This window comes from Rana temporaria, chromosome 13 (genome assembly GCF_905171775.1).
Source record: "Rana temporaria chromosome 13, aRanTem1.1, whole genome shotgun sequence".
NCBI lineage: Eukaryota > Metazoa > Chordata > Amphibia > Anura > Ranidae > Rana > Rana temporaria.
The window spans coordinates 89,684,844-89,829,022 of NC_053501.1; the positions used below are offsets into that span (position 1 = coordinate 89,684,844).

The 144,179-nt window shown below is 46.7% G+C and overlaps 1 protein-coding gene across 2 annotated transcripts; it reads right to left on the reverse strand.

Annotated features, from left to right (window-relative positions):
* Positions 1-9,768: 9,768 nt before the first annotated feature.
* On the reverse strand, positions 9,769-95,455 carry LOC120920293 (SH2 domain-containing adapter protein D-like). Of its 2 annotated transcripts, XM_040332287.1 has the most exons (8): positions 95,368-95,455; positions 94,928-95,020; positions 61,254-61,558; positions 59,429-59,549; positions 41,480-41,662; positions 20,973-21,174; positions 14,697-14,810; positions 9,769-11,133 (listed from the first exon to the last, which is right to left on the reverse strand). In XM_040332287.1, exons 3-8 carry the CDS (start codon positions 61,545-61,547, stop codon positions 10,947-10,949), a joined length of 1,101 nt encoding a protein of 366 aa, XP_040188221.1. In that variant the 5' UTR covers positions 61,548-61,558; positions 94,928-95,020; positions 95,368-95,455; the 3' UTR covers positions 9,769-10,946. The 2 variants fall into 2 exon arrangements, with proteins under 2 accessions (XP_040188221.1, XP_040188222.1); XM_040332288.1 differs by lacking the exon at positions 95,368-95,455 and having other exon boundaries at positions 94,928-95,227.
* Positions 95,456-144,179: the final 48,724 nt, after the last annotated feature.

A 144,179-nucleotide genomic window follows, 5' to 3' on the forward strand; every position in this document is an offset into this window, starting at 1 on the left:
ATTTTTGTAAAGTACAACTTGCAGTCCATCTTTGTGGATGCGCCTTCCTGGTGGGAATGTTCATGCAAGGACTGGCTCTTGCTGTTCCTGAGGAGGTGGGAGGAGGGGGGGAGGCCCGGCGATCTGAGGAGATCGCATGGGTATCTCCCATCCTACGTCCCCCTGGCATTGAAGGTACTGAGGCAGTGGCGGATAACTGCCCTTGAGGTGGGCTCTCTGGGTCGGCGTGAGCTGTACCTGAGGGTCATGGCCTCGGACTTTTTGAAGCCCCTGTCTTTAAGGGACTGTCCTGAGAGGGTCCTCACGGAGGGGTTAGCCCTCTTGAATTCTTCCAGAATTCCGAACAAGTTTTGGGATCTTGCATGGAGGTCGTTCCATGGACGACTGTACGTCCGTGCAAATCTCATATATCTGAACCTAGGGGACAGGGGCTGTCCCCGACGGGAATGTGGAGGGACATCGGAGACCATGGACCATTTTCTGGTCCAATGTCCCTTCAACATGGAGGTTCTTACGGGGGTAGGGGGTGCCATTGGCTACCCCCGCCTTCCGGCCCTGACCTATGCTGAGCGGGTGTATGGTGACTTCGGGGTCCGCAGGGGTTTTGAGTTATCGTCACTTTATTTAGTCAGCGTAGTTGTGCTTTACTACACTTGGCACGCTCGGTGTTTGGTGTCCACTAGGGACAAAATCCTGTCTGTGCATGAGGTGGTGGGCGATATCTTTCGGGAGTTGGTGAAGGTGCGGGATCTGGAGAGGAGCAGGGTCGGGCCTGAGAGGTGTGCCCATTTATGGAGGGGGTTCCTCTTCCAGCCCCCTTAGGCCATGACCCTGCCCCTCTCCATGGGTAGGGGCAACTTTCCTTTCTCACCCCCCTTAGATTTTGTTTATAGTTTATTTTTGAAATAAGGCTACAGACATGTCTGATTATCATGTTCTCGCTCATACGTGGGTTGTAGGTATTTGTTGTTCTGGTGGTGGGGTGTGTTGTGGGTTGGCAATGATCTGGACAGTAGTGGTTTTTATGGACTTTAATATTTCCCTACTGTACCAGTGAGCCGTTTTAAGTTGGTTTTGTTCTTTTTTTTTTTTTTTGGCAATGATCTGGACAAGCTTTTTCTGATGGACTATAAAGACTTTTTCTTGTACCAGTGAGCCTGTTGTAAATACCCGTTCTAATGTTGTTTATGGTTTTTTTTTTTTTTTTTTTTTGCAGTTTTTTTTTTGCAGTTTTTTTTTTGGAGGGTGGTTTGTGTGTGTTGTTTGTTTTGTGTTATTTAGTTTATTTGTATATTAACTTTTTTATGGTCGTAGTTTTAAAAATAAAAATCTCCAGACCCCCCCCAAAAAAAATAAGGTGGGTTCCCTCCAGGTGCATACCAGGCTCTTAGGCTTGGTCTGGAACATAAGGGGTTAAACCCGCGCAAAAAAAATAGCGTGGGGGTCACCCCCAAGATCCAAACCAAGCACTTATCCCAGGCACGCAGTCTGGTCAGACAGGAATGGGGGTGGGGACGAGCGAGCGCCCCCCTCCCTCCTGAGACATACCAGACCACATGCCCTCAACATGGGGGAGTGTGTGCTGTGGGGGAGGGGGCACTGCCCCCCCACCCCAAAGCACTCTTGCCCCCATGTCGATAGGGACAAGAGCCTCTTCCCGACAACCCTGGCCGTTGGTTGTCGGGGTATGCGGGCGGAGAGCTTATCAGAATCTGAGAGACCCCTTTAATAAAGGGGTCCCCAGATTCCGGCCCCCCACCCTATGTGAATGAGTATGGGGTACATCGTACCTCTACCCATTCACATGGGGGAAATGTAAAGTAAAATAAAACACCACACAGAATAAAATATTTTATTAATCTGCTCCGGAGCCCCCCCTTTCTTCTTTAGCTCTCTTAGAAGGGGGGGTTTCTTCTCTCCCGATCTTCTGCCGGGACCCTGGGCTTCGGTGATTTCTGCCGGGGGAGGGCGCCATCCCTCGGTCCTCTCCGGAGCCTTCCGCCGGATGCCCCCACCCCATTTAAGCTCTTTTTCATTAGGGAGGGGCATCCGGACTTCGGGGTCTTCTGCCGGGGGATGGCGCCTATCCCCCGGTCTTTCCGGTGCCTTCCGCCAGGGTTCCGGTCTTCCTGGTCTTCTGCCGGGGGTGCGCCAACTCCCCGGTCTTTTCTCTTCTGTCTTCTCTGCTCCCTCTTCTGCCTGGCTCCCCCGCGGAGCCAGGGCTTTCTTCCGTCTTCTTTCTTCTCTCTTCCTTCTTCTGCCTGTCTCCTCCGGGAGCCCAGGGCTTGTCTCCGCTGTCTTCTTCCTTCTCTTCCATTCGATGTTGACACGACGAGGTTCCGCGCTGACATGCCGTGTCAGCGGCGGGCATGGACTTATATAGGGTAATGCCACCATGTGACCTCAACCCATGTGACATCACATTCCCTGGGCATGATGGGAATGTGATGTCACATGGGTTGAGGTCACATGGTGGCATTGCCCTATATAAGTCCATGCCCACTGCTCAGACGGCATTCCAGCGCGGAACCTCGTCGTGTCAACATCCAATGGAAGAGAAGCAAGAAGACAGCGGAGACAAGCCCTGTGCTCCCGGAGGAGACAGGCAGAAGAAGGAAGAGAGAAGAAAGAAGACGGAAGAAAGCCCTGGCTCCGCGGGGGAGCCAGGCAGAAGAGGGAGCAGAGAAGACAGAAGAGAAAAGACCGGGGAGTTGGCGCACCCCCGGCAGAAGACCAGGAAGACCGGAACCCTGGCGGAAGGCACCGGAAAGACCGGGGGATAGGCGCCATCCCCCGGCAGAAGACCCCGAAGTCCGGATGCCCCTCCCTAATGAAAAAGAGCTTAAATGGGGTGGGGGCATCCGGCGGAAGGCTCCGGAGAGGACCGAGGGATGGCGCCCTCCCCCGGCAGAAATCACCGAAGCCCAGGGTCCCGGCAGAAGATCGGGAGAGAAGAAACCCCCCCTTCTAAGAGAGCTAAAGAAGAAAGGGGGGGCTCCGGAGCAGATTAATAAAATATTTTATTCTGTGTGGTGTTTTATTTTACTTTACATTTCCCCCAGGTGAATGGGTAGAGGTACGATGTACCCCATACTCATTCACATAGGGTGGGGGGCCGGCATCTGGGGGCCCCCTTATTAAAGGGAGCTCGCAGATTCCGATTAGCCCCGCCCGCATACCCCGACAACCAATGGCAAGGGTTGTCGGGAAGAGGCTCTTGTCCCTATCGACATGGGGGCAAGAGTGCTGTGGGGGGGCAGTGCCCCCCTCCCCCACAGCACACACTCCCCCATGTTGAGGGCATGCGGTCTGGTACGGCTCAGGAGGGGGGGGGGGGCGCTCGCTCGTCCCCTCCCCCATTCCTGTCCGGGCCAGACTGCATGCTTGGGATGAGGGCTTGGTTTGGATCTGGGGGGGACCCCCGCGCCGAATCGGCGCGGGTTTAACCCCTCACGTTCCGGACCAAGCCTAAGAGCCCAATGTAGCCCTGAAGGGGGACCCGCGCCGATTTCAAGTTTGAAATTTGGCGCCGAGTTCCCCTTCAGGGCTGAAAACAGCTTGGAGATTCCCGTGCGCCGCGTCACGCAGCGCAATCACGGGTACGCCGCTTGGTATTTACCAAGATTTTCACGGCGTACTGACAAGGCGCACGGGAATCCCTGACTTTTCTCTCTGCGCATGCCCAGTATGCAAATGAACCTCCCGAGGTTCAGGCGCACTGTGCAAGCGTACGGGGATCTGTTTTCAAAAAACACTTTCCCTTTCAATTCGGCCCGCCAAACACTTTAAAACACATGTCACTTCACTTCCCCTGCATCCCCCCACCCCCCCCCCTAATAAACTCCCGCCCAAAACCCCCGCAATTTACAGTTTAATGTGCCGTGCGCCAGGTCTGTACTGGTGCACAATGCACCCTCTCCTGGGCGCACGGAGCACATTAGTAACTAGGGAAATACACTGCACTAGCAGCGTATTTCTTTAGTAAATGGCCAAACGGCTGCTACTCCTGCTTTTACTCCATGAGTCATGGAGTAAAGGCTTGGTAAATCAGGCCCATTGAGTTTTATATATATATAGATGCACGTCGCAGCCTTATTCATTCCTATAAGGGTGGTACTCCTGGTGGTCTCCAAACATCAACAGAAGTATGACTCTCTCCTAGGAATGAATAGGACCACAGCACACATGTGCACTAACAGAACCTGGTAGGATAAAATGGCTCTGGGCAAGGCTGAACAGTGAAGAATGCTGGAAATAGAGGATGGAAAGTATGTAATCAGGTGGACTGTGCTCAATTGGTGGGGGTCATTACAAGACAACTTGCACTAAAGATACAATTTTTCTTTTAAGGTTTAAGATAAGAATGAAGGAATCCAAATAGATAACATGTTGGAATCAGGTGCTGAAGCTAACTTCCTGCTGTTTTTTAAGCCAAATTACAGGTGTGGATATTTTTGCATAGTTATATTGGTCTTAGCTTGGACCAATGTAAGTATGCGTATTCCATACTTGGCCAAACTCTGTGGAAGCAGAGAATCCCTGTAGTAGACACCACTAATATAGTAATCCTTATGCCTCGTACACACGGCCGGACTTTCCGAGAAAAAAAGTCAGACGGGCTTTTTTTCCCTCGGAAAGTCCAGCCGTGTGTAGCCTCCATCGGACTTTGTTTGTCGGAAGTCCGACGAACATTAGATAGAGAACCTGTTCTCTATCTTTCCGTCAAACCTCCGACAGACTCACGGCGGACTTTTGTATGGTCAAAAGTCCAACCGTGTGTACAAGGCATTACTGTCTTGCGGGTCCCGTGTTGAGTAGCGGCCCTGCTGCATAATACTCCCAGGGGGCCACAGGAGGTCCACCTATTACAGTATGTAGCTACCAGCGAAGGACTGAAGGGGAACACTATAGAATGCCACTTGATTAATAGCTCTCCGTCTGCTGGGGCTGCTAACATTAAATCCAAGATGGTAGTACACAACAACAGTCTCAGACTTTTTTTTCAAACAAATGGCCTGGCATCAGGGTCTTTTTAAGGGTCAGAATTGAGTGAAGATCAAAAGTTTAGGAATTTTTGAGTGTGGTGTAACTTTTCCACTTGTTTTCAGTACTGAAAACCCCTCAAAACAAGGCGAGGATGGGGGGGCTTAGTCATAAAGAAGGAAAAAAAACAAAGACCCTGCCCATTGTGACTTTCCAACTGCAAAGTAAAAGGTTTAAGCAATGCACAATATTGTTATGGGCAACACATTTAATTTTTGCTTTGATACAATTCTTATTGGTTACCGTCAATGGTCGTGTGGGCAGCCCTTGCATTATGAGTGCACAAACCCAACAGGCATTATGTATTGACTAAAATGAAATTCAATGTCATGCACCTTGAGTACCTAAAAAAAAAACTTCGACATGCTTTATATATGCTTGAATATTCAAAATTAAAACAAACCTATAATAGTAACAAAAAGTAGTAACAATTACACCAAAATGTACCGTAATTAAAGAATTCCACTAAACACATACATTCTGCGTTTATGTGAAAGCATACACCTGATTATCGCTCATGTTAGCAAAATACTCAGACAAGGGTCTATTTATTAAAATTTGCATTCATGAGTCACATTTTTATAATGGAATCTAATTTAAAAAAAGTGTCATTCTTGGGTCAGAATGGCATGAATATTGTGTGAAAAAATATATAAATAGGACCTTGTCATGTACCATGCAGTCCTCTTAGCTGTTGCTATACATTCAACAAGTACCGTATTTATCAGCGTATAACGCGCACCCCAATTTTAGGAGGGAATTTTAAGTAAAAAAAATTTAAATAAAGAAAATTGAACAAGTGATATATAACCCCCCCTCACTGCTATATAACCCCCCTCACTGTTATATAACCCCCCCCTCAAAATCTATTATATAGTTTATTTCTATTTTTTTCCTGCAACAAAAACTGGTGAGGTGCTGCCCCTGGAGCCCCTATGGATGAGCCTCCACTGGATGGTGCCATCAGATGCAGTACCTTCAGAGCCACGATTTTCTGTGTACCGGGTGCTCCATGCCGCTGAATTACAGAGCCGCGATCTTCTGTGTACCGGGCGCTCCATGCCGCTGAATTACAGAGCCGCGATCTTCTGTGTACCGAGCGCTCCGTCACTCACAGCCACGCCTCCTGACCCTGCTCATATGATACAGTTGCCCAATTCGGGGCCAGGAGGCGTGGCTATGAGTGACGGAGCAGCCGGTACACAGAAGATCGCGGCTCTGTAATTCAGCGGCATGGAGCGCCCGGTACACAGAAGATTGCAGGGGATCGGCATATAACGCGCACCCGTGATTTTCCCCCTATTTTCAGGGGAAAAAAGTGTTCGTTATACGCCGATAAATACGGTATATTGTAATAAAAGCACTACCGCTGCCTGTTGGGGGCACAGCAAATACAACTTGACAGATATTTGTCAGGACGGTATCAGAAGACAACGTGGAAGTGTGCCAATGCCCAGAACAAATGCACGACTAAACCCAGTCTTGGCACCAGAGAGCTAAGGCAGGAAGTTGCTAGATGGCCTGCAACTATTACCCTGGAACCTGAACCTGTTCCTAAGATCTGCTTTCCTGCTGCTGACCTGGCCTGCTCTTGGGCTTGTTTTTACTGCTCTTGAGATTCGCTGGTTTCTTACCACAGCTTGTACACATATTCGCCAGCACACCAAGGATCATTTAAAAACGTCCAAAAATTTAATGCATAATAGCGATCCAAAAAGCATCGTTTCGAGGTCACGCAGGACCTCTTCGTCAGGCAAAGAGGTCCTGCGTGACCTCGAAACGTTGCTTTTTGGATCGCTATTATGCATTCAATTTTTGGACGTTTTTAAATGATCCTTGGTGTGCTGGCGAATATGTGTACATGATTTGCTTTCCGGTTCCCAGCTGGTGATCGTTTCAGCACCCTTTTACTTATTGGCCATTTTCCTGGAAGGTGTGCAGTTGGAATATTTTGTGACTGTCTTACCACAGCTTGTCTCTGCAGATTTCCAATTTGACCTTGGCTAGTAAGTGACCACAGCTTATCCCTGCTGATTTCAATTTTGACCTTGATTGGTTCCTGACCACCGCTTGTCTATGCTGATTCCAGGTTTGACCTTGAAGGAACTTCCATGGATTGGACTCCATCATAGGCGTGCACACAGGGTATGCCGGCTGTGCCCAGGCACACCCTAATCACCCCATGCGCATTAGTGTTATCGCTCTGTGTAGCAGCAGGAACATGGGAAAGATCTCCCTCTTACCGGCTCTGCCATAAGAAAAGTGTTTATTCTCTTCCCTTTCACTGCGCCGTCAGGGAGAACAATGTGCCAGGGTCATATATATGTAGACACATACACATGCATGTGTGTTTGAGCTTAAAGGAGTTGTAAAAGGAAAAAAAAATGTTTTGCTGAAATGACTGTTTACAGGGTATAGAGACATAATAGTTAACTGATTCCTTTTAAAAATGATTAAAAATAGATCAAAATCAATCATTTAATGTACCTGCAGTTTTAGTTTCGTTTTTGCATGCTGTTTCCTGCTTCTGTGATGTACAGAGACACAGAGCCAATACAGGGCAGTGATGGTTTGTAAAACAAAACCCTTTAAGGGTGCACATCCTAATGCAATAGGCTGCGCACACCTTTGGACTATATGCCAATCTGTGCCCTCTTAAGCCCTGTACACACAATCAGATATCTGATGGAATCTAATCCAATGGATTTTTTCGTTGGATATCCGATGAAGATGACTTTCATCAGTCTTGCCTACACACCATCAGTCTAAAATCCGATCGTGACAAAATGTGGTAAACGTACACCACTACGACGAGCCAAAAAAAATGAAGTTCAATGCTTCCAAGCATGCGTCGACTTGATTCTGAGCATGCGTGGATTTTTGACCGATGGAGTTCCATATAGACAATCTAATTTTTCTATCGTTTTTTTATCCATAGGAAAAATGTAAAACATGTTCTATTTTTTTACACCAATGGAAATAAAACCGATGGAGCCCACACACGATTGGTTTGTCCGATGAAAACAGTCCATTGGTCTGTTTTCAGCGGACAAACCGATCGTGTGTACGTGGCTTTACACCCTGTGCTCCACTGCAGGGGTGTTTGAGCCAAGTTGCCAGGGAAGCTCTTTCATCATCTCGCCTTTCAGCCAGATATGCGATAATGTTTCAACTCTTCCCCACTCCATACAAAACTAAAAAAAAGTTTGGCTGGCAAGCTACATTAATTTTAGAAGATGTTGCGACTCCATAATCTACTTCTGCAACAGAGGACAGCACATGACTTGGTAACAACTGTGTTTTGTATCACACCAAACTGCAAGTACCTTAGATGATGATTATTACCTAGATGAAACCTGTGACGGGAGAAATATAAAGACTGGGAACGGGGACTGTTTTTCTGAAAATGTGATTGAGTTGCCTGGCTAATGATTTTAAAGTGTATAACCAATTTTTATTAAGTTGTGAATAGTCTATTAAAGGGTCAACCTCCCAGTTAGTTTATTTTTTCCTGTCTTATCCCATTCAGGAGATTTCTATTCACTTCCTGACCTGGGGATGCAACAGGAAGTGAGAGCAAATTTCTACAAGTCAAGGGAAAGTCCACTTTTGGGCATTTGTCACCAGAACAGGTGTCTGTGTTGGAATATTTACCATCACCTCTTGTTCTGGTGACAACTCTAAAGTTTTAACAATGTTCCACAGGACAAATATAGAGGGACAGGGCTGCCATCAGGGGGGTACAGGCTTTACACCTGTATGAGGCCTGATGGTGCCCGGGTGGTCCCCCTCCCGGTTTCTTTTACTTTTTTACATTTTTTTTTGTTTGCATTACACCTGTAAAGGGCCTGGTTCTCTGCTCCGGGGGGGGGGGGGGGGGGGGGGCAGCAGCAGAAAATGTAATTATGGGTACTTATTCTTTCCTACTATATCCGAAACAAGAAAAAAAAAATAGGCTATACATATACTTTAGTTACTGACCTGCATACTTAATCCAGGCCAGTTATTTAGAAAACCCCTAGCTTATTATATTAGTATGCACGGCAACTGACGTTTTCAGATTTTCAACAATATCAAACCTCCATTCAGCACAGGTTTCCTTTATTGTTTTCATAATTTATTAATTTAATGGATTTACCTCTGTATTTGTATTCTCCATTAATATCATGCACATTGAGTGCAAACCTTTCAGGCATTCTAAATGTTTACAAGAAAAATTACTGCCTGAAAGTAGGTACCACAAAACTGCTATTAACCAGACATCCTCTTCTGCCTGTTGATTTCTTTATGCGCTGTGCTCTATTTTAAAGGAGCTTAAGCGCTAGACTAAAACCCATTCATAAATAAAACCCATTTATAAAATGCAGACCATGGTGAAGAGCACACATTTGTACTTTTTTTTTTAAAGCGTCAGTAAGGCCATGTCGGTAGTTCATGAACAGACCCTTATTTCTAGCCAACCTCAGTCCAGTAAGAATGGACTTGCTGGCCCTGAATCAGTCATATTGGATAAGTGTATGGCAGTGTAAGAAAATATAGCTAATTTAGGGAGGACATCAAAGAGTCTCTCCTGACTAATAAAGGTACTAGAAAGGTAAGATCGTTACTTTCAGAAGTGTAAATAGTTGACAGGTTTCCTTCAGTCTGGGTTCACACTACTGCAAATTGGATGCAGGTTTTGCTGCATCCAATTCGCATGTCAGGAGATTGTGACCAGCTCTCTATGGAGCCGGTTCACACATCTCAGGAGTAGGTTCGAATTGCACAGGAGTCCTGTGTGTCTTCTGGTCCATTCAGCCAACAATTCAGGCTGAGATCAGACCTGAAATGGCGAATGGGGGCGCACCGGACCCCTGCTGTGAGCCACTCCGTGAGCCAGCGCTTTGAATAATTCTTGAAGAGGTGGTTGTTTTATTCAAGACTGCCAACAGCAGTAAAATATTTGATGAGAACATTTTATTCACATAAAAGCGCACACACACACACACACAGGTTGGACTTGTGTCTTTTTTCAACCTAACTGGCTATGTAACTATATAAAATCCCTTTATATTCCTATAAACATTGCAATTAGAGATTATTGGTGGTGCAAGATGGCCACTCCTTGCTTTTCCAAGCCTATCATAGAACAATACCAGACTTTTGTACAGACAGATATAAAAGCTTAGGAGAAGTCTCAGAATTGTGCAGTGCATGGTGAAATTATAAAAAAAAAAAAGAAGAAGAAAAATCCAGGAAAAATAGTAAACCATTAAGGTGACTGGAACCCTGTCACACAGGAACACAAAAGAATCTTCACCGCTCTTTATTAAGGATGAAGCTCTTATCCCACTATTGTTTATAATATTTGGTAGACAGAAACCAGTCCATTAAAACAGGATGGTTATTATAACAAATAATGGTATTTTAAGGTCACGCCTCATTACCAGGTTTCACCAGAAGGGGGCTCATCAAAGCTAGGAGCTGCAGCAGGCAAGGTTCCATGTTCATTAAAAAGGAGAAAAAACCCTTGACCAGTGCTTTAAAAATATTTGCATAATGACTGGTACTGGATACCATGAATGTAACCTGCAGATCCAATGGAAGGAAAGCCACAAAAAGTTCTAAAGGATCCAGCCAAACCTTAGGCTACTTTTAAATAGCCTTAAATGAGATCTTTCCATTTGCCATTCCAAGCTGGAGGTACAGTCACCAATGTAAAAAAAAATGGCTCAACTGTTACCAAACTTCACATGAAGATGAAGAACAAGTTATTGCTTTGGTGCAAAGCATTTTAAAGGTCCGCTAAAATGCCAAGTTTGCCACAGATGATCCCAGTTTTCTCCATTATGCTTCTTCTATCGATGTAGACTTTAAGGCCTTGTACTTTGCCACTGTCAGAGTCACTGTTTGGTTAAAACACATCACTGTAATACTGAAGACACTGGATGCTGCAGACACACTTGTCCCTCCCCCGGGAAGAGCAACGGAGACTGGATGTAATGCTGCACCATGTCAGGGATACAGGGGAAGGTTGGTCCACTATCTCCAAGCATAAAACGCCCATCTGGCATGACGATCACTTTAACGTGCAATATGCTACTGCGGCCTCTGTTGAGCAAAAAGAATAAATGGTGTAAAATCTGGGCATTGTTTACATAACATTTAGGAAACAAAAAAAGTGTAGCGTTTATCAAAATATATAAATGAATAAATAAATAAAAACTTGATAAATAAAGTGCTCAAATATTAATAGTGAACAATGGGTCAAAAAGGCTTGCCAGGCACCCCAGATGATGTCCTAGCAGACGAAACGCATCGGAGGGACTCCATTGTTGCCACATTTTATACAAAGCGCTTGAATATCATCACAAATGTAAGTATTCTGACTTTATTAAACTTTTGATATGTATAATAGAGTTACGCTATGTGGCCGTTTTTTTTTCTTCTCTTGTATGACACAACCCTTCTTTTTTTTTTTTCACTTCAGACTCAACCTCATAGAGTGTGCATTATATGCTCATGTTCTGCGTACCAGCCTATTGCATCTCTATATTGGTTTTGCATCATAAGTGTCGCTTCTTTTGTATGGAAATTCGTTTTTTTTTTTTTCTTTCTTTAAATATAAGTATATATTGTGGTTATTTATTTAATATCATTCCTCGTGCTTAAGAGGCGCAAAGTAATTGTGATTTCAATTATCCCCCCCCCAATCCTTCCCCCCCATCCCCCCCCTCACCTTAAACAATCCCTTATATCTCTAGTTCTCTCTAATTTTCTTCTGATATATCTTTTAAGTATCTGCCCTTAATTTTTCTGCGTAGCTCCACGATTTCTTGAAAGTCCTCCATTTATCCCATTTCGTGATTTGTAAGATGTTATTGCCCTCTATAGCCTCTTTTAGTTCTTCCATTTTGTAAGTTTCTTCAACCGCATCTATCCATTCCCAGATTAAGGGGCACTCCACCTCTTGCCACTTCCTTGGGATAAGTCTTTTTGCGGCATTGAGTAGATGCGGTACAAGCGTTTTCCTATAACTCTTTATACCTTCCTCCCCCCCACAACCCTTCTACATCTATTTGGGATTCCCTGGACCATCATTTCTATGAGACAACCCACTAGGAAGTCACCTTTCCCTGAGATTCTCTCTATCCTGTTGGTGTTTTGTCATCTCTGGCACAGCATCCTGAAGTCCATAGGATCGCCCAAATTACATTGTGGTTCCACCACGCAAGCCTCTTTGACCCATTGACGTAGGTTCTCTAGGGTCCATACATTCTGGTAAGCCTTTTTTACCTGTGGGGTGGTTCCCTTCACTTGCACATCTGCATGGTTTGAAGTCGTCACCATATTTAGAACTTTGTCACCAAAGTTTGATCACTCTAATAGTCTTTGCATTTTTGCACCGGTTTTGAATTTCCTGCATATAGACTTTCATAGTGTGCTTATGGGGACATTTATATTTACATTGTTCACTATCAATATTTGAGCACTTTATTTATCAAGTTTTTACGTATTTATTCATTTTTCACATATTTATTTATTTATTTATTCATTTATATATTTTGATTAGCGCTACACTTTTTTTGTTTCCGCATTGTTGCAATTTGTCTACTTGGCGTGTCAGCAGCGTACCCTTAAGGCAGCGTGGAATTATTCTGTATACCATTTTACATGACATTTACAATTTGAACACGTCCTGAGCCGTACTTTTAGATTTTCAAGTGCCATTTTTGGTGGCTATCTGTAAGTCAGTGCACACAGAGCATCCTATTTAAATGGGCATTGTAGAAAAATGACAGGTTAAGACTGGCCATAAATTGGGTTGCCACCTGTCCGGGATTCACCCAGACAGTCCAGGTTTTAAATCATGTGTCCGGATTTCAGGCAGACTGAAACCCAGACGCATTATTCAGACTGGGCTGCGGCTTCCCAAGTAACCAAGATAGTCACACACAAATCTGTTGCTATCCAGGAACAGCAGGCAGCTGTCTGGGGCAGGTTTGGCATCACTGGGGTGCAATTCGGGCACACCCACATTTTGCTGCGGCGTGCTATGCACACCGCATTACTGCTTTCCTTGGGGCTTGAAGAAAGGGTGGCAACTCTAGCCATAAATAGCTAGAAAAGTAAAATCATCCTGGGGATTGTCTAAACAGGCTTACGTATAAACGTTTCCTGGGGTTTATCTTTAACAGCCATACAACATTTACAGCACATATGGCACATTATTGTTAAAATCATCCAATGAATTAATAGAGGATCAGTTTACCCAAAAAAAATATTTTAGTTGTAGGTGGAACCTTGTGGACCAAGACAGCTTTTTATATAACTGCGAGACCTAGATTCCATAATTCCTGACTCTGGGCCAGATTCTCAGCAGAGTTACGACGGTGTATCTCAGGAAACACCGTCGTATCTCTGTTTTTTGGCCTGGGTATCTATGCGAGTGATTCCTAAAATCATTTTCGCATAGATACGGCCAAGATCCGACAGGTGTAAGTGACTTACACTGTCGGATCTTGAATGTAATTCGCCGACAGCCGCTAGGTGGCGTTTACGTTCAGGTCTCATTTGTTTATGCAAATGAGCCTGATACGCCGATTCCCGAACGAATTTGCGTCGCGTAGCCGTCGTTTGCGTAAGCGTAAGGTTACCCCTGCTATATTGAGGGGTAACCTTACGCCAGTCCGCCGTATGCCATGTTAAGTATGGCGTCGGGTCCGCATCGTCTTTTCCCGTCGGGTACGTCGTTATCCTAAGTCGTTCTTGAATACGACTTTACGTCAATGACACACACGTCGGCGTCATTGACATTTTCCGTCAAAAACTGGAGCATGCGCACTGGGCTATTTTAAGCCCAGTGATTTAAGTTTAAATACAAGCCGCCCCCTTTGAATTACGCGGGGATACGCCGGGCCTTTTACACTACGCCGCCGCAAACTACGGAGCAAGTGCTTGAGGAATACGGCACTTGCTCCAGTAAGTTGCGGCGGCGTATTGCAAATGGCTTACGCTACGCCCTCTGCAAAAGTACGAGAATCTGGCCCTCTGTCTTTCTACCTGGAAGTTTTGGGTGTTCCCTTTGTGTGTCCTAGCTCCCTCTGTTACATTCTCCATGGCATAAAATAAATAAAAACTCCAACAGGCAGTGGGGACCGCAGTATTATGGTCTCAGCAAGTGTGCAGAATCTGTAACTTATGCCAGGAGAATGCAGGGATGATTGCTAGTGCCATAGCCACTGGCAATAATCGCATACTAGAAATGTTGGTTGTACCCAAGTCGATCTTGCCCATACATGGAACAAATCTTGGCCAGTCCCTGCTGAACCGGCTGAGATTCAAACCATCTATGGCTGGCTTTAGCAAAGAGACCGTAATAGCATGCATGCATATAGATTTGAATTACAATTTTCAAGTGGGCAGCATAGTGGCGCTGGTTGGTTAGCACTTCTACCATTCAGTACCGGGGTCCTCGGGTTGGGTCTTGACAAGGACATTATGTGCATGGAGTTTGGATGTTCTCCCTGGGCCTGTGTGGTTTCCTCTCACACTCCAAAGACATGCTGGACAAGATGGCTACCTCACCAGCAGTCCCAACAGCATATAAAGTGCTATAGAAATATAAATCAATAAATTAACTCTTGAGCATTTACCAAAAACTTGACATTTACCTAACAGAAAGGAAAAACATGCTTTCCGCCTCTGTACGCAGCAAGAAGCTTCCTGGGTCACTTTTATGCAATCGTTTCTCTGCATCGGTGCAGCTCAGAGGTCCGTGGAACCACCTGGGAACAAGATAGAGATGGAGACATCAATCACACAATCCTTTCTCTTACCACACCACCACTTACAACACAAACCAATCGAAAAAAAATGCAAGATGTTCTCTGTATGGTGGAAGTGCCAAGCGAGCGACCCCATGTGTTTAGTATACGGAGAGTAAAGTGTTCAAGCAGCATCTTAAAGAAACCAGCGCTGACTATATGTAGCACAGGCAACTAGAGTGAACTTCTAAACAACAGAATTCCTTTATCCTATGTAATGAAGATAAGGAGAGGGAGACGCTTGTGTGGTTCTGTCTGCATAGATGCAGTGTGAGAGAGCATTGTCACCCTAGGACAGGAAATGTGTTACCGGCAAGACTGCTAGGTAACAATAATCAGGGAAATAGGGGAAAGAAGGCTGACAAAAGAAAATTACTATAACCACTGGTTTAGATACACTTTAGGTCACAGGTGTCAAACACAAGGCCCACGGGGCCGAATGCCGCCCTCCAGGCCATTTCATGTGGCCCTCGCACCTCTCCTCCAGCCCTCCTCTGGCCTTATTTCAGAACCTTACTGTCATGGTCTTACCTCTTTGCAGGCTTCTCATCATGGGGTTTCATCATTGCTTCATGGGGTTCTTGTAACCTGTCACACCCTGCGGCTCCTCCTTTCCACTGGGAGGAGCTGGCTGCTCCGCATATATATATGACGGCAGCTGCAGCATTTCCTCGCTTGGGCCTCTTGTCTGACACCCTCTTCTGTGATCGTGCTGCCTGCTCCTGGTCACCGACCCGGCTACGGACGTTCCTTCTGGTTCCTGATCCCCGGCTTCGTTTCACCCTGTCTTTGGCTACAGACTCCGGCTTGGCTGACTCTCATCCCTGGCTATCGACCCTGGCACCGTTGGACGACTCTTCTGGCTGTTTCAGCTGTCAGTGTGGACTTTGATCTTGCGGTTTGGTTTCCAATAAAATCTTCTTATTCATTTATCTGTTTTGTACGTCTGATTCATGCTTCCTTGACATTAGGCCCAAGCCATGAATCCTGACGGTACAGGGCCATCCTCACTACCCATGCTGGTTGCCAGACTTGATCAGCAGGATCACCTGCTGGGTCAGTTCGCTCAGGCGTTGCAAACCCTGCTTGCACGCACTGCTCATCTCGCTCCTGCAGCTGCTAGGCCGGTTGTCGCTCCCGTTACCGCTTCCACTGCCGCTCCGGTTGTTGTGCCAGAGTCTACCCCGGCACCCGTTGCTGTGCCTGCGGTGTCTCGGGGTATGACCGGTTCTGCCCCCCTCCCACAGCGCTTTGGGGGTGAGCCAACTCAGTGCCGAGGCTTCCTTAACCAAGTGGGCATTTATTTCGAGTTGCTGCCACATGCTTTTCCTACTGAGAGATCAAAGGTGGGCTTCCTGATCTCGCTGCTCTCGGACAAGGCCTTGGCCTGGGCAAGTCCTTTATGGGAGAACAACAATCCGGTGGTTGCCGAGTTTTCCGGTTTTGTTACTTCTCTTCGGAGGGCTTTCGATATGCCGTCTCGCTCTGCCTCTGCTGCGAAGCTTCTCATGTCCATCAGACAGGGTTCACGATCGGTAGCCGAATACGCCATTGAGTTTCGTACCCTGGCAGCAGAGGTGGGCTGGAATAATGAGGCTGCCTTCTCCCATGGTCTCTCTGACACCTTGAAAGATGAGATTGCGGCTAAAGACCTACCCGTGGAGCTCGAGGCTCTCATTTCTTTCCTGATATTGATTGACACCAGACTCAGGGAGAGACCTTCCTTTAAGGAGAGCCTGCGGAGGCCTTCCAACAGATTGGGTGCTGTCCCACCCGTGCCTCCCTCTCCTCCCACGCCTCCTGGGGCTGACGTGCCTGGGGGTGAGCCCATGCAGCTGGGGTTTGCTCGCCTGTCTGAGGGGGAGAGGGCACTTCGGAGACGTGAGGGTCGTTGCATGTACTGCGGCCTCAGTGGGCATTTTCGGTTGTCATGTCCGAACTGTCCGGGAAACGCTCGCACCTGAGATCCTGTCGGGGAGAGATCTTGGGTGGAATTTCTACGTCCCCGGTTTTCCGTGCTGATAAACCACTGCTCACCGTTGTCCTCTCCTGGGCCAGGGGCTCGGTGAAGGCCCAGGCGTTGGTGGACTCTGGTGCTGGTGGTCTTTTCATCGACAGTAGATTTGCTGCCGCAAACTCCACTCCTCTGCAGGCTCGAGTTTCTCCGCTGGTGCTTGAGGTGATTGACGGCAGACCCCTTCAGCTGCAGCAGGTCACTCATGAGACCCTTCCAGAGGAGATAGCCATTGGGGTCGTTCATAGGGAATCGGTCTGTCTTCAGGTCATTTCGTCTCCTCACTACTCTGTGGTCTTGGGGTACCCCTGGCTCCAGAGGCATAATCCGACTTTCGATTGGAGATTGGCTGAGATCCTCTCGTGGTCCCCACAGTGTGGGGCTAGTTGCATCCATGAGCCCGTCAAGGTGTTGTGTGCCTCCTCGGACTCTGTGTTACCCTCTGAGTACAGGGAGTATCTGGATGTGTTCGATAAGGTGCGCGCTGGTGCCCTGCCTCCGCACCGCCCATACGATTGTGCCATAGATTTACAACCTGGTGCCATTCCTCCTCGTGGCAGGGTATATCCACTGTCGGTTGCTGAGAATGAGGCCATGGAGGAGTACGTGAGGGAGGCGCTTTCCCGGGGGCACATTCGCAAATCCTCTTCCCCAGCGGGGGCTGGATTTTTCTTTGTAAAGAAGAAGGGCGGAGAATTGAGGCCTTGCATCGACTTATAGGGGCCTAAATCGCATCACGATTAAGAATGCATACCCGATTCCGTTGATTTCCGAGTTGTTCGACCGTCTCAAGGGGGCAACGGTCTTTACCAAACTCGACCTGAGGGCTGCGTATAACCTTGTAAGGATCAGGGAGGGTGATGAGTGGATGACCGCGTTCAACACCAGGACCGGTCATTACGAATCACTGGTTATGCCCTTTGGGTTGTGCAATGCGCCCGCAGTCTTTCAGGAATTTATCTATGATGTTTTTCGTGACCTGTTGCAGCAGTGTGTAGTGGTCTACTTGGACGATATCTTGGTATATTCTGAATCCATGGAGGTCCACATCCTGGACGTCAAGCGAGTGTTGCAACGGTTAGGAGAGAACAAGCTTTTCTGTAAGCTTGAGAAATGCGAATTTCACCGGTCCCAGGTAACCTTCTTAGGTTACATCATTTCCGCGGAGGGGTTCTCCATGGACCCTGAGAAAGTTTCGGCAGTCCTACAGTGGCCACAGCCCACTGGCCTTCGTTCCCTGCAGCGCTTTTTGGGCTTCGCCAATTATTATTGGAAGTTCATCAGGGACTTTTCCTTGCTGGCCAAGCCTCTCACGGATCTGACCAGGAAGGGCAGTAATTCCCATGATTGGCCGGCCGAGGCCATCCTGGCTTTTGAGGCTCTAAAGTCAGCCTTTGCTTCGGCTTCAATACTGTCTCATCCCAATCCTGGGTTGCCCTTCGTCCTTGAGGTGGATGCGTCTGAGACGGGAGTAGGCGCCCTTCTGTCTCAGCGTCGGACACCAGAGGGACCTCTGCTTCCCTGTGGGTTCTACTCCAGGAAACTGTCTCCCGCGGAATGCAACTACCAGATTGGTGACAGAGCTGTTAGCTATCGTGCAGGCTCTCAAAGAATGGAGGCACTTGCTCGAGGGTTCTGTGGTTCCGCTTCTCATCCTGACGTACCTTTCGGAGGCCAAGAGATTGACACCCCTTCAGGCCAGATGGGCTCTGTTCCGGTCACGCTTTAATTACGTGGTCTCCTACTTACCCGGTTCCAAGAACATCAGGGCGGATGCCTTATCACGTCAATACTCCGAGCTGTCCAAAGAGGATTCGATACCGACTTTGGTCATACCTCCAAATCAGATCCTGGCCGCCATCCGTACCAGCTTGACCTCTCCCCTTGGAGAGCAGATTCTGGCAGCTCAATCTGGTGCTCCTTCTGGGAGACCCAATGGTAGGTGCTTCCTGCCTGAGGAGTTGCACACCCGGCTGTTGCGAACCTACCATAACTCCAAGACCGCGGGCCATCCTGGAAAGAATCAGCTGTCCTGGGCTGTCTCACGCTTGTTCTGGTGGCCTTCTCTACGGTCCGACATTGCCGCATATGTAGCTGCATGCTCTGTTTGTGCCCAGAATAAATCCCCTCGGCATCTTCCGTTGGGACTTCTACAACCCATTCCCAATGGTCCCATGGTCACACCTGGGGATGGACTTCATTGTGGACCTTCCTGTGTCCCCGAGGCCATACGGTCATTCTCATGATTGTGGATCGGTTCTCCAAAATATGCCACTGTGTTCCATTCAAGAAGTTACCTACTGCACAGGAGTTGGCCACGGTTTTCGCCAGGGAGGTCTTCCGTTTGCACGGTTTGCCTAAAGAGATAGTTTCGGATCGAGGGAGTCAGTTTATGTCCAGGTTCTGGCGTGCTTTTTGCTCTCAGTTGGGTATTCGACTCTCCTTCTCTTCGGTTTACCACCCTCAGTCCAATGGGGCCGCAGAGCGATCCAATCAAGCCCTGGAGAAATTTCTTTGTTGCCATGTCTCCGATCATCAGGACAATTGGGTTGACCTTCTGCCATGGGCTGAGTTTGCCAGGAACACGGAGGTTAACTCTTCCTCTGGGATGTCTCCCTTCATGGCCAATTATGGGTTCCAACCTGCTGTATTACTGGAGTCATTCTCTCCCCAAGATGTTCCGGCTGTGGAGAACCACCTTTCTGCCCTACGTGCTTCATGGGTACAGATCCAGAGGTCCCTCAGGGTCTCTGTGCAGCGCCAGAAGCTCCAGGCTGATCGCAGGCGGTTGCCTGCTCCTTCCTACCAGGTCGGAGATCGTGTATGGTTGTCCACTCGCAATCTCAACCTCCGAGTGCCCACTCCTAAGCTGGCTCCTCACTTTGTTGGTCCCTTCCGTGTGCTCCGCAGGGTGAACCCGGTTGCCTATGCTCTCGCGCTTCTACCTGGTATGCGGGTTTCCAATGTGTTTCACGTTAACCTGTTGAAACCACTAATATGCAATCGTTTCACCTCCTTGGTTCCTCGGCCTCGTCCTGTCCAGGTGGGCGATCATAAAGAATACGAGGTGAGCGATATCCTGGACTCACGCTTGGTCCGTGGCCGGTTGCAGTTCTTAGTCCACTGGCGTGGGTATGGTCCAGAGGAGCGTTCCTGGGTTCCTTCCGCAGATGTCCATGCTCCTGTCCTCCTCTGAGCCTTCCACGCACGCTTTCCCCAGAAGCCGTATTTTGCGCCGCGGAGGAGGGGCCCTTGAGGGGGAGGTACTGTCATGGTCTTACCTCTTTGCAGGCTTCTCATCACTGACATGTGCTAGCAGCATATTGCTTCATGGGGTTCTTGTAACCTGTCACACCCTGCGGCTCCTCCTTTCCACTGGGAAGAGCTGGCTGCTCAGCATATATATATATGACGGCAGCTGCAGCATTTCCTCGCTTGGGCCTCTTGTCTGACACCCTCTTCTGTGATCGTGCTGCCTGCTCCTGGTCACCGGCCCGGCTACGGACGTTCCTTCTGGTTCCTGATCCCCGGCTTCGTTTCACCCCGTCTTTGGCTACAGACTCCGGCTTGGCTGACTCTCATCCCTGGCTATCGACCCTGGCACCGTTGGACGACTCCTCTGGCCGTTTCAGCCGTCAGTGTGGACTTTGATCTTGCTGTTTGGTTTCCAATAAAATCTTCTTATTCATTTATCTGTTTTGTACGTCTGATTCATGCTTCCTTGACACTTACTTTCTGCTTTCAAGCAATGCATCCAGCTTCTTTTCACCAGCAGCATAAGAAAAGCGGGTACACTCTGATGTAAGGGAGAGTGGGGGACTCAACTTCTGATGGTGGGTTGGCTCTTGACATCTAATGTAAGGGGAGGGGATGCGCTGGACATCTAATCTTATAGATACAACCGGCCCTTTTGAAGGCAATCATAAAGCGCCCAGAGGCTATTCAGTTTGCATGTGTTGCGCTATATAAGTTTCTCACTCACTCATAATGCTGATGCGGCCCACTATGAAATTGAGTTTGGACACCCCTGCTTTAGGTGTTAACCCAATAATCAGAATCATAAATCTGTTATTATACACAGCTGCATTGAATCGAGACGAAACACTCACCCATGTCTTTGCAGTTCGGCACAAATGGGCTTCCTCACTCTTGAGCAGTCAAGCTCCTTGGGCGGTGAGCCATGCTCCCTTTGGTTTGCTGTAAGGTCAGGACTAGATGGTCGCAGATTCACCGGGCTCCTCGGGGTGGACTGTAGAAGACGCGCCCTCAGATGGGGAGATCCGCATTGCCATCCAGAGCCCTCAAACTGCACTAGAAACAGACGACAGAGTTAAACTTTAGGGTCAGTCCATGCAAAACTTTTGGAGACACTAGATTATTAAAGGGGTTATAAAGGTTTGTTTTTTTATTTTCTAAATAGGTTCCTTTAAGCTAGTGCATTGTTGGTTCACTTACCTTTTCCGTCGATTTCCATTCTAATGCATGACCTAAAAAATTACCGTTTTTTTATGTCATTAAAAACGATCGTGTGTGGGCTCTAGAGCATTTTTCACGATCTAAAAAATGGCCATTAAAAATTTCGAACATGCTCTATTTTTTCACTACGTTTTTAAGGTTGTAAAAAATGGTTGTGTGTGGGCTTTAACAACGTGAAAAAAACGTGCATGCTCAGAAGCAAGTTATGAGACGGGAGTGCTTGTTCTGGTAAAACTAGCGTTCGTAATGGAGTAAGCACATTCATCACGCTGTAACAGACTGAAAAGCGTGAATCGTCTTTTACTAACACAAAATCAGCAAAAGCAGCCCCAAGGGTGGCGCAATCCGAATGGAACTTCCCCTATATAGTGCCGTCGTACGTGTTGTACGTCACCGCGCTTTGCTAGAGCATTTTTTTTTTCACGATCGTGTGTAGGCAAGGCCGTTTTAATGATCGGGTTGAAAAAAAAATCATTTTTGTAGACCATTAAAAACGCGGCATAAATGTTTTTTTCTTTGTATTCTTTGTCTGAATTTCTCAATTCCTGTTCCTCCTCAGTAAGCTGTTCTGGCTGACTAACCCCCATGGATTATGGGGGCAAAGCGTGGTGGCATACAACACCTATGACGGCACTATAAAGAGGAAGTTCTATTCGAATGGCGCCACCCTTTGGGCTGATTATGCAAATTTCCCTTTTCATAACTTGCTTCTGAGCATGTGTGTTTTTTCCCGTCGTTAAAGCCTACACACGACTGTTTTTCACGACGAGAAAAACAACGACGTGAAAACGATGAGAAAAAATTATAATAAAAATAATAATAATAATAATAATAATAATAATAATAAAAATAATACCCATTAAATACATTTTTAATGGGAATTTTTCTCGTTGAGAAAAATGCTCTGGAGCCTACACACGGTCGTTTGCATTGACCAATTTAAAAAATGCAATTTTTCTCGTCATGAAAATAGGTCGTGTGTACGTGGCATTAGAAGGGAAGTCGAAGGAAAAGGTTAATGAGCCAACAATGCACTAGCTTAAAGGAACCTATTTAGAAAATAAAAAAAATTACCTTTACAACCCCTTTAAACCAGCTGACTGAGGGGATGGGTGACCCCGCACACCACTGGCTCAACAGGGGAAAATAAATGTGAAGGGCCTCAGCCTTGAGCTCCTCTTGAGCCCCATCACTGATGACTTAAAAGGGTCGAAATGCATCAGTGATGTGGCCCAGGATGAGGCCCTTCACATTTCTTTTCCCCTGAAAAAAGGATTGTGATCCAATCAAGCACAGATATAATGATCGCACCTCATCCCTGGTATAGTAGAGTAAATTATTGGAGCAAATGGGATGTTGACGGTGCTTAGACATAAACAATATCAGAAAATTTAAGTTTTTTATAACAATTTATTTAAAACCTCAAAAAAAGTCAGGTTTTATATATTACATAATACATCATTTAAAAACAAAACAAAATTGCCAGAGTGTCTGATTTGGGTTGCTGGAATTTCCCAATTTTAGGGCTAATGGTCGGTATAGAGATGTTGTTGGACACAATATATTTCGCCGTAACCGGCTTCCTCAGGGGTTCCACAAGCGACCAAATTTTATAAAGCCAGCTCTAAGCAAAGAAAATAAAAAACAACATATAAGAAATTAATACATCATAATTTACATTTATATATTTAAAGCGGGGGTTCACCCTTAGAGGGCACTTTTCCCCCTTAGATTCCTGCTCGTTATTACTAGGGGAATCGGCTATTTATTTTAAAATATGTGCAGTACTTACCCGTTTACGAGACGCATCCTCTCCGTCGCTTCCGGGTATGGGCTTCGGGAATGGGCGTTCCTTCTTGATTGACAGGCTTCCGAGAGGCTTCCGACGGTCGCATCCATCGCGTCACGATTTTCCGAAAGAAGCCGAACGTCGGTGCGCAGGCGCAGTATAGAGCCGCACCGACGTTCGGCTTCTTTCGGCTACGAGTGACGCGATGGATGCGACCGTCGGAAGCCTCTCGGAAGACTGTCAATCAAGAAGGAACGCCCGCTCCTGAAGACCCATACCCGGAAGCGACGGAAGAAGATGCAGCTCGAAAACGGGTAAGTACTGCACATATTTTAATATAAATAGCCGATTCCCCTAGACCGAACGAGCAGGAAGCTAAGGGGAGATTTTTTTTTTTTTTTTAAAATGGGTGAACTCCCGCTTTAACATTACACATGCTGAATTTTCTTGAGAGGAACATACTCTGACCTGGCAGCTCGGAAAAAGCAGAAACCGACACCAAATGCACGATGACCCGGACCTAGGGACAGATCAGCCCCCAAAGAAAGGAAGGGGGAAAGGATGCCTTCACCCGATGTGTCTCTGCTGCATAGGGGCATAGGCTGGACCATAGGGGAGGAAAAGGGACCAAGCTGTTGGGAACATAATACACCTATTGAGCATAATGTTCCAATTCATCCTAGAAAAGGAATTGCTTCGATAAAAACAGCACTATTACACTTACTGGCAAACAGCAAGATGTTTAATCTCAGAGGACTGCCAGAAAGCCAACGTCTTGTATTACAAGAAAAGAGGAAATGTATCCAAACCCATAATCTTAAAAGAGACACAGAGAACAAATCAGTTAATAAGTCAGAGATATAAAGAAAAGAAAAGGAATATAGGAATCATATATATTTAGGGTATGAGAATGTATCATACCAATACCACTAGGGGTTGCTGGTTAGCCAGATACATACAAACAAATATAAACAGGGGACATTCAAAGTATCCAAAAGATAGCTGGCCAATCACAAAAAGGGAAAAGATGAGCACAGCAAGTAAGTTTGAAGAGATGTCTGGGGATAGAGGGTCATCACCTGTGTATGGTCATCGATCATAGAGAGCGCATTAGGAAGCAGCAGAATGGTGGAATAGGCTGGCTCCTTATAAACCCCCCCCGCAAGCCCGAGCGTCTGATGTCATCGGGCGTGCACGGACAACTCACGCAGACGGCGCATGCGCCGCGCGGCCAGAATCTCCACAGTGCCTACAACTCCCAAGATCCCCCAGGCCAACAATCCAATTAAGGATAGGTGGGCGGGAATAGCGATCCTGGTGATGTAGACCAAACCAGTGCACAGCACGGAGGGAGGAGGCAAAGAGGGGAGGTACGGCAGATGACATACAGCAGCAGCGTCGCTGCAAACAATGGGCATTCAAAAGAAGCCCTTGTGTGTCCATACAGCCAAGCCAAAAAACGCCTCAAAGAGGCAGCAAAAAACAACAGCGGGTACATTCTAACTGAGGTGTCCAAGACCAGGCAATCATGAAGACACACAGCTCTAATGGAGGAACAAAATTCCCAAATAAGTAGCTGGGTGTCATGAGGCGTCAATTACTAGATGGCCACAAGATGGCCAAGCAGAGTTTTAAAATATCCCCTCTCAAGGAAACACAGCATGAATATCAAAAATGACACTTTAGTCATGAACAGCAGTGTATACAAATTTAACCTCTTGACCACTGGGCACTTAAACCCCCTTCCTGACCAGACCAATTTTCAGCTTTCGGTGCTCTCACAATTTGAATGACAATTACTCCGTCATACAACATTGTACCCATTTGAAATTGTTGTCCTTTTTTTCACACAAATAGAGCTTTCTTTTGGTGGTATTAGATCACCTCTGGGTTTTTTATTTTTTGCGCTATAAAAGAAAAACGACCGAAAATTCTGTAAAAAAAAAAAAAAAAAAAACTTGTTTCTGTCATATTCGCAGGTTATTTCTCACACACAGCATATGTATACCACGAATAACACCCCAAAACACATTCTGCTATTCCTCCCGAGTATGGCGATACCCCATGTGTGCAACTTTTACACGGCGTGGCCACATACAGAGGCCCAACATGCAGGGAGCGCCATCAGGCGTTCTGGAACACCCAGGCCAATTCTGACATTTCTCTCCTACATGGAAAAATCACAATTTATTTGCTAGAAAATTACATAGAACCCCAAAACATTATATATGCGGAGTATTGGGGTATTGCGGAGTATTGGGGTATTGCGGAGTATTGGGGTATTGCGGAGTATTGGGGTATTGCGGAGTATTGGGGTATTGCGGAGTATTTGGGTATTGCAGAGTATTGGGGTATTGGGGGTATTGCAGAGTATTGGGGTATTGCGGAGTATTTGGGTATTGCAGAGTATTGCAGAGTATTGGGGTATTGCAGAGTATTTGGGTATTGCAGAGTATCGCGCAGGGTATTGCAGAGTATCGCGCAGGGTATTGCAGAGTATCGGGGTATTGCAGAGTATCGGGGTATTGCAGAGTATCGGGGTATGGCAGAGTATCGGGGTATGGCAGAGTATCGGGGGGTATGGCAGAGTATGGGGGGGTATGGCAGAGTATGGGGGGGTATGGCAGAGTATGGGGGGGTATGGCAGAGTATGGGGGGGTATGGCAGAGTATGGGGGGGTATGGCAGAGTATGGGGGGGTATGGCAGAGTATGGGGGGGTATGGCAGAGTATGTATGGGGGGGTATGGCAGAGTATGGGGGGGTATGGCAGAGTATGGGGGGGTATGGCAGAGTATGTATGGGGGGGTATGGCAGAGTATGTATGGGGGGGTATGGCAGAGTAAGTATGGGGGGTATGGCAGAGTAAGTATGGGGGGTATGGCAGAGTAAGTATGGGGGTATGGCAGAGTAAGTATGGGGGGTATGGCAGAGTAAGTATGGGGGGTATGGCAGAGTAAGTATGGGGGGTATGGCAGAGTAAGTATGGGGGGTATGGCAGAGTAAGTATGGGGGGTATGGCAGAGTATTGCTGAGCTGGGAGGGATGGCTGGATCTGTGACTGCAGTTGTCACAGATCCAGCCACAGCACTGCTGACACCCCGCGCTCCCCCCCCTCCTCTCCTCTCGCACTGTACCGAACGGTACAGAGAGGAGAGGGAGGAACCGGCGTCATCAAATGACGCCGGTTTGTTTACAAGTGATCGCTCCGTCATTTGACGGAGCGATCACGTGGTAAACAGCCGCGATTCGCGGCAATTTACCGTGATCCGTGATGCGCCGGGTCTTCTAGACCCGGCGAGCACGGACACTTCCGCGAGCGCGCCCCAGGGGACGCGCAAACGCGGAAGTGCACGAGGACGTCCCAGGGACGTCCTGTCACAGTAACTCGACCGCGCTGTAGCAGTATTTTTGCTATGGCGCGGTCGGCAAGTGGTTATACAACATATAAGCAAGTAAAGTAAGTCAGTATCCACATGCATGTCTATAAACATTTAAGTAAAGCTAGCATATTTTGGCACATTAGACCAATCTGCCTCTATAGGGCAACAACGAGAAACTAATATAGGACAAAAAAAGGGGGGGGGGAAAGGGAAGAAAAGGGAGGAAGAATAAGAAAAAGATGGTAAGGGGAGAATTATTAAAATAAACGGGATCAGAAAAAGATTATTGGACACAGAGGGCAAACAGATGATACACAGCTAGTCAGTTTCAAAAACCAGTATTTAACAAGGTAAGCTCTATGCATCGGCAGCAGTTTCCAGTTGGTACATCAAAGACAGAGAAAATAGGGAAAAGAAAACAGAAAACAGGGGACAATGTAGAGTCCAATAACATATGTCAGAAAATTAATCACAGAAATGACTTAAAACTTATGTATTCATTGAGTCCGGGATACCGGGTGGCGTTCAAAGATTGGATCCACTTAGTTTCTAATTGTAGAAGTCTACGGTCGATGCCACCGCCTCTTGCATGTTCAGGGACATGCTCAAGTGCAGTGAACTTGATCATTTCGAGCGCAAAATTGTGCTCTTTGCCCACGTGTCGACCTATGGCAGTGGTCATCAGTCGCCTACGTAGTGGGTCAACATGGTCTTTGATCCGTATATAAAACGGTCTTTTTGTTTTTCCGACATAAAAACAGCCGCACAAGCATTTGGCCAAGTACACCACTCCAATGGTCTGACAGGTAACCCTATGACGAATAGAGCGTGTCCCACCATTAGGGAGGGGGGTACTTGTGCCACTCAAAATAAATTCACATATGTTACATTTGTTACAAGGAAAAGTTCCAAAACAAGATTTACTTTCATTGTCGGGAAAATTGTAATGACTATGAACCAATTGGTCTCTCAAGGAGGGAGCACGACGGTACGTAATGTCAGGTCTCTTTTGGATGTATTTGACTATAGTTCCGTCGGCTAAGAGTAAAGGCCAAAATTGTTCTAAGATACCCCTAAATTGGGTGTAATGTTGGGAGTACTGTGTAATGACACGGGTAGGTTGCATAGTATCCTTGATTTTGCTTGAAAAAATAAGTTCCTGGCGATTATGCTGAGCAGCTCTCTTATAGGCTTTTTTGAGAATTTTACGGCTATACCCACGGTCCCTAAGGCGATGGTATAGACTTTTAGCGGCTAATTCATAATCGCTTATTTTTGCACAGTTCCTTTTAAGACAAATGTACTGACTGTAGGGTATGCTATTGATCAAGGAATGGGGGTGGCCACTTGAGGCGTGTAAAATGGTGTTCCCAGATGAGGGTTTTCGATAAAGAGAAGAATAAATACAGCCATCCTCATCAACGTTGGTGTCGGTTTCTGCTTTTTCCGAGCTGCCAGGTCAGAGTATGTTCCTCTCAAGAAAATTCAGCATGTGTAATGTTAAATATATAAATGTAAATTATGATGTATTAATTTCTTATATGTTGTTTTTTATTTTCTTTGCTTAGAGCTGGCTTTATAAAATTTGGTCGCTTGTGGAACCCCTGAGGAAGCCGGTTACGGCGAAATATATTGGGTCCAACAACATCTCTATACCGACCATTAGCCCTAAAATTGGGAAATTCCAGCAACCCAAATCAGACACTCTGGCAATTTTGTTTTGTTTTTAAATGATGTATTATGTAATATATAAAACCTGACTTTTTTTGAGGTTTTAAATAAATTGTTATAAAAAACTTAAATTTTCTGATATTGTTTATGTCTAAGCACCGTCAACATCCCATTTGCTCCAATAATTATTTATTTTCCCCTGTTGAGCCAGTGGTGTGTGTGTCGTCTCTCATCCCCCTGTACTTCTCTGTTTTGTGTTACATCAGCGTGAAGGAGTTAAACTGGGTTTATTAGATCCAGACTCCATTGGTCGGCCACCCTCCACCCCTCGGCTATTACCTATTGGGCAAACAGCAGTTTCCAGAAGAGGATGACGCAGAATCCAAAATGAAATCCGCTAATTTCCTAAATTACACCCTGCTTTCAAAGAATGTCATACACTGTAAAAGTTGCCACTTTTTTTCCCTTCAATTTTGCCTTACCATTTTCGATATTCTGTAACTTCTTTAGACCCGGGCCATTGTAAAAAGACGGCCACAAGGTGGCTCTATAAGTCCGAGAGGCTGTCCCAGTGGTCCCCGCTGTCTCCTGGGACCAGTGTGTTTCCAAGAAGGCAGCGGAAGGGGGATGGGAAGTGGAGGGTCTCTCCCCGGAAGTGGGTGCAAATACTTGGCTCCTCCGGCCACTGGGGGGCACGCCACTGAGATAGATGCCGATGCACGTGCCTGGCGGCCGCGATGTCCGCTGGGTAGCCGCGATCGGCCGTTACACAGCCAGGGACGTAGATCGTGGATACACATCCTGTCAGGGAGAGGTGCTGTGTCCCTTGTGCATAGGGACACAGATCGGTCACCTCCCTCAGTCAGTCCCCTCCCCCAGAGTAAGAATCACTCCCAGGGAACCCCTTCCTCTCCCCCTAGTGTTAACCCCTTCCCTGCCAGTCACATTTATACAGTAATCAGTGCATATTTATAGCACTGTTCATTGTATAAATGTGAATGGTTCCAAAACTGTGTCAAAAGTGTACGATATGTCCGCCATAATATCGCAGTCCTGACAAAAAGATAACCACCATTACTAGTAAAAAAAAAAAAAAAATAATAAAAAATTTCAGAATTCTATCCCCTATTTTGTAGCCGCTATAACTTTTGCGCAAACCAAATCACTATACGCTTATTGTGATTTTTTTTTTTACCAAAAATATGTAGAAGAATACGTATCGGCCTAAACCAAGGAAAAAATAGTTTTTCTCTTCCGTTCATGGACGGACACAGCAGCAATTGACCTTAGGGTATTATCCTTCCTTTTAGGAGATTGACTAGGCAGAAATCAGCACTTTAAGTGTTAAAACACTTCATACAGCACAGTACCTCCCAGGGGGCGGATCCCCCGGGTACATCCGTCTCTCTGCCTCATGCAGCCCCAATTTTTTTCTGCCTAGTGTCAGGAGATGACATGGCTCTTCTGGGCCCATGTGCTCTAGAGGATTTTTTGCGATTTATTTATTTATTTTTTATTTTTTCCTGCATTTTTAGATCCTGGGATTTACAATCAACTGCCGACTGGGTGACAACCTGGATCCTCGATCCTTGTAGTCCCCCCATGTTCGGCCATCGAGCGCGTGCCGGCCTTTAGCTACGCGCTGGGCCGTCCACGACATGCCCCGTTGCTCCAGGGGTGGCCGGTGAGCTATACGCTCCAGGGCACACATATGACCGGTCTCTATGGCCGTGTCACAGTGTGCCGTAACTGCGCGGACGGTGGTTCTGTCTGGAATGCCTCCAGCCGGTGGTCGCAGGACGGGCAAGTAGCATTCCCCTTGCCGTGGTATGGTGGTTCGGCTGGTGCATTCCTGGGAGGTCGATCGGGGGTCCGCCCTACTTTCCCCTCTCCCTTCCTCTCCCTCCTTCCCCACATTTTGGGTGGTCGGCCGTGAGGTGGGGGGTCCGCCTGGGGGGCTCCGTCCGGTGGCTGGGGACTGCTGTCAGGGGTGCTGTGTGCTTTTTTTATTGCTGCCGTGTGTGCGGGGGGGGGGGGTCCTGCATGCTGGCTGTGTTTTACTGTGTGTTGGCGCCATTTGTGTTTTACAATGTGCTCGGCCGCTATTTTGCCGGTGACGGCTGCTTTTGAAAACGATCGGCGGCCATTTTCTTGTAGCCCGCATGCTCATTTTTGCATGTCGGCGGACATTTTGGATGAGAGTTTTGCCTCTAGCGGCCAGAATAATGGCGCGAACGGCTGCAGCACACTTCCTTAGGGACGGCACAGCACGGACAGTGCTCTGGACAGTCACAGCAGCAGTACAGCCTGGTCGGGTGGTGAGTCCTCTGGGGGGTCCCCTGCTCTCTGTTACGGCCGGGAGGGTGGCCTGTGGGTCTTGCCTTTCAGTACAAGGGTGGCAATGGGTCAGCATGGCGTCCGAACCGGAGGCTTCTCCCCAAAACATGCCGGATTTAACTCTTAGTGCCCCTGTTCCTGCAGCCTCCATGGATGCTATGACAGCAGTCCTTGAGGCATTTGTTGCCAGGATTGAAGCGGCGAGTGGCCAGAAGGGGGGTAAAAAGCGCCCCCTCCCTCCGCCTTCTTCTGGGGATGTCTCTGACACAGAATCGGGCCCTGCTACTGCGTCCAGCCCTGGTTCCGTTATGTCAGAAGATGCAGGCCTAGCCCACACGGACAGTGAGGATGACTCTGCATCAGGGTTAGCGCATGATAAGGCGTTTGTTGGAGCTCTTATCACTGCGGTGCGGGATACTCAAAAACTTGAGGATTCGGCGGAGACATCAGAGATGCCGGTCCCTTTTGGGTTCCGCAAGCCGCCCCAAAAAAAGTGTTTCCTTGTGTTCCTTATTTGGACAAAATATTGTACAAGGAATGGGATCGGCCGCAGAAAGTTTTTTCTGTCACAAAATACTTTGCGGTCCGTTACCCGTTTGAGGAGGATTTCCTGAAAAGGTGGATCTCTCCTCCGTCAGTGGACCCCCCTGTGCCCAGACTGAACAAGGCTACAACGTTGCCGGTGTAAGGGGCTCGCGCTTTTAAGGACCCCGCAGATAGGAGAGCTGAGGCTGTGGCCCGCTCCATGTTCACAGTGGTGGGGTCGGCGGTGAGACCGGTCTTGGCTGGGGCTCTAGTATCGCAGACACTTACCGAATGAGCAAAGTCGCTGCTGCAGGAGCTGGAGGCGCAGAATGCTTCGGAGCTCTGTGTGGACCTGGCCGACCAGTTGGTGCAGGGCCTCAAATTTGTCTGCGAGTCGGCCCTGGACACGCTTCCCCTACTTTCCAGGGCCTCCGCCTACGCGGTGGTGTTACGCCGCCTTGTGTGGCTGCAGTGTTGGTCTGCGGACCAGTCCTCTAAAAAGGCCTTGGTGGACTTACCCTTTGATGGACTTACCTGGTGAACGGCTTTTTGGGGCATCTATGGATGACATCATAAAGGATGCCACGGGAGGTAAGAGCACTCTGCTCCCACAGTCGGGTAAAGGTAAGGAGCCTCGCCGTAAGCAGGGGCCCTCCTTTACCGCCCCCAATCGTTTTTTTCGCCCGCCCGGTGCGGCAGGTAAACGTTTCCAGGGTGCCAAGGCGCCCGCTGAAGGGCAGAAGCGCCCCTGGTACCGCAAGCCCAACAAGACTGCGGATAAGCCTGCTTCCGCATGAAGGCCTGCCCCTGCCCGTATCTCGGGCGGGGGGCCGACTTTGCGGCTCGGTGGAGGTCCTCTCTTTCCGACCGATGGGTTTGCAAAGTAGTTTCCTCTGGGTACAAGATAGAGTTTCTCTCTTGTCCACCAAACAGATTTTTTTCCTTCCAACCTCCAGCTTCTTCTGGAACGCCGGGAGGCCCTGTCAGGGGCTGTGCAGGATCTGCTGGTCAGGGGAGTGATTGTGACGGTTCCCTCAATGGAACGGTTTCAGGGGTTTTACTCCAATCTGTTTGTAGTACCCAAGAAGGAAGGGGTCCGTCCAATCCTGGATCTCAAGGCCCTCAACTGTTTTGTCATAGTGCAAAAGTTCAAGATGGAGTCGGTTCGCTCTGTAGTGGCAGCACTCCATCAGGGGGATTTTCTGGCGTCCTTGGATGCGTACCTGCATATTGTAGGCAGCGCAGAATCGCTATTGTAGGATACCTGGACGACCTTCTTCTGAGAGCTTCCTCAAGCTCAGAGTTAGAAGGGATGTGTCTATCACCTGCCAGACCCTACGGGAATTCGGTTGGCTACTGAATGTCCAGAAGTCAGTGTTGGTGCCGTCTCAACGGCTGGAGTATCTGGGGTTGGTCCTGGATTCCGCGGAGGCGAGAGTTTTCCTCCCAATGGAAAAACTACAGACACTGCAATCTGCGGTGCAGCGGTTGGTCGACCCAGAAGTGGTCGTTGCTTCGCTTTTGCATGAGGGTTCTGGGTCTGATGGTGGCCTCTTTCGAGGTGGTTCCGTATGCTCAATTCCACACTCGAGTGTTACAGAAAGAGATTCTGTCGCGTTGGGACAAGCTCCCTTCGTCTCTGGATTACCAAGTCCGGGTGAGCCGTCTGGTCAGGTCCTCCCTAGTGTGGTGGCTGACATCTCCGGTACTTCAGACCGGGAAATTGTTTCTGCCGTGCCATTGGACTGTGGTCATGACGGATGCCAGCCTCTCCGGCTGGGGGGGTGTCTGGGGTGTCCAGTCAGCCCAGAGGCGCTGGACTCAGGAGGAGTCCCGCCTACCAATCAATATCCTGGAGCTCCGGGCGATCAAGATGTGCCTCTCCAAGTGGTCTGGTCAGGATCCAGTCCGACAACGCCACGGCCGTCAATCATCAAGAGGGCACACGGAGCTCGGCCACAGCGACGGAAGTCACGTGCATCCTCCGGTGGGCCGAAAGGTACGTTCCGGCTCTGTCGGCCGTGTACATTCCGGGGGTGCAGAACTGGCAGGCCGACTACCTAAGTCGCCAAACGCTAGACCAAGGAGAATGGTCGCTACACCTGAAAGTGTTTCAGAGTTTGTGTCAAAAATGGGGCACTCCAGACGTGGATCTTCTGGCATCCCGTCTCAATCGGAAGGTGTCACGGTTCGTGGCCAGGTCAAGAGACCCGTGGGCAGACGCATCAGACACGTTGGTGGCGCCATTGGGTCACTATCGCCTAATCTACGCCTTCCCTCCTCTGAAGCTTCTTCCCCGCCTGCTGCGCAGAGTGGAAGCCAAGGGGATACCAACAATCCTGATCGCCCCGGATTGGCCGCGCCGTCCCTGGTACGCAGACCTGGTGCGTCTGGTGGCAGACGTCCCTTGGCGTCTACCCGAGAGAAGATCTTCTGTCGCAGGGTCCTATCTTTCACCCTGCTTTACAGTCGCTGGCTTTAACGGCGTGGCTGTTGAGAGCCAGGTGCTGAAGGACCGAGGCCTGTCGGATCCGGTGATTTCTACCATGCTACGTGCACGGAAGTCTACTTCTCAGAGGATTTACCATAGTACGTGGAAGGCTTACATCTCTATGTGTGAGGAGATGAATTGGCACCCCCATTCATACGTGATGTTCCGGATTCTGCTGTTCTTACAGCGTGGAGTGGATCAGGCTCTCGCCTTAAGGGTCAGATTTCGGCCTTGGCTGTTTACTTTCAGCGACCATTGGCGGTGCACTCCCTGGTGCATACGTTTGTACAGGGGGTTCGGCATGTGGCCCCTCCTGTGCGTCCTCCACTGCCTCCATGGGACTTGAACTTAGTCCTCTCGGTGCTTCAAGAGTCTCTGTTTGAGGACATTCGAATGATTCCCTTGTTGACTCTGTCCCAGAAGGTGGTTTTTCTGGTGGCAATTACTTCGGTCAGACGGGTTTCTGAACTGGCGGCCTTGTCTTGCAAGGCTCCTTTCTTGGTCATCCACAAGGACAAGGTGGTGCTGCAGCCTCGGCCGTCATTCCTTCCAAAGGTTGTTTCGGCTTTTCACATTAATGAGGACATTGTTTTGCCAACCTTATGTCCTCGGCCGAAGAACCCGAAGGAGGCCACGTTGCATTCCTTGGACGTGGTTCGAGCCCTACGGGTGTACTTGTCTGCTACGGCTCCGTTTCGGAAGTCGGATTCACTGTTTGTGTCGGTGACTGGTCCTAAGAAAGGTCTGGCGGTCTCGTCGGCCACCATTTCTAGGTGGATCCAACAGGTCATGCTTCAGGCCTATGCCCTAAAGGGGCGGGCGCCTCCCTTTCCGGTTACGGCGCATTCGACCAGGGTGATTGGTGCCTCTTGGACTTTCCGCCATCAAGCGTCTGTGTTACAGGTGTGTAAGGCAGCGACCTGGTCATCAGTCCACACCTTCTCAAAGTTTTACAAGGTGGATGTGAGTGCATCTTCGGATGCCTCCTTTGGCCGCAAGGTTTTACAGGCGGCTATTTAAGGTTGAAGTTCCTCCGTTGAGGAACCCTGGTTTGTTTGGGGTGAAGTTTGGTTTGCTGTGTTTTTCCCACCCCTCGAAAAAAAATTGACACTGCTTGGGGATCAATTGGGGTCAATTGCTGCTGTGTCCGTCCGTGAACGGAAGAGAAAATAGGATTTTTGTACTCACCGTAAAATCCATTTCTCTGAGTTCATGGACGGACACAGCACCCTCCCCTCCTTTGTTTGTACTGCTTGTTACGAACTGGGGCTGCATGAGGCAGAGAGAGGGATGTATCCGGGGGATCTGCCCCCTGGGAGGTACTGTGCTGTATAAAGTGTTTTAACACTTAAAGTGCTGATTTCTGCCTAGTCAATCTCCTAAAAGGAAGGATAATACCCTAAGGTCAATTGCTGCTGTGTCCGTTGATGAACTCAGAGAAATGGATTTTACGGTGAGTACAAAAATCCTATTTTTTTTTTTTTAATAAATGAGATATTTATTATAGCAAAAGGTAAACAAAATTGTGTTTTTTTTTTCAAAATTGACGCTCTTTTTTTGTTTATTGCGCAAAAAATAAAAAACAGCAGAGGTGATCAAATACCACCAAAAGAAAGCTCTATTTGTGGGGAAAAAAGGACGTCAATTTTGTTTGGGAGCCACGTCGCACGACCACGCAATTTTCATTCAAAGTGTGACAGTGCCGAAAGCTGAAATTTCGCCTGGGCAGGAAGGGGGTATATGTGCCCAGTAAGCAAGTGGTTAAACTTTTGGGAATAGTCATACTCCGGTTTCTCCTACTGATGGAAAGTGATGACTGTAGCATTGTGATGCCTGAGCTCTTGGTGACACCTAGTTACTGATTTTGTTATTACATCCATTTTTATGTAACAATTTTCACAATTTCTACGTTTATTTTTATTTTTTCCAGAAGTTGTTTCCAGATTTTCACATTCTCAATCATACACAACACCAAATATTGTGTATATTTAATTCCCGAAGGAGGATTTTGATGAGTCTTATACCTGCCTGTGATCATTTTAAGTCAACAAGCTTACTGACATATAACACACATCGAAACCATACCTCCCAACTTTTTGAGATGGGAATGAGGGACACCTATCAGCAAAAAGTATGCAGGCATAGGACACACCCTGCCACGCCCCCTTAAAGGAGAATTGTACAAAAAAAACAAAATTGGTTAAACCCCCCAAGTGCTTTTTTTTACCACTCATATTCCTTTATATTGGCTTTTGGAATTTATAAATGCAGCAATTTATAAATCAGATGAAAGGTTTAGTGCTGGAAAACACTTTGATACATTTATATAGATCAGACCAAAATATGGGACAAATGAGGAGGACTGAGGGACAGAGAGACATTGCTCCAAATCAGGGACAGTCCCTCGAAATCAGGGACAGTTGGGAGCTATGCGATACCAGTGGTGGCATTTGGTCCATTTTTTTGGGGGGCAAACAAAACACCTGCCACCACCCCTCCCGGGTCGGTCGGTTAGTCCTGAACTTCCCCGTCCTGAAATCCCCCCCCCCCGTCGCAGGCAGGAAACCATGACAGATTGTCCATTCAGGAAAGTTTTCCAAGCTGATCGGTGACTGGGATGGGTGGGGGTAACTAAAATACAGTGACACCTCGGATTGCGAGTAACGTGGTTAACGAGCGTTTCGCAATACATTTCTCTGGAATTCTGACTCGGTTTGCGAGGATTGTCTCGCAAAACGAGCAGTGTTCAAGCCACAGCGATGTGCAATACCGCATTTGGCCAGAGGTCCGGGGGCACCGGAGCCGATTGGAGCAGTTCAGAAATACTCGGAAAAACTCAGAAATACTCACAAATATTCAGTTCCCGAGACTTTCCAAGGATTCCGAGTTCAACCGAGCCTTTCCAAGTATTTATGAGGCTCTCCGGCTCCCCCCACCTCTGGTTACATGCAGTATTGCATGCCATAGAAGTCAATGCGGAACTAATTATTTTTATTTCCATTGACTTCTACGGGGAAACTCGCTTTGATATGCGAGTGCTTTGGATTACGAGCATTCTCCTGGAGCGGCTTATGCTCGTAATCCAAGGTACCACTGTAGTCAGAAAGCTAGTCCCCATCACTCGCTTGTCCTTTCCCCCTCCAGCCACCCACTTACCCCATTCACGGCAGCTTCCCCCCTGCTTCTCCTCCTCCTTGGCGACCAATATGGTTGCTTCTACTCTTGGCCAATGGGGTCTCAGGGCCCGCTTCCTGATTGGCCGGGAGGAGAATCAGGAAGACAATAGTGAATATTAATTTGTAATTGTTACACAAGCAGGTGGGCTTTGCCCCCCCAGCCCACCCTTTTTGAAGTCAATTAGACCCTCCAGCTCTAACCACATGCTTCAAAAAAATAAAAAAAACATTGGAATCCATGTGCCCGGCCCCCTGCATGTAAATTAGGGGACAGACGCATTGATTAGGGGGCGGTGCCCCTGCGCCCCCGTATGAATAGGCTGCCACTGAATAATAAACTGACTATCAATAGACTGATGCCGCGTAAACAGGATCGGGCTTTTGCCCAGCCAAATCACATTCTATCAGAAAAATATAGAACATGTTCTATATCTAAAGTCCGATGGAATTCATCGGAATTCCGGATGAAAAAACTCAGATGGGGCTACACACGATCGTAAATTCCGATCGTGTGTATAGGGCAAAAGACTCACCCTGAACCACACCATCTCTCAGATCGATTAGCTTTTTGTCCTTTTCTGACTTGGATATACATTTGAAAGTTGAACGTCATATGCAGTTCTAAAGCCTCGTACACAGGGCCGGATTCCAGACAAGGCCAACAAGGCCAGGCCTCGGGGCGGCAGTATGTGCAGGGGCGGCACTGTGGCGGAGAGGACACTTTCACTTCGGGAGTTCCCCCCTGTCATGTCACGGATGGTGAGAGGAGAGAAAACTGAGGGAAGAGGTGGTGAGCACCCCCCCAGTTCTCTAAGCTTCTCAGTGTCCTGCGGATAATGTCCCCCCTGTACTGCCCAGGCAGGGGCGGTATTGAAGGACCTGGCCTTGGGGCGGCAAAGGGAGTAAATCCGGGCCTGCTCGTATACACGCTTACATTTTGGGACGATCGGAAGTCCATTTTTGGTTGCATGCTAGTCTCGAAAGTGAAGAGGTTACTCACAATACGAAAATGTTCGTACAACAAAATACAACTTCAGAAGTGATGTGATGTGTTGAATAGTTTTGTATGTATTTTTTGTTTCTGAGCATGCGTAGTCTTGCGCTTACGTTTTTTCGGATGACAACCGTACTAATGAAACGAAAATCGGACGTTGAGTTCACATCGGACAAAAATTTTATTGAAACATCTATCAACAGTTGTAAATGGAAAAAATAAGTTGCGCTAAACCATACGTGAGTATAAATTATTAAATTGAATAATAATAAATAAATTAATATAAATAGTGTCCATAAAGTCCAACGGACAAAAAATAAAATTGTAGTGAAAGTTCAAATCAGGTGCCTAGAACAGTGTGGAGAGAGAGATCTTATCAAGAACCTGCTTCACAGAAGGATTCTGGGAATTTTTGTGAGGTGATATACTCTGCTGTGGCTGCTTGTAAGAGTCGTTTGCTCTGGCTGGCGAATTTGGAGGCAATCTTTTAAAGGCCCTGGCTGGGTTTGGCCATAAGCAATCTGTTTTTATATATCTGGTAAGAGTCCCCCCTATTTGGTGATACCTATCGGTGGCGGCTTTCCTTTGGTGTGCTAATAATTCAATTTATCTGCGGTACATCACCATATGATATATTTCTTTCATGCTCCTTGGAATTTGAACCTATCCACATAATTGGAGGAATACCACCCAGACTACCAGTGGCAGTTCCTGATAAAGACCCTAGCTGGGGGTTCCAGCTGCAAGCCTTGTTTGCTTGCCCTTCTGGTAAGCGCATAGTCATATATTCATCTTTTGCACCGGTGGAGGATTTATGCTTGCCAGTCACGTTTCATATCTCTACTCATTAATTCACTCACCTGATCTGAACTTTCACTACGATTTTATTTTTTGTCCGTTGGACTTTATGGACACTATTTATATTAATTTATTTATTATTATTCAATTTAATAATTTATACTCACTTATGGTTTAGCGCAACTTATTTTTTCCGTTTTGTCTGTATATTGTGTGTATATCACAATTTTTGTTGCAGCTTATTTATTCTCTGTTTACCTAGTTAGTTAGCGCAGTATCACATTTTTCTTTTATCAACAGTTGTAACCATGTTGCAACAGGATCAAAGCGTAACATTAAAAATAGTTGCTTTAGCAACAATACAGCAATTAAGCATAAAGCAATCAAGACAAAGAATAATAGAGTAGTAATAATAATAATAATGTTATATGTTAACCACTTGAGATCCGCGTTATAGACGAAAGACGTCCATAGCGCGGCTCTCGAGTGCCGGAGTGGACGTCCTCTTGCTTACATTCCACGTGCGTGCCGCTGGGAAAACACTGTGCGTGCAGCGGGGAAACACTGTGCCCGGTGCATCGCTGGGAAGCCGATGGGTGTGCCTGGCGGCCGCGATGTCCACCAGGTACCCGCGATCGGTGGTGACAGCAGGGACGTGGAGCTCTGTGTGTAAACACAGAGCTCCACGTCCTGTCAGGGAGAGAGGAGACCGATCTGTGTCCCTTGTACATAGGGACACAGCATCGGTCACCTCCCCCAGTCAGTCCCCTCCCCCCACACAGTTAGGACACACCCAGGATACACATTTAACCCCTTCCTCTCCCCCTAGTGTTAACCCCTTCACTGCCAGTCACATTTATACAGTAATTAGTGCATTTGTATAGCACTGATCGCTGTATAAATGTGAATGGTCCCAAAATTGTGTCAAAAGTGTCCGATACGTCCGCCGCAATATCGCAAGCCTGAAAAAAAAAAAAAAACGCAGATCGCCGCCATTACTAGTAAAAAAAAACACATAAATCTATCCCCTATTTTGTAGGCGCTATAACTTTTGCGCAAACCAATCAATATACGCTTATTGCGATTTTTTTAACAAAAATATGATGTAGAAGAATACGTATCGACCTAAACTGAGGGAAATGTTTATGATTATAGCGCAAAAAAGAAAAAAAATTGCATAGATGATCAAATACCACCAAAAGAAAGCTCTCTTTGTGGGAAAAAAATGATAAAAATATAATTTGGGTACAGTGTTGTATGACCGCGCAATTGTCATTCAAAATGCGTCAGCGCTGAAAGCTGAAAATTTGTCTGGGCACGAAGGTGGTTTAAGTGCCCAGTAATGAAGTGGTTAAAGGGGTTGTAAAGGTTCATTTTTTATTTTCTAAATAGGTTCCTTTAAAGTGGATGTAAACCCACTCTCATCCTTTCTAAACTACTGCTATAGTGCTGATCTATAAGGATATACATACCTCCTGCATGTATCTATACCTGTCAAATGTCTCCCCTCTGTCTGTTATAAGAACTGAAAAACTGCAGATTCTGTGGGTGGGTCTGTTGTCTGGAGCTCGGTGGGTGGAGTCGTGATGTCAGTAGACTCCCTGCCCACCTCTACACTCCCCTTGCTGGCATGCATTTTGTCCTATGTATTCCTTACATTAAATTCTGCTATAATCACTAACATCCAGTCAAAATCCAGAAAAGTAACCACATGACTTCAGAAAAGGAGTGGGGGTGGGAATTAAAAAATAATGCCTGTATCAGGCTAGTGCATGAGATATGTAAATAACCTGTCATTCACAGCAAGGGGAAAAAAACGGACAAAAGTTTTCTCCCGTTTGTCCGTTTAGCTCGCTGAAAAAAAAAATTGCTCAGAGCTGGATTAACTCTTTGTGGCAAGACTGGGCAAAGATGATAGGAAATCTGAAGCCCCATACACACTATAATTTTTCCGGGAGGTTTTTCTCTTCAGGTATACCAAAACCATCTAATATGAGGTCAAACCTTGAGGCCTCGTACACACGACAGAGGAACTCGACGTGCTTGGCACGTCGAGTTCCTCGTCGAGTTTTGGGATGAAGCCGCCGAGGAGCTCGGCGGGCCGCCTTCTCCCATAGAACAACGAGAAAATAGAGAACATGTTCTCTATTTTCCCGTCGAGTTCCTCGGCGGCTCCATCGAGCCAAAACTGTACAGACGACAGAGTTTCTCGGCAGAATCCGGGTTTTGACCGAGTTTCTCGGTGAATTCTGCCGAGAAACTCTGTCGTGTGTACGGGGCCTAAGAGATTCAATTTGTATGCAATCAGGCAGGCCCTTGCACTACATGGTTTTGGTAAACCTGAAGAGAAAAATCTGCAGGAAAACTGATAGTGTGTATGGGGCTTTATACTCTACATTGTGACAGCAAAAAAAAATAAAAAATTGGGTTTACATCCACTTTAAGATACTCAAAGGCCAAATTTAGAAAATTAAAGCAATATATAAATTAAACGCATCCCTGGATCTCCCTACCTCGCACCCCAAAGAAGTTTTTATGTACAATGAACAGGGGCGGCACAGTGGTGTAGAGGGCAACACTCTTGCCTAGCAGTAAAAAGGGTCACTGGTTCGAATCCCAACCACGTCACTACCTGCCTGGAGTTTGCATGTTCTCCCTGTGCCTGGGTGGGTTTCCTCTGGGTACTCCGGTTTCCTCCCACACTCCAAAGACATGCTGATTGGTTAATTAGCTTCTGTCAAAAATTGGCCCTAGTATATGAATGTGAGTTAGGGACCTTAGATTGAAAGCTCCTTGAGGGTAGGGACCGATGTGAATGTACAATGTATATGTAAAGCGCTTTGTAAATTGACCGTGCTATACAAGTACCTAAATAATAATAATAATAATAATAATAATAATAATAATAATAACAGCAAAAAGTACAAATCCAGTTGGTAGAGAAATCTTTGCACTGTTACTTTTCCAATCTGTTCTACCTGCAAATGCTCGGCTGATATCATCCTTCTTCCACTCCCAGGGTTGATCATATTCATCCGCTGGTCTTTCATCCACAGATGGCTGGCAGCTTTCATGCGGAAGAGTCCTGTATCGCTCATGGTAAGGAGAATCGTAGAGTTGTAGGACTTTTTCTGTCACTTTCTCCCTACAATCCTGTTGATCTGTGGAGGGAAAAAAAACTAACATAGTTAATATAAAATCTCTGTGTGAGAAGTTTCACTGTAAACATCGCTAAAGATTCAACATGGGATATTGCTGATTAGATTGGCCAGATTCGATCTTCCTGGCCATCTACAATCCCAGTTATTCCGATAGGTGTCTAAAGAATATTCCGACAACAATTGTCCGACGGACGTGTTTTGGCGGATAATCCGTTTCTATGCTCCATCAGACAATTGTTGTCGGAATTTCCGACAACAAATGTTGGATGGCCATGCTCTCAAATTGTCCGACAACAAATGTGTTCAGTCGGATTATCCGATCATGTGTACACAAATCCGTCGGACTAAAATCCAAAGTACAAACATGCATGCTCCGAACCAATGCTAACCATAAGACAACATTAGCAGAAGTTTCCCAAAGGGTGGCGCTAAAGAGCAAAAAAAACACGTAGTTTTGTGTATGTTGGCTGAAAGAGTTCTGCCGTCTGTATGCAGAACAAATTCATGGCCAACGCCCTTCGGACAAAATTCCACGGATTTGTCTGATGGAAATCCGATCCGACAGCCATGAGAATGGATGACATTGCAGAGCACATGCGTGATCCTGACTGAGAAGGTCTATTGATCTAGTGATATGTTGCTGGATTGGGGACAGATGGGACAAAATCTGGCCATACACCGGGCACAGATTTTTCAATTTTTTTATGAACAAGCCAGAGTTTAATCAGTGGGTGGCCCTGTTGGCACCAATCCATCCGACATCCTTCAATTGAAAAATTGAAGGAGCCAAGTGGAAAATTGTTGGCCAAACAGCAGCTGCATCCAATCAGATGCAGGCACCGCACCGTTCAAGTATTCCGACAGCCGACAATCAGCTGTTTAGTGGAGAAATCTGTTATATTTCTTTCCGTTTTCTAGCTGAATGCAGTGTAGGGAAGTAGAGGAGACCACTGGCTGCCGGGAGAGGGGAAGGTTTGGGGTCAATAAAACTGCTTTTTTTTATGCCCCCCCTAGATCTAGATGACCATTTAATCCTTGCAGTGCAGGGGCAGTCCCACTGCAAGGGAGCATTTTTAGTTTCCCCAGATGTGGGCTTTAACTGCTTGCCGACCGTAAAACGTACATGTACGGTGGCAAGGTGGCTCTGCTGTGCAGGATCACGTTCCCTTGTACGTGATCCTGCATTTCCGGGCCCGGAGCACGCTAGCGCGCCAGCAACAGCCCATACAACACAGCAGGAGCTGATCTGCCTGTACCACCGACCCGCCGATCAATAGGCAGAGAGCCAGAACAGCGATCTGCCTATGTAAACAAGGCCAGTTTGAAGTTCTGTCAAAAGGGAAGGGATGGATCCTGTGTTCCTGCAAAGCAAGAACATGGATCAATGCCTTCCTCTAGTAAAAGCACCTAACACAGCATACAAACACAGGTTGGGCACACAGGTAACCCTTAGATCGCCCCTGGTGTTAACCCCTTCCCAGCCAGTGTCACTACTACAGTAATGCCATGTACACATGATCGTTTTTTCCGATGGACTTTTTTCATCTGAAAAACCGATCATGTGTGGACCCCATCGGACTTTTTTCCATCGGTGTAAATAAATATAACATATGTAGCGCCCCCCCCCTTTTTTTTAGTTAGTGGAGCGCTACGCTAAAGTTAGTGGAATGGGAGATTTAAGTTGCTCCCACTCGCAGATGTTTAGTTTGTGCTGTTGCCAGTTTGGAACTGCCTCCTAGGTCGGTCTGCGTGTCAGGGGTGTGTTGTCACCCCTGGACGACAGTTGGCGCTAGAGGGGTTCTAATGGACCCATCTTTCCCAGCAGCCAATCAGAAGGGTTTTTCACTCTTTTGGGCATGCTGGCGGGGGTAAATCTGTGGCGGCCGCCATAGGTAGTGTGTGCTATGCGGGGCCCGAGTCCAGGTGCAGCGTCCACCTTCGGGGTGCGCGCATCCATGGGCCCCGCCATCGAGGCTCGCCTGATCGGAGCTGCATACCAGGCAGAGTCTCACTTTGATGCTGAGAGGGACCCCCGCGGCTTGCTGGGTTCCAGATCCTAAGCTGGGAGCTGTACGATGAGGAGTCTGCTCGGGAGAACCCAGATACAGAGGTTGTCTGCAAGGTTGGGACGTACCATCGAGATCCGGTCACCACGCCACATGACAGGTACATTGCAACTGTCCATGGGTGACCCTAAATTGTGCTTACTGGGAGGATTTGTCAGTCCTAATCTTTAACCATTTTTCAAACACCTATCAGGCCTGTCCAGAGGCCTTGTTTCCTCCCAGTGACTTTATTTGCAAGTGACCCACCGGCTGCCAGGCTGAAGTTAACTACCTGTCCGGGGACAATTTACCCACTCCGGCGGGAGTGGCGACGTTTGAGCTATCTGTACTGAGAGCAGACTTGCTCTTCATGCTTTGATATCCAAGGCCTGATACCACAGTTTCCTCTTGCTCATCAACCTTTTCTCTACTGTGTGTTATGTTGATGTTGGCTATGTTAGCCTTGGAATAAAGCATTTGAAAATCCACACTGTTGTCTGGACATTTGCTCCTTATCCACACTCACAAGTTATACCCCTAGACAAGAGAACTTGGCAACTTAATACGCCGATCCCAAACTATTCAGCGGCTCCTTCGGGGGTGAGCGCTAGACATGTTTTACATTTTTCCAATGAAAAAAAAAACGATAGGAAATTCTGATCGTCTGTGTGGAAATCCATCGGAGAAAAATCCACGCATTCTCAGAATCAAGTCGACGCATGCTCGGAAGCATTGAACTTAATTTTTCTCGGCTCGTGGTAGTGTTTTAGGTCACCGCATTTTGGACGGTCGGAATTTAGTGTGATGGTGTGTAGGCAAGACTGATGAAAGTCAGCTTCATCGGAATTCCGATGTAAATTTCCATCGGATTTTATCCCATCGGAAGTCCGATCGTGTGTGCGCTGCATAACAGTGTATATTTTTAGCACTGATCACTGCATTAGTGTCACTGGTCCCCAAAATGTGTCAGTCTGTGTCTGATTTTGTCTGCCGCAATATCGCAGTCCCGCTATAAGTTGCTGAGTGCCGCCATTACTAGTAAAAAATGTATAAATATATAAAAATTCCATAAATACAGTATATCCCATAGTTTGTAGATGCTATAAAAAACTTTTGCGCAAATCAATATACGCTTTTTGGGATTTTTTTTATATGTCGCAGAATACACATTGGCCTAAATTGATGAAGAAATTTGATTTTTTGCAGTTATTTATTTTTTCAAAATTTACAGTTTTTTGTTTATAGCGCAAAACATATAAAACACAGAGGTAATCAAATACCACAAAAAGAAAGTTCTATTTGTGGGGAAAAAAATTAATAATTTTTTTTGGGAACATCGTACGACCGCGCAATTGTCAGTTAAATCGGTTGTATACCCTTTTGAACCACTTGCATCTACAGGTAAGCCTACATTAAGGCTTACCTGTAGGTGCTTGCAATATCTCCTTAACCTATATGGTTAAGGAGATATTTGCAGAAAATCAGGCACGTCGCAGGCGCACTGAGAGTGCCGGAGAGTGCCGGAAATGTGCGCATGTGCGGGAGTGACGCCATCGCCGCTCTGGTCAGTCACAGCACCAGAGCGGCGAATCCCGGAAGTCACTACGGCTATCATGGTGGCGACGGAGAATGTGTCCGAGGACCATTGCGGGGGCTTCAAACTAAGGTAAGTAATTGATAATGAGCTAGTATGCTAGTCATACTAGCTCATTCTGCCTTTGCCTTGCAGGGATTTTTTTCTGGGTATACAACCGCTTTAAAGTAACGCAGTGCCATATAGCAAAAAATGGCCTGGTCGTGAAGGGGGATAAATCGTCCAGAGCTGAAGGGGTTAAGGCTGGCATCACACCTATGGATTCCGATAAACAAAATGTATGTGCTGTATTGTAGTGTTATTCATTCAGAATAGTACCCCAACGCACATCTACACTAATGAGTGTGTAGTACACACACCAATGGATCACTATAGTGTGAATGGGTTATAACGGTTTATTGCACCTTTTTCATTCAAAGTACAATAGCCCTTTACTATGTAATCCCTTTTCACTGCACATTTAAACCTTAAAAATCTATCACTTAAGGTCCATTACCCTTTACTGTACAACCCCAGGCACTGGGCATTTCCTGTTTACTGATCATTGTCTTGTCACTTCCTATTCAAATTACTGTTCCTTGATCTACTGTACATTAACATTTTATTATACAAGTCTGTATAAGCAAGGTCCATAAAGACATGGATGAGCGAGTTTGGGGTGGAGGAATTTGACTGGCCTGCACAGAGTCCTGTTCTCAACCCAATAGAACACCTTTGAGATGAATTAGAGTGGAGACTGCGAGCCAGGCCTTCTTATCCAACATCAGTGCCTGACCCCACAAATGCGCTTCTGGAAGAACGGTCAAACATTCCCATAGACACACTCCTAAACCTTGTGGACAGCCTACCCAGAAGAGTTGAAGCTGTCATAGCTATAAAGGGTGGGCCAACTCAATATTGAACCCTACGGACTAAGACTGGGATGCCATTAAAGTTCCTGTGCGTGTAAAGGCAGGCGTACCAATACTTTTCACAATATAGTGTATGTGTGTGTTTAACCACTTGCCGACCAGCCGACACAGTTTTACTGCGGCAGGTTGGCTCGGCTGGGCAAATCTACGTTACCTTACGTCGCTTCCCATTGTGGCCACTAGGGGCATTTTTACAGCACTGCTCGCTGTATAAATGCCAATGGTCCCAAAAATGTTTTTAAAAGTGTCCGATGTGTCTGCCATAATGTCGCAGTCCCAAAATAAAAAAATAAAAATCACTGTTCACCGCCATTACTAGTAAAAAAGTAAATCATAAAATGTCAAAAATCCAACTGTGAAGCCTTGTACACACGACCGTTTTTCTCGGCAAGAAAGCTGCTGAGAGAGCTTATTTCTGTGAAAACCGTGCGTGTGTATGCTTTCTCGTCGAGAAAACTGCCGGGAAGCCTGACAAGAAAAATAGAGAACCTGCTCTCTATTTTCTCATCGGGATTCCTGGCAGAGTGTTTCCTGCCGAGAAAACCTTTACGTCAGTATGCTTACCTGTCCCCAGGTAAACCTGCGCATGTTCAATGAGACTTTGACGCATGCGCGGTAGCATACAAGGGTAGCGTAGGGTGTAGAAAGATGGCGGCGATGGCATCAAATGTGACAAGCGCCGGCTCGTTGTAGTCGAAGGAGTCACCGTGTTCTTGCCATTCAAAAGAACGGCGGTTCTTTTGAATGGCTGTCTGTATGTATGGCAAGCTTGCCAGGAATCCCTTCAGGAAAACAGAAATGTTTTTCCTGACAGGATTTTTTTGTACAGGGCTTGTTGCATTTTAGCTTGAGCTACTGAGCTCTGCAAACAACAAGCTTTTAAAATCCTAAGAGCAAGAACATATAAGAAAAAAATGTGAAGGGCAGCCTAGACCTTCACCTACTGGCTAAACACAGAATAATAAAATGCTACATGGTTGGCTTTGGCACCCGCCTACGCGATGAAAGGCGGAGCTAGCTGTCAGGCAGCAGGGTGGATCTTGACAATATTGTTAGGATGCTTTCTGAATCTGGAGCGGGTTTGCCCTGTCAACTGATAGTGGGTAGCTGACCCTGAGTCACAGCAGGACAAAAGTAATTGCACTCCTGTGACCCACATGAGAAGTATGACCAAAAAAGTTTTGGCCGTACAGTGAAACCTTGGATTGCGAGTAACGCGGTTAAATAAAAAAGGAGCAGGACTACAGCCACAGCAGTGTGCAGTACCGCGTTTGGCCTGAGGTGGGGGGCGCCGGAGCCGAGTGGAGCCGTTTGGAAAAACATGGAAATACTCAGTTCCCGAGCCTTTCCTAGGTTTTCCCAGTTCAGCCGAGCCAGGCCTTTCCGAGGCCCTCTGGCAACCCCACCACCTCTGGCCACACGTGGTATTGCATGCCATAGAAGTCAACGCGCAACAAATTATTTTAGTTTCCTTTGACTTCTATGGGGAAACTCGCTTGGATATGTGAGTGATTTGGATTACGAGCATTCTCCTGGAACGGATTATGCTCATATTCCAAGGTTCCACTGTACTCTTTTAGAAAATAGTCCAAATCGAAAAAAAAAAAAAAAGGTAAAATGGACCAGAGAGTGCACTAATAGTTAATGGCTGCATCTTCAGTGGGCACCGAGATTGTTTGCACAACCCCACCATTGTTTGCACAACCCCACCAAAGCTCTGTTGACATGTCCATGAGGCTCAGGGCTCAGGAGGATGTTGAAAAGCACATGAAAGCCTCTGAATGTGATTGCATATCAATCAGGTTTTCAGCACTCCACTAAGCACAATTTGCATCTAAATTGCCTAAATTAAAAAAAAAACACAGTTTCAAAGTAATGTGAGAAAAACAACAAACCTTTCTTTTTAAAAAAAAAAAAACAGCTACTAGTCACAGGATTCAACAGCTACAGTATGTGATAGTGTGAAGCTGGCACAGCTCAAATTCAGGAGGAATCGGCTGAAATTGGCCATGGGTGGCCTTGTTGGATATCGACAAACTTTTATATATAAAAAAAAATAAAAATTTAAGGAGTTGAGAAAAAAAAAAATCGATGGTTGAACCATACCTCACAACTTTTCGAGATGGGAATAAGGGATCAGAAAAAGTATGCAGACATAGGACATGCCCCTTAAAGGAGAATTGTACATAAAACCGAGATTGGTTAAACCCACAAGTGTTTATTTTACCACTACTATTCCTTTATACTGACTTATGGAATTTACAAATGCAGCAATTTAGAAATCAGATGAAAGGCTTAGTGCTGAAAAACACTTTTTGATAGAAAAAAAAGTGCTTTTTATATACATCTATGTAGATCAGACCAAAATGAGGGACAAATAAGGAGGAAAGAGTGACAGAAGTACATTTCTCCAAATCAGGGACAGTCCCTCGAAATCAGGGACAGTTGGGAGCTATGGTTGAACAGAGAGTGCAAGTGCATTCAAGCAGATTTATTAAGTTTGCAGTGGTATTTTTGTGTAGCGTGACAGCTGGAGATTAATCGCTAGTAGCAAGGAACATTTGCAGCACATTTGAAACAACTGACTTCCTTTGAAGTGAATCACACTAGTAGTATGTAGTGGCACATGTGTGATTAATCGCTATCACATGCAAATTGTGTGCCTTACACCAGTGTTTCTCAACTCCAGTCCTCAAGGCGCCCCAACAGGTCATGTTTTCAGGCTTTCCATTATTTTGCACAGGTGATGTGATCAGTTTCACTGCCTTAGTAATTACCACAGCTATTTCATCTGAGGGAAATCCTGAAAACATGATTTGTTGGGGCGCCTTGAGGACTGGAGTTGAAAAACACTGCCTTACACCATAGGGAGCCAAGCCAATGGTTCCAAATGTGACACTATGGATGACTACTACGAATGAAAAATCTCTGGTCATTTAAGTAATGAGATCACACTACTATGGTCCCATTTACACTTTTCCCCCCTTGGAACATAAGTTTATGTGTGTAGCGCAGCCCATTCACTTAAATGGCTTTCCCTATGTGCAACAAATGTGCCAAAGAAGCTCATGTGACAAATTTTGGCCTTGAGCCAGGCACGTTTGTCTATTGACAGCTGATCATGTGATGTAAACAGAGCCGGTAATCAGCTATTTTTTCTCCTCACTCTAATAGCGGCTGTCAGAGGGACATCGGTCCCAAAGCAGCCGCCTGCTCATCTGTGCCACCTGCTAGTGCCACCTACCAGTGCACAACAGTGACGCCTACCAGTGCCAACCAGCGCCACCAACCAGTGCCCACAGTGCCAACAGGCTTCCGACGGTCGCATACATCGTGTCACGATTTTCCGAAAGTAGCCGAACGTCGGTGCACAGGCGCCGTATAGAGCCGCACCGACGTTCGGCTTCTTTCGGCTACTCGTGACGCGATGTATGCGACCGTCGGAAGCCTGTCAATCAAATAGGAATGCCCAGTCCCGAAGACCATACCTGGAAGCGGCGGAGAAGATCGCTCTCTAAAACGGTAAGTACTGCTTCGTTTTTAAAAAAACTACCCGATTTCCCTTGACAAAATGAGCATGAATCTGATGTTACATTTTTAGGGTGAACTCCCGCTTTAAAGCGGATGTGCCATGGGAAAAAAATATTAAAAGCCAGCAGTTACTCTGCTGCTCCCCCCGCCATCCACGCTGAGGGAACCAGGAAGTGAAGCGCTGCAGCTTCACTGCCCGGTTCCCTACGGCGCATGTGCGAGTCGCGCCGCGCCCGCCGATTGGCTCCCGATGTGTGCTGGGAGCCGAGTGTTCCCAGCACACAACGGGGGGGCGACGGGATGTGACGGAATGCCCGTCTTTTGCCCGTGAATGCCGGGCCGGAAGTGGGTGCAAATACCTGTCTTTAGACAGGTATCTGCACCCCCCTCCCCCTGAAAGGTGTCAAATGTGACACCGGAGGGGGGAAGGGTTCCGATCAGCGGGACTCCACTTTAGGGTGGAGAACCGCTTTAAGCTGAATGGAACAAGCTGAAGTTAGAAGCTAATTGGATACTACGCATAGCTGTACCAGATTCTGTGTGCACCAATTTTAGTAAATCTTCCCCAATATGTAATGGACTATCTCGGTACTAATACACAACGATGTATTTTATATAAACTATACTGTTTAATATACATAAAAAAATAAAATATCAACCACAAACAACTACTGATGTCTGTTGAATTTTTTCGAGTGGCTTGGTTGCTAGTCGGTTTTGACCAGTTGGGTAAGCAGATCTTCTCATTACATAATTGGCTGTATTTTCATGTTAACTTTAGTCATGATGATACAGTACAATGGGATAGGAGTCAGCAATGACACGGCATGCCTCCTCCCACCAACTTCAAAGCAGATCGGCAAAAGACAACAACTGGTTCTGTGTCTGTTAGGAGATAATATGTACATTGGAATCTCTCTAAACTTCAGAAATGGAGATACATTTGAAGAACCCCATGAAATATAATTAGAGATATAAATAGTTATGGCCTTCTTATTTATAGAAAGGATTTTTTTGACTAGGGTTCTTCTGTAACAGAGGGGCTACAAATATAGAATTACTACAATTAATTAGTACAATGAATACCTACTATACTAGTTAACCTCCACTATAGCCAAGACTTGGTTTAAAAGAAAAGTACAGTTGAACCTTGGATTACGAGCATAATCTGTTCCAGGAGTATGCTCGTAATCCAAAGTACTTGCATATCAAAGGGAGTTTTGTTCCACATTGATTTCAGGTGGGGGGGGGGGGGCGCCAGAGAGCACCGAAAACGTCCGAAAAGGCCCGAGGACACTTTGGCTCATTTTCCTGCACCCCCGTACCTCAGGCCAAATGAGGTACTGCAGGCCAATGTTCGGCTTTTCTCAGCTCCTGCGCCCCGTAGCTCAGGCCAAATGAGGCAATGCACTCGCAAACCGAGTCAGAATAAAAAAAAAAAAAAAAAAAGTTGCTCACAAATCAAAACGCTCTCAAACCAAGTTGCTCTTAAACCAAGGTACCACTGTATAATGTATTTATATGTAAGCACATATAATACACATAGACTATCACCCAAAAACATCTTCCATTCTTCTCCCCCTCATTTCAACCAAGTTGTTGAAAACGTTTTTGTCAAAGCTCAACAGGATCCCCCCACAATCCAGTGGTGGACTGTCCCTCTGTATCCTCATGTCCAGAGCAGGTCTATGGAGCCTGCTTTGGACTTGATGATGACATCAGGAACAGTTCACTGCTCAAGACCTCTGAGGCCCCGTACACACGACCGAGGAACTCGACGTGCCAAACACATCGAGTTCCTCGTCGAGTTCAGTGTGGAAGCCGCCGAGGAACTCGGCGGGCCGACTTTTCCCATTGACTAACGAAAAAATAGAGAACATGTTCTCTTTTCGGCCCGACGAGTTCCTCATTGGCTTCCTCGCTGAAAAGTGTACACACGACCGAGTTTCTCGCCAGAATCCAGCTCCGACCGAGTTTCTGGCTGAATTCTGCCGAGAAACTCGGTCGTCTGTACGGGGCCTCAGAAATGCAAGGGTCGGTCTTGTGTGGGGAGGATTAGGCAAGTACAGTGGAACTACAGTACAGTGGAAATAATCCGTTATAGGAGAATGTTCGTAATCCAAAGTATTCGCATATCAAATCGAGTTTCCCCACTGAAGTCAAAGAAAATTATTTGTTCCGCATTGACTTCAATGGCATGCAATACAGCATGCAGCCAGAGGTGAGGGGGGGGGGGGGCACCGGAGAGCCTCAGAAACGGCCGGAAGACCCGAGGACACAGAGGTTTGCCGAGGTCAGCCGAGCTGTCCTCGGGACTTTCCGTGCATTTCTGAACGATGCCGAACGACTGCAATTGGTGCTATTCGGCTCTGGCGCCCCCCCACCTCAGGCCAAATGCGGTAGTGCACACTGCTTTGGCCTAAAACCTGCTCGTTTTGCGTGACAACAGTCGCAAACCGAGTTAGGATTTTTTTTAAATACAGTGCTTGTATTGCGAAACGCTTGTTAACAGCATTACTCGCAATCAGAGGTTCCACTGTATATATCCTTTCTTCTCTCCCCTAGACAAAAACAAGAAATTAACCCGTGCAGTGTGAGCACAGCCCTACTAATAGGAAAAATATTTTTTTGCCCAGAGTTGGGCTTTAAGCTTACATACCTTTCTTTCCTTTCTTAAAGCGGTTGTAAACCCTGGACGATTTTTTCTATTTTTTAAATAGCATGTCACACAAGGGCATGGCAATGCATATTGCATATAAGATTGTGAAAAACGAGGCCCGCAAATACCTTTAACAACCGTTGTTTTTTTCTCTCCTTCCGGACATATAAATCGCCATTGTTAGTGCTGCTGAGTGAATCCTTATCTGACGACACTTCCGCCCTTCCTGATTCCCTGGTCTAAATCTCGCGCATGCGCCGTAGAGCCGTTACCAAGCCTCGATGTCGATTGCTGTTACCGCAGCAACCGTGATACACGGCAATATTCATTTACACGGGAGGGGGAGTATTAGGAACAGGAGGACTATAGCATCGCGAGACTTCTCCTCTGCGGACAGAGGGGAAGCTCGCCCACGCAGCTCGCTCACATTCAGGGCCGGAAAGAATGGAAATGAAAATCGGCAACACATTCAGATGCCGGATTTGCGGGGCTACAATGCGCAAGCGCGGTGACGTCATCAAAACGAAAAATACGATTTTAGAGCTAATGACGGCGGTGAGTACACTTTCACAGGCAGCGATCAGCTGCCTGTGATATGTGCTAATTTTTTTAATAATGTTATATCCGGGGGTTTACAACCACTTTAAGGCCCGTTCACACGATTGGATTTTCCAACAACAAATGTGTGATGGCAGGGCTTTGTCGGAAAATCCACTTGTTTGTATCCTCCATCGGACAATTGCTGTCGGATTTTCTGACAACAAATGTTTTATAGCATGCTTTTAAACTGTCCGACAACAAATGTGTCTTGTCGGATTATCCGATCGTGTGTACACAAGTCCGTCGGAAAAAAAATTCAAAGTACAAACACGCATACTCGCAGCCAATGCTAACCATAGCACAACATTAGCAGAAGTTGCCCAAAGGGTGGTGCTAAAGAGATGAAAAAACATAGTTTTGTGTATGTTGGCTGAAAAGTTTCTGCCATCTGTATGCATACCAAGTTCACGGACAACGCCCTTCGGACACAATTCCCAAGATTTGTCCGATGAAAATACGATTGTGTGTACGAGGCTTCCAGAATACCCACCTAGGCAAGACTATTTCCCAGCACAGACGCAGTTCTCTTCCAGTCTGTGGATCCTGACAAAGACTTGCAGCATATTTGCGCCACCTGACATGCCTCTCCCTCTCACATGCTGCAGACCGCCACAGTTCTCTGCCAATCTATGGAATTTAAATGGAAACTGAAGTGCCACACCACTGCTAGGAAGTCCAGATACAACTTTATTCCAATAAAAGTCATGGGGACAATCCAAAAAGTAGCCAACACATTTCAGGGGTCCAAATATGCCTCCTTCAGGACTAGAGCAAACACAAAGACATCTCTATATCAATACAATATCCCCTCCTAAGGGTCATAGCTAAAACCAAATGCCCAACAGCCAATAGTATTAGGCTTGACTTGGTTGGTATCTACTTGTTTTGCCTATACCTATGACCAGTGGCGGCTGGTGCTCAACATTTTTGGGGGGGCGCAAACAAATGAAAAACAAAACAAAAAACAAATTGCAGCCTCACTGTGCCCATCAAAGGCAGCCACTGTGCCCATCAAATGCAGCCACTGTGCCCATCAAATGCAGCCACTGTGCCATCAATTGTCGCCACTGTGCCATGCCAAACGCAGCCACTGTGCCATCAAACGCAGCCACTGTGTCATGCCATTAATTGTTACCACTGTGCCCACATCAATTGTTACCACTGTGCCCACATCAATTGTCCCCACTGTGCCCACATCAATTGTCCCCACTGTGCCCACATCAATTGTCCCCACTGTGCCCACATCAATTGTCCCCACTGTGCCCACATCAATTGTCCCCACATCAATTGTCCCCACATCAATTGTCCCCCACTGTGCCCACATCAATTGTCCCCCACTGTGCCCACATCAATTGTCCCCACATCAATTGTCCCCACTTTGCCCTGTAAAATGCTGCCAGTCAGATTGCCCCCCCCCCCCCGCCCGGCACTTACCTTTCTGGGGTTCGCCATCCACCTTCCACGGTTCCTCAATGTCTTCTGCCGCCCTCGATGACGCTTCAGCCAATCAGGTTACTGATAACCAGAATCAGTGAACCTGATTGGCTGAGACGGCCGTCAGTCCTATCCAAGGGACGTAGCCCACTACGTTCCGAGGATAAGACATCCGGGAGCTGAAGGGCTGTACTGGCTCTGATAGGCACTTCCGCACAGCCAACCAGCTGTCCTTTTTCAGATAATCGGCACCCAATGTCCGGTTATCTGAATAGGCTGGCCACAATAACATACACTCATGCAATGCATGAGTGTATGTTATTTGCGCGGCGCTGCAGGCTTGTCACGTGTTTGGCCTCACTAGGAGAGACTAACAGCATAGGCGTGCGCACAGGGTGTGCCAGGTGTGCCCAGGCACACCCTAATCACACTGTGCAGCACAGATTTCCCCTACTGCCCTGGCTCCCCACTCTTTCCCTCTGCAGCACTCCTGGCTTCCCTCCTCTCCTCTCCTGCCGGCTGTTGCTGCAGAGATGTTTTTGGATGAGTGAACGAAGGGGCCAGTAAATATGCATTTATCAGCCCCCTCCCTTTCTGAATGAACATGGTGAGTGATGTGAGTAGTAGTGAGTAGTGTGTGTTTGAGCTTTGGGGTGCACACCCTAATGCAGGGGTGCCCAACCTTTTGAAGAGCGAGGGCCACTTAAACAATTTGGTAACCAGTCGAGGGCCACAATGAGTGGAGCGGGCAAATGACAGGTCACGGCTACTCTATAGGCCCTCAGATCCGCCCAGATGAAAGGGGACAAATTCCCTTCTGTTTTTCAGATTGGCGTAAACGGACATCTGTTGCTCTATAGAGGTGAATTGAGGGTCCCATTTGGTCGAGCTGATCACGTGAAAAGGGCTGCTTTCACACTGATGTTCTGTGGTTTACCGACACCGCGGGTGCAGCTTAGTGTACCTGTGTCTATCCTGCGGGTTGGCTGAACTTTGCCATAGACTTTGCCTGTGGCAAAATCCAGTGCTGTAAAGGAAGCATCGGCTTATGGGGCTCTGCTTTACCAGCTTCATTCACAAAACTGATGCTGCAGTATGGCGGGTCGGCAACCTCTGATCTGGGCTTGCCAACCCGCCATTCCAGAGCAGGAGGCCGCAGGCCACTGGTTGGCCACCCCTGCCCTAATGCAATAGGCTGCGCACACCTATGACTAACGAGAATTCCATAGCAACACTCTCCTCCTCCTGCATCGGTGTCCCAGCAGGTCTGACATCTCTGGCACACGTGGGACGGAGCTTGTCCTTCCATCTCTCTGCCGATCGCTGCTTCCGTCTCCTCTTCCAGCATGTCTGACCACCCTCCACATACCGGCGAGCGGGTTCCATCTTCGGTTGCAGCACAGCAGGGGCATTGGCGCCCTCCCCCCCTGCTGTGAGGGACTAGTTCAAACCAGGATACTGTCGGCTCCCCGTTGCCACGTGGACCCTTGGTGACACCGTAAGCTCTTTATCCTCACATCCTTTACCATTTCCTTATTTGACAACAGGACTGGGTTTTATCATAATCATTACTGAATACATTTTTTTTAACCGCTTCCCGCCCGGCGCATGCAGATATACATCTGCAGAAGGATTTAAGAAGCGGTTGTTGCGGACTAGCGCCCACCGCAATCTCTGTGAGCCCGCCCGCCCGTGGGTCCCACGGACTCGATCGCCACTGGCATACCCGCGATCGTCTCACGGAGAGATAGAACGGGGAGATGTTAGTGTAAACACAACATCTTCCCGTCATCAGGAACAACGATCAATGATGTGTCACAGTAAGAATCACTCCCTAGGGAACACTTAAACCCTACAGCGCCACCTAGCGGTTAACTCCTTCACTGCCAGTTTCATTTTCACAGTAATCAGTGCATTTTATAGCACTGATCGCTGTAAAAATGACAATGGTCCCAAAAATGTGTCAAAAGTGTCCGATAAAAATCGCTGATCGCCGCCATTACCAGTAATATTAATAAAAATGCCATTTACTAAAGATATGTAGAATACGTATCAGCCTAAACTGAGGAAAAAAAAAAAGTTTATATATTTTTGGGGGATATTTATTATAGCAAAAAGTAAAAAATATTGATTTTTTTTCAAAATTGTCACTCTATTTTTGTTTATAGTGCAAAAAATAAAAACCGCAGAGGTGATTAAATACCACGAAAAGAAAGCTCTATTTGTGGGAAAAAAGGACGTCAATTTTGTTTGAGAGCCACGTCGCACGACCGCGCAATTGTCAGTTAAAGCGACGCAGTGCCGAATCCCAAAAAGTGGCCCGGTCATTTAGCAACAAACTGGTCCGGGGCTTAAGTGGTTAAGATCCGTTGCCTGTTGTGGGATTGCCTGCTTTCTTAACCCATTGAGCGCTGGATCGTTTTGTTTAGTACCGTTTTATCCATATCCCCCCCAATTATGGTTTTTGTCCAGCTGCACTGGGTGAAGACCCCACATCGTTGGCTATAATCCCCCCTTTCCCTTTTTACCACATTTTGCCACATTTTAGCGCTGGTGACTTTTTGTTTTTTATTGTTTGGTATCTATTTATTCAAAACAACCTCATTATTTGTATTTTATCCAAAAATAAAAAATTAAGATTATATTGTGTGCCCTAATATCGTGTGACATAGAAAAAATGCATCTACCAACATTTATTCTACAGGGTCTCTGCTTTCAGAAATTAAAAATGTTTTGGGGGTTTTAACCAATCTTCAGACCTAAAGCGTACAATTTATTATGTGTGCAAAAAAAAAAATTCTGTGTTTTATTTCTTTAAACCTTTTGCTGCCATTAGTAATTTTTGCATGTGTAGCGCCCCCTTGCTTTCAGCATGGGCACTACGCTAAAGTTAGTGGGGAATGGGAGAGTTATTTGCTCCCATTCACAATTTGTTTAAATTGTGACTTCTGTCATTTCAGAAATGTCCACTGGGTCAGTCTGTATTCCAGGAATGTGATACCATCCCTGGCCAGCAGTTGGCGCCAGAGAGGTTCTGGCAGAGCAAGTTCTCCCCAGCAGCCAATTAGAGGAGCTTTTCCCTCGCGGGGCATGCTGGGGAGGGGTATATCTGTGACAGGGGTCATGTGTTCTAAAATCTTCGCGGGGTCCCTGTTCCAGGTGCGGCATCCACCTTCAGGGTGCGCGCATCCATGGACCCCGCCGGCGCGGCCCACCTGGCCATAATTGCAGACTACTTGGAACCTCATCTGGAGGTACAAGGGGACCCCACAGTGACTTACTGGGTTCCCGGTTCTATTGAAAGGATCCCAGGCTGGGTGCCGTTCGATTGGGGAGTCGGTTTGAGGAGGACCGGTGGAGGCAGGTTGTCCAACAGAGCCTGAACAAACCAATTGGGGATCTGGTGACCAGAGTACTGACAGGTATGCTTGCTGTCATCTGGTAACCAATGCAGAAATCTACTGGGAGGATTCGCTCCATTTATCCATTTAGCTCAGTTATTGTAATTGGCCTGTGGCAGGGGCCTGTTCCTCCCAGAAATCCTAAGTGACATCTCGGCTGCCAGGCTTGTCCGGGGGCACTTTACGCACTCTAGTTGGAGTGGCGACGAGTTACAAATTGGTACTATACAGAGCAGTACTGACTGCTCCATTCAATATACTGCAAGGTTTTCTCTCTCTCTTCATCAACCTTGTCCTTCCCAATTTATGTTGATGTTGGCCGTGTTGGCCTGGAGAATAAAGCATTGGAAAAAACCTTTATTCACTGTCTGGACATTCGCTCACTATTTTGACTCACTGCCATCACCCCTAGACATACTGCAGGGTAACTTAACCACTTAAGCCCCGGACCAATATGCTGGCTAAAGACCCAAGGGGTTTTTACAGTTCGGGACTGCGTTGCTTTAACAGACAATTGCGCGGTCGTGCGACGTGGCTCCCAAACAAAATTGGCGTCCTTTTTTCCCCACTAATAGAGATTTCTTTTGGTGGTATTTGATCACCTCTGCGGTTTTTATTTTTTGTGCTATAAACAAAAATAGAGCGACAATTTAAAAAAAAAATGCAATATTTTTTACTTTTTGCTGTAATAAATATCCCCCAAAAACATATATAAAAAAAAAAAATTTCCTCAGTTTAGGCCGATACGTATTCTTCTACCTATTTTTGGTAAAACAAATCGCAATAATCGTTTATCGGTTGGTTTGCGCAAAATTTATAGCGTTTACAAAATAGGGGATAGTTTTTTTGCATTTTTATATTTTTTTATTTTTTTTACTAGTAATGGCGGTGATCAGCGATTTTTTTCGTGACTGCGACATTATGGCGGACACTTCGGACAATTTTGACACATTTTTGGGACCATTGTCATTTTCACAGCAAAAAATGCATTTAAATTGCATTGTTTATTGTGAAAATGACAGTTGCAGTTTGGGAGTTAAACACAGGGGGCGCTGTAACATTTAGGGATCACCTAGTGTGTGTTTACTAGTGTAGGGGGGTGTGGCTGTAGGACTGACACCATCGATCGAGTCTTCCCTATAAAAGGGATCACTCGATCGATGCGCCGCCACAGTGAAGCACGGGGAAGCCGTGTTTACACACAGCTCTCCCCGTTCTTCAGCTCCGGGGAGCGATCGCGACGGAGCGGCTAAAAACAAATAGCCGCGCCCGAGCGGACCCGACCTCCGCATGTACCGGGGGGGGTCCCGATCGGACCCCCCACCCACGTCTAGCAGAGGACGTACAGGTACGTGATTGTGCCTGTCCGTGCCATTCTGCCGACGTAAATGTACATGAGGAGGTCGGGAACTGGTTAATACGCCAATCCCAAAACAAATCAGCGGCTCCTCCGGGGGTAGCGCTACACATGTATGGAAAAAGATTTACTACATACTTTGTTTATTTTGCCTTGACATATTTTTAAATCCTTAAGATTTTTTAACAGATATTAAAAGATCTGAAGTGAAATAATACACAGTAAATAGTTTACCTCCCAGAGGTCTCTGATCGTCATATGGTTCCATGTAACTTGTATCTTCCATTTCTTCATGATTGAAAATACATTTGTTCTTCATATCAAAGGGGTTTGAGTAGTCACTGACGTCACTGACCTACGAACAATAAAACACATATAAAAATAGGCTGTTAATGTAAATACACTATTTATATAAATATACACTACAGTCCTTAACCACTTCCCGACGGCCGTACGAATATGTGCGGTCGCGGGGTGGTTCTAAATCTCTGACAGGACGCATATATGCGTCCTCCGCTCTTCCAGGCCACTAGAGGGCGCACGAGCGCCGCCGGCGGCGTGCGCGTGCCCGCCGCATTCCTGGGATACCGATGCGCGTGCCTGGCGGCCGCGATGTCCGCCAGGCACTCGCAATCGGCGGTTACAGGGACAAGGACATGGATCTCTGTGTGTAAACACAGAGATCCATGTCCTGTCAGGGGAGAGAGGAGACCGATCTGTGTCCCTTGTACATAGGGACACAGCATCGGTCACCTCCCCCAGTCACCCCCCTCCCCCCACAGTTAGAACACACCCAGGAAATACATTTAACCCCTTCCATGCCCCCCTAGTGTTAACCCCTTCACTGCCAGTCACATTTATACAGTAATCGGTGCATTTTTTTTATAGCACTGATCGCAGTATAAATGTGAATGGCGCCAAAAATGTGTCAAAAGTGTCCGATGTGTCCGCCTCAACGTCGCAGTCTCAATAAAAATCGCAGATCGCCGCCATTACTAGTAAAAAAAAATAATAAAAATGTATAATAATTCTGTCCCCTATTTTGTAAGTGCTATAACTTTTGCGCAAACCAGTCGCTTATTGCGATTTTTTTTTACCAAAAATATGTAGAAGAATACGTATCGGCCTAAACTGAGAAAAAAAATGTTTTTTTTTTTTTTTTTTAAATGGGCTATTTATTATAGTAACAAGTGAAAAATGTTGACTTTTTTTCAAAATTGACGCTCTTTTTGTGCTTATAGCGGAAAAAATAAAAACCGCAGAGATGATCAAATACCACAAAAAGAAAGCTCTATTTGTGGGGAAAAAAGGACGCCAATTTTGTTTGGGAGCCACGTCGCACGAGCAATTGTCAGTTAAAGCGACGCAGTGCCAGAAGCTGAAATCTCACCTGGTCAGGAATGGGTATACGTGCCCAGTAAGGAAGTGGTTAAAGGAGTTGTAAAGGAAAAACATTTTTTTTGCTGAAATGATGGTTTACAGGGTATAGAGACAAAATAGTTAACCGATTCCTTTTAAAAATGATTAAAAATAGATAAAAATCAATCATATAATGTGCCTGCAGTTTCACTTTCGTTTTTAAACTAGTTTCATGTTTCTGTGAAGTACAGAGACACACAGAACAAAAAACACAGGGCAGTGTTTGTTTTTAAAATAAATGAATCTGCTTGGTTCTGAGGGGTTTTAAACACACAGTAATCACACCTCCTTGATCAGGGACCACAGAGAGAAGCTCCCATGAGTTTTTTCATAAGGAAACAGACAAGCAGGAAGTGTGGAGATCAGAGAAGGAATACAGCAACTTCAAAGCAAAAACGAACAATGAGGACATGAAACCAGGATTGCAGTAAGGTAAAGGAAGCTATTTAGCTAAAAAAAAAAAATATTCCTTTAGTGACCCTTTAAATATATGTGTGATTTTGAGTTCAACTATATTGATTAGCAAGGAAACAGTGAGTACCTTTTTTCTTGGAAATCCTTTTTGTACCCAAAGATTTTACCAAAAATGTTTGCCTTGCGAAATTACTTTGCCCAAGCCCTGTCCTAATTAGCACCTGACCTTTCCTCCAGGCTCTTCTTCTGAACCTAGATGAGGCCTCCTCTGGTATTCTGATGGCTCCACCTTGATAAGACGGTGTCTAGGGGATACAATCAGTTGCAAATCATCAATCCTGGAGGGAGAACCCAACAGTCCCTTGTCATTGTTCTTCTCCTCATAAGGATCCTCAAAATCCAGGCTCTTCTGAGCTCTGTAGGCACGAAGTATTTCACTCTCTGTGTAGTCGGGCTTTGGAGGCTGTGGTGGAGACTTCTTGCTCCCAAAATGTAAGTAATCCTTCAGCCACCTTGCCATTGAGACTTGGTCTAGACAAAAAAAATAAAAAAGAAGAGACAGAGTTAAAGTGTGAGGGCGATTTATTTTTTATTTTTTTGTTACCTCTCTTTAATACATGCACACATCCACATGTTTTATTCTTTTAGACATTTTGCAAGTACAGGAGACCTGCTGATCAGCCAGAAATCCGGGGGGCTCACGATTTCTCGATTGGGTGGACAACACGGTTTCCTTGCTGCACTGAAATCCTGTCTTGTGTTGGCCTGCTGGAACATAGAACACCACCCGTCCTCCACCTCTGCCCGCCCTACTCCACATACATATAGTAAGTCCTTTCCCAGGGAAACAATACTGCTACCTTAAAGGGGTTGTAAAGGTACAATTTTTTTTTTCTAAATTGCTTTCTTTACCTTAGTGCAGCTCTCCTTCACTTACCTCATCCTTCGATTTTACTTTTAAATGTCCTTATTTCTTCTGAGAAATCCTCACTTCCTGCTCTTCTGTCTGTAACTCCACACAGTAATGCAAGGTTTTCTCCCTGGTGTGGAGTGTCATGCTCACCTCCTCCCTTGGACTACAGGAGAGTCAGGACACCCACTAACACACAGCTCCTTTAGCTGTAACCTAGAGAGCGTCCTGACTCTCCTGTAGTCCAAGGGGGGAGGGCGAGCATGACACTCCACACCAGGGAGAAAGCCTTGCATTCCTGTGTGGAGTTACAGACAGAAGAACGAGAAGTGAAGATTTCTCAGAAGAAATAAGGACATTTAAAAGCAAAATCAAAGGATGAGGTAAGTGAAGGAGGACTGCACTAAGGTAAAGGAAGCTATTTAGGGGGGAAAAAAATTGTACCTTTACAACCCCTTTAACTCTCAAGAACCTGGTCACTGACTGTGAGGTTAAAGAGCTTTTAGGAAATGTAGGGCTACATTAATAGGAACCGACTTCCCAGCAACTGACCTGCAAGGCTGGCCCTAGAAGGAGCAGATTTATTGCCTGAAAACACAGGTTACAGGAAATAAATTAGCTTTTAGGCCGAGTACTCACGGCAGGACATGTCCGATGAAAACGGTCTGCAGACCGTTTCCATCGGACATGTCTGGCCGGGGACTGCCCGGGGACTTCTGTTCGATGGCTATACACACCATCGAACAGAAGACTGCGCGTAAACAATACGCGGGGCGTGTCCGCGGTGTCGACGCGTCGATGACGCGGTGTCGCCGTGACAATGACGCGCCGGCGTGGGCGGCCTGCCTTGAAAATGCTTCCACGCATGCGTCGAAGTCATTCGACGCATGCGAGGGATGGCGGGCGGCAGGACATGTACGGTAGGTCTGTACAGACGACCGTACATGTCCGGGCGGACAGGTTTCCAGCGGACTGTTTTAAAGCAAGTCCGGGAAACAGTTGTCTGCTCAGAAACGGTCTGTCAGACAATTGTTTGCTGGAATCCTGTCCGCGCGGCTGTACACACGACGGAACATGTCTGCTGAAATTGGTCTGCCGACCAGTTTCAGCAGACATGTTTGGTCGTGAGTACGGGGCCTAAGGCCTCGTACACACCACCGGATCTATCCGCTGGAATTGATCCGCGGATCAGTTCCAGCGGACAAATCCGGTCGTCTGTACGGCCTAGCGAATATTTATCCGCAGAGATTTCTCGGCCGGATCGATTTCAAGCGGATATAAATTTCTTAGCATGCTAAGAAATGTATCCGCTTGAATCGGGTCCAGCGGATTGATCTGGTGGTCTGTACAGACTCACCGGATCAATCCGTCCGCTCCCCTCCCTCGCATGCATCGTAATGATTCGACGCATGCGTGGAAGTACTTACCTTCCAGCGTCGCGCACGTCGCCGCGTCATCATCGCAGCGACGGCGCGACACGTCACCGCGGAAGAATTCCGTGCGGATTTTGATCCGATGGTGAGTACAAGCCATCGGATCCAAATCCGGAGGAGGAATCTCCGCTGGAAACGGTCCGGCGGACCGTTTCCAGCGGAGATCCCCTCGTGTGTACTGGGCCTTACTGTATTTCCCCATCAACACAGACAGACAGTGTTGACAGGGGAATCCTTCCTGCTAAGCCATTGTGTTAGTTGCATGCTAAGCCATTGTGCAGGCGCAATCCGAGCTGACGGAAATCTACGAGGCAGAACAGCTGTGCTTGCTCCCGATGCTCGGAGCTGGTTATACACGCCACTAGAGATGTACAGAACTGTTCGTCGGCGAATAATTCGCGGCAATTTTTTCGCGTTCGCCGATGCGCCCGAACGTATGCGCTGTTCGATCCGCCTCCTATTAATTATCATTGAGCAAACTTTGACCCTCTATCTCACAGTCAGCAGACACATTCCAGCCAATCAGCAGCATACCCTCCCTCCCTGACCCTCCCACCTCTAGGGCAGCAACCATTTTAGATTCATTCGGAACCTGCATTCTTAGTGAGAGGAGGGATAGTGTTGCTGCTGCTGAATTGATAGGGAAAGCATAGATAGACTAGTGTTTTCAGTGTCCACTCCAGTCTTGAAAGACTCATCTGATCTCTGCTGTAAGGACAGCACCCCAAAAAGCCCTTTTTAGGGCTAGTAACCCCAAAAAGCCCTTTTTAGGGCTGGTATATCAGTCTGCTTTTTTTTTCTCTGTAATCTAATTGCAGTTGCCTGCTAGGAAGGCAGCGTGCGTGTGTCAGGATCACAGCGTACACTGTGCCCAGTGCCACCCACCACTCATCTATCTTGGTGGCACAGTAGATTACATTTAAAAAAAAAATTACTGCAATATAATTGTAGTCAGTTGCCTGGCTGCCAGTGTGTGTCAGGGTACAGCGTACACTGTGCCCAGTGGTACCCACCACCCATCTATCTTGGTGGCACAGTAGATAACATTTAAAAAAATATATATATATATATATATATTACTGCAATATAATTGTAGTCAGTTGCCTGTCTGACAGCGTGTGTCAGGGTACAGCGTACACTGTGCCCAGTGGTACCCACCACCCATCTGTCTTGGTGGCACAGTCGATAACATTAAAAAAAAAAATTGTGGGCCATATTCTCAAAGAATTACGCCGGCGTATCAGCAAATACGCCGACGTAAGTCCGATTCTAAGGCCATCCTATGTTTAAGTGTATTCTCAAACTGAGATACACTTAAACATGCCTAAGATACGACGGCCAGCGCCGTTGTATCTTAGGCTGCAATATCTACGCTGACCGCTAGGTGGCGTTTCCTTTGCGGTCAGCGTAGAATATGCAAATGACTAGTCACGCCGATTCTCTAACGTACGCTTGCCCGTCGTGGTGATTTTACGTCGTTTCCGTAAGCGATACGCGGCGTAAAGATAAACATGCCCCCTAGGTGGCGTACTCAATGTTAAGTATGGCCGTCGTTCCCGCGTCGAAATTTGAAAATTTAACGTCGTTTGCGTAAGTCGTCCGTGAATGGCGCTGGACGCCATTTACGTTACCGTCAAAACAAATGACGTCCGTGAGACGTCATTTAGCGCAATGCACGTCGGGTAATTTACCCGACGGAGCATGCGCATTACGATCGGTGCGGGAGCGCGCCTAATTTAAATGATCCACGCCCCCTACCAGGATCATTTTAAATAGTGCTTGCGCGGGTGGACTTTACGCTACGCCGCCGCAAGTTTACAGGTAAGTGGTTTGGGAATCAGGCACTTGCCAGTTAAACTTGCGGCGGAGTAACGTAAAGGACATACGTTACGCCGCCGGAGATCTATAAGAATATGGCCCTGTATTACTGCAATATAATAGTAGTCAGTTGCCTGGCTGCCAGCGTGTGTCAGGGTACAGCGTACACTGTGCCCAGTGCCACCCACCACTCATCTATCTTGGTGGCACAGTACATAACATTTCAAAAAAAAAATTATTACTGCAATATTATTGTAGTTAGTTGCCTGGCTGCCTGACACACCATCCTCCTCCAGCTCAGCTTCGGGCACCTCTCAAGTTACCACTCGCCCGCATGCCACCACCACCAACACTAGCATCACAGCTGCTTCACTGGATCTGTCAGAGGAGTTATTTACACATCAGTTGGAAGAAATGAGTGATGCGCAACCATTATTGCCAGAGGTTGTAGATAAAAGGGATATGACTCAGTCAGGCAGCATTACACACATGGACGTATGGTGTGATGATGATGTACCCGCTGCTGCTTCCTCTGCTGAGTTGTCAGATACAAGTGACGCGGTTGATGATGACGATGTGTCCGGGGATGTCACGTGGGTGCCCGCTCGAAGAGAAGAAGAAGAGGGGGAAAGTTCAGATGGGGAGACAGAGGAGGAGGAGACGAGTTGGAAGCAGGGGGAGGTCGTCGCAAGGAGCTAGTGGCACAGTCAGACAGCATGTATCGGCACCCGGGGTCAGCCAGACAGTACGCCAATCAACGCATGCTGTTGCCACCACCAGAATGCCGGCATTGCAAAGCTCAGCAGTGTGGAATTTTTGTGTGTGTTTGCCTCTGATAACAGTGATGCCATTTGCAACCTGTGCCAAAAGAAACTGAGTCGTGGGAAATCCAACACCCACCTAGGTACAACTGCTTTGCGAAGGCACATGATCGCACATCACAAACGCCTATGGGATCAACACATGATGACGAGTACAAGCAGCACACAAGCTCAAAGCCACCATCCTCCTCCTGGTGCAGCATCTTCAGTCACGCCAACCACTGCTATCCTCCTTGCCCCCTCTCAACCATCCGCCACTGCGTCTCTCACCTTGAGCAGTTCCTGCTCATCTCCCCACAGTCGGTGTCTGTCAAGGACATGTTTGAGCGTAAGAAGCCAATGTCACAGAGTCACCCCCTTGCCCGGCGTCTGACAGCTGGCTTGTCGAAACTCTTAGCCCGCCAGCTTTTACCATACAAGCTGGTGGAGTCTGAGGCCTTCAAAAAAATTGTAGCTATTGGGACACCACAGTGGAAGGTACCCGGCCAAAATTTCTTTTCACAAAAGGCAATCCCCAACCAATCCTTGTAAAAAATGTACAGTATGCAAATATAATGTCTCAGGTAAGACCAAGAACCTTGAGTTTCGTTCCACAACAACTGGGAAGGTTTATCCTATAAAACATGTTTGTACTTGTTCAACTAAGTATGTGATGTACCTTATTACTTGCCCGTGCGGCCAACAATACGTTGGTCGCACTATCCGGAAATTTTCCGTCAGAGTAGCTGAGCACATAGCCCTCATTTTAGCTGGTGATATTCACCACACTGTACCAAGGCATTACAAAAATCACCATGCTCAGAATCCCACTGGCACACAATTCCTCATTATAGATCAGTATGTGTCCCTTGGAGAGGCAGCCCGAAAACCCGCGGGGTGTCTCAACTCGAAACATTCTGGATATACGAATTGGGTACACATACACCATCAGGTCTCAATGTGGAGTGGGACATTAACTCTTTTATTAACAAATCCTAACAAGTACAGGACGTCCCAATTCACGTTCCATATTTAGATATATTTGGTATATTCGGTGTTCATTCGAAACATTTTTGTTTCTAATTCATGTTATAAATAATATGTTTCTGTATAGTAATTTAGCTTATTTCTTTTTTCATTTTTACAATTTTCATATATATTTTTTATATATATATTTTAATTTTTTTTTAGATATCTCTCTTTTTGTATATATATAACTGAATGTACTGTATAATGTTTTAATCTTACAGCTTGTCATGGGGGTTCGTCCAGTGTAGAGTCACTTTCTGGACTTACTGTACATATCATTTACATATTTATAGGCATGAATTTCTTAATTGGATACACATCAATCTAAGAGAAACACATTTTCATTTTTTGTCTCTTTTGCATAAATTCTTACTTATGTTTATAACATCCCCCTCAGGGGGTGTTAGATTTGCCATTTTGATAGTCAATGTTCATTGACACTCAAGGCCAAGATGTATTTCCCCATAAGGATTCGCCTTTTTTCCTTTTTTCTGTTAATTTTTACAATGCAATTAATCAGGCTTGTCCCAATAAATTTTGAATTTTTTAAAGTTTCTTTTAAAATAATATACAGAACTTCAGCATTCTAGATATAATATAACCATTGTGTGGCAGTCAATGCTTTGCCCATTCCCCTTTTTTCCTTCTCTGTTGTCTTATTATACCAGACAACATTTGCAAGGTCCGGGTTGTGAGGCAGTTTCCACATCCTGGAACGCATAATGGAGCGCAGCGTTGCGTTCCAATCTGGAACGCAACGTGTGTGCATACACACACACACACCCACGTATTGAGGATCATGATCATTGATGACACGCCCATCACGAACGTCATCCTACTGGGCTGCGCCACGCTGAGCGACTAAGCTTAGCGGCGCTCTCTGTGACGCTTTGTTTATGCGCCTTCTTTCAGCGAGGTCATGTGACCCAAGCGCCAGTCCATGTAATACATACTGAATATCCGGCCGATTCATGGCGCTATCCTGTGACGCGGATGCATACTATTGGCCCATACAATCGGCTCGGACGCACACGTGATCAAATCATGTGACCTCACTAAGTTCGACTATTGCAGGCTGTCTGCCATAGATCACACATGGACCAGGTTAGTTCACTTTTAATAATGATCTGTTTTTAAAATGATTTCACCATTTATTTTGGACATAGATCTCTCATAATTAGTTTTATACACTTAAATAATGTATGATACATCAGAGTGACCCGGAAGTGCATTCTCATTGGACGACCCCCCAGGGGAGTGATCCTAGGGAGGTCACATTTCATATTTAAGCATGGTGGCATCAGTAGAGTCTTACCCCAGACGATGCTAGTTGTAGCGAAACTAGTCGGGACTCTACTGCTGCCATGCACTTTTCCACATTGATGTCCTTTTTATCAACAAAATTGTAAGTGTTTTTATCTGGCATTAAACTTACTCGTTTTTACGGTATCACGCTATGTGCCTTTCATTTTCCTCCACATACTTTGGGCAAGCTCTCCAATTCCCATGAGCCATCTCCCAGCTGGGGTTATCCCTTCCACCTGCCACTAAGCGAAGACTCCATTGTTATTTGCTGGTCGTTCGTTTTGGTGTGTTCCGGTATATCCTTCAATCCATCCCAGTTACAAAGCTTTACTGATCCTTTGGGCATAAGCTCACTTGGATCCATCGCATCTGGTAAGCCTTCCCTTCAGGTGGCGGGCGTTATCACCAACATTCCAGTTTAATCAGAATCACTGTGGATGTTTCATCACTGTCATTTGATTGATCATCTTGACTCTTGATTTCACGTTCACTTTTATGGACTTATATTTTTTCAGACATCTAGACTTAGGTCTATAGTGTCTCATCACACTAACCACCATTATTATTTTTTACGATTTATGTACACATCACGGACTCACATTTTTTGTTTATATTTATGTGTGTTTAACATAGACATTACTGTCCTTTCACCAGTTATTTCTCAGCGCTGCATTTTTTTTTTTTTTTTTAATCCCCAACCTGTACTCTATTGTGTAAAAGGAAGTCATGGCATCCCTTGCAAACAGTGTTGGGGCAAGGGTCCATCTGACCACTGATACCTGGTCTGCAAAGCACGGTCAGGGCAGGAATATCACCTACACTGCGCATTGGGTAAACCTGCTGACGGCTGACAAGCATGTAATGCGTGGCTCTGCAGAGGAGTTGGTGACACCGCCACGACTTGCAGGCAGGTCTGCTGCCACCTCCTCTACTCCTACTCCATCCTCTTTGATAACCTCCTCGGCTGAGTCCTCTTCTGCTGCTGCGTCTTGCTCCACATCAGCTGCACCCCCCCCCAGCTCCCCAGGGGCTATTCCACATCACGGATACGACAGTGTCACGCCGTCTTGGGGTTGACTTGCCTGAAAGCAGAGAGTCACACTGGACCAGCACTCCTGTCCGCCCTGAACACACAGGTGGATCAGTGGCTGACTCTGCACCAACTGGAGATCGGCAAAGTGGTGTGTGACAACTGAAGCAATTTGTTGGCAGCATTGAATTTGGGCAAGTTGACACATGTCCCGTGCATGGCACATGTGATGAATCTGATTGTACAACGCTTTGTGCATAAGTACCCAGACTTACAGGACGTTCTTAAGCAGGCCAGGAAGGTGTGTGGCCATTTCAGGCGTTCCTACACGGCCATGGCGCACTTTTCAGATATCCAGCGGCGAAACAACATGCCAGTGAGGCGACTGATTTGCGACAGCCCGACACGTTGGAATTCAACACTCCTAATGTTCGACCGCCTGCTCCAACAAGAAAAAGCCGCCAACGAGTATTTGTATGACCGGGGTGCTAGGACAGCCTCTGCGCAGCTGGGAATTTTTTTGCCACGTTACTGGACGCTCATGCGCAATGCCTGTAGGCTCATGCGTCCTTTTGAGGAGGTGACAAACCTAGTCAGTCGCACTGAAGGCAGCATCCGCGACATCATCCCATTTGTTTTCTTCCTGGAACGTGCCCTGCGAAGAGTGCTGGATCAGGCCGTAGATGAGCGTGAAGAGGAAGAGTTGTGGTCACCATCACCACCACCAGAAACAGCCTTATCAGCATCGCTTGCTGGACCTGCAGAAATGCTGGAAGAGGAGTGTGAGGAAGAGGAGTCAAGAGGAGAAATGTGGCTTTGAGGAGGAGGAAGACCAACCACAGCAAGCATCCCAGGGTGCTCGTTGTCACCTATCTGGTACCCGTGGTGTTGTACGTGGCTGGGAGGAAGAACAGACCATCAGTGAGATCAGTGAGGACGAGGAACAGGACATGAGTAGCTCGGCATCCAACCTTGTGCAAATGGGGTCTTTCATGCTGTCGTGCCTGTTGAGGGACCCTCGTATAAAAAGAATGAAGGAGAACGACCTGTACTGGGTGGCCACGCTACTAGACCCCTGGTATAAGCAGAAAGTGCCTGAAATGTTACTAAATTACCGGAAGTCGGAAAGGATGCAGCAGTTCCAAAATAAATTAAAAAGTATGCTTTACACAGCATACAAGGGTGATGTTACAGCACAACGGGAATCTAACAGTGGAAGAGGTGAAAGTATTCCTCCTCCTACCATGACCACGCCGGCAAGGACAGGACGCTTTACAGATGTGTTGTTGATGGAGGACATGCAGAGCTTTTTCAGCCCTATGCGTCGCCACAGCCCTTCGGGGTCAACCCTCAGAGAACGACTAGACCGTCGGGTAGCAGACTACCTCGCCTTAACTGCAGATATCGAAACTCTGAGGAGCGATGAACCCCTTGACTATTGGGTGTGCAGGCTTGACCTGTGGCCTGAGCTATCCCAATTTGCGATAGAACTTCTGGCCTGCCCGCTTCAAGTGTCCTTTCAGAAAGGACCTTCAGTGCAGCAGGAGGTATTGTCACTGAGAAGAGAAGTCGCCTAGGTCAAAAAAGTCTAGATTACCTCACCTTTATTAAGATGAATGAGGCATGGATCCCGAAGGGACTGACAGTGGGCGATACATTTGACTAAAGGCCTGATGAGATGAGCTGCCTTGGGCTACAAATGGTCCACACGCTGCTGTATTTTATGTATGCATGCCGGATGACTTGCGTGACTTATCCGCCACCAACTAGGGTTCAAGCCTCAATGTTTTAGTGCACTTTCTGCCTGGAAAACATCAATTTTTCTGGCCGCTGCTACAGCAGCAGCTGCAACAATACCTAATTTTTCAGACATGTGTATATGCCTAATTTTTCTGTCCTCTGGTGCTGCACTGTGGCTGCAAAAACAAAACAAAAAAAAAAGGCACATACATGTGTCAATTCCCCTTCGTGATCGCTACCTTGTTGTGGTGAAGGGGCTTGTGTATCACAATGAAGCAACCACCTCTGAGTGTGTTGGCAATGGCAATGTTGGCACACCCCAGATGATAAGGTCGTTGCTTCATTGTGATCAGACAAAAAGCGATCGACTGGATAATTTTGCATAGAAAAAACACATTAATTTTCTTTGTGATCATCTAAGGTGATCATTAAAGCCTACTAGGCCAACAATGGGCCCACACTGCAGAATAATTGTTTTCTGGGTCACTTAACTGTCACTGAACTGTCACTGAACTATCTCAGCACAACTATAGGCTTTGAAAAACCCCCATCGTCTGCAATCTCCAAAACGTTCATTGACGTCAGTGAGGACAAGGAACGGGACATGGCTAGCTTGGTATACAACCTTGTGTAAATGGGGAGTTTGCGGTTGTGCAAATGGACTGTTTGCAGGTGTTTGCGGTGCGTTAAACGGGGAGTTTGATCTGTCAGAGTTTCGTCTGTCACTGTGAACCCTAACCCTATTACAGACAGGGTTAGGGTTACAGACAGGGTTAGGGTTACAGACAGGGTTACAGATAGGGTTAGGGTAACAGATAGGGTTAGGCCCCATGCACACGAGAAGCAAATGCAAACTCATCTAAACACAAGTTTTCAAACGCAAAAACCGGCGTTTAAAACGCCAGTTTTTGCCGCGAATTTCGCGGCGTTTTACCGCGTTTGCGATTATAAGCATTTGGTTAAGAAACATCATAAGACCCTCCCTAAGCTCAAAAAAAGTATTATTTAACCATTTCAGCTATTTTGTGAGACCAGAGCAGCTGAGAGAGCAGCAGTGTACGGGTATTTACCGTGTCACTTGCCACGTCACCTGCCAAGTTGTGAATTGTCCACTTGCCACGTCATCTGCCACGTCACCTGGCCACGCCACCTGCCACAAGTTGTGGATTGTCCACTGGCCACGTCACCTGGCCACGTCACCTGCCATGTCACCTGGCCACGTCACCTGCCACAAGTTGTGGATTGTCCACTTGCCATGTCACCTGGCCACGTCACCTGGCCACGTCACCTGCCACAAGTTGTGGATTGTCCACTGGCCACGTCACCTGCCACATCAACTGGCCACGTCACCTGCCACAAGTTGTGGATTGTCCACTTGCCACGTCACCTGACCACGACACCTGCCACAAGTTGTGGATTGTCCACTTGCCACGTCACCTGCCACAAGTGGATTATACACTTGCCAAATCACCTGGCCACGTCACCTGCCACAAGTTGTGGATTGTCCACTGGCCACGTCACCTGGCCACGTCACCTGCCATGTCACCTGGCCACGTCACCTGGCCACGTCACCTGCCACGTCACCTGGCCACGTCACCTGGCCACATCACCTGCCACGTCACCTGGCCACATCACCTGCCACGTCACCTGGCCACGTCACCTGCCACAAGTTGTGGATTGTCCACTGGCCATGTCACCTGGCCACGTCACCTGCCATGTCACCTGGCCACGTCACCTGCCACAAGTTGTGGATTGTCCACTTGCCATGTCACCTGCCACGTCACCTGGCCACATCACCTGCCACGTCACCTGGCCACAAGTTGTGGATTGTCCACTGGCCACGTCACCTGCCACATCAACTGGCCATGTCACCTGCCAAGTTGTGAATTGTCCACTTGCCACGTCATCTGCCACGTCACCTGGCCACGTCACCTGCCTCAAGTTGTGTATTGTCCACTTGCCACGTCATCTGCCATGTCACCTGGCCACCCCACCTGCCACAAGTTGTGGATTGTCCACTGGCCACGTCACCTGCCGCAAGTTGTGGATTGTCCACTTGCCATGTCACCTGGCCACGTCACCTGCCACATCACCTTCCCACGTCACCTGCCACAAGTTGTGGATTGTCCACTGGCCACGTCACCTGCCACGTCAACTGGCCACAAGTTGTGGATTGTCCACTGGCCACATCACCTGGCCACGTCACCTACCACAAGTTGTGGATTGTCCACTGGCCACGTCACCTGCCGCAAGTTGTGGATTGTCCACTTGCCATGTCACCTGGCCACGTCACCTGCCACATCACCTGGCCACATCACCTGCCACAAGTTGTGGATTGTCCACTGGCCACGTCACCTGCCACGTCAACTGGCCACGTCACCTGCCACAAGTTGTGGATTGTCCACTGGCCACATCACCTGGCCACGTCACCTGCCATGTCACCTGGCCACGTTACCTGCCACAAGTTGTGGATTGTCCACTTGCCATGTCACCTGGCTACGTCACCTGCCACGTCACCTGGCCACATCACCTGCCACGTCACCTGGCCACGTCACTTACCACAAGTTGTGGATTGTACACTTGCCACGTCACCTGGCCATGTTACCTGCCACAAGTTGTGGATTGTCCACTGGCCACGTCACCTGCCACAAGTTGTGGATTGTCCACAATGCAATGCAAGCAATTACATTTTTATGTTTTTTTTATGTTTTTTCATCATTTGCCATCATTTTTGAGATTTCTAATGTAAAAAAATAGGTCACCTTTAAAAACGGCTATAAACTAAATCGCGGCAAAACGCCGGTACCGCGTTTTGCCGCGATTTGCGTCTAAAACGCGAAAGCTGAAAGCGTCTGAACCCAAAGCTATCTGTAACCATAACCGTAACCCTAACCCTAAGCCTTACACTACCTGATCGATATAACATCATACTTGATGTTTTAGAGCACGTTATTCCAAACAATTTATGAATGTTGGGTGATTTATGCCATTTATGGATTAAAAACGGACTCTGCGACAACTACGTAATTTTCCATGGGAGTTTTGCCATAGATCAGCCTCCGGCATGCCACAGTCCAGGTGTTAGTCCCCTTGAAACAACTTTTCCATCATTATTGTGGCTGGAAAGAGTCCCTTTGCGTTTTAAAATTTGCCAGCCCATTGAAGTCTATGGCGGTTCACGCATTCGCGAACATATGCGCAAGTTCGCAATCGCCGCTCGCGAACGTGAAATTTTAGGTTCGCGACATCACTACACGCCACTCTCCACTTGTTTTATACAGCAAGGGGCGGATGGTTTCCTGAAAGGGGCGGATATGGTTAGAAGAGGCAGCCCCGAGCATCGGGAGCGAGCGCCGTGTTCATTGTGCATGCTCCGTCTACAGCTGACGAACAGCTGTTCAGGCTCGGAGATTTCCGTGGCCTCCGACTGCGCAGGCAAAGCTGGACTTTATCTGGTAGGGGAACCATCTCGGAAAAAAAAAACGGCATCTGAACACAGTGATTATTTCCAGGAGCTATAACAGCTGCTAGTGATGATTGCTTGTATAATCCAGCAGGCTGGCTGATCCATCAACTTGGGTACATTCAGCCTATTCATACATGGTTTGAATCCCGGCCGGTTCCTGCTAAACCGGACAAGATTTGAACTGTCAATGGTCAGCTTAAGTCTGGTGATAATGTCACCAGCAATGGCTTCATATACAATTTAAGGTAAATGCTAATTTCAGTAAACTAAATTTGGAATAGTAAGATAAACGGTTGTTGATTGGAACATTCCTACCCAACACTGTTATCCACAAAAACACTGTACATTGTATGGAAAAAAAATGATAACTTAAGAAGATGACATTTAAAGGAGAAGAAAAAGGAATGGTTAAGAAAACATTTGTTTCCTTCAATAGACTCAATATGTTCTACAAAACAACATTTGGTGTTCTTGGACCATACACCATCTGTATCCACATAACAGTCAGCATTATCTGTTACCTTTATATTTTGTCGATCCTGCTTTTAAACACTGTGTTTGTATGACAGATGGTTCCACCCCAGGCAGTTGGAACCCTCATGCTTTCATGTCCTCTAGGGCACTATACATTAGGGCTTTTGTCACAAAATCTTTTTTTTCATTATTATTTGGAAGCCACAATGAAAGGTAGTAATTAGCCACTACTTCCATCTGTTTTAAGGCTAATGTCACTGATCCTTACGGAGGTTAATTATCTCTATTACAACCCTTTATTACTGCTGAGAACTACAAATCTTTAAATGATCATTCTATCCAATACTGATATTCTGTGTAAAAGTAAGCAGGGGATATCATCTGCCAACTTCTGGATTTCGGGAAAGGTTGACAGGTTGCATCACCTACCACTTTCTGAAAACTGGGTAGGGTTGGCAGGTTGCATCACTTACCAACTTCTGGATTTTGGGCAAGGTTGACAGGTTGCATCACCTACTACTTTCCTGATTTTAGGTAAGGTTGACAGGTTGCATCACCTACCACTGTCTGGATTTGGGGTAAGGTTAACAGGTTGCATCACCCACCAACTTTTAGATTTTAGGTAGGGTTGACAGGTTGCATCATCTACCTCTTTTTTAATTTTGGGCAGGGTTACCAGGTTGCATCACTTACCAACTTCTGGATTTTGGATCATTTTGGCAGGCTGCATCACCTACTACTTTTTGGATTTTGGGTAGGGTTGACAGGTTGCATCATCTACTACTTTCTGGATTTTGGCTAAGGTTGACAGGTTGCATCACCTACCACTTCTGTATTTCGGATAAGGTCAGTGTCCTGTATGACCTGGCCTTTGGGTAGCAGTTGGCAGATTGTATCAAGATTTTTTATTACCCACCTACTGTGGCCTTTATGCGAGAATTTCACTCATCCTGTTATAGATTTTAATTTTGTTTCAGATTAAAAAGAAGTCCACATATTGGGGAACCCTTTTGTTTTAGCAGGTGGCCTGAGGATCCATGACAAGGGTGTCAGAACTTTTTCATCAGGGAGATCACAAAGGATTCCTTGAAAGATATCAGAAGAGAGTGAACACTTCAGCCATCCAGAGTAAACCACAAGTGAAATATGGTTTATTAAAATAATCCATTATCTCTAACCTACTGTACAGTATTTTCTTTAGTATTGAATATTTGCTTTTACTTCCTGTCAGGGGATAGAATAACACATAAAAGACAATTTTCCCTGAAGGAGATATTTATATGAGGCCTAAAGTGTATAGCCTCTTTTTGTTCTATTTGATCAATTGTTTTTTTTTTGTTTTTTTAAACTTCTTTGTTACCAGTTTTTATTTGGGCTTTTGTACTGAAAACAGTATGAATAGATGAAAAAATAAATAAAAATAAGGAGACATCCCCTTTTTTTTTGACCATACAGAACTTCCTTCAAAATTCCGTTTGAAATTTGAAAAAAAAATTGTGTATCGGAGCATTTGATCTTGCCATCATTAAGTCAACATATTTTGTTCAAAGCCCTTAAAATTTCATCCAGACCTGCTACTTGAATTGAACCCCAGATGTATTTCACAGGTTTCTTTTGTACCTAGGATATGTGCATAACAATTTGTACTGTTCTTCTGAACAAAAACCACATCCACAGTTAGGCTCCATTCACATCTAGGCGGACGAAATTGCGGCGTTTTGTCCCGCGAATTGCGGCGGCAAATAGCAGCGTTTTGTACCACGATTTGCGGCGACAAAACGCCGCGATTGTCCGCCTAGATGTGCCCCTAGGATGTGCTCCTCTATGGAGATGGTTCCCGAATGGCGAAAGCCGCCTGAAAAAAAGGTCCAGGACCTTTTTTCAGGCGGCAGGCAGCAGGCAGCAGGCAGCAGGCGTGGAGATGTGAACCATCTCCATAGAGGGCAATGTGTTTCCAGCCCTCTGGCGGCAGCGGCGTCACACTACAGGCGACAAAACGCCTAGGTGTGAATGGGGATTTAGAAGTTTGTTTGTTCAGATAGGAAACAAATAAGAATTTCTATGCTACTCCTTCGATTTTCCTTGTCACTATGGTCAAAAACAATTGTCGATTTGACCCTACTAACCATTAGAAAATTAAATGTTTCAAAAACAAAAATATTTCCCACCCGACCACTGCATATGTACGGCCGGGTGGGCGCTCTCTCCTTCTGAGTGGACGTTCAGGAACTCCTCTCAGAAGGAGGGAAATCATGCGTGCGCGAGCCCGCGCAGCAGCACCATCCCGATGCGTTGTGTCACCCGGACATGGCGCATCTCAGATCGTCAGGAGGGCTCTGTGATTGGACCTCCTGATCACATGACAGCCATGTCCAATCACAGCCATCTTGTGATGTTAACAGATGGTTGCTAGGCGATCGGCTCTCCTCTCCTCACACATTAGTTGTCATGAAGAGAGGACAGCGGATCGCTGCAGCCAGGTGGCGATTAGTGTGTATGAGCTGTTTTTTTACAGCTTTTTACACACTGATCACCAGCCCAGTAACACACAGTGTAAAACACACATGTCCCCAAAACACATGTCCCCACATAGTAAAAACACATGTCCCCCCCCCACATATGCAACAGTAAAATGTTCCAATGATTATCTGCACACATATGTCCGTGATCACCTGCGCACATCTGTACATGATCATTTGCGTACATATGTCCGTGATCACACGAACCAATTATTATACACTTACCCGTTACCAAAGCCATGTAGCAGAATACACTTTAGCTTAAATTTATGACAAAATTTGATTTTATTGGATTTCTTTTATAACAGAATAAAGAAAATATTGTTTTTTCCAAATTTTCGCTCTTTTTTTCGCTTATATCGCAAAAAAAATTAAAACGGAGTCCTGAATAAATACCACCAAAAGAAAGCTCTATTTGTGCGAACAAAATGATAAAAAATTAATTTGGGTACAGCGTAGCATAACGACACAATTGTCATTGAAAATGCGAGAGCGCTGAAAGCTGAAAATTGGCCTGGGAAGGAAGGGGGTGAAAGTGCCCAGTATTGATTTGGTTAAACAAAATGTTAGTAGTGTTATGGCCAGCTTAAGACAGAACAGGTATCCTTATCAGAATATTTCCCCTCTCCTTCTGTTCTGGAGACAACTGGAAAACGTGTGATTTCTATCACCCTTTGTCCTGATAACAATGGTAGGGAGAGGTTAAATCTTCCTAGGGGGTAAACAGACATAACAAAATAGTCTATACGCAAAACTAAAAAAAAAAAAAAAAAAAAAACAAGTGTTGGATATGAATATAATTGAATTTTCTGTATTTTGATACAATTGCTTTATTTTCTTTATTTTTTTATTATAATGCAGCAACTACATTCCAACCAAAATTTCCAGTGCAAATTTGAAAAAGAAGAAAAAAATCTGCTGCTCTAAGCAATGTAAATAACTGCTTTTCATAAAGTCCTGTATAACCTGCTTCTACTATCCAAACATACTGTAATTACAGGACATAACTCTGAGATATCCAAGAAGGAAGTTCCCGTCTATATAATCCCAAAAAGGTAAATACACCTAAGCCCACTGAGACAATGAATATCATTATCCTAGTAAGGAAGCCTGGAAAGCAGAAGGCCCCCTGAAGACCGGAAAAGACAATAGATCACTTGTTGAGTGTAGAATCTCTTCTTTCACACTCCAACTTGGAGGGAACAAAAAATAAAATAAAAAAATTTACCAAACAATGTTCCAAAAAAGAATAGAGAGAAGGTGAAAATGTAAAAAAAAAAAAAAAAAAAAAATTGCTAGACATAGCATTGGCAAAATTGTTGAGTTTGCAAAGGATTATGGGGCCTTAATTATGAAATATTTACCCTCGGCCAACTAATATGCTAACATATCCCTGAACAGGAGACAGTCACTCTCTTGGGAGCTGCCCGCTGTATCAGAACATGTCAGAGACAAATACAGTACAACAATAAGACGCTGCAAATCTAATTAAGTATTTTCCCAGGACTCCGGAATAAAACAGATTTAGCTCATTAAAGCAGACCCATACTGAATATACAACCTAACCTATTTTCATCCCTCTCTTCTGTCTGATCTAATATGCCTATCTATCATCCCAATAATACTTACTTGACAGCTGCTCTGGACTATGACTTTGGCCCTGTTGACTGTAATGCAGATCAGAAGGGATAAGTATCTAACCAGTGATACAAACTGGCTGCTGAGCAGAAGAAGCCAGTCAGTTGTACTGCCGTGGTAGTACATATCCCACTATAGTACATATCCCACCCTGTGCCACAGCTAAGGGGCGGAAGCAACACCAACATCGGAGTCATGATGGTTGCAGAACCCTTTACTGGTGAGTAGGGTTGGTTTTCATCTCTAGATCCTGTAGGCAAACAGCCCTTGGTGCCCTGAGCCAAAGGTTCTTTCTTAGCCTCCTCCTTTTCAGGCCTCCAGACAGCTGCTGATCCCCTAACCTCCCACTGTGTATCCCAGCTTCCATAATGGCCTACAGTTTCATTCATCATGTCCCCAGGCCCCCTGAGAGCCCATAGCCCCCAAAGCACCCCTCAACCTCCCACAGTGACCCTCAGCCGCTTGTAGTGTCTCTTAGCTTGCTGCAGAGCCTTTAGCCCCCCCCCATAGTACCCCCCAGCCTCCAACAGTGTCCCAGTATGCCCACCAGTCCTGGAAGTGCACTCCAGTCTGCAACAGTGCCCCCCTGGAAAACTCCCATATGCTCCACCGTTTCCCCCCCAACTCCAGAAACCTAGTCCCCTACAGGGCCAACAAGTCTGCTACAGTCTCCTAACCCCATCCAAAACCCGTATTCTGCCACAGTGACACCAACACCGCCCAGAGCTTTACAGCATTTCAATACATATTTTGCATTCCCATAGTTTTTTTGCGTGAGTATCATTTTTTTTTTTATTGTTGGTGTTTGGAAGGATTTGGAAGAATTTACTAGGCCCTCGTCTCAGTAAGGTTAAGAAGAACTTCCTTAACCGGTTAAGACCCGGACCATTATGCAGGTTAAGGACCTGGCCCCTTTTTGCGATTCGGCACTGCATCGCTTTAACAGACAATTGCGTGGTCGTGCGACGTGGCTCCCAAACCAAATTGGTGTCCTTTTTTCCCACAAATAGAGCTTTCTTTTGGTGGTATTTGATCACCTCTGCCGTTTTAATTTTTTGCGCTATAAACAAAAATAGAGCGACAATTAAAAAAAAATATATATATATATATATATATATATTTTTTACTTTCTGCTATAATAAATATACTCAGAAAATATATAAAAACAATAAGCTTTTTTTGATTGGTGTGCACAAAAGTTATAGCGTTTACAAAATAGGGGATAGTTTTATGGCATTTTTATTAATATTTTTTTTTTTTTTTACTAGTAATGGCGGCGATCAGTGATTTTTTTCGTGACTGCGAAATTATGACGGACACTTTTGACACATTTTTGGGACCATTGTCATTTTTCACAGCGAAAAGTGTTATAAAAATGCACTGATTACTGTGAAAATAGCAATGATGGGGTTAACCTCTAGGGGGCGATGTAGGGGTTAAGTGTGAACTCGTGTGTTTCTTACTGTAGGGGGCGTGGCTGTATGTGTGACGTCACTGACGATCAGTGACACTGCCACAGAGAAGAACGGGGAAGGTTTGTTTACACACACCTCTCCCCGTTCAGCTCCTGTGACCTGATCGCGGGACAACAGCGGCAATCGGGTCCGCGGGTCCCGAGGGCGCGGTCACAGAGCTTCGGACCCGGTCGAGAGCGCGCCCGCGACCCACGGCTGGGTTCTTAAAGGGGAAGTACATGTATGCCCTTGTGCCCAGCCGTGCCATTCTGTCCGACGTATATCGTCGTGCGGCGATCCTTAAGTGGTTAAGCAATACCTCTATACATGGATCACCCCTTTACAAAATCTTGTTTTATGGTTTAATTTGTCTTAAGCCCCATACACACGGTAGGACTTTTTGACAACAAACTTCAAAATGAGCAGGTTTTCAAAAAAATACTACTGTGTGTACGCTCCGTCGGACAAACTTTTTCAGTTTTCATCAGACAAAAGTTCGCTCTGCAAACGGACAAACTTTTCAGCAACAAAATTACTACTGTGTAATGTCCTATCGTAAGTACAGAAATCCATCGGACTTTTGTTCGAAGTACAAACACGCATGCCCAAACCAATGTTAAAAATCAACCAACAATAGCAGAAGTTGACCAAAGCGTGGTGGTAAAGAGCAGAAAAGAGCAGAAAAACCACATGATGTTGGGAAAGTTTTAGGAAAGTTTTCAGAAAAGTCCTGTCGTGTGTATGCTATGGGTGTGCCTGGAAAAAAGTGGGTACCCTGCGCTGCCAATATTAGGTAAATAGTAGCTGCTAACACGGCTCGTTTGAGAAAAGCAGAGGGAACAAAGAAAAATAAATGTGTAGCGCTTGAGATGACTATTAATGATGAAAATCAAATACCAATAAATGTGAAAAATATAAAACACATAACAATAATGAATAAATTGTGCATCAAAAATATATGAGTCCCTTTTCCCAAGGAACAGGTGATGTGCCTCTGGCACGTGGTACAACGTGAACTGTTGCGCCTGTTGATTTATAACAAAACACCAAACCGATATGATCGACTGCTATTAGATGAAAAAGTTTGCATACATCAAAAAAGTCAGCCACCACCAAAAGCAATGCAGGCTTACAAGACCACGTTGACTTAAGATGACATATGCCACCGAAAGTCAAAGAAGGCTTATAATGACTGATGTCAAACGATCCATGGAAGGGTCGCACGTTAGCCGGTCATCATATCTTCTGTAGAATAGGTGGATGGAAAGAAACTGGGAGCTGTGCTGGAAATGGGATCCCCAGGCTGATTTTCTCACAGTGTGTCAATTGTATATAGAGATAAGAGAAAAAAGTGGCCACATAGCGTAATCCCGTCTTGAAAAATTTAAAATTATTTATTTGCAGCTATCAAACTTACATTTAGCTGGAATTAAAAAGCGCTTGTATACTTGTATTTTTCTTTATTTTTCTATGGGTGTGCCTGGCCAACTCCATCCAAACAAAAATCCACGGAAAAGTTTGTTTGACGTCCGATCATGTGTATGAGGTTTTAGAGTTCTTCCGACAATGTGTAAGGCCCCATTCACACCCTGGCGTTCGGTTGTATTGTGCTAAACGTTAACATGTTTTTTTTTGTGCAGACAGCCCATTCACATGAGCACCAAAATGTCCAAAAGAAGAAAGAGCTCATCTGAGAATTAACATGCGAATAGAGCTCCTGACCTGCCTTGGACACAGACAGCTTACGTACAGGGATGGTATTCTGGCCCCAGCTAATCAGTGTGCGGCTGCAACCAGAGGGGGCCTTTAGCTGTAGAAGCAGTCTAGCTTAGGGTGACCAGACGTCCCTGGTTTCCGGGGACAGTCCCCGGACTGAGCACACTGTCCCAGGACCAAGTCTGTCCCTGGATTGCAGGGACGGTCCCGCTGGGTCCATTGGACTGGCAATGATTTGAGAGGGGCAGCAGAGGTGGATCTTTCATTAGGCTAATTTAAAGAGCCATCTCTGGCTGCTCTTTGTCCCACATTCCCTGCTCATGTACAAATCTGCCCACCTTAGTCTAGCTAACCTAATTTTTCTCATCTGAATGTGGTATAATGATCGATAGTTGTCTTAAGTGCCAGTTCACACAGGGGCAACCCGACTTACAGCGTGACTTTGCAAGGCAACTTTAGCGCAACTTAGAGCAACTTACAACGCGACTTAAAGTTGCCTCCAGGACAGGCGACTTTGGCCAATCACAGAATAATCAGCTCTGTGGGTGCGAGGGGTTTTCCTGAGTAAACTATTTTCTCTTGCTGTAAAGTTGCTTCAGTTAAGACAGAGGTCCAACTTGGAGGCAACTTCCATTGAAATCTATGGGTTCAAGTTGCCTAGAAGTTGCCTTGAAGTAGTACAGGAACCTTTTCTGAAGTCAGAGCGACTTCAGTAGTGTACATTAAGACGGCCCTCGTTTACTTCAATTGAATTTCTCATGTCGCGCGACTTGGGGTGACACAAGTCTGATCCCAAGTCGCAGGAGTGTGAACCAGCAATAAGGCTGCCAAGGCTGGGAGTCAAGGAACCGCAGATGTATTTATTACTCATAAAAAAGTCAGACAGCTATATTCCTAACAGATATTCATATCTAACCCTAAAATCAGACGGTGACCATGTGTGTTTGAAAATTCCAGCCACTTTTCTTAGCTATAAAGCCAGGGATAATGAACCAGCAGCTAATGGAATTTTTGGTCAAACAGTGGCATGATCAAGAGATCCCTCAGATAACAAAGTCTTTATTCTAGAGATGCGCAAATTAGCCTGCTAGTCATGGCAGATCAGGCCACTCTAAGCGGAAGGTGCAAAGCTGAGTTCACATATGTCAACCATTAAATGAATTACCATTACCAATCAGGGGGTTATAGGTTCATAATAGAGCGATTCAGGACCCTGTATAATCAATGACATGTGCAAATCCAGATCCGGAAGTTCTACAAAAAAAATCACTTTTTCTTTTTTAATATTTCCCAAAAACATCAAAACATTCTTTATAAAAACATTACTTGAATTTTTTGTTGAAATATATAACATACAAAAAATAAAAAATAAAGAAATATGCAATAATAAAAAAAAAAAAAACATGGCGTGAAACTGGCCATACAGTGGATGGTTTAAAATTCTGTTTAAATCTTTTTATACAGTTGTTTAAATGATAATAAAAAACATGTTATGATGTAACAAAATAAATTGCATAATGACACTGTCATCAAAATCAGTTGACAAGAAAATAGTAACAATAGCAGTTTTAAAGGAGAGTTTAGGCAAAGACAGGCAGTGTGGTTAATTGTAAAGAGTCCCATATAGCAATACAGATTCAGCCATATGGAAAGGAAAAGAGCAAACATCTGGCGGGCGGGGTCAAGGAGGACTACACACCCGCCCACCCTTCCACCTGAGAAGACTCTGAGCATAAAGCCTCATACACACAATCGGACTTCCATCTGACTTCTCCGTGGATTTTGTTTCGAGTGGGCGTTGGCCCTGAACTTGGTATGCATACACACGGCAGGAATTTTTCAGCCAACTTTCACCAAATCACTTTTTTTTTTCAGCTCTTTACCGCCACCCTGTGGGCAACTTCTACTATTGTTGTCTGATCTTTAGCATTGGTTCTGAGCATGCATGTTTGTACTTTGGACTTGTGTACACACGATCGTTTAAGCCGACGTAGGACATTTGTTGCCGGAAAGTTTGTCTGTCCTAACAGCGAACATTTGTCCGATGAAAAAGTTGGTCCGATGGAGCGTACAGACGGTCGGATTGTCCGCTAAAACAGGTCCGTCAGACATTTGTTGTCAAATAGTCCAATCGTGTGTATGGGCCTTTGGATTAGACTTATTTATCTTACTCTGGGAGCAACAAATAAATCAATATATCGTATATACTCGAGTATAAGCTGACCCAAGTATAAGCCGAGGACCTAATTTTACCACAAAAAAATGGGAAAACTTATTGACTCGAGTATAAGCCAAGGGTGAGAATGCAGCAGCTACTGTAAATGGAAAAGAGGGTCAACAATATGCATTTGCACGCCTCACTGTGCCCATTTGCAGCCTCACTGTGCCCATTGCAACCTCACTGTGCCATACCTCACTGTGCCCATTGCAGTCTCACTGTGCCATACCTCACTGTGCCCATTGCAGTCTCACTGTGCCATACCTCACTGTGCTAAAAAAGAAAAGAAAAAGGAGGGCGCACGACCTAGTATATTACCATTTAAAAGGATTTTATTGAATTGATTAAAACAATGGTCATACTCACTGTGAGTATGACCATTGTTTTAATCAATTCAATAAAATCCTTTTAAACGGTATCACACTAGGTCGGTGCGCCCTCCTTTTTCTTTTCTTTTTTAGCTCTATGAATTCCCATGATTCTGAGGAGGGCTGCAAGACCATAGACTTTACCCTGAAATTGGATCACGTTGCCCTATAGCAGGAAACACCAGAGCGCAGGAGAATTTTTTTGTGTTATACCTCACTGTGCCCAAGTACCTGAATTCTTGACAGGAGTCCATTTTTTAAAAGTCGCGGCTTCCTCCTGGCGTTCCGTTCTGTGATAGGCATTTGACACTGTGTTACGCCTATCACGGAGGTCCTCTCATCCTCGGACTCAGTTTCCCAGCAGACACGGTGTTCAGTGTCCTGCCAATCACGGACATTCTTTCATCATCGGACAAGAGGACGTCCGTGATTGACAGAACACTGAACACAGCGTCTACTGGGAAACTGTCCGAGGATGAGAGGACCTCCATGATAGGCGGAACACAGTGTCAAATGCCTATCACGGAACGCCAGGAGGAAGCCGCGACTTAAAAAAATGGACGCCTGTCAAGAATTCAGGTACTGACTCGAGTATAAGCCGAGGGGGGTATTTTCAGCCCTAAAAAACGATTGCAACCTTGCTTGTGTGAATGGGGGATTCCATTTATTTTTCTTTAAAAAAAAAAAAAACTTTTATAGGCAGCCTAAAGAAACCCTATAGCTGCCGACATTGACTGCATGCAAAAAAATTGGCAGGCTGGTAGTACTAAAGTCGATCCATGGAACAATTTCAGTACAACCAGTCTGCCCATAGATGATCGATGCTTCGAACTCAGTACAACCAGTCTGCCCATAGATCACAGGTGTCAAACACAAGGCCCGCGGGCCGAATCCGGCCCTCCAGGCCATTTCATGTGGCCCTCACACCACTCCTGCAGCTGCAGGAGAGCTCCAGCCCTCCTCTGGTCCTACTCCAGACCCCAAATTTCTGCTTTCAAGCAATGCATCCAGCTTCTTCCTAGCAGCAGCATAAGGAAAGGGTGGTGCACTGTGATGTAAGGGAGAGTGGGGGACTCAACTTCTGATGGTGGGGTAGGTCTTGAGATCTAATGTAAAGGGAGGGGATGCGCTGGGCATCTAATCTTACAGATACAACCGGCTCTTTTGAGAACAATCATAATGCTGATGCGGCCCACGATGAAATTGAGTTTGACACCCCTGCCATAGATGATCAATGGATCGACCTCAGTACAACAAGTCTGCCCATAGATGATGGATCTCTGTACAACCAGCCTGCCCATAGATGATCAATGGATCTACCTCAGTACAGCCAGCCTTCCCATAGATCAATGGTCTCCAAACTGCGGCCCGGGGGGCCAGATGTGGCCTTTGGCTTACATTTATCTGGCCCTTAGGGTTATTACACCAACTGACATCGATATAAGACTATTCCTCTTACTCACATCATTGATGGGGCATTGTTTATGCCCACTGATGCTGGGACATTTTCTGCTCCCACTGGTCACAGTCCAGCCCCACTAAATCCTGAAGGACAGTAATCTGGCCCTTTGCTTAGAAAGTTTGGAAACCCCTGACATAGATGATCGATGGATCAACCTCTGTACAACCAGTCTGCCCATAAATGATTGATGGATTAACTTCAGTGCAACCAGCCTGCCCATAGATGGATAGAATCTCGGCCAGTCCCCGCTAAACCAGCTGAGATTTAATCCATCTATGGCCAGCTTTAGACTCGCCCTTGCCAAAGTGCTGGTCCTACATCACATCAACCATAGGTGTGCGCAGCCTAAGGCATTAGGGTGTATATGTATATATATATATATATATATATATATATATATATATATATATATATATATATATATATATATATATATATATATATATAAGTAAAGGAGTGGGCGGTGTCAGTAATTATTTTTTATAATTATTTTATTATAACTTTTTCACCAATTTATTATTTTTAACAATATTTTTTTACAATTTATTATTTTATTTTTTTTACAATTTTTTTTAGGAGCCCCATTGGGGGGCTTTGTGACATATCAGGGGTTTAAACAGACCCCTGATGTCTCACTTTTAAATTAGAGAAAGGGACTGAGAACAGAGATTCTTCAGTCCCTTTCTCTGCAGCCAAGCAGTAGGGGGAATCTGCAGTGTGATTAGGGTGTGCCCAGGCACACCTGGCACACCCTGTGCGCACACCTATGACATCAACTGATAAAAAAGTGCTATCAAAACTTGTGCAAAATATTTTTGCAGAATCTTCTCAAGCTGGCCGTGCCCGGAGGGGATTTTGACCCATTCCAAAATTGGCGATAAAGCTTCAAAATTTGCTCAGTGGGTGTCTCTGTCGGCATCCATCCCACCCTTTCGTGCTCAACATCATTTGATTGGAAAATCTAAAGCTAGCCATATGCTTGTGGAATTTCAGTCGAAATGGTTTGTTTTAACCACTTAAGGACCGCCCGCCACAGGAATACATCAGTACTTTGAAGAGGAATACCGTTATTATGGTAGCAGCTAGCTACAATAACCCCGGTATCCTCTTTCTAAGCGGGTGGTCCGCTACAAGATAAAAGTGGTCTCTGCGGCAGATATGCTTACCGGAGACGATCGTGTCTGCCCCCTGCCCGGGTATGGAGATGAGTGAGGGGAACATGGCCCCCACCCATCTCCATATCATTGCAGGGCGGAAGCGACGTCAAAACAACGTTTTTTTTATGACATAAAAAATTATTAAATTTATTTAATTTTATTAAAAATCGATTTGAATCTTGATTTGAGTTGCAAGGGCAAATCGATTCAGATTTTGACCAAATCGATTCAGATTTTGACCAAATCGATTTTTTTTTCCCATAGGACTGGCACTCCGCGGACTAGGCCGAAGCCGCAACCTCGCCTAAAAAATCCTGCCCGCAGCTCGCCACGTTCCTGGGAAAAGGCCGCAACGGCCGGACACCGCTCACTGCCTTTTCCCAGGATTGCAGCGAGTTGCGGCCAGGATTTTTTAGGCGCGGCCGCGGTTTTGGCCTAGTCCGTGGCCTTTTCCCAGGATTTAAATTCCGCCGCCAGAGATACACTACGCCGCCGTAACTTACAGCGCAAATTTGTATCTCTGCAAAGCAGGGAATAAATTCCACCTCTTCTGCTAGTAAAAACACCTCACACAGTACACATAAACACTGGCTAGGCACACAGCCCCTATGTTAACCCTTTCCCAGCTAGTGTCATTAGTACAGTGACAGTGCATATTTTTTTAGCACTGATCACTGTATTCGTGTCACTGGTCCCAAAAAAGTGTCAATTGGTGTAATTTACCACTTGGGCAATTGGCTCACTGATTTTCCCAGAAGTCTGCACCAAGATACAAGTCAGATGTTTGCTATCCCCTGCAACAAAATGTAATTTCCCAAATAGAAATCACATCTGAGGCCTCGTACACACGATGGGATATGTCCGATGAAAATGGTCCGCAGACGATGACGTGCGCGACCCTGGAAGGTCAATGCTTCCACGCATGCGTCGAATCACTTAGACGCATGCGAGGGCTTTCGGCCGAGCGGACATGTCTGGTGAGTCGTACAGACGACCGAACATGTCCGACGGACAGGCTTCCAGCGGACATGTTTCTTAGCATGCTAAGAAACATTTGTCCGCTGGAAACCTGTCCGATCCGCCGGAAAATTGTCCGGTCGGCCGTACAGACGACCGAACATGTCCGCGGAAACTGGTCCACGGACCAGTTTCAGCAGACATGTTCGGTCGTGTGTACGAGGCCTAAGGGGATGCAGATTCTGCCACTTTCTTCATTAGGTCCCTGCAATTGCAGCAGCTGATTGATAATTATAAAACCACTCCCATACAGATTCACTCAGATGCACATGGACACAGACAAACAAACAGCCATTTCTTCAGAATAACATAAGGTATAAATCTGCAACAAAGTTTGTAAATATCCTTGCAATGTACATAGATCAACAAATGTCAAGTTACTTTTAAATTGAACAAGCTGAAGTTAGAAGCCGATTGGCTGCCATGCACAGTAGCACCAGATTTCTCACCCTCCAGTTTTAAGTAAATCAACCCATATGTGACTTAGGGACGCACAGAGGCGGCTCGGGAGTGAGCGCACACAAAGCAAAAAGCTTTAAATGTGTCTTTACAAATATTTAAAGTGATCGTATACCCCCAATGCAGAAGTTGTACCTATAAGGCTTATCTATAGGTACTGTAATTATCTCCTACACGTGCACCGTTTAGGAGTTCCCATTAGTGACGCTACTCTGTGCCCACCAGTGACACCAGTCTGTGCCCATCAGTGAGGCCAATCTGTGCCCATCAGTGAGACCAATCGGTGCTACCTTTCAGTGCCCATCGCTGCCTGCCATCAGTGCCACCTATCAGTGCTGCATTTCAGTACCACCTATCAGTGCTGTATATTAGTGCCTCCTCATCTGTGCCCATCAGTGGCACCTATCAGTGCTCATTAGTGCTGCATTTCAGTACCACCTATCAGTGCCTCCTCATCAGTGCTCCTCAGTGCTGCATTTCAGTACCACCTATCAGTTCTGCATATTAGTGCCTCCTCATCAGTGCCCATCAGTGCAGCCTCATCAGCGCACATCAGTAAAAGAGAAAATGTACTTATTTACAGCAAAAAATTAAAAACCCAGTGGTGATTAAATACCACCAAAATAAAGCTCTATTTGTGTAAAGAAAAAAAAGAAATAATAATTTGGGTACAGAGTTGCATGACCGTGCAATTGTCATTCTAAATGTGACAGTGCTGAAATCTGAAAAATGGCCTGGGCAGGAAGGGGGGTGTAAGTTTCCGGTATTGAAGTAGTTAAAAGAAAAGTAGTTTTTTTTCCTAGTCATACTTACCTATGTGGATGGAGCATCAGACTGATATTGCATCTGTCCCCCGGCGTCTCTGCACTGAGAACCAAGCCACCGAACATCGGCAATGGCTCGGTTTTCACAGATCTCTGAGAGGAGAGCTGCTGCCTGTCAGTCAGCGTCTCTCCTCTCTGCTTCTCCACGCTCAATGGAGTGCTGAGCTGTGGAGGGGCGGGGAGCAGCTGTCTCAGCGGTTCGCTGAGACGCTAAGACTGCCATCAATCAAGGCAGCTGGCGGATCCAGACTTGGGAAGTCGTGATGATGTGCTGCCCCGACTGATGGCAGTGACGTCAGCGGAGAGCGGACTTCAGACCGCTCTCCGCTGAAAATGGGTCACAGGAGTGAAAAATTGTTTTGCACTCCTGTGACCCAGGCTCTCGCCTGCGTGATGAAAATTAGAGCCCGCTGTCCGGCAGCAGGGTGGATCTTGACAATATTGTTAGGATGCTTCCTGAATTTGGAGCGGGTTTGCCCTGTCAACTGATAGCGGGCAGCTGACTCTGGGTCACAGCAGGACAAAACGAATTGCACTCCTGTGACCCAGAGGAGAAGCCCAGCCTAAAAAGCTCAGGGTGGACTTCTCCTTTAAGTGGAAGCGAACTTTCGAAAATACTCGCCTCGCTGTCATCATCCCTCCAGGCTCCCTCTGTGTGCCCGGTTTTTGGTCTGTTAATTGCCCAGTGGGGAATTACGTAATCCCACGCATTCGCACAGCAGTCGTTCATTCTGGCACAGCTGGAGTGCCGGGAATGCACATTAAAAGGTGCATGCGCAGCTCAGTGTACATTTATTGGGGACTGTGAGCAGATAGGTAAGGCCCCTTTCACACTGCTGCGATTTCAGGGAATGCCTGTATAAACTTGAGGTCTATGGTGTTTTACCAGACAAGAAACAGGAAGTGGGCTGTATAAGGTATTTACTGGCAGAAAAAAAAATGTTTTACTATCCAAAGTTAAAATAACAAGAGCAGAAGATTTAATAGATGGAAAGTTGAAAAAATGACTGAAGGTCTGCTTTAACCTAGGTGGATGCAGTATCGGTCCAATGCTGCAACTGTTTCCTGCCGGCTCTTAGACTGAGAACCGAGCGATCAAAAACCACTGATCGCTCAGTTCTCAGTATTCACTGGAGCACCAGGCTGTGGAGGCAGGCGAGACCAGCCGCCTCAGGATCTCAGCGGCTCACCGAGACGCTGAGCCGGGTGCCAGTCCAGGCATGTGGGCGGAACCATATGGTTGTGATCTTTCAGAGCCTGGACCGGCTCTGTGACATCAGCCGTCAGCAAGCTTCAGTCTGCTGTCTGCTAAAATCGGGTCATGGGAGTGCAGAACAAACTGCACTCACGTGATCCCCAGGAGAAGCTTTGGCTATACTTTAATATTTCTTTAACCACTTAAGACCCGGACCATTATGCAGGTAAAGGACCTGGCCAGTTTTTGCGATTCGGCACTGCGTGGCATTAACTGACAATTGCGCGGTCGTGCGATGTGCCTCCGAAACATAATTGGCGTCCTTTTTTTCCCCACAAATAGAGCTTTCTTTTAGTGTTATTTGATTACCTCTGCGGTTTTAATTTTTTGAGCTATAAACAAAAATAGAGCGACAATTTTGAAAAAAAAAAATCAATATTTTTTACTTTTTGCTATAATAAATATCCTCAAAAAATATATAAAAAATATTTTTTTTCCTCAGTTTAGGCCGATACGTATTCTTCTTCATATTTTTTGTAAAAAAATAATCGCAATAAGTGTTTGATTGGTTTGCGCAAAAGGTAAAGCGTTTACAAAATAGGGGATAGTTTTATGGCATTTTTATTAATAATTTTTTTTTTACTAGTAATGGCGGCGGCGATCAGCGTTTTTTTATTTATTTCGTGACTGTGACATTATGGCGGACACATTTGACACATTTTTGGGACTATTGTCATTTTCACAGCGAAAAGTGCTATAAAAATGCACTAATTACTGTGAAAATGACAATGGCAGTGAAGTGGTTAACCACTAGGTGGCGCTAAGGGGTTATGTGTGCCCTAAGGGAGTGATTCTTACTGTAGGGGGGTGTGACTGTAGGCGTGACATCACTGATAGTCATTCCCTATATCAGGGAACAGACGATCAGTGTCACTGCCACAGAGAAGAACGGGGAAGGTGTGTTTACACACACCTCTCCCCGTGCTTCAGCTCCTCTGTCCGATCGCGGGACACAGGCGGCGATCGGGTCCTCAGGTCCCGCAAGAGCGATCACGTAACTTTGGACCCAGTCACGTGCGCGCGCCCGCGACCCACCTGTACCTGTACGTGCCTGTGCCTAGCCGTGCCATTCTGCCAACGTATATAGTCGGTAGGGGGTCCTTAAGTGGTTGTAAAAGCAGAAGGTATTTTATCTTAATATATTCTATGCATGAAGATAAAAAGCCTTATGTGTGTAGCAGCCGCCCTCAGCCTAGCCAATGCTTACCTGAGCCCCATCTCTGTCCAGCGATATCCACGAGTGTCTCGGCTGTTCAAGACTCTCTCTCCTGATTGGCTGCTCCATTGGCACCCGCTGCTGTCACGCAATGAGCCAATGAGGACATAGAGGGGCGGTGCCAGGCCACAGCTTTGTGTCTGAATTGACACAGGGAGCTGTGACTTGACTCAGGTGCCCCCATAGCAAACTGCTTGCTGTGGGGGCACTAAACAGGAGGGAGGGGACAGCAGCACAGAAAAGGGACCCAAGAAGAGGAGGATGCAGGCTGCTCTGTGCTAAACCAACTGCACAGAGATGGTAAGTATAACATGTTTGTTTTTATAGTAAAGTATCATTTTTATTCCCTGAGCTCCGGCAGACAGAGCAATGGACTGTCAATGTAAAGAGCTGTGGGTAAAGCTAGGTATTGCTATTCAGTGATAGTGCCATTACCCAAGTCAACATCTAAGCATATACAGCAGCAGCAAGGGTGACAATTCTGCATTGAATTGGCTGCATCCGGACAGTCTGGGTTTTAGATCCTGTGTCCGGGTTTCAGCCCATCTGAAACCCGGACACATCAGTGGCAGCCCTGCAGCACCAGTCCTCCTATCCCACTCCCCCCTCCTGTCAGCTTCCAGTGCTTTTAATTATATTGGTGGGGGGTACAGACAGGCCTGGGGGGGATTATACTGGGTGACAGACTGACATGGGGGGATTATACTGGGGGACAGACTGACCCGGGCAGGGGGGATGTACTGAAGGACAGACTGACCTGGGGTGATTATACTGGGGGGCAGATGGACCTAAAGGATGTACTAGGGGACTGGGGGTGGCTGTACTGGAGGACAGACTGACCTGGAGGAGATTATACTGGGGGACAGATGGACCTGGGGGGGTGTACTAGGGGACTGGGGGTGGCTGTACTGGAGGACAGACTGACCTGGAGGAGATTATACTGGGGGGCAGATGGACCTAAGGGATGTACTAGTGGACTGGGGGTGGCTGTACTGAAGGACAGACTGACCTGGAGGAGATTATACTGGGGGACAGATGGACCTGGGGGGTGCACTGGGGTACTTTTAGCGGTTTATAAATCCTGTATAATAATAATAATAATGTGACTTATTACATTCTAAGTCGCATGAAGGTCACATCAAAGCAGTGCAGGAACCTTTTTTAAAGACGCTGTGACTTTAGTCACTTAGATTGGAACGTGTGCCATTGAAATTAATGGGTTTCGGCTTGTCATGCGACTTTATGTGTCGCAAGTTGCGTGACAAGTCGCAATAGTGTGAACTGAGCCTAATGCCGTGTACACACGATCAGGCTTTTGCCCGGCCAAATCTCATCAGAATTCCGACGGAATTCCATGGGAGAAAAATAGAACATGTTCTATATCTAAACTCCGATGGAATTCATCGGAATTTCCGATGAAAAAACCCCGATGGGGCTACACACGATCGAAATATCGTCAGACTTTTTCCATCGGAAATTCCGATCATGTGCACAAGGCATTAGAGATCCGTTTCACCCACAGAACTATTTGGATTTGTGTCCATCCAGTCCTGAGGTTTACATGGCTTTGCCTGATGTCTGACATGGCGGAATACTTGCTTTTCCTCTGCTGCATTTAAAGAGGAACCTCACCCCCCCCCCCCCCCCCCATGTGATGTTTTTTGTTTCTCCTCTTTAACCAGTTTCAATTTACATACTCGCAAGTTCAACAAATCCAGTATTGTCCTGCTGTGATCTGCCAAAGGTGTCACTCCAGCATCCGGAGCCAGCTGTGTCTCTGGGTCCCAACGACCGACCCTGATGGCATGCCGCTGCGCATGCGCAGTGTGTTCTATATAGCCCTGATGCCCCTGTGTTGACTTTTCATGGGAACACTTTGTGCGGGTAAGATAGTGGCATGGTACCTTCACTAAGATTACAGCAGGACAATGCTGGATTTGCTGAACCAAAATAAATAAGTAAATAAAATAAATAAAAAATAAATAAAAGATAGCTGGATCAGCAAGGATTGGGCAAATTTTCATCCGTCTATGGCGTTCCCATTTGAGAGAGGTCAATCTAATGATCCACTCTTCTTGATTGAATGGGATTGTTGGTACATTTATTCTTATTTATTTATTCTTTTATGTTCTTCTTTTTTTAACCAGCCCCCGAATGGGGGTGTGGATGGGGGAATCTGTTTTTTTATCAGCCACGAATATGTGGATGGGGACATTTTTATATATATATATATATATATATATATATATATATATATATATATATATATATATATATATATATATATATATATATATATATATATATATATATATATATATATAAATTTGTAGCAGCCCCGAATGTGTGGATGGGGGAATCTATTTTTTTTTAATGAGCACAATGACTATCCATTTGTGTCCATTGAGTCCAGAGCTGTGCAAATCTCAGGACTGGATGGACACAAATACAAATCCTATGGGAAATAAAACAGACCGCTTGTATTTTTTTTTTTTTACCATCTATGTAATTAGCTGTTTGCCTGGAGATCAGTTTTAAAGTACTAAAAAATAAAAAAAACTCTTTTAAAAGAAAATATAACATAAGACTTACTGTGCAATCTCTGACGCTTAATTCGTACTTCCGATCTCCTTTTTTTTTTTTTTTTCACGTCTCGCTCAGCACGACATGAAGAAGAGTATCGGTCTGTTAAACAAACAAATAAAGGTGAGCGAAATATAATCAGGTCCTCATTCCGACAAAAAGTAGTTTTGGAAGTGCGATTCTCAGCATGGGACGGGCTGGTCAGGCTGGGGGTTGTAGTTCTTCAACTGATGGAGAGCTACAGGTCAGAGCGGAGAGGTTGTAAGATGAGAAGTAGGAGTAGACCAGCATTGTAGGCATCACACAAAGGATGAAGGGAGTGGAAGGGGGGGAAGACCACCTCCAATGGACATCATGGGCTGGGGGGGGAACTCTGGAAAACTTGGCCAGCTATCACCGGCCATCAGATCTACACCAAGCCAAACCCCAAGCGTGCCCACCACACTGACCTGACCACACCGGGCTCCTCGAGCAGCACAGCCAGCCAAGGAAAGTGGGCTATTATTGTGGCTAGGAGAGGATGGAGGAGGAGGGGGCAGATGGGGATAGGAGGGGCTGTCCTGTGAAACTCGCCCAGAGGGGGGGGGACTCAACTCACTGATTGAAGGAGCTGTGGGGCTCTTCCATGGGGGGAGTAAGGGAACAATTGTGCAGAGCCTGGAGAGGACAATGAGCAATCAGGGGAGGCTGGGGGACTGAGGTCTTTATCAACATCTTCATCACTGATCAGTCCTGGGAGGTGGTGGATCCACAAGTCTGAATAAATGAGTGAGCTCTGATCTTCTGCACAGAAGCAGGGGAACTATAACTCCCAGCATGCTTAGATAAGAAAGACAATGGGTGAGCTCTGATCTGCTGCTCAGAAGCAGGGGAACCATAACTCCCAGCATGCTTAGATAAGGAAGGCAATGAGTGAGCTCTGATCTGCTGCTCAGAAGCAGGAGAACTATAACTCCCAGCATGCTTAGATAAGGAAGGTGATGGGTGAGATCTGATCTGCTGAACAAAAGCAGTGGAACTATAACTCCCAGCATGCTTAGATAGGGAAGACAATAAGTGAGCTCTGATCTGCTGAACAAAAGCAGGGGAACTATAACTCCCAGCATGCTTAGATAGGGAAGACAATAAGTGAGCTCTGATCTGCTGAACAAAAGCAGGGGAACTATAACTCCCAGCATTCTTAGATAGGGAAGGCAATATGAGAGATCTGATCTGCTGCACAGAATCAGGGGAACTATAACTCCCAGCATGCTTGGATAAGGAAGGTAATGGGTGATCTGCTGCTCAGAAGCAAGGGAACTATAACTCCATACCTCCCAACCTTTTGAGATCGGGATGAGGGACACCTATCAGAAATAGTATGCAGGCATAGGACACACCTCTTGACACGCCCTCTTAAAGGAGAATTGTACCGAAAAAAACCAAGATTGGTTTAACCCACAAGTGCTTTTTCTACCACTACTATTCCTTTATATTGGCTTTTGGCATTTACAAATGCAGCAATTTCGAAATCGGATGAAAGGTTTAGCACTGGAAAACACTTTTTGATAGATAAAAAGTGCATTTTATATACATCTATATAGATTAGACCAAAATGAGGTGGAAAGAGGGACATTGCTCCAAATCAGGCACAGTCCCTTGAAATCAGGGACAGTTGGGAACTATGTATAACTCCCAGCATGCTTAGATAAGAAAGGCAATGGGTGTGATATGATCTGCTGCTCAGAAGCAGGGGAACTATAACTCCCAGCATGCTTAAATAAGGAAGGCAATGGGAGAGATCTGATCTTCTCCTCAGAAGCAGGGGAACTATAACTCCCAGCATGCTTAGATAAGGAAGGCAATGAGTGAGCTCTGATCTGCTGAACAAAAGCAGGGGAACTATAACTCCCAGCATGCTTAGATAGGGAAGACAATAAGTGAGCTCTGATCTGCTGAACAAAAGCAGGGGAACTATAACTCCCAGCATTCTTAGATAGGGAAGGCAATATGAGAGATCTGATCTGCTGCACAGAATCAGGGGAACTATAACTCCCAGCATGCTTGGATAAGGAAGGTAATGGGTGATCTGCTGCTCAGAAGCAAGGGAACTATAACTCCATACCTCCCAACCTTTTGAGATCGGGATGAGGGACACCTATCAGAAATAGTATGCAGGCATAGGACACACCTCTTGACACGCCCTCTTAAAGGAGAATTGTACCGAAAAAAACCAAGATTGGTTTAACCCACAAGTGCTTTTTCTACCACTACTATTCCTTTATATTGGCTTTTGGCATTTACAAATGCAGCAATTTCGAAATCGGATGAAAGGTTTAGCACTGGAAAACACTTTTTGATAGATAAAAAGTGCATTTTATATACATCTATATAGATTAGACCAAAATGAGGTGGAAAGAGGGACATTGCTCCAAATCAGGCACAGTCCCTTGAAATCAGGGACAGTTGGGAACTATGTATAACTCCCAGCATGCTTAGATAAGAAAGGCAATGGGTGTGATATGATCTGCTGCTCAGAAGCAGGGGAACTATAACTCCCAGCATGCTTAAATAAGGAAGGCAATGGGAGAGATCTGATCTTCTCCTCAGAAGCAGGGGAACTATAACTCCCAGCATGCTTGGATAAGGAAGGCAATGGGTGAGATCTTATCTGCTGCACAGAAGCAGGGGAACTATAACTCCCAGCATGCTTAGATAAGGAAGGCAATGAGTGAGCTCTGATCTGCTGTTTAGAAACAGGGGAACTATAACTACCAGCATGCTTAGATAAGGAAGGCAATGAGTGAGATCTGATTTGCTGCACAGAAGCAGGGGAACGATAACTCCCAGCATGCTTAGATAGAGAAGGCAATGAGTAAGATCTGATCTGCTCAGAAGCAGTGGAACTATAACTCCCAGCATGCTTAGATAAGGAAAACAATGAGTGAGCTCTGATCTGCTGCACAGAAGCAGGGGAACTATAACTCCCAGCATGTTTAGATAAGGAAGGCAATGAGTGAGATCTGATATGTTGCACAGAAGCAGGGGAACTATAACTCCCAGCATGCTTAGATAAGGAAGGCAATGAGTAAGATCTGGTCTGTTGCACAGAAGCAGGGGAACTATAACTCCCATCATGTTTAGATAAGGAAGGCAATGAGTGAAATCTGATCTTTTCCACAGAAGCAGGGGAACTATAACTCCCAGCATGTTTAGATAAGGAAGGCAATGAGTGAGATGTGGTCCGTTGCACATAAGTAGGGGAACTACAACTCCCAGCATGCTTAGATAAGGAAAGCAATGAGTGAGATTTGGTCTGTCATACAAAGAAATAGAACCATAGGTACCAGCATACTTATATAGGAATGCAGTGCATGAGCTTTGGTCTGTAGTACAAAGAAGTAGAAGCATAAGTCCCAGCATACTTATATAGAAAGGCAGTGGGTGAGTTCTGATCTGCTGCACAGAAGCTTCATAACTCCCAACATACTTTATATAAGGAAGGCAGTAGCTGATCAATGGCCTGTGGGATATAAGGCAGGGAGTGAGATCTGGTCTCTGGTACTCTGGAACCATAATGCCCCGTACACACCATGGCCCAGATTCAGGTACATTTGCGCGATATTTGCGGGGGAGCAGGGCAAAGATTTTGCCCTGCGCCCCCACAAATATTTTGCGCTGCCCTCGATTCACGGAGCAGTAGCTCCGTAAATTGCGAGGGCACGCCGGCAAAATTGCCCGGCGTAAGCGCGCGCAATGTAAATGATCCCGCCGGGGGCGGGAATCATTTAAATTAGGCGCGCTCCCGCGCCGAGCGTACAGCGCATGCTCCGTCGGGAAACTTTCCCCACGTGCATTGCGGCAAATGACGTCGCAAGGACGTCATTTGCTTCAAAGTGAACGTGAATGGCGTCCAGCGCCATTCACGAATCACTTACGCAAACAACGTGAAATTCAAATTTCACGTCGCGGGAGTGGCGGCTATACTTTAGCATTGGCTGCCCCTACTATTAGAAGGGGCAGCCTTGCGCTAAAGTTGCCATACGGAAACTCCGTACCTGGCTTGCGCAGGGCCCGCGCAAGTTTGTGAATCAGTGGTAGTATGCAATTTGCATACTACACGCTGATCACAATGGGAGCGCCCCCTAGCGGCCCACGCAAGAATGCAGCCTAAAATCTGCGTGGCATAAGAGCCTTATGCCGCGCAGATTTTAGGCTGCAGTCGGTGTAACGAGGTTCCTGAATCAGGAGCACTCGTTACACCGGAGCAAGTAAGCAATTGCGCCGTGTAACCTATGGTTACACGGGCGCAATTGCTTCTTGAATCTGGGCCCATCACTTTATGTGATGAAAAAAAACGACGTTTTTAAAAACGTCACTTTAATTGACCGTGTGTGGGGGAAAACTTTGTTTTATGTCTTGTAAAAAACGACCAAAAAAAATTGAAGCATGCTTCAATTTTATGTCGTTTTTCAAAACGTTGTTTTTTACTTCACAGAAATTGACCGTGTGTAGCAAAAAACGTCGTTTAAAAAGACGTTTTTACACCCGCGCATGCCCAGAAGCGAGCTTTAATGGAAAAAGTGGTGAGAACGTTACCTCGCTTTGCTAGAACATTGTGAGAAAAACGATGGTGTGTAGGCAACTTCGTCTTTGAAAATTGAAGTTTCAAAAACGTCGTTTTTTACTTCACAGAAATGTGTTTTTTTTTCATCACATAAAGTGATGGTGTGTACGGGGCATTAGTCCCAGAATACTTATATAGGAAGGCAGTGGTCAGCTCTGGTCTGCGCCTCTGCGGTATAGAAGCCATGGAACCATAAGTCTCAGCATACTTAATATAAGAAAGGAAGTAGCTGATCAATGGTCTGGTGTAGGCTCACTATACATTATACAATCTATTTGTACAATCTCCTTTAGATCCTATACAGTGTATAACAGTTTGCACCATAAGTTGGGTGAACTCTGGTCTCTGGTCCAAACATAGCTGAATCATAGATCCCAGCATACTTTATATAAGGAAGGACGTAACTGACCAATGGTCTGATAAGATCTAAGGCTTATATACATTGTACAATCTCTTTTAGATCTACTATCAACTAAAGTATCTCACAAAAGTGAGTACACCCCTCACATTTTTGTAAATATTTTATTATATCTTTTCATGTGACAACACTGAATAAATTTCACTTTGCTACAATGTAAAGTAGTGAGTGTACTGCTTGTATAACAGTGTACATTTGCTGTCCCCTCAAAATCACTCAACACACAGCCATTAATGTCTAAACCGTACACCCCTAAGTAAAAATGCCCAATTTGGGCCCAATTAGCCATTTTCCCGCCCGGTGTCATGTGACTCGTTAGTGTTACAAGGTCTCAGGTGTGAATTGGGAGCAGATGTGTTAAATTTGGTGTTCTCACTCTCTCATACTGGTCACTGGAAATTCAACATGGCACCTCATGGCAAAGAACTCTCTGAGGATCTGAAAAAAATAATTATTGCTCGACATAAAGATGGCATAGGCTATAAAGAATATTGCCAAGACCCTGAAACTGAGCTGCAGCACGGTGGCCAAGACCATACATCGGTTTAACAGGACAGGTTCCACTCAGAACAGGCCTCGCCATGGTCGACCAAAGAAGTTGAGTAAATGTGCTCAGCATCATATCCAGAGGTTGTCTTTGGGAAATAGACGTATGAGTGCTGCCAGCATTGCTGCAGAGGTTGAAGGGGTGGGGGGGTCAGCCTGCCAGTGCTCAGACCATACGCCACACACTGCATCAAATTGGTCTGCATGGCTGTCGTCCCAGAAGGAAGCCTCTTCCAAAGATGATGCCTGAAAACAGTTTGCTGAAGAAAAGCAGACTAAGGACATGGAGTACTGGAACCATGTCCTGTGGTCTGATGAGACCAAGATAAACTTATTTGGTTTAGATGGTGTCAAGCGTGTGTAGCGGCAACCAGCTGAGGAGTACAAAGACAAGTGTGCCTACAGTCAAGCATGGTGGTGGGAGTGTCCTGGTCGGGGGCTGCATGAGTGCTGCCGGCACTGGGGAGCCACAGTTTATTGAGGGAACCATGAATGCCAACATGTACTGTGACATACTGAAGCCGAGCATGATCATTCTATTACATAGCTTTGATAAATATAAAGGAGATGGCACAATCAAAATGTATAGTTCATGTCCAATCCAAAGTTTCAGCTTTCTTATATAAAGCAATCTGTAAGATAGCAGTAGTGAACCATAAATCCTAGCATGCTTATATAAGACAGCCAGTGGGGAGCTCTGGTCCGTGATACAGAAGCAGGGTCACCGTAAGTTCCAGCATTTCTATGTAGCACACTGTAGTTAGGTAGGTGCTAGAGTGAGGAGTTTTGTTGGCAGAGTAGGTCAATTTAGGCAGGCCTAGCTGGTTGCTAGGCCTGTTTGTTTTCATTCTGAGCTGGGAGTGGCTCAGGGTAGCAGCTGATGACTCACATGCCGCATGACTTCACTGTCACCTCCCTTTTCCTTCTAGAAAGTGCTAGAAGGGGAGGAGGGGAAGAGCGGTGGGGCTGCCTGGGGTATCTTAAGGAGCCTTGACCAATCCCCAACTTGGATTGGCAGGGGGCAGGCCTCCTTAAATACCTGGGGTCAGTCCAGATGGGGAGGCGTTGTCAGGTGAATGAGCTGGAGTGAGAAAGCGTGGAGGCTGTCACGGGGAGCTCCCCAAGTCTGGGGGGGGGGTGGGTGACCCTGGGCTGGGGCTCAGGTGCATCCAGAAGGAGTGAGGAGATCCTGGAAGGAGAGCCACATGAGAGAGCACCCAAAGGACAGCAGAAGAAAACACTTCTAGGAGTCTCCAGGGAGGACTACTGGTCGCAGCCAGGAGGGCTGGTGAGTGAGTAAAGTCGGGAGAACTGGGAGATTGCAGTTTGAGATGGGTGCAGAACCAGAGGAGTGGACTGTGGGAAGGGCAGTGGAAAGAGGTCATTTCAGCCAGGCTGGCTGGCAGGACCTGAAGAGAACTATCTGGTGATAGCTAAATGGAGGATAGCTAGCAACTATTTCTACACCACAGGGGCCCAGAGTTCTGTTCTTGTGAGTAGTAAAGTCCCAGTTTTCTTATATAAAGCAGACTATGAGAAAGTAGTAGAGGAACCATAACTCGTAGCATGCTTATATAAGGCAGTCAATGGTTGGGCTCTGGTCTGTGGCATGCAAGTAGAACCATAAGTCTCAGCTTACTTATATAGGGCAAACAGTGGTCATATCTAATCTAATAGAAACTAAGGTCCCACGGCCCCTACAGCGCCTAGCAGGACTTTTTTTTACCATCCTGCCTGTGCACCGCTCCAGTGTGAAAGTAGAGGCTCTTTCAGGGTGCTTTGCAGGTGCTATTTTTAGCGCTATAGCACCTGAAAAGCGCCTGTGAAACTAGCCTTATGCCCCATACACACGATCGGATTTTCCATCTGAAAAACCTTGGATGTTTTTTCCGATGGAATTCCGCTCAAGCTTGGCTTGCATACACACGGTCACACAAAAGTTCTCTGAACTTTCGTCCGTCAAGAACGCGGTGACGTACAACACTACGACGATCCAAGAAAATTAAGTTCAATGCTTCTGAGCATGCGTTGAATTCTTTCTGAGCATGCGTTGGAATTTTGCGTGTCCGAAATGCTACTGACGATCGGATTTACCAATAGGAATTTTTTCCGTCTGAAAATTTGAGAACCAGCTCTCAATCTTTTGTTGGTGGAAATTCCGACAGCAAAAGTCTGATGGTCGGAATTTCCATTCAAAAGCTCACATCGGACTTTTGCTGGCAAAATTTCCGATCACGTGTACGGGACATAAGTCAAAGAGACAGGCTGAGCCTCTGCCCACTCCACCAGTCACAGTCAGCGTACCTCTTTTACTTCACTCCCAGAAAAAGAATAGGGTCCTGCTGAGCACATAGCGAAGACCTCATACACGCTCTCGCTTAACTCTTGTCTTCCCATATCTAGTGCCCAGGCCATAGATCTCTTTGATGCTAGTTCACCCCTGGTGACCGGCAGAGATGGACAGCTGGGGAGGGTGTCATAGCACCAACCCCCTCGCTATCAGAGAACTTGCCACCTAACCAGATACCACACCAACGACTGGTTGCTGTTCTTCCTTCTTGTCTTCTTGAATGAACCTCTGTCGTAGTGATGTTACACATACCCATTTTGTTGTTATAAACCCAAGTTCCCCAGTAATATGCCAAGACCTCACATGCACTTCTTGAGTAACTTCAGACCAGGCTCTGAGCAGTTGAATTAACTTTTACTGTAAACTTGGCACAACATGTATAAAATGCAATAAAGACTTTCTCCTAACTATACCTAACTGTGGCTGTCCCAGGTTACCTGCACATGTGAAGTCTTTTTGAGAAAAGTCCATGGCAGTGCTCGAACAGAATGGTCCATGTTCTTGGCGTCTTCTGGCAAAATCAGTGTTCCAGAGCGGACCACGGGTCCCAGCAAGTCTCTTGTTGTGTATGTTTCCCATGCGTTTCTCCAAGCATTCCTGGGAGCACCATAGGACTTGACCCTCTTCCCTTTTATAGAAAACGGGAGGAAGGCTAGACCACAGCAAAACATACCGGGGTTAAGGCTGCAAAACATTATCCCTTTCCCCCTGACCTAGGCAGCCGAGTGCTAACTATATATGCAGTAGGATACAGGGCTGGACTGGGACAAAAATGTGGCCCTGGACTTCATCCAGACCGGCCCAGGGCACAACACATCAGGGTACAGCGCACATCAGGGCATGGTACAGAGCTCAGCACATCAGGGCACAGGGCACAGCACATCAGGGCATGGGCACATCAGGGCCCATCACAGCACATTAGGGCACACCACATTGAGGCACAGCACATCGGGGCACATAAGGGCACGGGGCAATATTAGGGCACATAGCACATCAGGGCACGGGGCACAGGGAACATCAGGACGAGGGGCACATAGCACATTAAGGCACAGGGCATATTATGGTGCACATCGATTACCAGCCAGTAGGGATGAGCCGAACACCCCCGCGTTCGGTTCGCACCAGAACATTTAGAACCCCATTGACGTCTATGGGACTCGGCCGTTCGAATTCAAAAGTGCTCATTTTAAAGCCTATATATAATGTGGTACTACAGCGCTACTACTTCTGATTAACAAGGAAAATATATATATATATATTTATATAGAGATAAAAAACTAAATAATACAGCTGCAAACACAAAGGGTGTACAAAACCAAAAGTGATATGATAAAATATGTGTGTTGCGCTAGTATTAAAGCGGAGGGTCACCCGCACATGACACTATTTCCCCCTAGATGGATGCTCGTTTTGCCTAGGGGAATCGGCTAGTTGTTTTAAAATATGATCCGTACTTATCTCGTACCGTTTACGAGATGCATCTTCTCCGCCGCTTCCGGGTATGGGCTGCGGGACTGGGCGTTCCTATTTTGATTGACAGTCTTCCGAGAGGCTTCCGGCGGTCGCATCCATCGCGTCACGATTTTCCGAAAGAAGCCGAACGTTCGGCTTCTTTCGGCTACTAGTGACGCGATGGATGCGACGCCCGCTTCCGAAGACCCATACCCGGAAGCGACGGAGAGGATGCATCTCGAAAACGGTAAGTACGGCTCATATTTTAAAACAACTAGCCGATTCCCCTAGACAAAACGAGCATACATCTAAGGGGAAAAGAGAAAAAAATACTTAATTGGGTGAACTCCCGCTTTAACTTATTTCTAAGTACAAAATTTTGTACATTTTAAAGCCTAATATGCAAGTTATTGTCGGAAAACGTCTTTGAGAACCCGGGTCTTGCCCCAGGGAACATGTATCAATGGAAAAAAAGTTTTAAAAACAGTAGTTTTTTCTGGAGCTGCGATTTTAATGATGCTTAAAGTGAAAAAAAATAATGAAAAATTCCTTTAAATATCGTACCTGCTGGGTGTGTATAGTATGCCTGTGAGGTGGCACGTGTTTAGAACTGTCCCTGCACAAAATTAGATTACTATAAGAAAAAAGTCATTTAAGACTGCTTGCGGCTTTAATGTAATGTTTGGTCCCTGCAATATGAATGAAAATCACTGAGAAAAAAAGCATGGGTTTCCCCGCCCCCCCTCCCCACAGGTCATTACAAGCCCATTTGGACAGCAGTATACAGGCGTGCAAACAAGACAGGGACTGTAGGTTTGTTGTTAAGTAGAATCTGTTTTGTAATTTTCAACTGGTACTTTAATCTCCCTGGCGGTATGATTATTTCAGAAAAAAGTGCTGAAAGCAGTACCATTATTTGCAAGGAAATTTGGCGTTTTATACTGTAGGCCTGTAATTCTTAGGAATAACTCAATTAAATCTGTCCAAACAAGAGTCTAGTAGGCATCCCGGGTATGAATTTTTTTTAAAAACAAAATTATAAATTATAATATAATAAATAATTATAAACAATTAAAACAAATAATAATATAATTATAATAAAAATTATTCAATAATGTAATCAACTCAAAATCACTGAAATTTGATCAGTTGCAGAATTGTCGCTGTCATTACTTTTATTTTTTTATGACAAATTTCCCCACAAATCGCTATCGCACAATTCTGCAAGTGATTGTAATTTATTATCGCTGTTTTCTAGCTGCTCTAAAACCATTTTTGACATAAAGGGACACTTTTGGTTGCTATGGACAATCTACAGTTTGCAGGCAGAAAGAACAGTTTTTATTATTTAAAAGTACATGTAGGACACTGGGCAGACCACTAGGGACAAGGAGGATGTTTATTTTTTTACATACAGTACTGTAATGTATAAGATTACAGTATACTGTATGTAATGTGTTTGTTTACCTTTTTGAATTTGGCGCCGTTCTCTGCCCCCGTGCGTCGTAACGTTGCAGGGAATGAAGATCGACGGCACACTGAGGCACTGTGTGAATCGAGCGAGGTCCCGCTCGCTCACACAGCGCGGTAGAATCGCTGGATCCAGGGACAAGGTAAGTAAACCAAGCCTGTGGATTCTGCGAGGCGAGCCCGAGTCTGACTCGGGGTTACCGATCGCAGCACAAAAATGTAACCCTGAGTCAGACTCGGGAATCCCGCCAGGGGGGTTAAAGTGTAGCTTCAGCCATAAAATCTTTTTTTAAGCTTTTCTGAAAACACATAGAAGGGTTATCACCCCTGTAACCTTTGTTTTGCTGTCTGTGTGCATATGTTCAGAATATTGTACCTCACTTTCTGTCCCAATGACAAATAATTTTTTGAAAATTAGCCCGCTGCAAAGCATTGCATCAAAAATTGTAATCACACGTCCCTGTTAAACAGGGGCAGAAAAATTGGGCCTTAGGCACTGCTGGTGGTGCCACAACACTGCAACCCCTCACTGATACTCTAGTTGGAGTGCAGGAATGATCCCGCTGCAAAGCATTGCATCAAAAATTTTAATTACACGCCCATGTTAAACAGGGGCAGAAAAATTGGGCCTTAGGCACTGCTGGCGGTGCCACAACACTGCAACCCCTCACAGACAGGGGCGGACTGACCATTGAGGCACTCGGGCACTGCCTGAGGGCCCCATGCCACTAGGGGGCCCCATCAGGGTTGCCAGGCTCATTAAAACCAGGGACAGTATGTAAAAATCTTTTTTTTTTTTTTTTACATCTGTCCCTGATATGTCCAAAACCGACATGCTTTTGATGTGAAAAACCTGAGATTTTAGCTGCCCCGTCTCTGTAATGCCTCCTGGCTTGGTGACCATCTGTAAGCTCGGGGGCCCCATAATCTTCTATTGCCTGGGGGCCCCATGAGTTGTCAGTCCGCCCCTGCTCACAGATACTGTAATTGGAGCGCAGCAAAGAGCCACATGCAAAGAATTGCATCAAAAATTGTAATTACACGCCCCTGTTAAACGGGCAGAAAAATTGGCCCTTAGGCACTGCTGGCGGTGCCACAACACTGCAACCCCTCACAGATACTGTAATTGGAGTGCAGCAAAGAGCCAAATGCAAAGTATTGCATACATTTTTTTTATTATAGGCCCCTGATAAACAGGGGCAGAAAAATTGGGCCTTAGGCACTGCTGGCGGTGCCACAACACTGCAACCCCTCACAGACAGGGGCGGACTGACCATTGAGGCACTCAGGCACTGCCTGAGGGCCCCATGCCACTAGGGGGCCCCATCAGGGTTGCCAGGCTCATTAAAACCAGGGACAGTATGTAAAAATCTGTGTTTTTTTTTTACATCTGTCCCTGATACGTCCAAAACCGACATGCTTTTGATGTAAAAAACCTGAGATTTTAGCTGCCCCGCCTCTGTAATGCCTCCTGGCTTGGTGACCATCTGTAAGCCCGGGGGCCCCATAATCTTCTATTGCCTGGGGGCCCCATGAGTTGTCAGTCCGCCCCTGCTCACAGATACTGTAATTGGAGCGCAGCAAAGAGCCACATGCAAAGAATTGCATCAAAAATTGTAATTACACGCCCCTGTTAAACGGGCAGAAAAATTGGCCCTTAGGCAGTGCTGGCGGTGCCACAACACTGCAACCCCTCACAGATACTGTAATTGGAGTGCAGCAAAGAGCCAAATGCAAAGTATTGCATCAAATTTTTTTATTATAGGCCCCTGATAAACAGGGGCAGAAAAATTGGGCCTTAGGCACTGCTGGCGGTGCTACAACACTGCAACCCCTCACAGATACTGTAATTGGAGCGCAGCAAAGAGCCAAATGCAAAGAATTGCATCAAACATTGTTATTACAAGCCCCTGTTAAACAGGGGCAGAAAAAATGGGCCTTAGGCACTGCTGGCGGTGCCACAACACTGCAACCCCTCACAGATACTGTAATTGGAGCGCAGCAAAGAGCCACATGCAAACAATTGCATCACAAATTGTAAATTATACGCCCCTGTTGAACAGGGGCAGAAAAATTGGGCCTTAGGCACTGCTGGTGGTGCCCAGAACCAACAATGTTCTTACTAGCTATCAGCAAGATCATTGAGGAGGAAAAGGATATTCAGTCAGCATAACAGGACAGTCACTCAGTATCAGCATAGGTAGTCTCCAAGGGATCTGACATTTCAAAACAATTATTCAGTTACATCAGCATCAGGTGCTTGGTAGCTGGTGTTGACCCAAGCCTGATTCATTTTTATGAAGGTCAGTCGATCGACGGAGTCGGTGGAGAGGCGCACCCTGTGATCGGTCACAAAGCCTCCAGCAGCACTGAATGTGCGTTCTGAAAGAACGCTGGATGCAGGACAAGCCAGTAGCTCAATTGCATACTGTGCAAGCTCTGGCCAGTGATCCATCCTCGAGACCCAGTAAGCCAGAGGATTTTCGGTGGGGAAGGTGTCCAAGTCTGATCTTGCCCCTAGGTATTCCATGTAAACCAGATGCTGGCGATGGTTGCTGGAACCGGTCATACCTTGGGGCTGCGGACTAAAAAATTGTCTGAACGCATCGGTCAGACGGCCACCTTCTCCACCGCTCCTTCTGTGACTCACTGAAACCTCAGCAACGCGTTGTCCAGGACCAGGATTTGGTAATCCCCAAGGTTCTGGGAACGCGTTGCACAGACCTTTCTGCAAGGCCTCTCTTTCATCTTCTGCTACCTCTGCAATGGCAAGATAAGGTCCGCAACCTTACTCTTGTAACGTGGATCAAGGAGAGTTGCCAGCCAGTAATGATCCCTCTCCTTGATACCACGAATACGAGGATCCTTACGCAGGCTTTGCAGGATCAGGTAGACCATGAAGCGTAGGTTTGCTGAGGCATTCGAGGCACCGTCCTCTGGGTCACTGAGGACAACAGGATCCGCAGCCACCTCATCCTAGCCACGTAAAAGTCCATGGGTTCCTTGGGACTGCAATTGACTGCTGCTGCTGATGCTGAGTGCTAGGCTCCACCTCCATGCTGCTGATACAATCCTCCTCCTCCTCTTCCTCCTCCTCTTCATGTGTGCTAGGCAGGCAAGCAGGACCACTGTCTGGATAAAGGGGGCCTTGAGAGGTAAGGAAGTCCTCCTCTTCCTCCCTCTGTTTTGCCACAAGGGCCCTGTCCATTATTCCACGTAGCGTGTGCTCCAACATGTGAATAAGAGGGACAGTCTCACTGATGCATGCACTGTCACTGCTCACCATCCTCGTGGCCTCCTCAAATGGTGACAGGACAGTGCATGCATCCCTGATCAAGGCCCACTGTCATGGGGAAAAAAAAACAAGCTCCCCTGACCCAGTTCTGCTGCCATATTGGCACAGGTACTCATTGATGGCCCTCTGCTGCGTGTGCAGCCGCTGCAGCATGGCCAATGTAGAGTTCCATCTGGTGGGCATGTCACAGATTAGGCGGTTCTTGGGCAGGTTGTATTCCCTTTGGAGGTCTGTCAGCCGAGCAGTGGCATTATATGACCTTCGGAAATGCACACAGACTTTTCTGGCCTGCTTCAGGACATCCTGTAAGCCCGGGTACCTGTCCAAGAACCGCTGCACCACCAAATTCAGAGCATGAGCAAAACAGGGCACATGGGTCAGTTCCCTGTCGCAGGGCAGAGAGGAGGTCGGTGCCATTGTCGCTAACCACCATTCCTGGCTTAAGCTGGCGTGGCGTCAACCACCTCTGATCCTGCCCCTGCAGAGCTGACAGAACCTCTGCCCCAGTGTGGCTTCTGTCTCCCAAGCACACCAGCTCTAGCACTGCATGGCATCTCTTTGCCTGCATTCCTGCGTAGCCCCTCGTACGCCTACGGAGCACGGCTGGTTCCGAGGACACATCAGCACAGGAAGAGGCCACAAAGGAAGAAGAAGAGGAGGGGGTGGAGGAGAGAGGTGTGTCACAACCAGTAGTAGTGTTTTGGAGGCGTGGTGGCGGAACAACCTCCAACACTACTGTACCTTGCCCTGCGTCCTTCCCAGCTGCCAGAGTCACCCAATGCACCGTGAAAGAGAGGTAGCATCCCTGTCCATGCCTGCTGGACCATAAGTCAGCAGTAATATGCACCTTACCACTGACCGCCCTGTCCAGCGAGGCATGGACATTGCCTTCCACATGCCGGTAGAGAGCCGGAATCGCCTTCCGTGAGAAAAAGTGGCGTTTGGGAACTTGCCACTGAGGTACCGCACATTCCACAAACTCACGGAAAGGGGCAGAATCTACCAACTGAAAAGGCAGCAGTTGAAGTGCTAGCAATTTTGCTAAGCTAGCATTCAACCGCTGGGCATGTGGATGGCTGGGAGAGTATTTCTTTCGGCGCTGCAGCAGCTGGGGCAGGGTAATTTGTCTGGTACAATCTGGCATCGGTGTACTGCTAGTAGATTGCCCGCATGTACTACTAGGTTGTGACACACCTAATTCTACACCTTCAGTCCTATCAGTGCAGGCTTCAGAGAGGACTGAGGGTATAGTGGGGTTGGAGATCCCAGCTGATGAGGGGCAAGGGGAGGTCTCCTTTGTTCTTTGGTGTGGTTCTTTCTGGTATGCTTGCCAACGAACTGCATGGCAGGTCGGCATATGTCTGGTCAAGCATGTGGTGCCCAAGCGGGTGATGTTTTGGACCATGCGAGATACGCTTGAACTTGAACTTTTGCAGTAACGCTGAGACACAGTAGCGCCCTGCGCAGGCGTAGCTCTGCGATGTAATGCAGTTGGTGTGCTGCCCTTAAGTTGTCCCCTGGAGGGCATCCTGCCTCTTTAGAGATGTGCCTCCTCCTCCTCCTCTCTCCTATCAGGCACCCACGTAGAGTCAGTGACCTTATCATCCCCTCCCTCCTCATCACTGTCGAAAACCTGGCAGTATTCTGCAGCTGGGGGAACATGACTGCCAGATTGCTGTCCCTTTAGAGCACCCCCTCTCTCTGGGCTCACTGCCTTCCTCTATCTGTGTTCCATCATCGGAGCCTTCAAAACGCTGCGCATCTTCATGGAGCATGTACCCAACACTGTGTTGAAACAGTTCGGGGGACTCCTCAGGAGGACACGGTGGGACTAGGGAAGGAGTGAGTGATGCTATTGTGCAGAGGGAAGAGGACGCCTTGGCAGCTGCTTTGCCAGACAAAGTAAGCTCAGCCTGGGTGAGAGAGGATGAGGAGCATGAGGACGGCTTGGTCATCCACTCTACCAATTTGTCTGCATGTTGAGGCTCAACACGGCCAGCTCCCGAAAAGAAGGACGATCGTGTCCAACGGCCACGTGCTGAAGAGGATGCACCGTGTCCACCACCAGCACTGTTGCCTCTAGATGCAGAGCCTGCTTGTCCTCGTGACTCTCTGCCTCTCTTTGTTGTTCTTCCAGACATTATAAAGTGAGGCCCGGAGCAACTGGAAGTCAGTGTAGGGCCGGCCATGACAGGGTTAACAGAAACCCTAGTAGCTGTGGGGGGAGGAGCAGAGCAGGGGAGGAGAGATCACAGATATCTCTTACTCTCAGTTTCCCGGGCAGAGGCAGCGTGGGGGAGTGAAGTGCCTGCTGTGTCTGCTCAGCCTGCAGGGATTTCGCTTGTCCCAAATTGTCACGGCGATGGCTGCGATCGAGGATTTATTCGGGAGATTGAGGGCGGAGGCGGCTATCCGGGGTGAGGACTGGCTGCAGAGGCAGTTGGGGGCGCTTTTATCGCAGGATGGAGGGGACATGGGGCGCATGGCGTCGGGGCCTAGCTGCGTCCAGACCGGACAAGCAGCATCGGGGCCGGAGCACACAGGTGTGGTGCTGGCGGAGTCGGGGCCTGAACGGTCGGTCCGGGGAGCAGTGCGGGCACACGGGGACACAATTCAGGTCGCATCGGGGCCTGATCACACAGGCATGGGAGCAGCGTCGTCGGGGCCTAGTCACACAGGCCGGGGGGCCTCGCGGACGCGCTCGTCCCGCCCCCCCGCCGGTATTCGCCCAGTATATCCCCGGGACGGCAGAGGGGGGATAGTGGACATAGCAGGGCCCCTTCGGGCCCCCCCGCGAAGCGGGCGGCGGGTATTGTGTCGGAAGGCCCAGCCGGGGGCACCAGGAGTAGCGTGGGTGCAAGGGGGGGACGGCCAGGGGGCTCAGATGCGGCGGCCTTGCCCGCCCGGCGTGTGGATCAGGCAGTGACGGGCCCGGTGGTGGGGTCTCGGCGAGTGGGATCGCAGGCCACGGTGGCTAGCCCCCCAGCTTCCTCGGCTAGCCACTTGCAGGAGGTGGAGCGCGTCGGCAGCAACAGGGTTACGCCAAGCAGGAAAGCTTCGGCAAAATCGCCGCACGGGTCCAGGGCCCGCAGGGGGAGTGAATCCGGCCCTGGGCCTTCGGCCTCCGGGACCGAGCCGCCCGGTGGGTCATCATCGGAGGAGGAGGATCGGTCGGAGGGAGAGCGGTCGGGATCTGAGGACGAGGTCTTGCCCAGGACGATACCAGCAACGAGGGATTCGAGACGGTCGGCTGATGGGATTGCTTCCACGCAGCCCGGTAAGTCATTTTACACTGATGTTTCTAATAGGCAATGTGTTGATGTGGTTGAGAGGAATGTGGTTGTTGCACCGGCGTCCCAGGTTACGGATGCACAGGTGGGTATTGCTGGAGGTGATGTGGGTTTGCAAAGGTTTTTGTCGGGGTTAGAGGCTCTGGTCAGTCAGCTAAAAGGGGGGGACAGACCTCCCGCAAGCCCGGCGGCGGCTTGGGGGCCGGTCGGGGGAGCTACGGGGGTGGCCGCGGCGGCGGTGGCGGCTGCCACTACGCCGTTGGTGGTAGCTGGAAAGGAGGCAAGTGGGGGCGGCTTGGGGGCCGGGGCATCAGTGCAGCCGGAGGTTACCGCCGAGTCGGCGGGGGCCGCTTCAAAAAAACGGGATTTAGTACGGCTAGCGGATGAGGCTAGGGGACAGGTTTACACCTGTTACGATGCGCCGCTGGGGTCGCATCTGAAACAGGAGGTACGGGAAAAGATCTGGAAGAGCGAGTACGTGGAGATATTCGCGCTGTTACCGCTGGAAAAATTCAATTTGGACAGGGTAAAACCAGAGGATTCTAAGAAGGAAGATGAGGAGAAGAGGAGGTACAGGCTAATACCTCGCACGTTTGCAAACTGGTCGCAGGCGTATTCCATTTTGGCCAGTGTGATTGGCGAGAAGAACCCCGAGCACTGCTCGGCGCTCTTCAGTTACCAGGAGGCGATCAGTGAGGCCTACAGGTGCTATGGGGGCACAGGTTGGATTAGATATGACGAACAGTTCAGGCAACGTCGGGCGATCAGGCCGGAAATTCGTTGGGACGCCAAGGACATTAGCCTTTGGATGCGGCTTATGACGGCTCCGAGGACGTCGGCGCCGTTTTTTCAGGGGGGGGGCGGCGGAGCCTCTTCCCTGGGACAGTCGGCCGGAAAAAAAAAAGGGGTTTGTTGGCAGTTCAACGAGGGTAGCTGCAAGTTTGGGGGGGTCGTGCCGATACAAGCATGAGTGCTCCGGGTGTGGGGGTAATCACCCCTCTTCCCGCTGCTTCAAGCAGGGCAAGGGACGTCCTGGGGATTCTTCAGGTAAGAGGGAGCACCCCGGTGATGGTGAGAAGGATGCTGCCGTTTCTCGGTAGGTATCCGGACAGAGCGGCGGCTCAGCTCCTGGAGGAAGGTTTTACTGTGGGGTTCCGTATTCCTTGTAGCTTGACGGTGGTTCCGCCGCTGTCCAAGAATTTGCGTTCGGCTCTCCAACACCCCGAAGTGGTTTCTGAGAAATTACGGAAGGAAGTGGGGCTAGGCCGCATGGGGGGCCCGTTTGAATCCCCCCCTTTGGAGGGTCTGGTGGTATCACCGTTGGGGGTGGTACCGAAGAAGGAACCAAACAAGTTCAGACTCATTCACCACCTCTCATTTCCGAAAGGGGGGTCGGTAAATGATGCGATTGATGCGGGCGATTGTTCGGTGTGCTACACATCGTTTGACGCGGCGGTGGGATGGGTCAAGAAATACGGTCGGGGGGGCGTTGATGGCCAAGTCGGACATCGAGGCGGCCTTCCGGCTGTTGCCGGTGCACCCGGACAGCTTCAGACTGTTGGGGTGTCACTGGGGAGGGGAGTTCTATGTGGACAAATGTCTGCCCATGGGCTGCTCGGTATCCTGCGCGTTGTTCGAACAATTCAGTTCCTTTTTGGAATGGGTGGTGCGAGACGTGGCGGGAGTGAATTCAGTCATCCACTATCTAGATGACTTTCTCTGCATTGGACCGGGGGGGGTCACGGATTTGTGCAGTTTTGTTATCTACGCTAGAACACATAGCGGAACGTTTTGGGGTGCCTTTGGCGCCCGAAAAGACGGAAGGTCCTAGGTCTGTCATTCAATTCCTGGGCATAGTCATAGACGCCGAGAAGATGGAATGTCGTTTGCCGCAGGATAAGCTAGAAGGCCTCAAGGCGGAGGTCAGGGGTATGATTGGAGTGCATAAGGTGCAGCTGCGGGCTTTGCAGTCGTTGTTGGGTAAGCTGAATTTTGCCTGCAGGATTATCCCGATGGGGAGGGTTTTTTGTCGTCGGCTGTCGGCTAGCACTGCGGGTGTTAGGTTGCCCAATCACTATGTGCGGCTCGTGAAGGAGCATAGGGAGGACCTGCGGGTATGGCACTTTTTTCTAGAGGGTTTTAACGGCAGGGCCTTGTGGATGTCCGGCCCGGTCAGCAATTTTGACCTGGAGCTGTATACAGATGCGGCCGGGGGGTGCGGGCTTTGGGGCCTTCTTTCAGGGTCAGTGGAGCGCTGGCTCTTGGCCGCAGTCTTGGGTGACTGCGGGCTTTACAAAGAATTTGGTGCTGCTGGAGCTGTTTCCAGTGGTGCTGGCGGTTGAGTTATGGGGCACGTCTTTCCGGGATCGGAAGGTGCGCTTCCATGGGGATGACTTGGGGGTCGTGCAGGTGATCAATCGAGTTACCGCATCTTCTCCCCCAGTGATTCGTCTCCTGAGACACTTGGTGCTGCGCTGTATGCAGCTGAATGTGTTTGTGTATGCGGTGCACTTACCGGGTGTGGACAATGTCGTGGCTGACGCTTTGTCTCGGTTTCAGTGGGACAGGTTCCGGGAGCTGGTGCCGGAGGCAGAGGAACGGGGGGTCCCTTGTCCGGAGTGGCTGTGGCAGATTCCATTGGAACAATCTCCACCTGGATTAGGAAATCGTTGAGTGCGGGTACTTGGGCGGCCTATGAGAAGGTATGGTCGGAGTGGAGCGATTTGGTGAGAGAATCGGAGGTTCACCTTTCGGGACCGGAGGTGAGGACACTGGTTCTGTATTTTTTGTCTAGAAACATGGAAGCGGGAGTGTCGCCGTCGGCGTTGGATAAGAAATTGGCCGGGTTGGCATTTCTGTTCAAATGGCAAGGGTGGCCGGATCTTACAAAGGACTTCTGGGTGCGACAAGCTCTGAAAGGGTACAGGAAACAGGGGCGGCGACCTGACGCTCGCCGCCCGGTGTCTTTCGAAGTTTTGAGAGGAATCCTGGCTAAAGTGGGGGCGATATGTTCATCCAGGTTTGAAGTTACATTGTTCCGCGCGGCATTCGCGCTGGCATTTTTTGGGGCCTTTAGGGTGGGCGAGCTGGTGAGCCCGTCGAAATTGGTCCAGGGGGGCATGGGAGTTGCGGATGTCGGTTGGACCCCGGAGGGGGTCACGTTGTGGCTCAGAAGGTCCAAAACGGATCAGAGTGGCAAGGGAAGGGCGGTTCATGTGTTCCCAATTGAAGGGTCGGAGTTGTGCCCGGTCGGGCTGGTAAGGGACTACCTGGACATACGTCCGGGGGTGGGGGGCGCCTTGTTGGTACACGAAAATGGGTCCCCGATGTCACGATATCAGTTTGTGGCAGTGTTTAGGAAGTGTCTGGGGGCATTGGGCCTGGTGGCAAAGGAGTTCTCGGCTCATTCCTTTAGGATCGGGGCAGCTACGGAAGCGGCAAGGAATGGACTGGGTGAAGAGGCAATAAAGAGGATAGGGCGTTGGGAATCCAGGCGGTTTCAATTATATGTTAGGCCGCAGCTGGTGGCTAGTTTGAGTTGAAGGTCTGGGGAGTGGGGTTTTGAGTTACGGGGCAAAGGGGGTGACAGGGATTACTCAAAAGCGGGTTATCTCTATGTGGGTATGTTGGTGACGTGTTTTTTTTTTTTGTTTACTGTTTGTCAGGTACTGGACCGCTTTTGGTCTGGATAATGGGCCACTCCTATGTGGTTCGGGGGGCCAGACGGGCGGATGATCGCCCGACCGGTCGCCAGCTGGGAATATCGAGACAGGAGGCGAGTGTAAGGTGGTTGGGGGTCCCCGGGATGTTATGGAGCAAGGTGGTGCCGGAGGTGCACAAATTTGCACAGCTGGACAGGCCACCGGAGGTTCTGGTTATTCACGCCGGGGGGAATGATCTTGGAGTGAGATCGATGATGGAGATAGCACGGGACATTAAATTTGACTTTCAGCGGATCCGGATGTCCTTTCCGGATACGATAGTGGTGTGGTCAGACATGGTGGCCAGGTCAACATGGAGGATGGCCAGGTCGGTAGAGGGGGTGAATCGGGCGCGCAGGAAGATAAACAGAAATGTGGGGCGGTTTGTGCTCAGGAACGGGGGGCTAGTGGTTCGGCACCCCGAATTGGAAGTGGACACATGGAGATACCTCAGGAGTGATGGTGTTCACCTCACGGACGTGGGGATTGATATGTGGGTGTTGCGTTTAGAGGAGGGGGTACAGCAAGCGATGAGGGTGTGGAGGTGCTCCCATAGGTAAGGGGTTACCTTTGGGTGCTGGTGGCGGGTGTTTTTGGACTTTGCAGGAGAAGATATTACCCCAAAGATGGACACCAGTACCCAGTGGTGGATGGTTTCTGAAGGGGTTTCTAGTTCCCAGTCTACTAATGTAGCTGGAAGGTTGGTGAATGGGGGCACTGCGGTCAATGGTCGTCTTTGAGCCAGCTTCGGCTTGAGGCCTATGACCAGAGGTTAGGACACCGCAGTGCCAAAAAAGTGTTACATAGTTACAAAGTTTAAAGGTTAACGAGTTAAGGGTTAATGGGTCCTGCAAAGTCCAGCACCATGTTAGAGAGGTTATTATCTCAGGAAATAAGTGTTTTTTCTCTATGTGTTATTGGTTTTTGTTATTGGTTATTTATGATTATTTAAAGAGTATTTAAAATAAAGGAGGCTGCTACGGCCAGTTTTTACTCCAACACTAAGTAGTGGTCTCATTATTTATTAAAGGTTAAGTGGGGGTATTAACTGTAAAGGGGCTTTAGCGGTCAGGGTGAATTCTGGTATACCATAGTCAAGTGAGGCCCGGAGCAACTGGAAGTCAGTGTAGGGCCGGCCATGACAGGGTTAACAGAAACCCTAGTAGCTGTGGGGGGAGGAGCAGAGCAGGGGAGGAGAGATCACAGATATCTCTTACTCTCAGTTTCCCGGGCAGAGGCAGCGTGGGGGAGTGAAGTTCCCACCCACCCTCCCTTTATTCTGGGGTTTTATTGATTACGGTATTGATGGTATATGGATAAATTGGTATGTGGTTTGGTGCTGTTTTGGTGTTTTCTTTTCTTTCAGGTTTATGGATCACGTTGTCGTGGCAGTGGCGGGTGTTTTTGGACTTTGCAGGAGAAGATATTACCCCAAAGATGGACACCAGTACCCAGTGGTGGATGGTTTCTGAAGGGGTTTCTAGTTCCCAGTCTACTAATGTAGCTGGAAGGTTGGTGAAGGGGGGGCACTGCGGTCAATGGTCGTCTTTGAGCCAGCTTCGGCTTGAGGCCTATGACCAGAGGTTAGGACACCGCAGTGCCAAAAAAGTGTTACATAGTTACAAAGTTTAAAGGTTAACGAGTTAAGGGTTAATGGGTCCTGCAAAGTCCAGCACCATGTTAGAGAGGTTATTATCTCAGGAAATAAGTGTTTTTTCTCTATGTGTTATTGGTTTTTGTTATTGGTTATTTATGATTATTTAAAGAGTATTTAAAATAAAGGAGGCTGCTACGGCCAGTTTTTACTCCAACACTAAGTAGTGGTCTCATTATTTATTAAAGGTTAAGTGGGGGTATTAACTGTAAAGGGGCTTTAGCGGTCAGGGTGAATTCTGGTATACCATAGTCATGGCCTGTAGAGGACAAAATCAGTACACACACCTCGTAGCTTTAGGTGCAAACTGCAGTGGACACGTGCAGTACACACCAAGTGGGGTTATGTGCAAAGTAATTAGCACACTTTCACTATACACCAAGTGGGTTTATTTGCAAAGTAATGAGCAGCACATTAGCACTATGCACCAAGTGGGTTTAGGTGCAAAGTAATGAGCAGCACACTAGCACTATGCACCAAGTGGGATAAGATGTAAAGTAATGAGCAGCACACTAGCACTATGCATCAAATGGGTTTATTTGAAAAGTAATGAGCAGCATACTAGCACTATGCACCAAGTGGGTTTAGGTGCAAAGTAATGAGCAGCACACTAGCACTATGCACCAAGTGGGTTTAGATGCAAAGTAATGAGCAGCATACTAGCACTATGCACCAAGTGGGTTTAGTTGCAAAGTAATGAGCAGCACACTAGCACTATGCACCAAGTGGGTTTAGATGCAAAGTAATGAGCAGCACACTAGCACTATGCACCTAGTGGGTTTATTTGCAAAGTAATGAGCAGCACACTAGCACTATGCACCAAGTGGGTTTAGATGCAAAGTAATGAGCAGCACACTAGCACTATGCACCTAGTGGGTTTATTTGCAAAGTAATGAGCAGCACACTAGCACTATGCACCAAGTGGGTTTATTTGCAAAGTAATGAGCAGCACATTAGCACTATGCACCTAGTGGGTTTATTTGCAAAGATGAGCAGCACACTAGCACTATGCACCAAGTGGGTTTAGTTGCAAAGTAATGAGCAGCACTCTAGCACTATGCACCAAGTAGGTTTATTTGCAAAGTAATGAGCAGCACACTAGCACTATGCACCAAGTGGGTTTAGATGCAAAGTAATAAGCAGCACTCTAGCACTATGCACCAAGTAGGTTTATTTGCAAAGTAATGAGCAGCACTCTAGCACTATGCACCTAGTGGGTTTATTTGCAAAGTAATGAGCAGCACACTAGCACTATGCACCAAGTGGGTTTAGGTGAAAGGTAATGAGCAGCACACTTGCACTATGCACCAAGTGGGTTTAGGTGCAAAGTAATGAGCAGCACACTTGCACTATGCACCAAGTGGGTTTAGTTGCAAAGTAATGAGCAGCACACTAGCACTATGCACCAAGTGGGTTTAGATGCAAAGTAATGAGCAGCACACTAGCACTATGCACCTAGTTGGTTTATTTGCAAAGTAATGAGCAGCACACTAGCACTATGCACCAAGTGGGTTTAGGTGCAAAGTAATGAGCAGCACACTTGCATTATGCACCAAGTGGGTTTAGTTGCAAAGTAATGAGCAGCACACTAGCACTATGCACCAAATGGGTTTAGTTGCAAATGAATGAGCAGCACACTTGCACTATCCACCAAGTGGGTTTAGTTGCACTGAGCACAGGGGCAATACAACACGTGAGAACACTGCAGCTAGCACAATCAACTGCCTGACAGATTAGGAAGAACTAATCTAACTAAACTATACAGTGTATAAATATATGTACAACTCCCGGGATGTATATATATCCTCTACACACTGTAAATTTAACTAACTAGCCTGCCTGCTCTATCTAGCTAGGAAAAAGTCAATCTCTCTCTCTCCCTCTCTCTCTCTCTCTCTCTGTCTGAACTGGAACAAGCCCGGAACACACTACAGGAGGCCGCCCTGCAGGCGGCCTTTTAAAGTGTAGGGTGTGTGCTAAAGCCCTGAGCCATAATTGGCCAAAGCCACCCTGGCTTTGGCCAATTACGGCTCTCTTTACTGACGGCGCTGTGATTGGCCAAGCATGCGGGACATACAGCATGCTTGGCCAATCATCAGCGCGCAATGCCGCAGTGAATTATGGGCCGTGGCGCGCCACTCGAATTTGGCGTGAACGCCCTGTTTTGTTCGTATTTCGACGAACGGTCGAACATACGTTCGAATCGAACACGGAGCTCATCCCTACCAGCCAGCATGCAGAGTAGCACAGGAAGCGTGTGTAATATGTTCTCTCTCCTGTCACGGCCATCACTCGGCTCCCTGGCGGCCCCTCCTCTCTTCACATCAATCTCAGATGATGTCACAAGCAAATGGGGAAGGACGAGAAGAGAGGAGGGGCCGCCAGGGAGCAGCGTGAGTGCCGTGACAGGAGAGAGAACATATTACACACGCTTCCTGCGCTACTCTGCATGCTCGCTAAATCTCGATCTACCTGTCAGGGGCCAGCTGTGGGCGATTGACAGGTAGATCGTCGCGGACCTCCGATCGGCCCACTGAGCCATCGGCCCACCGGGAATCTCCTGGTAGTCCCGATGGCCAGTCCATCCCTGGTAGGCTACCTGTCTACAAAAATCTGGAAGAACTCTAGGGTTCCATTAAAGCTTGTTTTGAGAATGACTGCTCTATAAGAACCCAGTTGTACAAAACAAGATTTGTGGAAAGTGTGAGCCACCCAAGCCTGCAGTCTCTTGCAATAAAGCGTAGAATCAAGAAAAGTGAAGAGTAAGATATATGTATGTACTATCGGATATTATCAGATTACTACAGACAGGAGATCTGCTATTTATGACCATTACTACCCAACTGTCTCACACAATCATAGCAATAATGACAGCTAATATAATTTTAAACATGTTTAGCCTCTGGTACAATTCTAGCAAAGCTTAACAGACTGTTTTTATGTGTATATTGTCCCCTGTGCGGCTGAGTACTGCACGTACACTACACACACTTGATATATGTATTTCATTTTGGCCTCCAGATTATGTTTGATTTTCCATTAGACTAATTAGACTGTAAGCTCCCTGGAGCAGAGATGTTGTGGTTATCTCCAGCTGTCTGCCAATACAACTCTATTTATTGCAATGTATTTTAGGCTACATCCTTCTTTGTTAAAAGGAACCTATGGTGTATTTTCCGTGAGCTTTTTGAGACATTACTGTACTGTTAAAAGTTTATTGTTTTCCTATAAAGATAAACAGACCGCAGGCTATAGGGTTACATCATTCATTCCCTCCCAAAAGCTGCAGACGTGTGACATGAGATCTAATAGATGCTGTAAAATGGAGGCGTCAGCAGATAGATCTATAAGGGCAGTGAGGCAACCCTATGGAACTGCAGTAACATCGTAAGAGCCGGTTCACACTGGGGCGGCACGACTTCGGGGGCGACTCCGCAAGGCATCCTGAAGAAGACTTCAGAGGCGACTTGCAAAATGACTTCTGTATAGAAGTCAATGCAAGTTGCCCCGAGTCGCCCCCGAAGTCGTACAAGAAACTTTTTCTAAGTCGGAGTGACTTGCGTATTAGAACGGTTCTATTGAATAGAATGGGACGCAACTTGTCAGGCGGCTGAGTCGCCTGACGAGTCGCCCCAGTGTGAACCGGCTCTAAGTCAAAAATGTAGTTTAGGTCCACCACTTCCCCTTCCTTTTCATTGCCTTTATAATTCATTTTCACCAAAATAATTTTCTCCAAAATCACCCCAACCCTTGGGGTGGAGAGCAAAAAAATTCAATGGGACTTTAAATATGCCTTAACTCGCAATAAGCGTTTATCGATTGGTTTGCGCAAAATTTATAGCCTTTACAAAATAGGGGATATTTTTTTTTTTTTTTTTACTACTAATGGCGGCGATCAGTGATTTTTTTTTGTGACTGCGACATATATGGCGGACACTTCGGACAATTTAGACACATTTTTGGGGACCATTGTCATTTTCACAGCAAAAAATGCATTTAAATTGCATTGTTTATTGTGGAAAATGACAGTTGCAGTTTGGGAGTTAACCACAGGGGGCGCTGTAGGAGTTAGGGTTCAACCTAGTGTGTGTTTGTAACTGTAGGTGGGTGTGTGGCTGTAGGACTGACGTCATCGATCGAGTCTCCCTATAAAAGGGATCACTCGATCGATGCAGCCGCTACAGTGAAGCACGGGGAAGCCGTGTTTACATATGGCTCTCCCCGTTCTTCAGCTCCGGGGAGCGATCGCGACGGAGCGGCTATAAACGAATAGCCGCGCCGCCGTCCCGGATCACTCCCCGCGGGAATCCGACCGCCGCATGTAGCGGGGGGGGGGGGGGTCCCGATCGGACCCCCGACCCACGTCTAGGCAAGGACGTACAGGTACGCCAATGTGCCTGTACGTGCCATTCTGCCGACGTATATGAGATATAAGGACACAGCATTTGACTAAAACTTCAAGGGACAAGAGAATTTAACCACTTCCCGACCGCCGCATGTATCTACATGCGGCGGTCGGGAAGTGGTTAAATTCTCTTGTCCCTTGAAGTTTTAGTCAAATGCTGTGTCCTTATATCTCAGTGTGAAGTTCTATTACTAATTCTGCCCAGCTCTGCCCTATTACCATGTTCAGATGACTCACTTGCAGATCCTGTGTTTACATGTAAATAACCAGAATTAATATGTAAATAGTGGCGGCATTAATATGTAAATAGCCACGGAATAAGCGGCATTGATATGTAAATAGAGGCAGCATTCATATGTATATTGTGCCCCCTGAGGTCATATCCCACCATCACTTCTGCTGCAATGCTGCTCACTGGGGAGGTAAAGGGGCTGCGTGAAAGTCCTGCCTACAACTAGTCATTAAGCCTAACATCAGCTGTTCTGCAAAGGTAAGCAAAATCTCCCATTACATTGGTGGTCAGTGTAAATCCCTTCATTACATTGGTGGTTACTGTTTTAAATCCCCATTACATTGGTGGCCAGTGTGGAAACTCCTCTTATATTGGTAATCAGTAAAAAAAAAATCCAAACTTGCATTTGTGATCAGTTTGAATTCTCCCTTACATTGGCGATCCATGTAGAAGCCCCCTTTAAATAGTGGTGAGTAGGGATGAGCTTCTTATTCGTATGTTCGATCGTTTGGCGAATTCCGAAACTTTTTCCGAATTCCGAACGTTTTGGGCCATTCGCGCCAAATTCGAGTTGCGTTTCACGGCCCATAATTCACTGCGGCATTGCAGTGCATTGCTGGATGATGATTGGCCAAGCATGCACTATGACCGGCATGCTTGGCCAATCAGGGGGTTTAGTACACGTCCACACTATAAAAGGCCGCCTGCAGGTCGGCCTTGGTAGTGTGTTGTGGTGGTTAAAAGAGAGAAAACAGAGAGAGAGAGTGTCATTTTTAGTAGGTAGATAGAGCAGGCAGGCTAGTCAGTTAAAGTTACAGTGTGTAGAGGATATATATGCATCCCAGGCGTTGTATATATATTTATACACTGTATAGTTTAGCTAGATCAGCTCTTCCTAATTTACTGGCAGGCAGGTGATTGTGCTAGCTGCAGTATTCTTACGTGGTGTATTGCCTGTGTCCTCTGCAGTGTGCACCATAAAGCTACTTGGTGTGTACTGCCCGTGTCCTCTGCAGTTTGCACCTAAATCTACGTGGTGTGTACTGCCCGTGTCCTCTGTAGTTTGCGCCTAAAGCTACGTAGTGTGTGCACTGCCTTTGTCCTCTGCAGTTTGCACCTAAAGCTACGTAGTGTGTACTGCCTGTGTCCTCTGCAGTGTCCACCTAAAGCTACGTGGTGTGTGTGTACTGCCTGTGTCCTCTGCAGTGTGCACCTAAAGCTACGTGGTGTGTGTACTGTCTGTGTCTGTGCTATTTTTCTCAATGATTTTCATCCATATTGCAGGGACCAGACATTATATTAAAGCCGCAAGCAGTTTTAAATGACTTTTTTCTTATAGTAATCTCATTTTGTGCAGGAACAGTTCTAAACACGTGCCACTTCACAGGCATACTATAGACACCCAGCAGGTACGATATTTAAAGGAATGTTTCATTTATTTTTATTTAAGCATCATTAACCACTTGATCACTGGGCATGTAAACCCACTTAATAACCAGACCATTTTTCAGCTTTCGGTGCTCTCACAATTTGAATGACAATTACTCAGTCATACATCATTGTACCCAAATGAAATTTTCGTCCTTTTTTTCCCATAAATAGAGCTTTCTTTTGGTGGTATTTAATCACTGTTGGGTTTTTTATTTTTTGCGCTATAAGAGAAAAAAAGACTGAAAATTTTGTAAAAAAAAAAATTAATTTTTCTTTGTTTCTGTTATAAAATTTAGCACATTTTAGTATTTTTTTCTTCATTCTTTTGCATAAATGTGAAAGATGAAGTTACGCCGAGTAAATAGATACCCAACATGTCACCTTCAAAATTGCACACGCTCGTGGAATCGCGCCAAACTTCGCTACTTTAAAAATCCCCATAGGCGAGTTGCAGGGTATTGTGGGGTATTTGCAGAGTAGTGTGGGGTATTGCAGAGTAGTGTGGGGTATTGCAGGATATTGCAAAGTATGGGTATGGAGTATTGCACAGTATTGGGCAGGGAAAGGGCTGAGCAGGGATGGATGGCTGGCTGGATCTGTGACTGCAATTTGTCACAGATCCAGCCCACAGCACTCGTGCTGCATCCGCTCTCTCTCCCCTCCCTCTCCTCTCACACTGTACCGTTCGGTACAGAGAGGGGAGGGAGGAACCGGCGTCACAGCACACGTGCCTGCATCCGCTCTCTCCCCTCCCTCTCCTCTCACACTGTACCGTTCGGTACAGAGAGGGGGAGGGAGGAACCGGCGTCATCACATGACGCCGGTTTTGTTTACAAGTGATAGCTCCAATCATTGGACGGAGAGTGATCACGTGTAAACCGCCGCTATCAAGCGGCGATTTACCGTGATCTGTGATGCGCACGGGTAATGCGCCGGACAAGCGCCGGACATTCCCGTGTGGGAGCGCGATTCTAGGAGGACATCCATGATGTCTCCAGAGTTAAGCAACCGCCTTGTAGACGTAGTAACTGGTAAAATCACTGCTCCAGAAAAAACAACCGTTTTTAAACCTTTTTTTCCATTGATACATGTTCCCTGGAGCAAGACTCGGGTTCTCAAGATGGTTTACGACAATAACCTTGCATATTAGGCATATTAGGCTTTATAATGAGCACTTTTTGAATTCAAACGTTCGAGTCCCATAGACGTCAATGGGGTTCTAAATGTTCGCACAAACGGTCGGCCCATTCTAAAAGGTTCTGGTGCAAGCCGAACGGGGGGGTGTTCCGCTCATCCCTAGTGGTGAGTGTAAATCCCCCCTTACATTGATGGTCAGTGTAGAAATCCCCCTTTATTAGTTGTTGATGTAAAATCCCCCATTACTTTGGTTGTCAGTGTTAATTTTTCAATAAATTGGTGGTAAGTGCAGAATTGCCCTTACATTGGTAGTCATTTTAAATCCCCCTAACATTGGTGGTCAGTGTAGAAGTGTCACCTTACATTGGTGGTCAGTACAAATCTACTGGACAATGGTTGTCAGTGTAAATACCCCTTTACATGGAGGTCATTGTATATTTCCCCTTACACTGGTGGTTGGTGTAAATGCTCCTATTACATTGGTGTCAAGGTAAAAATCCCTCTTTATTTTAGTGAGTGTCATAAAAGTCTCTATTACACGGTGGTCAATGTAAATCCCCCATCACATTGGTGGTCATTGTAAATTCCCCATTACATTAATGGTCAGTGTAGGATTCCCTGCTATATACTTGCCAAAGATTTCCAGCTTTGCTCTACATGATTCAGAAATTCGCCACAGTTGTACTGCCTTCTAAAACTTTTCCATCCCCACCACCACTGCCATTGATCCAATCAACCTCCCAGCATTGCCACTGATCCAATCCCCCCCCCCCCTTCCCCAGCATTGCCACTGTTCCAATGAGTCCTAGGATCCCTAGGAGATTTCTGTCTATTGATGGGTCCCCTCATCGCCCGAGTCCATTGTGTGCAGGCAGTGAGGAGATGATGTGATGTAACCTTTAGCAACCAAGAGGTTAGCAGTAATGATGTGCACTAACCTCTTGCAACCAATCATTGAGTGGTAAGGCTATGCAGTATAACAATAAAAAGGGGATGAGGGGGGCGCTTACTATAAAAATAATTTTAAACTATATAAAATAGCATGCATAAAACATCAAATAATTCAGGAGTGATAATTGCACATCCATAAATGACTCTTCATAAAGGTGAAATAATATAAAATAACACTGTGAAAAATGTATTAAAAAGTGCAACAATCCAGTGCAGAAATCACCTGTGTAAAAAAAAAAAAAAAAAATATATATATATATATATTTATATATATATATATATATAGTATATATATATATAGTATATATGTAATGCTGTGTATGCAAAATACATACACGAGAAAAGTCTATATAAAATTGTGCAATAGACTTTGTGCTTACGATTTGCATTATTTTGCATGTTTTTTGGAATTGTTTTTCTGCATCAAAGACTGTCTATTGCACGATTTATATAGTCTTTTCTAGGTCTTTTGCATACACAGCATTACATATATATATTTTTTTTACACAGGGTGATTTCTGCCCTGGGATAACAGGCACAGGCACTTTTTAATTAATTTTCACAGTGTTATTTTATAGTATTTCACCTTTTATGAAGAGTCATTATGGATGTGCTTTGCAATTATCACTGCTGAATTATTTGATGTAGTATGCACGCTATTTTACATAGTTTTAAAATTATTTTATGGTAAGCGCTCCCTCACCCCCCTTTTTTTATTTGATAAACCTTTCAATGTGTGAACACTTTTTTAGGTGGCTGCTACTTTTTTAGTTTTTAGTATATAATATCCCTTATTGGGTTTGCGCATTAGTTCCCATTTTTCATAAGGATATGCAGTAACCTCTAACAACCAATTAGTGAGCAGTAATAATGTGCAGTAACCTTTAGCAACCAATTAGTTGAGTGGTAAAGATGTCCAGTACCTCTAGCAACCAATCAGGTGAGAAGTATTGATGTACAGTAATCTCTAGCAACCAATAAACAAGTAGATATCAGTGCTGTAGCCCTCCAGCAAATAATCAGTGAGAAATAATGTGTGCTGTAATCTCTAGCAGTCAGCCAGTGAGCGGGAATGATAGCACTGGGGGTTTATTTACGAAAGGCAAATCCATGTGCACAACAAGTGCAAAGTGCACTTGAAATTGCACTGAAAGTGCCCTTGGAAGTGCAGTCGCTGTAAATCTGATGCCCCGTACACACGACCGGTTTTCCAGTCGAAAAAAAAACGATGGTTTTCCCAACGGAATTCCTCTCAAGCATGCCTTGCATACACACGGTCACACAAAAGTCTAGTGAACTTTTGACTGCCAAGAACGCGGGGGTGACGTAAAAGACTACGACGAGCCGACAAAATGAAGATCTATGCTTCCGAGTATGCGCAAATTGTTTCCGAGCATGCAGGGTTTTTTTCGTCAGAAAAGCATACAGACGAACAGTTTTCCCGCTAGTATTTTTCCTGATGGGGAAAAAAGAGATCCTGCTCTCTATTTTTCTTCCGGCAGTTTTACTTTGGGAAAAAGTCAGATGGAGCATACACACGGTCGGGATTCCCGGCGAAAAGCTCTCATCAAAGTTTTTCCGATGGGAAAACCGGTCGTGTGTAAGGGGCATGAGGGGTAGATCTAAAATGAGGGGACGTTATGCTGATTTTATTATCCAATCATGTGCTAGCTAAAATGCTGTTTTTTATTTTCCTTGCGTGTCCCCCCCTCGGATCTACAGCGACTGCACTTCCAAGTGCACTTTCAATGGCACTTTGCACTTGTAGTTTGCAAAGTGGATTTGCCTTTCGTAAATAACTCCCACTGTAACCTCTGGCAACCAATCGCAATTGCTGCCTGATCTCATTCAGTAAACAGATTTTGAGTCTAGCTGCTATTTATTGTATGTCTTAGAGCAGGTGGAGAGTAAAACTGCATGGGGAGGGGTTGCAAGAAAATGTTTGCCCAGGGTACAAAAAATATTAAAGACGGCCCTGCTGGCAATGACAATTTACTTTCAAGTTCGACCCAGGTTTTCCCTCTTTTTGGCCTCTATAAAAATTCACTCTTTAACTTCCATAAATGTTACCAGATCGTCTTTACACAGACATCCACTGTTCTGTCTCAAAAGGGAATTCTAGACTAATCCCCTGCTGAGTCGGATCGGAATGAATACAGATGTCACATATGTGACATCCATGTCCGTTCTAATTTTTTCTCCCTTTTATGAAGGAGGGAAAGAGAAACATGCAATCTAGATGTAAGCCGACTTTGTCCACTATATCCACCCACATTCAGATGCCAATTTTTTTATTTTGGTGTGGAAAATCGAAAAAGCTGTCTATGGGCCAGATCCACGTACAGCAGGCGCAACTTAATTTTTGGGATTTAAGTTACACCGCCGCAAAATTTCTACCTAAGTGCCCGATCCACAAAGCACTTACCTAGAAATTTTCAGTGGTGTAACTTAAATCCGTCCGGCGCAAGGCGTGCCCAATCTAATGGGGCGAGTCCCATTTAAATTAGGCGCGCTCCCGCACCGGACGTACTGCGCATGCTCCCGACGCGATTTCCCGACGTGCTTTGCGCGAAGTTACGTTGTGGCCGAGTTTTGTGAATCGCGCCGGGTAAAAAAAGTTGCGTCGGTCCGAGGAGGGGTGGGAGGAGGCCTCGGAGGTTTGTTTTCTTGATTTGATTGGGTCCAATGACCAATATGTATAATTTAAATTTATTCACCAGCTACACTACACTCCTGCCAGATTGGCCCGTATGGGTTTGATTTCCAGTGCCTTCTGTCCTCGGTGTGACTCCACCAAGGCCGACTACTTACACCAGGGGTGGGCAATTATTCTTTCGATGGGGCCACATGAGAAACTAAAAATATTTTGGAGGGCCGGGCCAAAAGGCTAAACTCAATACTGCATAAAATCAATTGTATTTCTTTATAAAAAGCAGTAAATATCATTGTTGGAAAACTGGTACGAGTACTTGTTATAGACATGGCACAGGAGGGGGACAGAGGCTGGGGACATGGCACAGGAGGGGGACAGAGGCTGGGGACATGGCACAGGAGGGGGGACAGAGGCTGGGGACATGACACAGGAGGGGGACAGAGGCTGGGGACATGACACCAGGAGGGGGACAGAGGCTGGAGACATGACACAGGAGGGGGACAGAGGCTGGGGACATGACACAGGAGGGGGACAGAGGCTGGGGACATGGCACAGGAGGGGGACAGAGGCTGGGACATGGCACAGGAGGGGGACAGAGGCTGGGGACATGGCACAGGAGGGGGACAGAGGCTGGGGACATGGCACAGGAGGGGGACAGAGGCTGGGGACATGACACAGGAGGGGGACAGAGGCTGGGGACATGACACAGGAGGGGGACAGAGGCTGGGGACATGACATAGGAGGGGGACAGGGGCTGGGGACATGACACAGGAGGGGGACAGAGGCTGGGGACATGACACAGGAGGGGGGACAGAGGCTGGGGACATGACACAGGAGGGGGACAGACGCTGGGGACATGACACAGGAGGGGGACAGACGCTGGGGACATGACACAGGAGGGGGACAGACGCTGGGGACATGACACAGGAGGGGGACAGACGCTGGGACATGACACAGGAGGGGGACAGACGCTGGGGACAGACATGACACAGATGGAGACAGACGCTGGGACAGACATGACACAGGAGGGAGACAGACGCTGGGGACATGACACAGGAGGGGGACAGACGCTGGGGACATGACACAGGAGGGGGACAGACGCTGGGGACATGGCACAGGAGGGGGACAGACGCTGGGGACATGACACAGGAGGGGGACAGACGCTGGGGACATGACACAGGAGGGGGACAGAGGCTGGGGACATGACACAGGAGGGGGACAGACGCTGGGGACATGACACAGGAGGGGGACAGACGCTGGGGACATGACACAGGAGGGGGACAGAGGCTGGGGACATGACACAGGAGGGGGACAGAGGCTGGGGACATGACACAGGAGGGGGACAGAGGCTGGGGACATGACACAGGAGGGGGACAGAGGCTGGGGACAGGCAGCCACTGTTTAATCAATAACAATTGATTAAACAGTGGCTGCATGTGATGGCACAGTGGCTGCGTGTGATGGCACAGTGGTTGCGTTTGATGGGCACAGTGGCTGCGTGTGATGGGCACAGTGGCAACAATTGATGGCACAGTGACTGCGTGTGTTGGCACAGTGGCTGCATGTGATGGCACAGTGGCTGCGTTTGATGGGCACAGTGGCTGCGTGTGATTGGCACAGTGGCTGCGTTTGATGGGCAGAGTGGCTGCGTATTATTGGCACAGTGGCTGCGTGTGATTGGCACAGTGGCTGCGTTTGATGGGCACAGTGGCTGCGTGTGATTGGCACAGTGGCTGCGTGTGATTGGCACAGTGGCTGCGTGTGATTGGCACAGTGGCTGCATGTGATTGGCACAGTGGCTGTGTTTGGGAACAGTGGCAACAATTGATTGCACAGTGGCTGCGTGTGATTGGCACAGTGGCTGCGTGTGATTGGCACAGTGGCTGCGTGTGATTGGCACAGTGGCTACGTGTGATTGGCACAGTGGCTGCGTGTGATTGGCACAGTGGCGACAATTTATGTGGCAAAGTGGCTGCGTGTGGTGGCACAAGTGGCTGCATGTGTTGGCACAAGTGGCTGCATGTGTTGGCACAAGTGGCTGCGTGTGATGGGCACAGTGACCCCTCCCGGCCCTGCCTACTGTTATCACCGCAGCGGGGAACATTACAGACAGCGTTCGTTTGAACAGCTGTTTTCCCCCGCTGCGCATAGACACTCCCCCTTGGACGGATCTGTCCAATCGCGAGCAAGGGGGAGTGTCTATGTGACTCCCCCTTGCTCGCGATTGGACAGATCCGTCCAAGGGGGAGTGTCTATGCCATAGACACTCCCCCTTGGACGGATCTGTCCAATCGCGAGCAAGGGGGAGTGTCTAGTACTCCCCCTTGCTCGCGATTGGACAGATCCGTCCAAGGGGGAGTGTCTATGCGCGGCGGGGAAAACAGCTGTTCAAACGAACGCTGTCTAATGTTCCCCGCCGCGGTGATTAACGTGGCAGCGGCGGCGGCGATTTCGGCGGCGGGCCGGATTAAAAGGTCCGCCGGGCCGTATACGGCCCGCGGGCCGTAGTTTGCCCAGGTCTGACTTACACATGTTTTGGTCATGCCCTGGTGTGACAGCGTACTGGAGGGAACTGTTTTCCTTTTTTGGGGACACTCTGCACTTCCCGGTTCCGCTCACCCCGGAGGCCGGGTTGTTGGGGGTGCTTAATGACTCTGTACCTACAACGCATGCTCGGACTCTGTTACGAATAATTTTGTTCTATGCCAGAAAACTGATATTGTTACAATGGAAGAGTGCGTCCGCTCCGGACATTCAAATGTTGTATCGTATGGTGAATAAGGTTTTACCCATATTTAAATGTATATATAAAGGCAGGGCCTGCCCCAAGAAGTTTGGCAAGATCTGGCAACCTTGGCTGGATATTGCTGACTCCTTCTGGAAGGATACCCCACTTTCCCAGCCATAAAAGGATTAGGGGGGCGCGGCTCTGGGTGCTCTGTTGATTGTTGGGAAGACGGGGGCGGATAGTCTGGGTGTGGGGGGGGGCTGGGGGTTGGGTCGGATAGATGCTTGAGGGTGTGAGAGCGTGTTTGTGGGTGCGTGTGTGGGAGTGTGTATGGGTTATGGTTGACCTTAAAAGGTAACTCCGTGCGAGGAGGACAACTATTACTCGCGGCCATGTTCGGGCCGACTGGGTTACCCGGAAGTAAAGGGTTCTCCGATTCCTCCGTTGAGGGAACGGGGCAATTTGTTTGTGGGAGGGAAGTACAGTGGAGGGATGGGAATTGGTTGCATTTCTGTGTGCCATGATATGCCTGTATTGTTCCAACTACTGTGCCATTCCTTTTTGGATCAATGTACCTGTACTTGTAAAAAACTAATAAAAAAAAGTTTTAAAAAAAAAAAAAAAGTTGCGTCGGGAAAAAAAGAGATGCAGCGGGAAAAAAAAAAATTGGACAGCGTCGCGGGAAAGAAGGGTCTACTTTTACATGGTGTACTAACTTTACACTTTGTAAAAGCAGCCCTAATTTTGCATTTGCAAACTAACAACTTACAGAGACTTCACGAAGGGAAACCGCTTTGTGGATCTCCGTAAATGCAAATTTGCATACCCGACGCGGAATTTCGACGAGAAATGCCCCCAGCGGCGGCTGAGGTACTGCATCCTAAGATCCGACAGTGTAAAACTATTACACCTGCCGGATCTTAGGAATATCTATGTGTAACTGATTCTGTGAATCAGTCGCATAGATAGAAACAGAGATACGACGGCGTATCAGTAGATACGCCTGCGTATCCCTTTTGTGGATCTGGCCCTTTATGCTTACTTCTGTATTCCAATAGGAATACATGGCATTCAATTTTTGATCCATGTAATTGCAGGTCAAAAATTATCGGAACATCCGCATAAAAGGGGCCTAAACACTTTATTCAACCTTACTACGACGAGAATGCGCTCGTTACATTCAATGCCATCGCCGCCATCTTGCTACATCCCACAGTAAACTTGTATGCTACCGCACATGCGTCAAACTCTTATTGAGCATGCGCGGGTTTCCAATGGAACAGATAAGCATACAGATGATCGGTTTTCTTGTCAGGAAACACTCTGCCGAGAATCCTGACGGGAAAATAGAGAGCAGGTTCTCTATTTTTCCCAGGCAGTTTTCCTGTCGGGAAAATCTGCTAGGGAGCACACAAATGGCCGGGATTTCCCAGCCAAATGCTTTTCTGGCATTTTTCCTGCCGGGAAAACCGGCCGTGTGTATGAGGCTTTATACCTATATAGGTGGATTCAAAAAGACTTAGGCTGGCGTATCAAGTAGATACGCCAGCCTAAGTCTGAATCTGCGCCGACGCTAATTTAAGCGTATTCTGGTAACCAGATACGCTTAAATTAGGCTCAGATATGAGAGGCGTAAGTGTCTTACACCGTCGTATCCTAAAGTGTACTTTTTTAGGCTGACCGCTAGGTGGCGCTTCCATTGCGGTCGGCCTAGAATATGTAAATGAGTAGATACGCCGATTCACGAACGTACGCTTGCCCGACGCAGTAAAGATACGCCGTTTACGTAACGCACTTTCAAGGCACAAAGTTATTCCATCAAATAAACAGACAGATATCTCAATGCTCCAGGTGAGCCCCGTGAGCAATCAAGGGTTGTTGAACCACCAAGGTGCTGGCAATGCTGATGATAGCAAATAAATGGACGAGAACTGGACGAGATCACTTAAAAAAGTTGTCTTTTTATTTTTCAACTGCACAGTCACTGCAAACCAACAAGATACAGTATGGCTGACGCGTTTCGCACTTACAGTCATGACTAAGCACTGACTGTAAGTGCGAAACGCGTCGGCCATACTGTATCTTGTTGGTTTGCAGTGACTGTTTGTGCAGTTGAAAAATAAAAAGACAACTTTTTTAAGTGATTTTGGAGTGCGGCTGTCCAGTTCTCGTCCATTTTTTTATTATTCCATCAAATAGCTGGAATAGTAATGTTAAGTATGGCCGTCGTTCCCGCGTCGAAATTTGAAAATTTTACATCGTTTGCGTAAGTCGTCCGTGAATAGGCATTTACGTCATTTACGTCCACGTCAAAACCAATAGGACCGTGCGGCGTACTTTGCCGCAATGCGCCGTTCGTAAAATACGTCAATCACGTCAGGTCAACCTCCATTAACATAAAACACACCCCCTCAGCCGAATTTGAATTAGCCGCCCTTACGCCCGCCCGTTTACGCTACGCCACCGTAACTTAGCAGGCAAGTACTTTGTGAATCATGTACTTGCCTCGCTAACTTACGGCGGCGTAGTGTAAACACGATACACTACGCCACCGCAAAGTTAAGGCGCTCTACTTGAATCTAGCTAATAGTATGTAGGTTTAAGAAATTGATGCATAGAAAAAAAACATAATACTAACAAAAGGCATTTGAACAATGTAACTATTTAAAACAAAATGGATAAATGTAGATTATTGTAGAATGTAAAAAAAAAAGTTTCCTGTTTTTTTTTTTTAAAGCGGAGTTCCACACATTTTTTAGTTTATTAAAAGTCAGCAGCTACAAAAAGTGTACCTGCTGACTTTTAATAATCAGACCCTTACCTGTCCCACGGTCCAGCGATGCGGCCACTCGAAGCCTCGCTCCTCTCTGCCCACCCCGTCATAGCCACTGTGGGCACCTGGCCGTGACTGCTTAAGCTTCACGGCCGGCGCGCACTGCAAATGCGCGAGTCACGCTGAGCTCTGCTAGTGGCCAGGCAATCTTCTGAGACCTGTGAGGTGTCCCAGAAGATTGCAGAGAGGGAGGGGCCGTCTATGGCGAGAGGAGGAGTCGCCTAGGCAACCAAGAGCAGGAAGGAGGAAGTGGGACAGGAAGTCCCACTCTAAACTAAGTACCCACTACCCCCCCCCCCCCCAAAAAAAAATTACATGGCAAATGTGGCATGTCAGGGGGGTGAGGAGTGCTTAAAGCGGAAGTTCCACTTTTGTGTGGAACTCTGCTTTAAGGTTATATGTTTTTTTTTTTTTTTTTAATATGACACATCAAGCTTGATTGACATGTGACATCAAGGTAACTGTAAGATGTTCAGAGACATATATGAATGGCCACCCGTGGACAGACAACCACTGTGAATGATGGTCAAAGGGTTTGGTGTAACGCTCAATGGTGATTGATGAGCACAGCATGATGAGTCAAGAGTGACACATTCCTAATGAAAAGTCTGATAGCTTTATTAGTGAGTCCTGTAATCATTCCCCTGGGGTTGAGGAGTGAGGGGGAGACTGATATTGGATCTTCATTGCACAGCAGTGCAGTTATAAGAGAACTCCAGTTAAAAAGGTAAAAGTCAATAAACCTACATATTATTAGACTATATGCGCTTGGTCTTTTTTAAATGTCAGCAGCACACAAAGTCTATCATGAAATCTCCCTTTACATCCTCTGACAATGATTTCCCTTAGTTGTGGCTTATTGATTTTTATATTAGATCTTCAGTGTCAGAAGGTGTGATTGTGCACGAGTTCTACTCCCCCTTCTGATCCAGTGCCAAGGGCTTCCAGAAGATGATGATGAAGTCTCTAATATACGAGTGACAGAGAAGTGAGATGGTTGAGGTGTAGGCTGGGAATCTGGAGCAACTCGCATGCTTAAAAAAGTGATTATGAGGCGCTAGAAACCTCTAGTTTGTTTTATTTTATTGTTTTTATCCATTGATATGACAGTACAGTGAACATATAGGGGCTGGATATTGGGCTGGAAGCTTCTGGGCTTCCATGGTCACCTAGCTTTGTAGTAGACATACTGTATATACTCGAGTATAAGCTGACCCGAGTATAAGCAGAGGTGCCTAATTTTACCCCAAAAAACTGGGAAAACGTATTGACTCAAGTATAAGCCTAGGGTGAAAATGCAGCAGCCACTGTAAGCGGAAAAGAGGGTCAACAATGCCCATTTGCACGCCTCACTGTGCCCATTGCAACCTCACTGTGCCCATCCTCACTGTGCCCATCCTCACTGTGCCCATCCTCACTGCACCCATCCTCACTGTGCCCATTCTCACTGTGCCCATCCTCACTGTGCCCATCACCAGTGTACCTGAAATTGACAGGCGGCGGGCATCCATTCATTGTTTAAAACTCACGGTCTCCTCCTGGTCCCTTCCGTCAGCAGACACAGTTCCGCCTATCACGGACGTTCTCTCATCCTCGGACTCAGTTTCCCAGCAGACACTGTGTTCAGTGTTCCGCCAATCATGGACGTCCTCTTGTCCGAGGATGAAAAGGCGTCCGTGATTGGTGGAACACTGAACACAGTGTCTGCTGGCAAACCCGAGGATGAGAGAACGTTTGTGATAGGCAGAACTATGTCTGCTGAGAAACGCCTATCACAAACGTTCTCTCATCCTCAGGTTTGCCAGCAGACACTGTGTTTAGTGTTCCGCCAATCACGGAGGCCTTTTCAACCTCGGACAAGAGGACGTCCATGATTGGCGGAACACTGAACACAGTGTCTGCTGGGAAACTGAGTCCAAGGATGAGAGACCTGCCGTGATAGGCAGAACTGTGTCTGCTGAGAAACGCCTATCACGGACGTTCTCTCATCCTTGGACTCAGTTTCCCAGCAGACACTGTGTTCAGTGTTCCGCCAATCACGGACGTCCTCTTGTCCGAGGATGAAAAGGAGTCTGTGATTGGCGGAACACTGAACACAGTGTCTCCTGGGAAACCCAAGGATGAGAGAACGTTCATGATAGGCAAAACTGTGTCTGCTGAGAAACGCCTATCACGGAAGGGACCAGGAGGAGACCGCAAGTTTTAAATGATGGACGCCCACAGCCTCTCAATAACTTCAGGTACACTGACTCGAGTATAAGCCGAGGGGGATATTTTCAGCCTTAAAAAAAGGGCTGAAAAACTCGGCTTATACTCAAGTATATATGGTAAGTGGATTTAGAACCGTCACACCATGATATTTAAATCCAAACACAAATTTATTCCAATAGTATTTTTTTTGCAAAGCCAATGCATTTCGGGGACAGGAACCCTGCCACCTTCATTAGTGCTGAAAAATAATGTAACAAGGATCAAAGTGTATGTTAACTCAAAGATTTTTGTAAGGTTGGATCTTTTTTGAGTGTTGAGTATTAGGATGGAATATGTCAGCAGAGGGTTCCAGTGGCAACGGACAGCTCATGCAGTGCTAAAAAGGCTAATCCAGCAATTCTTTATTTATTGGTTCCCTAATGTAGCGCTACCCCCATGAGGGCTGCTTAACCACTTCAATACCGGGCACTTGTAGGCAGCTGCTAGTGATAAGGCAGCCTGGTTAGGGGTGAAAGCGCAAGTGGGGGAGTAATCATATGTGTTCATATTGCAGTCGAATTGTTATGTTTTTGTATTTTTATTTTTAACACTTCTGCCTCTAGAGTGTCTCCAACAACATTTTGGAGGAGCCCGGTGTCCTGATAGGACACACAAGATTTTGCAAGATCTGGGCGGCCATTTTGGAGGTGGTTTTCCTTTATATAGAAAAGCCCTGGCACTTGTGGGGAGTTCCCGGGTGTAAGCAGAGTGAGACAGAGACCCTGCTGTGAGAGATATTTTCAGGGGTCCTACGGAGTCCTGTAGCGTTAACCCCTTTTCACCTGAAAGACGCTCAACTTCTACCAGACAGTCCGGTGTCCTGCTGCGTGTGCGGAAATTGCGCAACAGTATCTGTACTGCATGTTTGTGTTTCCAGGCCTGAAGAGGAACTATCCACTGTACGATTGTGTTGACTGTTACTACTACTGGCCCAGGTAATAAACATTGTTTTGTTCAGAGAACTTTACGTGTGTCTCCCTCTGTAAATCGCCACACCTGGACCCCGCTTACACACTCACCCCCCTTCCTGCCCAAGCCAATTTTCAACTTTCTGCGCTGTCGCTGTTTAAATGACAATTGCGCGGTCATGCTATACTGTACTCAAACATAATTCTTATCATTTTGTTCCCACAAATAGAGCTTTTTTTTTGGTGGTGTTTTATCACCTCTGGGGTTTTTTATTTTTTGCCATACAAATAAAAAAAGACCAACAATTTTGAAAAAAAAAAAAAATTCTGTTATAAAATTTTGTAAATAAGTACGTCTTCTCCTTCACTGATGGGCACTGATAAAATGGCGCTAATGAGGTGGCACTGATGGGCACCAATATGCGGCACTGATGGGCACTGGTAGGTGGCACTGATATGCAGCACTGATGGGCTTTGATAGGCGGCACTGATGGACACTCATGGGTGGCACTTGTGGGCACTGATTGGCACTGATAGGCGACACTGATGGACACTGGAAGGCTGCAATGATGGGTACTTATGGGTGGCACTGATAGGCGGCACTGATGGGAATTGATACATGGCACTGATGGGCACTGACATGTGGCACTGATATGTAGCACTGAGCGGGAAGGGAAGGGGCGGGAAGTGGTTAAAGACATTGTACCCCAATGGTTGCCCTGACCTTGCAAGTCTCTTGACGCCTCTGACACCCTGGGTTCAGACATTTCAACCAAGAAATATAAATGCAGACACAGAATAGTTCACAGTAAACCAGGTGAGTTTTACGACTGGCAAACAGTGGGTGCCGCTCGCGGGGATGGATGGTTGTTTGGCGCCCCCCCCCAAAAAAAACAAGACGCCACTGCCCTGTCCCCTCCCCCCAGTAGTACAGCATCTATGAATGGCAGATATGGGTGGAAAGGGAGGGCATCTCCTAATGACAGTTTGGTGACAGGTTGGCTGGTTTTACTAACCCGCAGCACTGGATTATCCGATTACTACAGCGGGGTGTGTGTGTTAGTACTGAGGAAGATTTTCCCTGACAAAAGCGGAATTAGAACAAGCGATACAACTTACTGACTGCTGTAAATTAAGTCCCTTGTGCTGTTTTTTCGGTTTATGATTTTATCGGCTTTAAGGAAGAAAAGTAATAAACATAATAATTCTATTGCATGGAAGGTGCTGCTGGGTTTCTTTTTAGACATCTGATAGTGTCACTTTTAGTAGGTCCCATATTTCAGGCCAATTTCAGCTGTTGTCTATAATCTTATAATAATGATGGCTATATTTGCTAAATTCTGCTCTATTCAGAGTAAAAATAAGGCACAGATGGGGAACATGGGAGGTATAACCTTACATCTGGTACATCAGTATTAGATTCCAAGGGGTCTGATTGATACGTTGTATCAAAGGAGGGCATTGTGGTCCTGTCTGTTGATGGAAAGAACAACGCATGGTCATCAGCCTTAATTAGTTTTTAAAGTGCTCACAAAGCACACATTTGCTTTTGTCGGAGTGGAGCGGGGCTATACAAAGGCTGTGCTATTGATCTCAGTTCAATAGTCAGCAAACAATTTCAGTTTGCAGCCACCCCCAGAGAGTGTGGTCTATGCTTTGTATACTTGGAGATGAGCTGCTTGATAAGTAAAATCTAACCCTGTTGGAGAGAATCGGTGCAATGATTTTGCATGTAGAGGATTTAAAATGCCCAACTTCAAGATAACACATGGTCTAAGGGATTTGTAAGCTAGCTGACACTAAATATACCTATTTGTCTAGAATCGGTAGCAATGATTGTGCCATGTTGAGGATTTATAATGCACAACTTCAAGAGAAGAGACAACTGGCACTAAATATACTCAATTGGTTGCAATCGGTAGCAATTATTGTACCATGTTGAGGATTTACAATGTCCAACTTACACACCCAAAGTTTTACCCCTTTCTTGACCAGGCAATCTTTTGCTATTCGGCACTGTGCTACTTTAACTGGCGATTGCGTGGTCATGCAACACTGCACCCAAATAGCGCTTTCTTTTGGTGCCATTTGATCACCACTTGATGAGAATTTTTTTGCGATATAAAGAAAAAAATGTATAAATAAAAAACACAATATATTTTACTTTCTGCTATAAAACATATCCAATACAAAATGTAAAAAATCTAATTTCTTCATAAAATGTTGGCAAAAATGTATTCTGCTACTAATCAATACTAATAAGTGTATTGATTGGTTTGCATGAAAGCTATAGTACCTACAGACTATGGTGTATATATACTGGAATTTTTTTTTTTTATACTAATGACGGCGAGCAACAACTTATAATGGGACTGCAATAGTGCAGCGGACTATCTGACACTAACTGATGCTGGGAGGGACCTGTCTAACCACCACTGACATATCCAGTGACACTAATGCCGCATACACATGATCGGACATGCCGACATCAAAACCGTGGTCACACACGGTCACATAAATGTTGTCGGAACTTGCGAACGTCAAGAACGCAGTGACGTACAACACTACAACAAAATTAATAGCAAATGTATACAGGCATAAGACATGCCCCTGCCACACCCTCTTAAAGGAGAATTAACAAAAAAAAGGTTAATTAAATCCACAAGTGCTTTTTTTTAACCACTACAATTCCTTTATATTGGCTTTTAAAAGTTACAAATGCAGCAATTTAGAAATTGGAGGAAAGGTTTAGCACAGGAATACACTTTTTGATAGATAAAAAGTGCATTTTATATACACCAATATAGATCAGACCAAAATGGGGGGAAAATGAGGAGGACAGAGGGACATTGCTCCAAATCAGGGACAGTCCCTCGAAATCAGGGACAGTTGGGAGCTATGGCAAAATCAGTGCTACTGATTCTAGCCAATAGTGTCAGCTGGCTTACAAATCCCTAAGCCCAATAAGAGGAAACTGCGCAAAAAAAGCCAGCCGATAGTGCAATCGGCATATACACCCAAAGTAATGTTTCCTAGAATTGGTAGGAGTCACCTACTTTACTGAAACATCAATTTTCTTTATTTCACCAAATAAATAAATTGTGAAATAAAAAGTGTGATGTTTCAATAAATTCCACTTCTTGGAAACACCATTTCGGGTGTCTCTGCCTATCAGACCATCAATGCTTTTTTTTTTGCACAGATACCTCTGATTAGTCTAAGGGATTTGTAAACCAGATGACACTAAATATACTCAATCGGCTAGAATTTGTAGCAATGATTGCGCTATGTTGAAGATGTCCAATTTTCCGACATCAAGAGAATAGGAGGTCTAAGGCCTTTGTAAGCTGACTGCCACTAAATATACTCAGTATTATTGCTGACTAAACAAAAAAAATTGGTTCAAACTTTTTTTTTTTCCCCATGCAAAATACATATACAATATACCGGTAGTCAACACAAACCTGATTTATGAGCACTCGGAGTTCGTTTGGGAGTGTCATAGAATTCAATTAACAGATTTTTACAAGTCGTGGTTATCTTAAGCCTCAAGTACGTAATGTAATCCTATCCCAGGTCCCTTGAGAGTGCTTAGAGGTCATACAGAGTACCCATTCCAGGCCTCTCAGGAAGACTCTCTTGTATAATTGACCCAGAAGGGCTTGTTTGTGGCAGTGGAGATTTTATTTATAGAGCTACTACACTGATATGATTGGTTGCTACAGATTAGTGTATCCACAGCCTCATTCTGCTTCATTCACAAGAGCGTTGTACTGCATCTGCACTACTTATACATTGTACTAAAATAAGAATAATGCTAAAGTGGATCAAAACCCTGACTGGATGACATTATGTTTATTATTACATATTATTATAGAATACTGACAATTTACACAGCACTTTGGTGTACCTAAAAAAGTGGCTGGTGAATATACATTTACTTTGTATGCTTCCCTCAATAGGGATGCTGTAATGATTAAATATTCAAGGAGAGGCTGCATAAAATGTTGATGCATTTCACAAGAAATACCCACTTCAAGAGAGAGGTAGATCCACACAATTTTAGCACCAGACCACCACAGACCAATATTTGCCTTACCACTGGATCTCCTGGGACGAGCACAGGGACACTGATTGCATGTGTAGGGGGGGGGGGGGGGGGGTTCTTTTGTACACTGTCTGTAAGGTTGTTTACATTCGTGCCTGGTATCTATCATAGAGTTCTTATTACAAACACATTCTTCCTGTTAAGACGTTGTTTCCTGCCCCTGATTAGGGTCAGGAATCCCCTCAAGGCTATTGTGGTAGTATGGTACCCCACCAGTGTATGTACCCAGAATTCTCAACCGGATGGTTGAGGGCTCCAGGGAGCTTATAATGTACAGAGGAAACTGGCGTTTCAGTTTCCTCATTACTAACTAAAGTTCACTTTTGGACCTGGAGTCTGGGGATTTCTTAGAGATCAGGGTGGGATGAAATCCCCAGTACTGGGCCCGGGTTTTAAGATTCACCTGCACACTGATTGTTCAGGTGTGTGTGGACCTGATAGGAAAGTCAGGACCAGGATTCTGGGCTCCACCCGCCTGAGGAGTCCTGGCCTGCAAGGGAGACGTGTGTCTGTTGGCACAGGACAGTCTGACAGAGCAGACAGAGGGCCCAAGCCAGTGAGCTGTAGTAGCCAGGAAGCTGTAAGAGAGAGTGTCACCAGAGGTACAGAGTGGGTACCAAACAGGGACACAGTTACAGGGTCAAGAGGACCGAGGTCAACGCCTGAATAGAAGTGCTGACCTGAGAGCCAGGTGGCTTGGTATTTTCCATTTATTTCATTATTGCTTTTGAAACCCCTGCCTGGGAATCCTGGATGGACTGTTTTGTTCTTTTTACTCTAATAAAGGTAGGCCAAAAAGCTAGCAGGTGCTACACTTGAGCTAATCAACCCCCAAATACCACTATATATATGTAGCACTACCCCCGAAGGAGCTGCTGGTTTGTTTTGGGTGGCAAGTTACCTTGTGGCTCCTCCGCCGTCTAGGGGTGTATAGTGAAAGTAGTAATAAAGGAATGTCCACCACAGGTGTCTTTTTCTGTGCCCTTTATTACCCAGCCAGGTAAAAACAATAAAACTAGTGGTGAGATTTAGTAGAAGGAGAAATAGCAGATTCAGGCTTAGCAATAGGGAAACAGTCCTGCTTCCACGTGTAATGTTTCTTTCGCCACTCCAGCCTGAGTTGGTATAGTGTACCTGGACAGGCCTCTCTCACTGACCTGGCAGCCAGAATATCACTCGGAACTTTAAGGGAAAAGTCTCTGCCACAGACCCTCCTTAGAACTGAAATAGCGGAGATAATAATCCTTAAAAGACTTCACACCTGGATCTCCTTCAGGTAGTTTGCAGTTAGGTTACCGACTGATAGGTGACCCTTTAGTGCCCGGTTACCTTGATCCCCGGTGGATGGTCGAGACCCTATTGGATTGCCAGCCTCTCTTGGCTCTCCTCATGCGAACTCCCCACCGAACAGCTTCCTCTCAAAGGAACAACGCTTGGGATCTTCTTAGTATTAGGGACCCAACCGATTACTGGGGCCCAGCCACAACTCAAATGTTCCGGACCAACGTGGTCCCGGAACCAGGAACACCGCGTGGCACGCCCGCCCAGCCTGGAAGGCCATTTCGCTGGGGCGCAATGGTGTGGTCACCCTGAAGGTGGGTACCACACTGGAAGAAGACCCAGACCAATGGCGTCTGTCTCCTAAAGACCCTCCCCCAGCATGCACAGCGAGGAAAACCCCTCCTGTTAGGCAGCTGGGGAAAAGCACACAAACCTCAACTCCACTGCTGCCCCCTGTCGTCCTGGGGTGAGATCTGCACCCTAGAAGCGACAGAATGAGCCCACAGCACAGCCAAGCTGAGACAGAGACTTAAGTTTAAACAAATCAGCCTGGTGGTCAGAGCTAACTAACTCTCTGACCCCCTCTAAATTTAAATTGGCACCGGTTCTTAGAAGTAACCAGGCACTACACACTCCCCACACTTAAATAGACACTGTGCTCAGTGTCCGAACAAATGGTGTTCAAGCATGAACACCTGACCTGAATCTGCTTTAACAGTAAAGTGGAGAAATAGAAAAGATAGAGAAATATAAAATTATGAACCATTACTTTGTACAATATTCACAGTGGTACATTATGACATTAAACATTCCTGTCTATCTATCCTGCCCCATTCTCTGACAGTCTTGATAGATGATTAAAAACCTGCAAAACAAAAATGGAAGAACACACACACAAAAATATACATTTACAGTCACTGAGGGTGAAATGAAGCTGCACCTCTGCCAGCGAAGCCTTCTTTCCTCCCAAAGAGAGACACTTAGAAATAAGTGCTGAGATTTTCTCAAACTGCAAGGGCCTAAGAGAAATCTATAGAAAATTGACTTTCTGCGGTGGTAGAAGCTGCAGAACACTGCCCCTAGTGGTCAGGGCGCTGGTACTACCAGTATAGTGCAGTCCAGGCTCAAATATAAAGCAATCAGAGGGACAAAAAAAACCCTTCTTCTTCTTCTTTTTTTCTTGCTTTGATGAAGTCCGCAGGACCCAAATCTTACTAACTTATCATTCCCTCCCCCTGAAGTTCTTCACATCACCGCCAAATGTGGATTAGGAGCAGGGCCGGACTGGCCTACCAGGATATATCCCGGTAGGCTGCCTGTTCTGAGGCCGGTTTGAGCTAAGCTGCGGCCTCAGCTTCCTGTTACACACTGCTGGCACGAAGTTCATTGTGAAAAGTTTGGCCGCGCTGCCTGTGACAAAAGTCCCGCCCTCCTCCTAGACCAGCTCATTTGATAGACGCAGTGTTCTGTCTATCACAAGAGCTGGTCTAGGAGGAGGGCGGGACTTTTGTCACAGGCAGCGTGGTCTGCTGAGGGACGGTCAAGATATCGGCATAGTCGCC

Coding starts and splice junctions, on each gene's coding strand:
- LOC120920293 (XM_040332287.1), bottom strand. CDS start 61,547: ATGGCAAGGTGGCTGAAGGATTACTTACATTTTGGGAGCAAGAAGTCT. Junction 59,550..61,253: donor AAGAAGAGCCTGGAGGAAAG/GTCAGGTGCTAA, acceptor TATTGTTCGTAG/GTCAGTGACGTCAGTGACTA. Junction 11,134..14,696: donor ATGTTTTTCCTTTCTGTTAG/GTAAATGTCAAG, acceptor TTTGCTCAACAG/AGGCCGCAGTAGCATATTGC.